The 144,179-nt window shown below is 37.3% G+C and overlaps 8 protein-coding genes and 1 long non-coding RNA gene across 25 annotated transcripts; 2 read left to right on the top strand and 7 right to left on the bottom strand.

The window, feature by feature from the left end:
* Positions 1–9,676: 9,676 nt before the first annotated feature.
* LOC148864047 (uncharacterized) lies at positions 9,677–20,637 on the top strand. Its single transcript, XM_088975055.1, has 8 exons — positions 9,677–10,052; positions 10,149–10,353; positions 10,456–10,546; positions 10,671–10,816; positions 18,547–18,793; positions 19,101–19,388; positions 19,592–19,790; positions 19,933–20,637. Exons 1-8 carry the CDS (start codon positions 9,782–9,784, stop codon positions 20,484–20,486), a joined length of 2,001 nt encoding a protein of 666 aa, XP_088831181.1. The 5' UTR covers positions 9,677–9,781; the 3' UTR covers positions 20,487–20,637.
* A 3,849-nt stretch (positions 20,638–24,486) lies between these two features.
* Positions 24,487–37,087, bottom strand: LOC148864048 (uncharacterized). Of its 2 annotated transcripts, XM_088980806.1 has the most exons (5): positions 36,000–37,086; positions 30,259–30,381; positions 29,417–29,538; positions 25,149–25,270; positions 24,487–25,030 (listed from the first exon to the last, which is right to left on the bottom strand). In XM_088980806.1, the coding sequence occupies exons 2-5, from the start codon at positions 30,368–30,370 to the stop codon at positions 24,709–24,711; spliced, it is 678 nt and encodes a 225-aa protein (XP_088836932.1). In that variant the 5' UTR covers positions 30,371–30,381; positions 36,000–37,086; the 3' UTR covers positions 24,487–24,708. The 2 variants fall into 2 exon arrangements, with proteins under 2 accessions (XP_088836932.1, XP_088836933.1); XM_088980807.1 differs by lacking the exon at positions 29,417–29,538 and having other exon boundaries at positions 25,149–25,299; positions 36,000–37,087.
* Positions 37,088–54,210: 17,123 nt separating this feature from the next.
* Positions 54,211–54,699, bottom strand: LOC148864049 (uncharacterized). Its single transcript, XM_088976298.1, has one exon. It carries the CDS (start codon positions 54,697–54,699, stop codon positions 54,211–54,213), a length of 489 nt encoding a protein of 162 aa, XP_088832424.1.
* Positions 54,700–56,970: 2,271 nt separating this feature from the next.
* LOC148864050 (eukaryotic translation initiation factor 3 subunit B-like) lies at positions 56,971–65,628 on the bottom strand. Its single transcript, XM_088979849.1, has 12 exons — positions 65,474–65,628; positions 65,255–65,381; positions 64,913–65,150; positions 63,100–63,246; positions 61,958–62,086; positions 60,703–60,831; positions 60,532–60,615; positions 60,326–60,450; positions 60,025–60,223; positions 59,411–59,943; positions 58,145–58,253; positions 56,971–57,560 (listed from the first exon to the last, which is right to left on the bottom strand). Exons 2-12 carry the CDS (start codon positions 65,374–65,376, stop codon positions 57,216–57,218), a joined length of 2,160 nt encoding a protein of 719 aa, XP_088835975.1. The 5' UTR covers positions 65,377–65,381; positions 65,474–65,628; the 3' UTR covers positions 56,971–57,215.
* Positions 65,629–76,553: 10,925 nt separating this feature from the next.
* On the bottom strand, positions 76,554–78,392 carry LOC148864051 (uncharacterized). 2 transcript variants are annotated; one of them, XM_088979649.1, is made up of 5 exons: positions 78,089–78,392; positions 77,798–77,955; positions 77,623–77,710; positions 77,067–77,255; positions 76,554–76,983 (listed from the first exon to the last, which is right to left on the bottom strand). In XM_088979649.1, the coding sequence occupies exons 1-5, from the start codon at positions 78,177–78,179 to the stop codon at positions 76,703–76,705; spliced, it is 807 nt and encodes a 268-aa protein (XP_088835775.1). In that variant the 5' UTR covers positions 78,180–78,392; the 3' UTR covers positions 76,554–76,702. The 2 variants fall into 2 exon arrangements, with proteins under 2 accessions (XP_088835775.1, XP_088835774.1); XM_088979648.1 differs by having other exon boundaries at positions 77,067–77,279; positions 78,089–78,381.
* A 7,875-nt stretch (positions 78,393–86,267) lies between these two features.
* On the bottom strand, positions 86,268–106,521 carry LOC148864052 (Tetratricopeptide repeat (TPR)-like superfamily protein). Of its 15 annotated transcripts, none has more exons than XM_088974745.1 (6): positions 103,481–106,520; positions 91,903–91,965; positions 89,480–89,560; positions 87,203–87,300; positions 86,975–87,078; positions 86,693–86,721 (listed from the first exon to the last, which is right to left on the bottom strand). In XM_088974745.1, exons 1-6 carry the CDS (start codon positions 106,352–106,354, stop codon positions 86,708–86,710), a joined length of 3,234 nt encoding a protein of 1,077 aa, XP_088830871.1. In that variant the 5' UTR covers positions 106,355–106,520; the 3' UTR covers positions 86,693–86,707. The 15 variants fall into 15 exon arrangements, 9 of the variants coding, with proteins under 9 accessions (XP_088830875.1, XP_088830871.1, XP_088830872.1 ...); XM_088974746.1 differs by lacking the exon at positions 86,693–86,721 and adding an exon at positions 86,779–86,870; XR_016109053.1 differs by lacking the exons at positions 86,693–86,721; positions 86,975–87,078; positions 87,203–87,300 and adding exons at positions 86,268–86,444; positions 89,719–89,826 and having other exon boundaries at positions 103,481–106,518.
* Positions 106,522–108,347: 1,826 nt separating this feature from the next.
* LOC148864053 (uncharacterized) lies at positions 108,348–109,669 on the top strand. The gene is made up of 2 exons (XR_016110564.1): positions 108,348–108,907; positions 109,167–109,669. It is a non-coding gene; the product is annotated as an uncharacterized LOC148864053 (long non-coding RNA).
* Positions 109,670–118,145: 8,476 nt separating this feature from the next.
* On the bottom strand, positions 118,146–121,832 carry LOC148864054 (increased DNA methylation 1-like). Its single transcript, XM_088975914.1, has 3 exons — positions 121,792–121,832; positions 121,629–121,704; positions 118,146–120,747 (listed from the first exon to the last, which is right to left on the bottom strand). Exon 3 carries the CDS (start codon positions 120,439–120,441, stop codon positions 118,678–118,680), a length of 1,764 nt encoding a protein of 587 aa, XP_088832040.1. The 5' UTR covers positions 120,442–120,747; positions 121,629–121,704; positions 121,792–121,832; the 3' UTR covers positions 118,146–118,677.
* A 4,058-nt stretch (positions 121,833–125,890) lies between these two features.
* Positions 125,891–131,967, bottom strand: LOC148864055 (glutamate decarboxylase 1). Its single transcript, XM_088974836.1, has 7 exons — positions 131,701–131,967; positions 131,405–131,609; positions 128,317–128,517; positions 127,276–127,490; positions 126,933–127,186; positions 126,777–126,829; positions 125,891–126,662 (listed from the first exon to the last, which is right to left on the bottom strand). The coding sequence occupies exons 1-7, from the start codon at positions 131,784–131,786 to the stop codon at positions 126,192–126,194; spliced, it is 1,485 nt and encodes a 494-aa protein (XP_088830962.1). The 5' UTR covers positions 131,787–131,967; the 3' UTR covers positions 125,891–126,191.
* Between the last annotated feature and the right edge of the window lie 12,212 nt (positions 131,968–144,179).

A 144,179-nucleotide genomic window follows, 5' to 3' on the forward strand; every position in this document is an offset into this window, starting at 1 on the left:
ATTGGCACTACAATCATTAATGGTGGTGTGGTGGGACTAGTTGCATAAATAGTTGTTATATTAGGAGTTGTGTTGATTTTATGAGCCAAATATCATCATATGATCTTTGTAATGAAGCATGCTTGGGATCTAATCCTATTTGGTGCTAGAGGTCTAAGGTGTCTACCAAGATGAGAACATATAAAGGTTAATTGGCTTTAAAAGTTCAACTGCAATGGGACAAACAAACTTTAAATGGAACTATTAACCAACCACTCCAATAGTTGGATGATTGGTTGAGCTCGATCCATTACCACCTAGTGACAAAGGTTCCATATGGCCATTCCCTTTTCAATTTTATGAGTCACATCATCATCTGTTGATGAAATTGCACACGGTTCCTTATGGACATATCATAAGAAAAACCGTGCACCATGAGTGTTTTTATTAATATGATAAACTAAAGGGGGTGTCTTAGTAAATGACACTATATTTTATACATATATTATATGTATTAAAATATTATACATATTAAATATAGTATACTTAAAGGTAAGAGGTCCAATGCTCAATGTAGGCTTGAATTATTTCTCTTTTTTTTTTTACTATAGGTGCTAAACTTGGCCCATGGTTAACCCCAAGGTTCAAAGTATTGATACGATATGCTCTATATTGCGTGTATCCTATTTGTTAACTATATATCACCAATATGGTTTTAATGAGAGTTTGGTAATTTGAATGTTTTAAAATGTTAAATGCTGTATCAAGACCTTGTCAAGACAAACCAAAAGTTAAAAAATTATAGTTTTGATTAGCCAATTTAATATGCAAAATTTACATATTGAGAGTATCAATAATTTGAACCATGATCACCCTCCAATCATAGAGTAGTATTTGAAGATTAACAGCTTGTTAGCATTGAAGATGAATTACTTATTCAATAGCATTTCCATAAAGAGCACGAGTTGATACCCATCGAGAGAAATATGTATGAGGTAAAAAAAGGGTTACAAGGACATGGTCTTAAAAATAATCTAAGGGTAATTTAGGGTTTTAAAAACATATAAGCGTACAATCAAGTGACAAGGGATAAAATGAGGAAATCTAGAAGTACAAGGTGTATTTATCACAAAATAAAGTTCGGAGGTGTCATGATCCCCTAAGTGTTATATGTAGCATTAATTTGAATTCATTTTTGCTATGACACTGTTGCAAGTCAGGGTTAAAATAGAAAATCACGTCCTTAGATGTATTGTAGTAGCCTCACCATGAAACCACTTAATCATATTCAAGGTGGGGCCATGGTAGTTAACAACATGTCTAGTTTTAAGTTGTTTATCTATTAGGCATCTCATCTGTCTAGTGATCTCTACGTTTGAGATGCCAAAGTCATGAATACCTGACTTTTTTGCCATGTGGCCAAGCACTTGTGAATAGGGATTCTAATATGACAGTCTATATACCCTAAAGTGGGACCTCCTTGATTGAAATCACATGAATTGTGGGATTGTAGAAGGTCCTTGAGATGCATGAAAGAAATAATCCCTGTAACAAAGCATGATTAGTTGAAAGCTTATAGCCAAACAACGATTGTCGAAGCAAGAGGGAGCCGTAGGATTTATAATATGATAGTACAATAGGAAACAAGATGTATTGGCATAAATTTTCAATGGTTGCTACTTATTAAGGGGGCATTTGATTGCACTTTTCAGATGTTTGAATATGAAAATATTGTTTTTCAGATCTCATATTTGGCTTTCCTCTTAAATTTGATTTGAATCTTATTTTCATATCTGAAAACTGTAGAGATTGGGTTGACTCTTAATGCAATCAGACGCGTTTTAGATCCGGTGCATAGTCGAAACTGCCCTTACAATATTTTGGAAATGATGCATATTACCCCTGATAACCCGAAACCCATAAAACACAGTCATTTTCGTGTTTTCTCAGGAAGGAAGCGTCGCTGGTGAATCCAAGCTCTAGGTAGTCATTCTTCTTGTTTTCTTCTTCAAACGAAGGTGTCTTCTTCTTTATTTTGTTGTTTATGTGTTTAAATATTTTTGTTTTGGTGATAATAATCTGATTCGTTTGATTTATTTATGTTTTTATTGTTTATGTGTTTAAATATTTTTGCTTTAGTGGTTTTTGGAAGATTGATTTGTTGAACAAAGGATTATTGAGGGCATTCTTCCTCTTTGCTTTGGTGGTTTTTTTTCCTCTTCTACATATGAAGTGGACAAATGAATGATCCCAAGTCTTGGATTTGAGTGTTGGGTAGACCTGTTCATGGGCCGGGTAGCCCCGTTGGCCCAGCCCGCACCCCGATCGGGCTTGGTCATGTAATTAGGCCTACGGGCCTGACCTCGGGCCTAACACAGTAAGCCCGACTGTGTTTCGAGCCGGGCTCGGGATTTGTCAAAAAAGCCCAGCCCAGCACGACCCGATTCAGCATTATATATTTTATAAAATACATAATGTGTATTTTATATATTATATAAAATATATAAAGAATATAATATTTATTAAAAATATATATTTATAATTTAATATATACATTTTTTATTTTTTCTTTATAATCTCTCTCTCTCTCTCTCTCTCTCTCTCTATTCAGCCGCTTCAACAGTAGTAACAACATGGGCTAAATTTTGGGCTCGGGCTTTGGGCTTTTTATGAGGGCCGGGTTCGGGCCCAAGTTGTAAGCCCAATGGTTGGGCCGGGCTCGGGCTCGGGCCTTAGAAAAATCTGTTAATATAGAGTGAAATCCTGGCCGAAGCCTGGCCCATGAACAGGTCTAGTGTTGGGGGAGTTGTATGGTTTATGTTCTGAGTAAAAGATGTAGGTCCCTTATGTTATTTCCTTAGAATTAAAATTGCCTGCACTCAACATGACAAAGCTTATGTTGTAGGTGTCCTCTTGGAACCATATACTTTTTTCCATTTATTTTAAGTTGCTTTGATCTGTTATTGCATCTCACTTTAAGGGGCTTCACCTCACTTTATTTTTTATTGCTTTGAGAATTTTCTTTTGTGTGATAACTATATGCTTTGAGTTTGGGTTTTCTACTTCTGGCATAGGTCATACCTTATCATTAATAGGGGGTTTGGAATGGTTACTGGAGATAATTTTGATAAAGCCACTTGGAAGGACCCAGCCTTGCAAAAACTATTGTTGGACTTATGCCTTGAAGAGGTGTCCACCCATGGGAGACAAGTTGGATCATTGAAGAAAGAATCATGCATGGACACAGGTTCAGAAGAAGTTAATGGAAAAGATCCAAAAGAATTTTTTACAAAAACAACTAAAGAATGTGTTCGATTACCTGAAGAGAAAATATCAACTATGGCTGACACTTATCAATAGGACTAGAAATGGGTATAATCCATCTACTGATACAGTTGACTGGTCAAATGAGCTGTAGGAAGAATTCTTGAAGGTAAGCTACACTAAAAATTTGTTGTTGGGAGGTAATGTATTTGTGTGTAGGATCTAATAGGATGGCTTGTTTGTTTGTTTGATAACAGACCTACCCAAATGTGAAAGTATTTAGGTATGCAGGAGTGCAATTTGTCAACGAGTGCAAAGCAATGTTCGATGGGGTCTGTTCAACTGGTGAAGTTGGTTGGACTCCATTGGCAAATAGGCCAAGACTAGTGGCCTCTGCCGGTGTACATGATGATACACAAGAGGGTGGTCCTATTGACATTGCTAACACTCCTACCACATCTCCCACAATGCCCCAGACTCAAACACAACATACATTTGAAGAGTCTATAGGTCCATGTGAAAGACCCTCCAAAAGGGAAAAGAAGTTCACTAATGAGATTGATGCTAAGATGGAGCAGTTTCTTGACATTATGATTGCTGAGGATGGAGGACCAACTGTGGAAGAATGTATGCAGAAGCTAGTTGATATCGGTTGGACAACTAGACTCCTTTATATATAGAAGCTTTAAGTTTTCTAGTTTTGATAGATTTGACCTAGGTCATAGGCTTCTAACTTTTAATTGCATTTTTTTATTAAGGTCGTGTTTGGTTACAGTGAAATTTTATTTGCACTAGTACAAATGCATAAGAATGCAAATGAAAGAAAATGCAAATTCTCATTTAATTTTGCTTTGGATTTTACTTTATTTTGCTTCATGTCTTAATTTACTTGATTTTTTTTGCAACCAAACAAAATAAGCTAAACTTTGAAACAAAAAATACGACGGGATTTACATTCAAATCATTTGCATTGCCATAGTTTTGCATCAATGCAAATTTATTTGCGTTGCAACCAAATACAACCAAAAGAGCAAAAGAGATATTTATCTAGACTAATGACTCAAATGGGTATCATAAAAAGAGAGTCTAGACCTACAACATCATTTGTGTTTCTGGGAAGTGGGTGAGAGTAAGTTGGTAGGTCCCATGAAAAAGAAATAAACCCACATTCATTTTATGGTATTAGTGGGTATCATGAAAAAAGAACAATTCCTGAGCGACTCATTTACTTGGAGAAGTAATACTTTCCTCAGAATTGGGTAAATTACTTACCTATGTGTGTCCAAAAATCATTATTATGTGATGAGACAATAGTGTCTCTTCAATAATATCAACTTTTTGAATAAATTGATCATTGTACACCTTTACCTAGAAATAAAAAAACACGGATAAGTATGCTTATCTAGATAAGTGTTTCCCAAAAAACAGTTGTCTGGATAAATGCATTTACCTAGATAAATCATTTACCAAAACACAAACGAGGCCTAGTAGTAACTAATAATGCTAAGCATATCACATAACAACTTTGTGCTCTTCTACAGAACACATGAGAAGCATGCCTTTATGAGCATTGCTTTGAACACTATTTATGTGTTGAAGATAGGAGGTGGGTGATTATGGCAATTCTTTTTTGGGAATACATGGGTGTCAATGGGCTAGGTTAAATGGTAAACCTAGCTTGACCCAATAGTCCTAATGATTAGACCTGACTCACAGGCTAGGCTTCGGTCCTAGCTTACACTATGTTGGGCTTAGGCTTCGGGTCGGGCCCTATTCAAATTTTGGCAAAAGCCAAGCCCGAGCATGACCCATGAACATGTCTATTGATGATCATTTCATTACAACAGTTAGGGAATAGTGAGTGTTTCTTCGGCCCTAGTGAAGCATGACATTAATGTGATTTAGCTAAGTTAATTTAATGTTTTTTGTTGCTAAAAAAAAGGCATTATTGTTACCAAGTATTTTGGCTATGTGATATAGAATAGAAAACACCTATACAATATATTAGTCACAAAGAAAACTTTTAATAGCTCTTGGGTTTTCAAATTGAGTTAATGCAATCAAAGGACTCTAATTAGTAAATAACATTGGAAAAAAGAAAAGCAAAAATGAGAGAATAATAACACAAAAAAATGCAATTAGTAATTTGTGATTAGGGTTAAGGTGGGTGTTTTGGATCGTACCCTATATGGTCAACGTGGGTTCAGGAATTGCATTTTGTTAAATTAGGTTGGATAGGGTCAGGTTTGAATGGAGGCCGATGAGGGCAGATTTGGCCCTCCAGTGGAATTGTGACACGTGCCACCTCATGCCAACTAAGTATGGCCTCTAGGAAGCTCGCCATAGGCAACTCGCCATAGGTAGCTCGCCATAGGCAGCTCGCCACAGGCAACTGTCACAGCTTTCCATAAGCAGCTTGCCATAGGCAGCTCACCACAGGCAGCTAGCCACAGGCAGCTTGCCATAGGCAGCTCGCCACAGGCAGCTCGCCACAGGCAGCTCACCGCAGGTAGCTCGCCATAAGCAGCATGCCACTGCTCGCCATAAGCAGCTTGCCACAGACAGCTCATCACTTGTAGAGAAGCTCGGTACAGGAGTAGTTTGGCGTACCGCAGGAAGATCTCCTGCCTGACGACTTGGCCTAGACACTGACCCGCCGACTGACACATGCGTCGACCTGATAACCTGGCCCAGACACCGACCCGCCAACTTACGCAGGCGCCGCCCTGACAACCTTGCTTAGGCACCGACCTGGCTGCTTGACACAAGCGCTAGCCTGACGACTTTGAGGATTTCACCACCGTACCCCGATTTTGACGAGATGTGATGAGTCTTACTGTTTGGAGGCTTTTCACCCACCTAACCCGCGAGGACTCTACCAGGCAGTTCGCTACTAGGCAGTTCGCCACCAAGTAGCTCATCACTAAGGCATGTCACCACTGGGTCAAATAATGAGGTACTTAGCCAAAAAAAATTTACATTACAAAACATTGGTACGTGGCCAGAAACGGTTACATCAGAGGCAAACTCCGTATAAAACCCAACCCATTTGCATACCTAGACATAGACCTGCTCATAGGCCGGGTTTGGGCTTGGCTTTTGCCAAAATTTGAATTGGCCCAACCCAAAGCTCGAACTCAGCTTAGTGTAAAGTCAGGCCCGAATCCCGGCCTGTGAATGAATCTACCTAGACATAACCATCTTACCAATATTAGTGTTATGTTACACTTGTACAATCATATTCAAGGTTCAATTTGTTGTCAAAACATGTATGATACTACTTAATGGACCTCACAAACTCAATTTTTGCCTATACTTTTTTTTTGTCAAAATGGATCGTCCATTAGAACTGGATGATCAAACCATCGACCCAAAAACCGGTGGCCATAATGGTTCTGTAATTTTTTTGCTTATAATTTTTGTTGTTAGAACATGCCATCTGTTCAAATCGGACTATCGAATTGTCGATTGCCAAAACGTTTTTAGCAACAATTATCAATAATAGTAAGTAATTATACTATTTAATTAAATAATCATTAATGATAGTTTTAATAATATTATTTAGTTATTTTTAATATAACAATAACTATTAAATTTATGAATAGGATTTATTAACAATCAATGTTCAAAATATCGATACGCTCGATATGCTGGTAGGGGCGTATTGGGCGAATCTATACACATTTTGGTCCCATTTTTTTTTGCAACCGGTTCAGGGGGGTGATTTAGGTCTCCTCTACCCCCTAAACTAGTTGGAGCTCCAATACACCCATTATAGGGGTGCATCGGAAGGGTCTCGAAATGATATGTATTGGCTGATACGGGTTGATACTTTGAACCTTGTTAACAATATTCATTAAATTAATAATTACCAAAATTAAATTAAATTAATAGTACTTATCAATAATAGTTAGTATTTATAATATTTTATTAAATAATCAATAACAATAATTTTAATAACATTTTTAATATAACAATAGTTACTAAATTTATTAATAGTATTTATTAATAAAAATATTTATAATTTTAATTTGAAGTAAAATTAAAGTAAATATCTATTTATTAACAATATTTCTAATAACAGTAATTATTAATTATAATCACTAATTATATATTTATTAAATTACTGTAATAATCAATAGATTCTATTAATTAAATTATAGTAATTAATTACTATAATAATCAGAAAATTCTATTAATTACTGTAATTAATTATAGGGTTGCTCTCACGTGAAAATCTACTTGCACAAATAGATTCCATTTCCTACACACAGAGAGCAGCCCTATTCTATATATATATATATATATATATATATATACATATATAAAAGATTGTCTCTCAGGCCATAGGCCCTTTTAGGCTATGTTTGGTTTGAAGGAAAAGGTAGGGAATGGATGATATAGGTATGAAAATCTATACAAAATTTGTAAATGTTTTCTTTCCTTTTCCTTCCTTTCCCTTTTTCCTTTAAACCAAACTTAGCTTTAATATTGGATCCATTCAAAAATAGATTAAAAAAACCATATAATAAGGATGGCAAAAGAAGCAAGCCTATTGGCTATTGTTCAATTTCATTAATGATAGAAGAAGAACCCGTGAGGGAGAAGTTAATTATAAGCCTCATCCCTCGAGAAAAATGATCATGTCCAAATTGTATATTCACATTATTTCAGTGTTTTATATCATTTGATGTAAATATATTTCATTATTGTTATACCATCATCATAGATTGTTTGAAAAAACAAGGCCCAGTTTAGAAGGAGTATAAATGCAAATATGTATAGTATAAATGCATATAAAATATATGGTTACGGCACTCTACATATGTTTAGCTCTATGATTTATGTCAATATTTCATTGGATCAATCATAAACTCATTGGGCCACGATTTTATTGATTAATCGGCATCCCTTGATTGGTTGGTATGGTTTGAGGTTTCTTCTTGGTTGTAGTAGAGACTTGGGATCAAATTTGTCTAGAACTGAGTTTATTCTTTATTATATAGTCCTTTGGAGTAAAAAAGAAAAAAATTGTATATTATATTCTTTGTTGTATAGGTCACAAATTTTTTTCCAAAGATTAATACTATCATCCATTTATTAGCATAAATGCATAATAAAAGTTTGTACATCTAAACCATGCTTTTGAAATCTGAATCTGTTAATTCTAGATTCTTATTTTTGTTTTTTTCGCTTCATGGAGACTCGACGAGTCAGAAAACTACCAACTGATTTGTTCTAGACTTGGGTTAGACTTCAATCTCCGAATCAAATCAAACCAAACCATTTTATTTAGAGCTCTTATTTATACCATGGGTATTTGGAAGGGCACCTGAATAAATAAACAAAAAAGAAAATCTATGATACCGAACAGATAGATAGAATTACGTGAAAAATTTTAGCTGTTCAGCTGCAGGACCAATAATAATACTCTACACTAATCATAAAGCTGTAGGGCCAATAATTATACTCTACACTATAATAAAATACAGGGAGACTTGACAATTATTCAACCTCTCAGCACAATACCCCATGGGTTTTCATCAATATATATATCAGGGAAGGTTATCCCCATCTTCATATCCTTGCGGGATCTCCATTCCCCGTGATTCTTTATAATACTAATTATTTTATTTTTGTTTTTTATTTTATTTAAAAAATAAAAATAAAATAATTAACATTTACAATCGTATTAAAAAAATATTCAAATATATTCAATCATATTTTTTTAAATATTAATACAAAGATGCATATTTACATATTTACATATATAACGTATGCATACATATATTAGTGGGGATCCTATAAAACAGGGATCGGGATCCCCATGGGGCAGGAAGTGCTCTCCCCGTTCGGCCGTTCCTGCCCCATTCCCGCTAACGGGATGAAAATTTCCCCTCTTCGTCCCCATGGAGGAAAATCATCCCCATCCTTATCCTCTTAAGGGTGGATGTCCACAGAGATTGGGGAAATGAAGAAAATTCTCATTTAAATATTACAGTCAAACCAAAAAATAAACCATATTCATTTTTTTTCAAACAAATTCGTTTATCTTCTTCATACGTTTGTTTCATTTGCCTTTATTATTTACACTACCAATGTAATATCACATGTATGTATTTAATATTTATATATTTATTTTATTCTATAAGCCTATAGGGTTGCAGTTTACAAAATGGCCCATCCCACAAATCCATGCGCAAAACCCTGGCGTAGACGGTTTCGATCCCAAACGGTTCGCACCTTGCGTGCAAGCAAGTATTAACATATGCTGTTTAGATTCTAGCTTTTTTTTTTTTTTTTTTTTTTTTTTGCTTTTTTTTGGTCCTGCAGCGAAACTAAGGCATGTATCATAAATTCATAACATATATAAAGTTTAACAATGATAGTAAATTATCTCAAAAAAAAAAAAAAATGAAGGTAACGTAACGGAAGTAATATAAAAGAAGAACCGAGTCGAGACTCGAAAGTGATTCGGAAGTCAAAAATACAAACTTGTCGTGATAGTGTGACACAAAAGCTCCAGCTACCGGGAAGCATGAAGATCAAGACCAGCAAGAGAGCCTTTCTTCCTGGCCATGGCGATGGCCATTGTTTATCCCTGTTTTTCTTGTTTTTCTTCTTTCCCTCCGTTTCAATTGCAGCAACAACTACAACAGCACAGCCTCTTTACAAGGATCCCAATGCTCCGGTCGAATCCCGGGTGTCGGACCTCCTCTCTCGCATGTCTTTGTCAGAAAAGATCGGCCAAATGGCCCAAATCGACCGCTCTATCGCCTCCCCAGATGTCCTCCGGGATCTTGCCATCGGTTTGTTCCTACATCTGTTCTTGCCCTGTAATTCCGGCTACTTTATGAATTTTAATAAGCTTCAAAGAAGTATTATAAGAAATGGGTTTGTCTCAGGGAGTGTGCTCAACGGCGGTGTTACCGCTCTGGCGCCCGATTCCACTCCGGCCATGTGGGCAGACATGATCGATGGATTCCAAAAAGCTGCACTGTCCACGAGGCTCGGAATTCCCATATTTTATGGCACCGACGCCGTCCACGGCCACAACAATGTCTTCGGTGCCACTGTCTTCCCCCACAACATCGGCCTCGGCGCCACCAGGTATTTCAGCGATTCAGAGTTTATTCTCGTATCTTGAAATTTTCCCAAAGAAACAGAAATTAGTAATAAATTTAACTCTGCCGATTTTCTTTTTGGCTATAGGGATGTGAATTTGATTACGAGAATCGGAAAGGCGACTGCTTTGGAGATCCGAGCAACAGGGATTCCGTATACCTTCGCTCCCTGCATTGCCGTAAAGCCATTTCTAATTTTCCATTTCCGTTGTTTACTTGTTGACACACGAGACAGGCAGAGAAGCTTGAAGGGTAATTTGGTCATATTGCTTTATGGATAAGGGTTTATCGCTCATTTTACAGGTTTGTAGGGACCCAAGGTGGGGCCGGTGCTACGAGAGTTACAGTGAAGACACAAACATCGTGAGACGAATGGCCAAGATCATACTAGGGCTGCAGGGTGCCCCACCTCTTAATCACACCGAGGGTTACCCCTTTATTGCCGGAGGGTAAGCTTATTGGGATTTGTTTTTGATTTTTAATATTTAATTATTTATTAGCGGGAAAGGGTCATTTACTAAAATACTCCTAATAGTTTTTTGAATTTACTAAAATCTATATTAAAATTTTACTAAAACAAAATTTATAATTTGCAATGGATTTAATAATCTTCTATTAGAAGACATTCTTGACCCTAATATTCATTTAAATAAATTCAATCAAAAGAAAATAAAAATAAAAATACAATTTTTGCATTTTATAAGACACGGGCAACCACTCTATTGGTTATATCTGGTTAATTTTATTTTTTTTGTATAAAAAAGGGATAAGAGTATTTTTGGAATAAAAAATCACGGGCCTAATGACAAAACAAACACTCCTTAATGAAAGGTTGATTAAGTAAATAGGTTGTAAAATATATAGGATGTTTTAAGTACATATGTAAAACTATAAGATGTGTTCTAGTAAATGACTCTAATAGAATCAATGAGAGTATACAATTGTTTTATATTTTCAAATTTTTAAATAATTAATAATTATATTTTATATACTACTTTTAATAATTTTTTATTATACAAAAATAACAATAATTATTTTCAGTTAGGTTTATTCATCAAACTGAAGAAATTAACCAATCCGATCAACTCGACCCGAGTTGGTCGGTTTTCTAGTATTTTAGGTTAGCTTTGGTTAAAAAATTTCCCAATTCGACCAAGTTGGATCAATTTCACTTTGGCCATTTGTAAACCAACCAAAATCGAATGGCCTAACCATGGATATATTTTAATATTTTATATTTTAAGTATAATTTTTAAATCTTTTGAACCAACTGAACAAACGAAAAAATCGACCCAACTCGATACAACTTGAGTGGGTCGATTTTCACAAAATGTCAGTCAATTACAACTGACCAACTCCCCAACCTAACCATGTCAATTTGGTTGGCCAAATAGCCTAGGACCGAACCAAGCCAACTCATAAACACTCATAATTTCAGCTAAACTAATAGTCTCATATTTTATAAATAACAATAGTTTAATCTCCGATAATTATTGAAAATTTATAGAAAAAAATCATAATTATTGATAATGAAAAAATACAATAAGTACTAAAAATATATTAACTTAGTCAATAAATAGTATAATCTCAAATAATAGTTTAACGTATTAATCAATAAGTTATAACAAAAATACAATAAGTACAATAAATTTCACTAATAGTAGTTTAATCTCCAATTATTATTGAAAGTTTTCTATTAAATACAAAACAAAATAAAGTTATACATAATCATTGAAAATACATTTATCACAAAAACAATAAATAATTATTGAAATACAATAAATATTAATTTTAGTATATATAATTATATAATAAATATAGATTAATTAAATTGTTATTAATTTTAAGTGAAATTAATTATTTACAATATTATGTAAAAATATTAAAATATTATTAATTTCAATATTTGTGTTATAATTATTTTTGTACTTTTCATAAATTTTTTAATTTATTACATAATTTCTTTATTTTAACTATTTAAGATCTAGTTATGTTAAATAATTAGTTATTTAAAATACCCAGTTATTTACATACTTAAATAATATGTAAAATATTTAAATTTTAAAATTTATTTATTTATGGAATTTAATTATCCATAAAATCATAATTTATACTATTATTATATAATTTCATTATTAATTTTGTAATATATTAAATTATTATTAATTTCAATATTATGTTATAATTATTTTTCTGCTTTATAGAAATATTTTAAATTTGTTACATAATTTTTTTATTTTAACTATTTAAAATCTAGTTATGATAAATATCTAGTTATTTAAATATTTAAATAATCTATAAAATATTAAAAATTTTTATTTGAATTTTATTTATTTAAAGCTACTGCACATTATTAAATGTTTGAAAAACATTTAAATTGATGATCCGAAAAAAAAACATAATTTAAATTGTTAGTACATAATTTTGTGATATATTTTGTAAAAATATAAAATTATTTATTAGATAATTTCGTTATTTTAACTATTTAAAATATAGTTATGATAACTATTTAGTTATTTAAATATTTAAATATTTTTTGTTATTTGAATTTTATTTATTTAAAGCTATTACATATTATTAAATATTTGAAAAGCATTTAAATTGATAATTTGGAAAAACGTAATTTAAATTGTTAGTACTTAATTTCGTAATATATTTTGTAAAAATACAAAATTATTTTTTATGTTTTTAATAAATGTTTTAAAGTTATTATATAAATTTGTTTGAATATTTAAATAATTATTAAATTTTTTATTCCAAACTTTCTTTAGATAGATATAGATAAAAAGTAGGGAAGATGATAAATATGAATTAGAGATAATTATGGAGAAAGTGGGGGAGGTAGTTTAGGATAAATTTTTGGAGAAGAGATTATTTAGGTTATTTAGAAAGTGCATCTGATTGGTTGTTTCAACAATGACTTGGAATTTATAAAACAAAAAATTCAAAAAAAGGAGAAAATTTCTTAACCGCTTTGTTTTAATATATATATATATATATACACACACAAGTCACAAATACTTGTCCTTTCCTTTCTTACTCTAGTAGGGACCCGTGCGATGCAAGGGAAATTTTGAAAGATTTAATAATTTTATTTTTCATTTAATGTTGATTTATAAAAAATAAATTTTGTTAATTGAATATGAATAAATAATTTTTAATAAATTCAGTTTTATTAATAATTTGTAGTAATTTTAATAAATTTTATTATTTGTAATTGAAATTTTGATTAATTTTAAATAAATAAAAATAATTATAAAAGTTAACATTTTTATTAATTCCACTAATAATTAACAATTATGTAGGAATGACACATGTGGCCCGCACAAACTGCGAGTCGTGCTGTGTTGGCCCATGAGGCGTCCTGGGCTATGCCTCCCTTCTGTAGGATAATTTGGGGGGTCAGTTCGGCACGGCCCACAGCCCACGGCTCGAACATGCACAGGCCCATGTTGTGCCGTGGGTCGGGCTGGTCCATGGGTCGGGCCTTGGGCTAGGCCATGCCGCACACTAAGCCAAGCTCAAGGCAAGGCACCCACTCCTCGCCCAAGGTTTTTAAAATTGGACCGGATAGGGAACCGTTCTGGGGTTGAACTATCTGATTGTTTGGTCCAAACGGATGACCAGCTCTGATAAAAAAAATAAAAAATTAGAAAAACAAAAAAAAAAATTAGAAAAACAAAAAAAAAGCCAAAAATTGTTGTTCAGGTTGACAGTTCGACCGCCCAGGTCAGTGGTTCGCTAACCAAATAAACGGTTTTTGGACAACAAGCAGTTTTGAGTATCAACCACATGGTAAATTTCTAAAAGTACACTAAATTGTATTTAATATTCAGAAATGTAATTTTATGAAAATTTTGGACAATTTATGGTACTTGTGTAATTTTGAAAATTTATTCAAATTTATTAATTTTTTATTAAATATTTTTTTTTCTTTTTAAATGGTTTACTTACATAATTATACTAATTTATCTTATAGTTTCTAATATAAACAAACCAATAATTTCCTTTCTCCAATATTATTCTAATTTATCTTAATAATTTGTGTAATTATTTGTTCAAATTATAGTTTTCCATTTCACATAGTCATTTATCTTTAATAAATTTCAATGAAAATTACATAATTTTTCAATGGTTTTCCAAAATCTATCAAATGTAACAAATTTTCCTAAAATTTCCAAAACATTATAATAATTTTCAATAATCATTTAATGCATTTTAAATAAACTTTCAAATATTTATATTTTTTAATTTCAAAAATGTTATTTTACAAACATGTAGTTTTATGAAAATTTTTGAAAAATTTATTACATTTGTGTAACTATGGGGATTTATTAATTTTTTTTAAATTGTTATTAAATATATTTTTTATTTGGTAGTTTACTAACAAAATTACACTAATTTACCTTTTATTTTTCAATATAAATTAATTAATAATTTTATTTTCTAACATTATAATATTTTGTTCCCCCATTTGTATTTGGTTATCAATTATAATAATAACAGTAACTAAAATTTTATGCTTTTTTTATAATTGTTAAATATACTTCTCAATTTTATAGAAATTAGTTAAAGAGTTTTCAATTTCTATAAAATATTGTTAATGAGTTAATTAATAACAATACTTATTAATTTTTGGTAATTTACTAAACTGTACTAATAAGAATATTTAATTTTTGATAATTTACTAACCGTTCATTGAACACTCCTAATTTCAAAAATTAATAACAGATCGATTTGGTTGGCAAAACAACTTGCAACTGAACTGAACTAATCATTGAACACTTCTAATTTCAACTAAATTTATGGTCTAATCTCTAATAAATAGCAATAGTTTAATCTCCAATAATTATTGAAAATTTATAGAAAATGTACACAACCATTGAAAATAAGTTTATAATGAAAATATAATAGATATATAATAAAAATACAATAATTACAAAAATATAATAAATACTAAAAATAGACTAAATTAGTCAATAAATAGTGTAATCTTAAATAATATTTAATCTCTAATAAGTATTGATCTATAAATTATAAAAAATATATAATTACTAAAAATAAATTTATAACAAAAATACAAGAAATACAATAAATTAAATTTCAAATGTTAAATAATAGTTGTTTAATCTCCAATAATTATTGATAATTTTTTATTAAATAACGAAAATAAAATACATTTATAAATAATTATTGAAAGCATATTTATAAAAGAAAAGAAAAAACAATTAATAAAAGTTAAACAAATATTAGTTGTAGTATATATAAGTATATAGTGAAAAGTGTTATTACATAATTTATAAATAATTACTTTTCTACTTTTAATATTTTTTTTAATTTATTACATAATTTCATTATTTTAACTATTTAAATATTTGTCATGTTAAATATCTTGTTATTTAAATATTTAAATAATATGTAAAATATTTAAAAATTTTCATTATTTGAATATTATTTATTAATGTTATTACATAATATTAAATATTTTGTTATATTATTTAGCTATTTTTATTTTTTTTATTTAAGGTTTTTAGTTATTGAACTATTTAAATAATGTTTTATTTTTAATGTTAAATTTTTATTATTTGAATAACATTTAAATTGAATAATTCCTAAAATTATAATTTATATTTTTACTTCATAATTTCATGATGAATTTTGTAAAAATGTTGAATTATTAATAATATGAATTAAATCTATTAATTTTTGTGTTTTGAATAAATATTTTAAATTTAGCATATTATTTCGTTATAACATTTAAATAGTTCTGAAAATTTTTAATTGAAACTTTCTTTAGATAGATATAGTTAAAAAGTGTGTGGAGAGAATTAGAGATAGTTTAGGAGAGAATCTATCAACTAAATTAGAGATAATTTAAGAGATAAATAGGGGTTAGAGATGATTTAGGAGATAAATAGGAATTAGAGAGGATTTAGGAGGAAGTGGGGAAAAGTGGTGCCACTTGGCTAAACATTAGAAAAGCAAATCCCTATTTCTTTATAATTGTTAAAAATAGTCAAGCATATGTGATTTACTTATTGGTTTAATTGGTAATTATGTAGAATTAAAAAATAAAAAAATTCAAAAAAACAGAAAATTAGGAAGAGGATTTGAAACAAGGTATGCATACCAATTTTAATATATATAATATATAGAGAGAGATAGAAATTGGATTGGGCCCATCCCTTCCCTGGTCCCACCAAAAATTGAATTATGATGACAAAAGTGGGGCCCAGACTTTTCGTATGTTTGTATGGACGGTGAAAGATCTCTCTCTATATATATTGGTACAAAACATGGATTCGTGGAAGCTGGACGTTCGGTAAATGGCATCTCCACGAGTGACAAAGTGTGCGTGCGAGGTTCTTCATTGTATACGCACGTGATATCCTGTTCTAACATGTGACTCTTCCACTCTCTTCTCTCAAATTTTCTTTCCCGTATTACTACTCCCCACCCTTGTCTTTCTTTGCCACGGTTTTTGGGTTAACGGTTCGATTGCCCTATTTAGATGGACGATCCGTTCTAACAATAAAAGTTACAGGTAAAAAACTACGGAATTGTTTTGATTATCGGTTTTCAAGTCGACGGTTCGAATGGATAGCCCATTATGACAACAAAAATTACAGGCAAAAGAATTGAGTCTGAGAGGTCCATTAAGCAATATCATACGTGTTGTGTCATTTGAACGTGTGACTCATATGTCATGAAAATGGAATCGTTTTGGCCACCGGCTTTCGGGTCAACGGTTCGATTGTTTGGTTTGAACAAATGGCCCGTTCTAACAAAAATAAAAAAAAAAGAAAAAAAATGAAACTGGTTGGGTCAATGGGTCATTGATCTATTCAACGGTTTTTGGCCAGGGACTGGGATTGGGGTAAAATGAAACTGGTTGCTTAGATGATTCCCAATTAAAAAAATTAAAAACAGTGGTTCGTTCATCCGATTTGAACGGATGGCCTATTCTGACAACAAAAATTAAAAAAAAAAAGACAAAAAAATGGCCAAACACCATTGAATGGGTCAACGAGGCGATGGTTTGATCACCTGAGTCAATGGGTTGTTGTTCAATTCAACGGTTTTTGGCTAGGTGCCGAAATTGGGGTAAAATGGAAATGGTTGCCTGGACAATTCCCAAGCAAAATGTTCGTCCATCCGAGTCAATAGCAGTTAAAAAACCATGGTTTTTTATGCTTTTGGACTTTCACTATTCAAATTTATTCTATTGTGGCTTTATTCGAGCGTGTGCGGCATGGTTTTTAAAACTGACCCGATGATCGAACCTGTTAGGGAGTCTGGTTACCGGGTTGAATGGTCCACCCGTTTGAACTGAACGCTCGGCCCATTCTGACAGAAAAATAAAAATAAATAAATAAATAACAGTCAAAACCATTCAAACGGTTCAAGCGGTTAATTGCTCGATTCAGCGGTTCGCTGACCAAAATCAATGATTTTTGGGGAAAACGGAATAGGTTAGGTGACCAGTTCCTGGTTTTTTTCTTTTTTTTTTGTATTTGGCCTTCTTCTTCAAGATCCTCAAAAACGGTTTAGGGTTTACCACCATTTTATTTCTTCCATTTTATCTCTTTCTTTAGGTTTTCTTGTGCAATGTATTTTTTTAATTTTCTTATAAGATGATCTGCTTTGTCTCTTTCTTTGATTGCATATATCTTTAGCTCCATCTCAAAACGGAACTTTGAACTCGATTTTCTGGTTTTTTTCCTTAGTTTTTCCAATTTGGTGGATTTACCACCCTTATTTTTTTTGTGTTTAAGGTCACTTTGGATTTGTCTTTCAAGATTTTGGAATCCCTTGCAATGTCCACACTTCCATTAATCGTTCGGTTTGAATGAATGGCTCGTTCTGACAACAAAAAATATAAAATAAAAATGGTCAAAACCATTGAACGGGTCAATGGTTCGACCACCTGGGTCAACGGGTCATTGACTGATTCGATGATTTTTGGCCAGGGACCGAATTTGGTGTAATGGAACCGTGCCTGAACGGTTCCCAGGCCGAATAATCCTATCGTCTTTATATGAGTTTCACGAATTGAGTAATTATAATTGTAAATTTATTATTAAGAAACTATTATCTTTTTAATGTTGCAAATAACAATATTACAAATTCCAATCCACCCCCTGCGAAGCCGGTAATGAATTGAAAAAAAAAATGGCAGGGGAGGGAAAGTGATGGCGTGTGCAAAGCACTACACAGGGGACGGTGGGACGGAGGGAGGGGTAAACGAGTACAACACGGTGGCGAATTACACCGAGTTGGTTAAGATACATATACAGCCATACAGAGACGCTCTGGCCATGGGAGTATCAACGGTGATGGCGTCTTATTCCAGCTGGAATGGGGCCAAGATGCACACCAATCATTTTCTCCTCACTCGTGTGCTCAAAGAGGAGATGTCTTTCCAGGTAATTTGCTTTACCTTCTTTTTTTATTTTTCCTTTTTGTTGGGAACACAGGATCCTTAAACGTGTATAACCTAACTTGCCACGTGTCTAACCTAACTACATGTAGAGGAGTTGTCCGCTTGAAACAAAGAATAAAGTAGTTGGAATTTGGAAATAAAAAAAAATACAAGCAAGTGCATTTAGAGATGGCTTTCGCATCCTTTAATTTGCCTTTGTTTTAATACAATAACTTTTGTATATATTCAATAAATACTCTAAGTGTAATGATACAGAGTCTGATGCATTGTTTGTTGGCATTGGAGAACAGGGTTTCGTGATATCAGACTGGGAAGGGGTTGATAGGGTTACCAGTCCACCAGGTTCAAACTACAAGGACAGCCTGAAGGCAGCGATCAATGCGGGGATTGACATGGTCATGATCCCTTTCAAATACCAGAGGTTCATAACAGATCTTACAGACCTTGTCACAACTGGCCAGGTTCCAGTGTCAAGGATCGATGATGCAGTCCGGAGGATACTCAGAGTCAAATTCATAGCTGGACTATTCGAGCAGCCCATGTCAAATAGATCCCTCCTTGGCTTGGTCGGACAAAAGGTCTACCCACATTACCAGCTTCTAACAGACTTACAGTATTGTTTGTGTATATATGATAGTTTTATCACCATCACTGTTGGCAGACTCAGACCAGTAAAACTGTGACCCATTGAGATTTCTGGTTTTCTGTGTGGCCTGAGTCCGACCCATTGGGATAACATTTGTCTCAATTTATTTGCGTTTAATTTGTTTCCTCTCCCCAGAGGCATAGAGAATTGGCGAGAGAAGCTGTTAGGAAAAGCCTTGTTTTATTGAAGAATGGAAAGGATAAGCAAATGATGATGCCCTTGGACAAGAAAGCCCCCAGAATTCTCGTAGCTGGAACACATGCTCATAATATTGGATACCAATGTGGGGGATGGACTGTAACGTGGCAAGGGTCTTCAGGAAATATCACCATAGGTACGAACAAACAAACAGAGCCTAAGGAATTTTGTGGAAGTTCACAAGCACTTTCCCTCAACTTTCTGTTTCTCTCCATCAAACAAACATAAACATAGCCCAACTATTATACAAAGGAAATAACATAAACAATCTTGTACAGGAACCACAATCCTAGAAGGGATTAAGAATGCAGTTAGCAACCCAACTCAAGTAGTATTTGAGGAGAAACCAGACAAAGAATTCTTGAACAAGAACAGGGATTTTTCATATGCCATCGTCGTCGTCGGAGAACTTCCATATGCCGAGACTTCTGGTGACAGCAAGAATCTCACGCTAGCACTTGATGGTGGTGAAACGATCAAAACTGTCTGTGCAGAGATAAAATGCTTAGTGATCATTGTATCAGGTAGGCCGGTAGTTATAGAGCCTTATATGGATGTGATAGAGGCATTGGTGGCTGCATGGCTCCCAGGGAGTGAAGCAGGGAAGGGAATTACAGATGTTATATTTGGGGACTATGATTTCCAAGGTAGGCTTCCAAGGACTTGGTTCCGGCGAGTGGATCAACTGCCGATGAATTTTGGCGACCCACATTACAATCCGCTGTATCCACTTGGATTTGGCCTTGAAATGAAGCTTTCATCGCATACAAGGGCTAGGATATCATCATCATCATCTTCATCTTCTTCTTCTTCGGAATCATTTTGTCATTAGCTTGATTTGTCATGCTTAATCAATGGTCTGGTTGATTCTGGGGAATGTATTTATTCAATTGTATTTGTTTAGTGTAAAATATGTGCAATTTGTTTGTGTTTATTGAATTGTATTTGTTTAGTGTAAAATATGTGCAATTTGTTTGTGTTTATTGAATTGTATTTATCTATGCAATATGGGCTGGGCTCAAGGAGTTGAACTTAAGGTTTTTCAAACTTCACTTTGGGCTTGGCTCATTAGTTTGAACCCAGCTAAAGAGTACTGGGAATTAGTTTTAGGTTGAAATATTGTGTAACCTTACCCAATCAAAGTCAAAGAAGAATCAATGTATATTCCAATCTTTTTGGTGACATTATCTACAAATAGATAATCCTATTATAGTCATGGGCTGGGTTCATTCCAATGAGCTAGGACTCCACAAAGTGGCAGTCTTAAACATCTTTTTATAGTGTTCCATTTAGCTCCTCTAAATAAAAAGAAAAAGGAAAAAGTATTAGCATACTAAAAAAATATAGCTCATATTAATGAAAATAGAAAAGTAAATAATATATTGAATGATGAGAATAATTCAATATTACCTAAGACTCGCTACCATTCTTAAATTCATACTCATTTTTATCAGTAGAAGATTTATTCTTATGCAGTAATGCATTAACAGAGCTTCTTTACTTGAAAAGTTGAAATTCAATTACATTTAGAATGTGTGCATGTAGCCAATCTTAAAGACAAATTTATACTTCCACAATTTTTGGTTCGACTAAACCCCAAAACTATTCCGCTACCCTTCTTCCAGTACAAATGCCAGATTTTGACATTTTAGTTATAATATGAAATAGACAAAACATTGCGTGCCAATCATGCCGTATATATCAGAGTTTTCAACATTTCTCTTAAATTCATGACTTTTCAAAATGTCTAATACTCAATAAGTTTTTATTTTCCAAAACTCACCTTCGGATAGTGCACCTTTAATACTTCTTAATAGAGGTGTCCATGTCAGCATAAATAACAATTTTCATGAACAAATTATCCTTCAATGGTGAGTTAGAGGAAAAATGGTATTTTTCAGTTTTCAATTTTCTTGTTTTTTTTTTTTTCATTTTTTATGTTTTGTTATAATTTCTGTTTTTAAAAATTTTCCATTTTCTACAATCTATAATTTTTAGGTGTTTTTTTGCAATTTCTACAATTTTTATATTTTTTGTAATTTCTATTTTTTATGTATTTTATATTTGAAAATATTTTTTAAACTTTTTCCTTTTTTCATTTCTAAATATTAAAATGGTAATATATTAACACCTGTTAATTTATTTTGTATATATTTTATTTTTATATGAAGATTAAAATGGTAATATATTAACGCCCATTAGTTTGCTTAACATCAAGTTAGTGACATGGTGGGTTTTAGACATTTTAAAAAGTTATAACGAGTTTAACAGAAATGTTGAAAACTCATGGCGGATTTTAGACAATTTCCCATTGAACTGTATTTATTAATGCAAAATATATGCAATTTGTTTGTGTTGGGTTGAAGTCCATGATAGACCCATTTTTATCTATCAATATGGGTTGGGCTCAATGGAGTTGTACTTGATGTATTTCAAACCTCAGTTTGAGCTTGGCTCATTACTTTGAACCTGATGCGGCACGATCCGGGCACTCCTAGCTGGCTGCTGACTGGTTCCTTCTTGGCAACGAACGACACCTGAGAAGATGGAAAGAAGGAATCCTGTGAATTTACACGGTGAGAATACTCCGAAGCTTAAGTCAAAACGTTGACGAAGGAGAAAAAAGAAAGTGCAAAAGCTAAGAGTGTAGATCGCGCTTTATCACTGTGCTCGAGAGATTAGTTTGCGAGCAAGTAAAGACTCAGGTTGAGGATCTGAGAGTGCGGAAGCATTCAAAAGTCAGAGAGAGAGCTTCACCTTTGCCTCAAGGGCTTTTATAGGGGAGTTATTGTCAAATCGTGTGTAACTGCCACTGGACCCCTGCCGCAGCCGTTACCTGCCAGGGCTGCGTAGGTGATCATTGCAATATACCTCTTGCTCGGATGAGTGACACGTTTTAAAGGGGCAGACACACTTCCGCCTATTGAAAGACATGGGTACAGATTGTCAAAAGGACAGGGACTGCTCCGTTAGTCAAGAGACGTGGCGTAGACTGATCGATACGGTTTGCCAGGTAGAAGTTTCCTGAAAAACGTCCGCATCGCTCACTCGCGAGCTACTTTGTAGCGAGCTTGGGAATACTTCGGGGTTACCCTTACTAAGGTTGTTCTCTGAGGTGACTTATCCGCTCGGAGGCTGGAACGAGCTGGTTCCCCTAGCACGCGAGCTAAAACAGTCTTGAAGTATCCCCTTCTCGATAGCTTGAGGAATCCAGACCTTGTGTTGTAGCGAGCTCCTCCTACAACTAACTATGATATTGCGAGTTATTTTTACTTCATTGTACCATTCTTCCACCATTTCATATGTCATGCTATTCCTTGCTTCTTCCAAATAAATATTCAAGATAGTTTTTCCCTTTTTCTTTCTCCATTTTTTTTTTTGATAAAGGGTATATCCGATCTGATCTGATAAGAAATCCAACTGATCCAAATCCAATAAGAATCCATCAGATTTTTAAGAATACATTCGAATTTGAATATTTGATATCTGATTCAATTAGAACTGTAATAAAAAACTTGATGATATAATATAATAATAATGTATAATATATAATATTTTATAACTAACAGATTGGATCAAGTTGTGATAAATCGGATTAGGGTATAATAAATTCGATCAATTAACTAAACTGATTGACTTTTCCGATCTTATTTATTAGGATCAAGAGAAGTATCCGAATCCAACTCTTACTAGATTGAATTCGGATTCGAATCATATCTGCTCCGACTTACTTGCAGCCTTATAATTGAATGCATGCTCGACATTACACGTTGGTTAATAGAAGGATCTATTGATGCACATTTTGCACATGTAGATTCCATTTGGTGAATGCAGACTTTTGGATACACGTTTTGGTTTAATAGTATATATTGGGTTTAGTATTCTTTTGGTAATAATATACATGTACTTTATATGAGATTTATATATAATATTTACAATATTTATTTTATTTAATTTCAACATACTTTATTGTATATAACTGGTTACTACAAACAAAGTTTACTTTATGGAATCATCTTGTAGATGTTATTGATTTATGTATTCTAGAATTAAAAGAAGATTGCACGACTGTTGTTGGAAATTTGTATGAAAATAAAATAAGATGTTAAAGTTAATTTAAATTTCTATCTTTGTCAATTTATATAAATAACAATAAATAACATCATTGTTTATACATGATAAACATGACAATAGGGCAACTTATTTTTACTTCATCAAGAACACAAAGTTGTTTTTTAATACATGATCTTTAAAATAGTAACTAAATTAAAACTATATCCAAATAAATTTTAATTTTTTAATTAAATTATATTAATAATTACAAAAATTCTGTTGCAAGATAAAAACAATTATGGAACTGGATGGTTCCACATCATTTTAATTTTTATTGACATTAGTGAATAACAACAAATTTAATTCCATAAATTACGCTATTAATGATTCTTTTATTGAATTTTACATAATAATGCTCATATGATTACTTGATGTAGAGATTTTTCAAATCCATTTTTTTTCTAATAATAACATTTATTATAACTTACATTATTGTTCAGTAATTGAACTTCAGTTACGTTAATTTATGATTTCTTACATTTTTTGAGAGGCAAATAATATAAAATGCATATTTCCTTCTATCCTTTAGTCATCAAATTGAACATTGGATTTTTTTCTAATTCAATCTAACCTCCACAAGTATTAGATTAAATTAGGTATATGAGTCATATCAAAATTAGAATTTAGAACAAAGGAGCATAATCCCTACATGTTTCACATAAAAGACTGCACTGCGGCTTGCACGTTTGTAGTCTGAAAAGTAAGTTGCACAGCAAGAGTTGAATGATGTATGGTACCGTCGTTTCAATGAAGTAGATTCACATATGAATTAGTATTACCTTAATTCCCACGAACCCATGTACTGAAAAATAATAAAGAAAATTTACAAATAATCCCCTTTACAAAGTTGCTTTGACAAACATTCCTCATGCGAAAATAATTATTTGAAGTACAAACTCTAGGATGCCATTTGAAAATAAAGTCTTGGTTGTATGTGAGTTTCATCCTACATTCTTCAAATCAGCTGCCATTTGGACTTCAATTGCAGGAGATTCATGGAGAAGTGATTCAAGCTCCCCAAAGTACCTTCCAAGTTGACAAGGACTCGAAGGTTTTTCTGGTGTAGTTTCTTCATGGGAGTTTCCTCCCAAATTGGCAACACCATCTCCTGAACTGCTAGCCAAGATGTCCTCGTGGAACAATTTAAGTGCACCGATACTTGAAATGGAATGCACAGATTCATACAAGGATTGCAACTTCTCTCTCTTTTCTAATGTTTCAACCAGCTTCTGTTTTAGGCCATCCGGTAGACAAGCTATTACACTGTACAAGGATTCCAAACCCCAAAGTATACGGTTGAGAGTTGAGACAAGAAATGAAATTAGTTTGTGTTGAGAACAATAATTAGTATGTTCATAACAAGAATTAATATGTTCCTTACCTTGTAATTCCTCTAACAATGCCCCAGTTGTATCCGACAAGTACAGATTGTTTAAAACCAATATTGAACCCCACCTGTGCAGAAGTTTCCTTCCCAGCCATTAGACCATCGCGGTAGCCAATCCAAGAATTCATTAAGGACCACAAAGTATCTTGAGTTTCGATTATAAAAGTGTCATTTGTGCATATATAGGCAGATTACTGGATAATCATAAAAGCATCAGAACAAGATTGAAACAAGAGCTGTCAACCACCAGAAAAAGTATGGTATGGGCATGTGGAAGGGATGACAATAATATGAAACTTTCACATTTTAATAATACAACAGTTAAAGTAACATTTTAAATAAGATGCTCGCTAAAACTGAATGGAGGGAGCATGGTGTAAAAACCATAATCCACCCTAGATGTGTAACTAGTCAAACAAGTGTAGTACATGGACTTCAGTAACTTAACAATTTATCTCAATTACTAAACCTTTACGAACACCATAACCCCTATGTCAGATGGTCTGACCAAATAGCTTGGGAGCATGATCAATACTAACTAAAGAAACCTTTTAAGGATCCAATAACAGCGCAACTATCAAAACAACAATTTGTAAATAGTCCAAAAATACCATTTATTCCGTTTATCTACCACTCCATGGTCAAACTCTCCTGCCTTTACACCCTACCCCATCATGCTGTACATAACTAAGTTCCAAATACAATTACAATACTTGTACTAGTATTTACATTGCATAATCATCTCAAACCTTTATTTCACTTTCAAGTTGCCTGTGCCACCAAAATTTTCAAGAAACCAGTGTCACCTCAAAGACAATATGACTTTAACTTCCAATAACAAAACACAAACCCACTTCAGAAGAACAAAACCCATAGCCCCAAATATCAAGACATAAAAACAAGTAAGTATCTGAAAACAAAGAGAATCATCATAAAACACAGAAAGTTCTCACTTTATGTTTAAGTAAATATTTTGTACCGATTTCTTCCTCCTTTTTTCTGCTTTGTTTAAGAGAGTAACTTGGTTTTAATACACATTGAGATGATAAAGGAAAACAGGTCTGAAAATTGACCTCTTCTCAGGTATGGAATCACTTTTCAACTCTCTTTGGGAGTGTTTGGACAGTGCCCTCTAGAGTCTTGGCACTATTTATAGCAAACTTAGTAATGTTACATAACGAGGCAAAGGATACTTTGGCAGTGCACAAGGGCAGACGGTGGCAGAATTTTTTAAAATAAAGAATTGGAATAGATCCCATTACCATTAGAATTGGACATTGGCCTTTGCCTTGTGATGAGTTTAAAGGTATTACTATGAATGATTTACAAAAGAGGTTGGCAGCCAGTGATAGGGGTATCAAGCTCGAAATCAGCAAAGACAAGTAGAATGGGCAGCACCAACAGAAGGAAGACTGAAACTCAATTTTGATAGGTATAGCCTAGGTAACCCAGGGACTTCAGAAATTGGGGGAGTTGGAGTTGTTAAGGATGATAATGGCAACATGTATCTTAGTTATTCAGGTCCAATTGGCAATAATGACTCTCTAAAAGCAGAACTTCTTGCCCTCACTCAATAATTAAAACTGGCAGTATTGCATGGATGGACAAATATAAAGGAGACTGTCAAACAGTTATATTGTGGATCAGAGGTGAAGAAAACATTCCCTGGGAATACAGAGCATTAATGAGGCAGGCAAAGGCACTGGACAACCCCTTGAATAGCTCATCAACTGGGTGCCCAGGTCTGCTAAAGTACACTGATGCCTTGGCAAAAGAAGGGGCTGCAAGAGAGTCTTTTATGGGGAATTCCTGAGCCAGGTCTTATTGTGTAAAGCTCTTATTTTTGTTCTAAATGCTTGATTGTTGCTTAGAGAGCAATGTTGTACTTCATTCATGAGAGCTGAAGAAAACATTCCTTGGGAATACAGAGCATTAATGAGGCAAATAAAAGCACTGGACAACACCTTGAATAGCTCATTCAACTGAGTGCCCAGGTCTGCTAATGAACTGCTGATGCCATAGCAAAAAGAAGGGACTGCAAGGGAGTCTTTTGTGGGGAATTCCTGAGCCAGGTCTTATTGTGTAAAGATCTTATGTTTGTTCTATATGCTTGATTTTTGCTGAGAGAGCAACATTGTGCTCCATCCTTGCCACTCATTGTTTGGGTGGTAAAAACTTTCTCTATGAATTCAACTACATTATTATTGATTGTTACTTATGTACAACCAACTGTTCCAATACACACTATTAAGGAAAAAACTGAAAAAAAATATATATAGTTGTACAAAAAACTTATATCAGAGGTTACATGTTTCAACACCTCAACATCAAAAGCTATCAGTATCAGGAAATTAGCATTTTTCATTCATTAGGTGGGAGGATAACTTTGATCAAATCTACCTTAGCCAACCTTCCCGTCTACTTTACATCAGTTTTTAGGATGCCCTTGGTTATTGTGAGAAAGTTGGAAAAGATTATGAGAGACTTTTTGTGGGAGCCTGGAGAAGGGAAGAAAGATCATCTGCTCAGGTGGGAGAAGGTGTTGAAGTTGAAGGCAGAAGGGGGCTTGGGGATTGGGAACCTTAGAATGAAAAATTGGGCCTTACTAAGTGGCTATGGAGGTTCCCGAGGGAGAGCAATAGGATTTGGCATAAACTGATAGCAAGTGTGCATGGGCTGTCAAACAATGGATGGGACACTGGTTGTCTCCAGAGAGCCACCTTGGCTACTCCTTGGAAAGCCATCCACAGTTGTCTTCCTACATTCCTCAATCACATCAGGTAGGACTTGGTTTCCGGTCTTAAGATTAGGTTTTGGGAAGATATTTGGATTGGGGATTCCCCTTTGATGAAGATCTTCCCCTCACTTTATGTTTTGTCCTTCCTCAAAGGCAGACCAGTGACCGAGTTCATTTGCTCCTCTTCCTCTCCTTCTGAGTTAAATTGGAACTTGGGCTTTGTTAGGAATCTTAGAGAGTCTGAAATTCCCCCTGTTACTGGTTTGCTCTCTTTTGAATCCAGTGGTTCTTGGGGTTGGGGGCGAAGATGGCAGGATATGGAGCCTTGGGTCTTCTGGGACTTTCACTTGTAAATCCTTCTCCCTTATAGCTTCCTCTCCTTCACCTTCCTCTTTCCCTGTTAAAGAAATTTGGTCTTCTCCCATCCCTCCTAGAGTCAGTGCTTTGTTGGGATGTGTATTATTGTTGTATTAATACTTGTGATAAGCTTCAGAGGAAGAGGCCAAATTGGTGTTTGTCCCCCAACTATAGTGCAGCTTGTGTAGGCTTAATGGTGAGACTGCAGTCCATCTTCTAATTTCCTGTCCTTTTGTTAGCTTTATCTGGGAATGGTTTGCTTCACTTTTTGGTTGCAGGTGGCTCTCTCCTGTTAGCTTGGAAGGGATGTTCAACCCTTCTATTTGTAGGTGTTCTACTAATAGGGGGTAAGCTGCTGTGTAAATGCACAAGGGCAGCAGTTATTTGGTCAATTTGGGAGGAAAGAAACTACAATCTTTGGGGAAAAGGAGAGGAGCAAGGAAGCACTGATTGAAGTCATAACTCAAAGAGAGGCTCACTGGGCTAAGACTCTTAATTTGTTTTCAGACTTTAAGTTTGATGATTTCTTCAGGGTGTGGGGGCTATAGCAGCATCTTCTTCTAAAAGACAGATTGCAACGGTGGACTGGTCTCCCCTGCCTCGTGGTTGGTTTAAACTGAACTTTGATGGGAGTAGTGTGAGTAATCCAGGCCCCGCTGGAATTGGAGGAGCTATCAGGTATGATGAAGGTAATATATGTGCCTTCTTCTCGGGCCCAGCTGGGCAAAGTGATGTTGCATCAACAGAACTCTTAGCAGCTTTCTATGGGCTTGACAAAGAAAAGGAATTGGGTCTAGAGAAGCTAGTTATTGAAGGAGACTCCAAAATAGTTGTTGATTGGTTAAAGAAAGAGGAAGGAGTTACATGGCACCTAAGGAATGATCTTATGAGGTTCAAAAGGCTCTCCATGGCTATGTTGATTCAAATTAATTGGATTAGAAGATCAGCCAACAGTTTGGTGGATAGTTTAGCCAAACAAGGGGTACATAGTCGCACTATGTTTTGGGCTCAGTTGTAACTTTGGGGGTTGGACAGTTGGTGTTTATTTGTAACTTTCACAACTACTTGTTGTGCCTCTTTAATTAATTTAATGAAATCTTCTTCTGGGTATTGATAAAAAAAGCATTTTTCATGAGAAAATAATTTTTTTTTTAATTTCTATGGATACTGTATGGAATTCATTGTGCCTCCTTTGCCATTCCCTGTCCAATTCAGATGCCTTATTGAGTCCATTGTCAGAACCATCACATAGAGACTCATCTTCACCCCACAAGTCACTGTCATCACACTCTGAAATCAAAAGCTCTAATCAAATTTTGTTTCATCAGTGAGCATGAAAAATTTGCATGCATGGTGGACAATTAGGAGATGCTACAGTTAGGCCTGTCAATGATAAACGAAAATCCGGAGCCCGATCCGACACCCGTTCCAATTATCTCGGACTCGGATTATGTATTTATATAATCGGATTGGATTCAGATGTTACGATCTACATCCGATTTATAATCGGATCAGATTCAGATTTGACCCCATTCAATCTGATTATATTATAATATTTATTGATCTTGATATATAAATTTTATATTATATTATATATGGATATATAAAAAATAAATTCAGTATGTTATATTTATATTAATTTATTATATATAAAAGTTGAAAAGTAATTTTTTTTTGGTATTTTAAAAAATTAAAGCAGAGTCAGATTAATCCGATCTGAGTCTGCTAGGTATTGATTTCAAATTCAAAGTCTTCAAATCCGATCAGATTTGGATGCAAGTTTTCAGTAATCAGGTTGGATTCAGATTTGGCTGAATCCGATCCAATTACAGCCCTAGCTACAGTACGAGATCTTGAAACTTCTAAATGAAATGCTTCAACTATGGTGTGTGCATGGTTGTAAAGGTGATGCAGAAAGGTAGAATTCATATATAAATTATGCATGTGCAAATCTAAAAGTGATACAGAAACATACAATTCACTTCAAACACAGAAAAATTAAATCCATACCATATGAATCACTCTGGTGACTGATGCAGGTTGACACATCACCTATTTCCCCATTCAAGGGCTTTATTGTTTCCACTGATGGGTAGAGCTTCTTAGCAAGGCTTTCCTCCATAACCACGTACCCTGCAAGAAATTTCATAAAGGTCAAAACCCAGAATTAAGATAGACTTCCAAACTATCAAAAAGGTAAGCAAGCACATAAATGGAATGGGCAATCAGAAAAATTTTAATTCATTAAAATGCTATGGTTTTGGGGAAAGATGGTGTGGATGTGTTATGGGCCCCGCAAATAGGATCTCGTCACGGGTCGGCCCACGGGGAAAACCTCCTGTTTTCCCTTGTTCCTCCATTTTCTTGAAGAACCTATCTTGCTACCCTAAAAAGTGATATGTTCAAGAGATCACCAACTCTTCTTTGCTCTCTTTCTTGACTGAAATTTTCGATGATCTTATTCAATATTCTCAGCTCCTTAAATAGGAGATTACAAGAGATAAGAGTCCTACTTTTAGGAAGACTCCTTGCTAATTAGGAAGACTCCCTACTAATCTATCCTACTAAACTGATAAGATAAGATAAGATAAGACTCCCTTAATAATCTATCCTACTGAACTGATAAGATAAGATAAGACTCCCTACTAATCCCTACTACTGAAATGATAAAATAAGAACACCGAATAGATAAGACTCCTACTAATCCCTACTACTGAAAGCAGATAAGGCAAGAATACTGAATAGATAAGATAGGATGAGAACACTAAATTGCTGCTGCTGAGAACACTAAATTACTGCTGCTGCTGCACTAAATTACTGCTGCTGCTGCCAGCGTCCACATCAGGATGGGTTGAAGGGTGTTTGAAAACTTGTCATTACTCGCCTACTCAGTAGTGGTGAATGGTGTGGTAAGGGATTTCTTCCCAGCTACTAGGGGGATTAAGACAAGGGGATCCCTTGTCCCCCTTTCCTTTTACCCTAGTAGCAGATGTTTTTAGTAGACTTCTCCTAAGAGCAGATATGTTGAATATCTTTAAAGGGTGGAGAATAGGCAGACTGAATGCAGTGGTGACACACTTACAGTTTTCCAACGATACAATTATCTTCTACAAGGGTGGGGATTCATTAAAGGCAAGACAGTTGAAGGAGGTGATTAAGTTGTTTGAGTTTATTTCAAAATTGCAAATCAATTTTGAGAAGAGTTGTGTGGCAGGGATAAGCTTGGAGCAGGAGGAGCTAGAAGAAGTAGCAGAATCTTTAGGCTGCCCCATAGCTGCTTGGCCTTTGAAATACCTTGGGATGCCACTAGGAGACAATCCGAAAGAAAGTAGGTTCTGGAACCCAGTTGTGGAAAGGTGCTCTAAGAGATTGGCTACCTGGAAGAAAAATTATATCTCGATGGGAGGTTGAATTACTTTGATAAAATCCACTTAGGCAAATTTTCCCGTCTACTAACTGTCGGTATTCAGAATGCCACGGAGGGAAGTGATGAAACTAGAAAAATTGATGAGAGATTTTTTGTGGGAGCCAGGGGATGGTTGGAAGGGGACGTAGTGTGCAAAAGTAAAGATCAAGAGGGTTTAGAAATAGGAAACTTCGGCAATAAGAATTCCTCCTTACTAGGTAAGTGGCTTTGGAGGTGGACTCAGGAGAGAGGGAGATTGTGGCAAGTGGTGATTGTTAGTATCCATGGTTCAGCAGGCAATGGCTGGGATGTTGGGTATCTTTGAGGGCTCCCATCTGTGGAGTGCTTCCTCAGTTTCTACGCCAAATCAGGTATGATGTTTGCTCTGGAGATAAGGTTCTTTTTTGGGAGGACCTTTGGCTTGGAGTGCTTCCTCAGTTTCTGTTCCCCTTGTTGTATTCTCTTTCTTTGTTCAAAAAAGAACTTGTCTCTCATTTTGCTTCCCTCTCTGAGTCGACCAGGTTAAGCTGGAATTTGGGTTTAAGAAGAAATTTAAGGGACTTTGAATTTGAAAGGGCAGCCTCGTTGTTATAAATTCTTGATTTTGTTTTCCTGGATTTGTCTAAGTCCGATGGTCAGGTCTGGATTCCACACCCCAAAGGGATCTTCTCTTGTGCCTCCTTTATGGCATTCTTGTGTTCATATCCAAACTCTCATCATTGCACTGCTAACGAAATTTGGGTTAAGCCCATTCCTTCCAAGGATGGGGCTTTGTGTTGAAAAGTTTTCCATGGAAAAATAAACACATTGGATGTCTTGCAAAAAAGACCTTTTCTGTGTCTGTCCCCTAACTGGTATACCCTGTGTAAAGTAAGTGGAGAAAAGTGTCACCATCTTCCGTTATCCTGATCCTTTGTGGCTAGTCTTTGAGAAAAGATTTTTGAACTTCTTGGTCACAGGTGGAGTTTACCTATTCAGATCCGAAATCTCGTTGACCCGACGAATTTCAGTTGGCCAAAGAGAAGGGGTAAGGTTTTGTGGAGATGTCTAAGGGCTGCATTGATTTGGACGGTGTGGGAGGAAAGGAATGGTAGAGTGTTCAATGATAAAGAAAGAGGTAAGGAAGCAGTGCTGGAATGCATTTTATATAGAGCTATAATGCGAGCCAAGTCTCTAATTTTATTTTCTGAGTTCTCTTTTGATGATTTGTGGAGGAATTTGGAAGTGATAGTTAGAAGCTCCTCTAAGAGAGTCAAACCTGTTGTGGGCTGGAAACCACTGCACGAAGGCTTCATCGAACTGAACTTTGATGGAAGCAGTCTAGGGAACCCAGGCCCGGCTGGTATAGGGGGAGTTTAGAAACTCCGAAGGTCATATTGTGGCTGTTTTTTCAGGTCCTCTTGGAGTAGGGGATTCAGCCTTTGCGGAGTTCTGAGCTGTCTTACAAGGAATACAGATTGCTAGAGAACTAAATTATGACAGGCTGGTAGTGGAAGGTGACTCTAAATATTGGAACCTTTTTAGAGGCGGCCAAAAGTGCAGCCAAATATTAAAGCATATATCTTTAGATGCAGCCAAATGTGCCTCTAATTGAGATTTATTTTTCTTAGATTTCTTTTAGAGGCACATAAAATTGCTGCACTTTCAGAGGCACTTGTAAGTGCTCTATACAGGACTTTTAGCGTTAGTGAAATAGAGGCAGTCGTATGTGCCTCTAAAAGTCCAATTTAGAGGTGAATCCACCTCTAATGCTCAATCAAGAGCCTCTAAAACATTTAGCGACTTGTAAGTGCCTCTAAATTGAACTTTCAGAGGCGCTTGTAAGTGCCTCTGTACAGGACTTTTAGCGTTAGTGAAATAGAGACAGTCGTATGTGCCTCTAAAAGTCCAATTTAGAGGTGAATCCACCTCTAATGCTCAACCAAGAGCCTCTAAAACATTTAGCGACTGGGCATTTAGAGGCATTCACCTGACCATCCCCTATTTCCTTTAGAGGCATTTTTTTCAGCTTTTCGAGGTAGTTATGGCCGCCTCTATAGATGAATTTTCCAGTAGTGGATGGATAAATTTACAAATGATAGAATGTGTTTAAAGTTAAAGTCATTTTGATTTTTTTTAATTCATATTAGAAGTTTAGAACATTTGCGTGTCTATTGGACATCTCATCATCTATTTATGTTATTTTTCTGTGTGGTCTTTAATCTTTACTTTTATTGTTCACTTTTTGAAAATTTGAACTTTCAAGTTTTTTATAGTTGTTGGTAAATTTGTTGGGGAAAGAGTCAATCTTTCCTTTCTTGAAGATCAATTGAATGCAAACTTTCTTTTCAAAATTTGAATTTTAGGTTAATTCATTTAATAGTTTAGTTAACATTTTTCATGTTTCAATTTTTAATTTTTCAATAATGATAGGGTTGAATCAAGTTGACCTGTGGGTCAACCTTAATCCAAATGTTTAAGGCACTATCCTTGTCTTCTTATTATCCCTTGTTGCATTTCCAGCTAATTCCAAAACCTGTTTTCAAGAATTATTAGTATAATTTATTCAATTCAATTCTTCAAACAGGTGCACCAATTGGTATAATTTCATATATATTTTCATACAGGTTTTATATTTTGATTGAATATATTTTCGTAAGGTGTATCGATTGGAATTTTTATGTAACAATATTCACAGTATATTGCACTTTTAAAAAAAAATGGAACCTTTTTAGAGGCGGCCAAAAGTGCCTCTAAATATTAAAGCATATATCTTTAGAGACAGCTAAAAGTGCCTCTAATTGAGATTTTTTTTCTTAGATTTCTTTTAGAGGCACATAAATTGCCGCAAAATCATTTAGAAGCGTTCAAATGCACCTCTAAATTGAACTTTCAGAGGCACTTACAAGTGCCTCTATATAGGACTTTTAGTGTTAGTGAAATAGAGGCAGTCATATGTGCCTCTAAAAGTTCAATTTAGAGGCGAATCCACCTCTAATGCTCAACCAAGCGCCTCTAAAACATTTAGCGACTAGGCATTTAGAGGCACTCACTTGACCATCTACTATTTCCTTTAGAGGCATTTTTTCAGCTTTTAGTGGTAGTTATGGCCACCTCTATAGATGAATTTTCCAGTAATGGATGGATAAATTTAAAAATGATGGAATGTGTTTAAAGTTAAGAGTCATTTTGATTTTTTTTTAATTCATATTGGAAGTTTAGAACATTTGCATGTCTTTTGGACATCTAATCATCTATTTATGTTATTTTTCTGTTTGCCTTTAAACTTTACTTCTATTGTTCACTTTTTGAAATTTTGAATTTTCAAGTTTTTTATAGTTGTTGGTAAATTCGTTGGAGGAAGAGTTAATCTTTCCTTTCTTAAAGATCAATTGAATGCAAACTTTCTTTTCAAAATTTGAATTTTAGGTTAATTCATTTAATAGTTTAGTTAACATTTTTCATGTTTCAATTTTTAATTTTTCAATAATGATAGGGTTGAATCAAGTTGACCTATAGGTCAACCTTAACCCAAATGCTTAATGTCAGGGTTGTGAACATCCAAATTGAGTTTGGGGTTCACTCCATGGCTGAAATGGTATGGAGCCGCCACCCATCAAAGGAAAGAACATAGAAGTGATGGGCCTCCCATGTTCAATAAAACAACAAGACATGATTCACACCCAAAACAAAGTTCATCTTTGTACTTTTTAGGGGAGAGAGGGAAGGTGTTAAGCATCCCTCTCCCATACTCAATGTGTAGTACATTTCCCCTAATTTAGTAAAGAAAGAATAAGAACTAAAGGAAACAAAATCTACTAGATTTCTAGCAACCTTACCCATCAAAGAGGAAGGGAATCAATCCCCTATGAGCCACCTCACTTGGGGCTCACTGAACACAATTTACATTTAGGATTTAAAAAAAAAAACAAGGAAACAAAAAATATCCAATAAACAAGATAGAAAACTAGCTTGAATTAAAGTTTAACATAAGCTAAATCTCCATTACACATGTATTCTAACATTCAAAAAAAAAACTAACATGCATATTCACTTAACTTGCCAAATCTGAATTGGAACACTATAAAAAAGGGAAGGATTTAAGTAGTAATATTGGTTCAAGTTAAATTAAATAACTCCAGACAAGATGATGAATATCCATTCCAATACATAAAGAAAATAACTCTAATGCTCCCTACACCTAAACATTATGACATCAACTTAAAAAAAAAAAAAAAAAGAAACCACCAACCTTTAACCAACAAGATACATAATGCTGAAAACAAATATATCCTAGAACATTAGTAAAATCGAAGAAAATATAAAAAGAAATTAAAATAGAAAAGGGGTAAGGCGAATAACTCACCTCTTTGTGGCCTTTGATCAAGCACTTTGTAGAGTGGATGGTGCTGAAATATTGACTTCGGGTTTGCACAAATGCAATGGCTGAATTTCCTTCCTTGCTTTGTTCTTGAGATTAACTCGACCCTAAGATTTTGGGCTGAATGTCTTTCTTGTTGTTCTTTTATCCTCCTTGCCTTTTCCACTGACCAAATGGGGGGTTTTTCCAATGTTTAGGCTATGAGAAGGGAAGATGGTGGAAAGGAAGAAAAATGATTCAGTTTTGGGGTTATCAGAACTAGGGTTTTGATGGAGTTAGATTTTGGTTTGGGGTTGAGAAATACGAAGATGAGGGTGATGGGTGAATGAGTGGATTTCGGTTGGGGAAGTAGAAGGTGATGAAGGGTGAAAGAGTATGGGATTTTCGGTTTAGGTGTAGGGGTGAGAGAGCTAGAGAGAGATTTTGGAGAGAAAGAGAGAGAGTAATTACGATGAAAGAGAGAGAGAGGGTTGGCGGGGTTGGGGTTTCTTTACCTGACCGAATGGGGTAGGAAGGGCTTTCCTTCACCTTCTTTCATGGAACAAATGGGAGAGCTTTTCTTCTTTATCCTTGGGGCGAGCAGACCTTTTCCTTCTCAACTTCTTCCTTCTTCTCCTCTTCTTCTTCTTTGTTCTTCTTTTCTTGCCGAATGGAAATTCTTTGTTTTTTTTTTTTTCTTTTTTGGTTGAGAGAAGATGACAGAATGAGGGGGCGAGAGAGGATAGAGACGATGAGTGATAGGGGGAGAAGAGAATTGTGAGGATGGGGTTCTATTCGAAGAGAGAGTATCCGATGGTAGAGGAAGGAGGTTGAGAGAAAGGAAGAGAGGGTTGCTGGTTCGTTAATGGGGGAGGGAGGTGGAAAGGAGAGGAGGAAAGAGATGGAGCTAAGGTTCGGTTATGTTCTGTTCCATGGAATGAGAGTAGGAAGAAGAAGATGGGGGATTGAGAGTTCAGTGGTCCTGGTGTGGGAGAAGAGATACAGTTTTGGGGTTTATTGTATAAGGGAGAGGAAGAAGATGATGAAGGTGAGAGTCGGTGGTAAGGTTTCATGGAGGAGGGAGAGATTCGGTGAGAGATTGAGAGAGTGGGAAGGGTTTTTTAGTGGGGGTTTTGGGTGATTTTCGAAAATGTATAAGGGTCCTAATTGAAAATATGCAGGGTTTTATGGTGTGTAGGATTTAAGGGTTGAGATTAAAACACAAGATATTAGAGTTTATCTTGAATAACGAGATCGCATGAATTAAATCTTTGTAATGAATGGGTAAAATGGAGAATTTTGTAACAAGATTTTCCAATCGGGTTCTAAGGTGTCTGAAAAGGGTAATGATGGGGTTTGATGACCTCGAAAGGTGTGTCATAGTGAAAAATTGTGATTTGGAGTGTGTCGGGCAAGGAAGGCCGTTGAGTTGGGATTTTTCTTAGTGGAAGGGTAAAATGGTTATTTTGGGTTTTAAAAAAATGGAGGAGGGTTTATCCAGGTGCTTAGGAAGGTGATGGCATAGTCTAGGTGTATCATAATGCGGATCTTGAAATAGGAGAGTAACGTTTGATGAGAGCCCTTAATATAAAATCTTTATAGATGAGGGTAAAATGGTCATTTTAATGTCTTCAGTTTGACAGATCGGCGATTGGGAGGTTTTGATGGGGTTTGGGGATGTCAGATGATGTGTAACGATGGATATCTTGAATTTGGAGAGTATTAGACGACAGTGATGGTTCATTTGGAATCTTTTTAAGTGAAGGGTAAAATGGTCATTTTAGGGTACGAAATGTGATGAATCATCAATTAGGAGCTTTTGATGGGGTTTAAAGGTGTCAGATGATGTGTAACGATTGATATCTTGAACTTAGAGAGTATCGAACAACGATGATGACATTTGAAATCTTTTTAAGCTAAGGGTAAGATGGTCATTTTTAGGGTATGAAATGTGATAGATCTTCGATTGGGAGGTTTTGATGGGATTTGGAGATGTTGGATGATGTATAATGATGGATATCTTTGATTTGGAGAGTAGCGGTCAACGAGAATCGTTGGTTTAGAATCATTTTGGATGAATGGCAAAATGGACATTTTGAGGTCTGATGTTGAACATTGGGTTCATCGGGAAGTTGATGAAGGTTTTAGTATGTTTTGGGGGTCTTGGATGATGTGCCTTGATGAATATCTTGGATTGGATAGTGGTGGTCAATGAGGACCATCTATTTGGAATCTTGTTAGATGAAGGTAAAATGGGTACTTTTGGGTTTGAAATTTGTCATATGGTCAGTCAAATGGTCAATGAAGGTTTTGGTGAGATTTTTTTGTCTTGGAAGGGATGTTGTGATCGAGATCTAAAATTTTGAGAGTAGCGAGCAATGAGAGTGGTTGATTTAGAATCTTTGTTTATTAAGGGAAAAATGGGGATTTTTGGATCTAAAATTTGGGTGGTGGATATCTTGGGATATTTGGGGTCTAACATGAGTGTTTGATGGTTTTAAGGGTGTTGAAACTTTGGGAATTTACATCTTGAGTCTTTTGGTTAATGAAGGGGTTCAAAATTGAATCTTGGCTTGATGGATGGGTAAATAAGAAAATTTTAGGTTTAAGTTTGGCGGAGTGGCATGGATTTGAATTACAGGGTTGTGAAGAGGGCTTGGTCATGTCAAAGATGTGTGGATCATAGGTTTTTTGTTCAATAAGTATCGTAATGTGAGATGTATCATAATGGAATCTCTAATGGATGAATGGTGATATCACAGAATTTATGGCTAAAATTTGGTGTGATTGGTTGTTTGAAGGTTTGGTTTCATGTGATGGGGTCTAATTGGGTAACAGGTATGGTGATGTGGCATAATCGGGACTATCGAAAAAGAGAATCTTATGGATTTAAGGGTATTTCAATTAAAATTTGGTTTCATAAGGTTTTGGCATATTCTAAAAATGTTGGCAAGGTCTGATCGAACATTTGGAATATGAGAGATGGATTAAAAATGGGACCAAGAAAAAATTGGGTGCTTAGAAGGGTATAGCCTTCATTGACTCAATCTAGATTTAACCTAAAAATGCCTCAACCCAACTCAAATTCAACCCACCCAATCCAATTGCCAAGTCTATTGGCACTACAATCATTAATGGTGGTGTGGTGGGACTAATTGCATAAATAGTTGTTATATTAGGAGTTATGTTGATTTTATGAGTCAAATATCATCATATGATCATTGTAATGAAGCATGCTTGGGATCTAATCCTATTTGGTGCTCGAGGTCTAATGTGTCCAACAAGATGAGAACGTATAAAGGTTAATTGGCTTTAAAAGTTCAACTGCAACGGGACGAACAAACTTTAAATGGAACTATTAACCAACCACTCCAATAGTTAGATGATTGGTTGAGCTCGATCCATTACCACCTAGTGACAAAGGTTCCATAAGGCCATTCCCTTTTCAATTTTACGAGTCACATCATCATGTGTTGATGAAATTGCACAAAGTTGCTTATGGACATATGATAAGAAAAACCGTGCACATAACAGGAGTGTTTTAATTAATATGATAAACTAAAGATTGTGTCTTAGTAAATGACCCTATATTTTATACATATATTATATTTATTAAAATATAAAATATTATACATATTAAATATAGTATACTTAAAGGTATGAGGTCCAATGCTCAATGTAGGCTTGAATTATCTCTCATTTTTTTACTATAGGTGCTAAACTTCCATGTTTACCCCCAAGGTTGAAAATATTGATACGATATGCTCTATATTGCGTGTATCCTATTGTTAACTATAAATCACCAATATGGTTTTAATGAGAGTTAGGTAATTTGAATGTTTTAAAATGTTAAATGATGTGTCAAGACGACCTTGTCAAGACAAACCAAAAATTAAAAAACTATAGTTTTGATTAGCCAATTTAATATGCAAAATTTATCAATAATTTGAACCATGATCACCCTCTAATCATAGAGTAGTATTTGAAGTTTAACAGCTTGTTAGCATTGAAGATGAATTACTTATTCAATAGTGATGAAGGAAGATTTGGCCCGACCTTATAATTACGCAACACGTGGCAAAGGCAATAGCACGCCTAAGGTGCGAGCACCAAAGGGAGGAACCAACGGTCTGAGCTCCCTACCAACAGTCCGAACTCCCTACTAGGAGCCCGAACTCTTCCTTAAGCCTCGAGCCAAAACCGAAGTGCAGTAGCCCGAACTGGCCTGCCCTGTGGCAGTTCGGGACACATCTCCGAACTAGCCTGTCCTATGGCAGTTCGGGTCACACCTCCGAACTGGCCTGCTTTATGGCAGTTCGGGACACACCTCTCAGAACTGGCTTGCCCTATGGCAGTTCGGGTCACACTTCCGAACTGGCCTGTTTTATGGCAGTTCGGGACACACCTCTCCAAACTAACCTGCCCTATGGCAGTTCGGGAGATACCTCTGAACTCAAGACTTCACCTCGCTCACCACTCCAGCACTTTGCCTCCAGGATGCCAAATTGAACAAACCGTACCATGCCTGACACCGAGAAAGTCCGTATCCAGGGGCGGCGCATCTGACTGACTTGGGATTTGACGCTTGACAGCCGCACTTCAAACGGCCACTTGCCACCGCCATCTCCAGTTACAGAGACGGCTCCGACAAGGAGCAGTGGCGGTTCTGTCCCAGCAGAAAGGATGACACCCGAACTGGTAGAGACATAGAAGTAATCATACCCGACCTGGCAGAGGCCTCGAAGTGAGTGCGCGAAGTGGTTATAAAAGGCCCCCTACTCCCAACAACAAGGTAGGTGAACTTTAAGCCATCTGGTCTTTATCTTGCCTTTGAGAGAATACTAACTTAAGCTTCAGAGTTATCTCACCGGGTTCCCCCCGGAGTTCCCTCATCTTCTCCGTTTCAAGCTCCTCGTTGCTCCAGTCAGAGACAAGATCATTGACAGCTAGGACCGGCCGGATTGTGCACCATCAATTGACGCCGTCTGTGGGAACGCTTCTAAAAGCCTCCCTCTAAAACTTTCGTAACCTCCTCTTCTTCCAAAAAACCCCCAACACCCATGGCTTTTTCCAACAATGCCGGACGTGGCACAGAAACGAACACAACCGGGGAACAACTCCAAGTTCCCGTGGTGTGCATCGAGCAGTTCACAATCCCTCTTTCAGTGGATGGGATCCCCAGCCTGAGTGCGCCACAAGCAGTGGCACCTCTGAACCTTCCTGCCTTGAACGTCCCTCTTCCACTCCCTATCGAAGCAACCTTCGCTAAACCAACTACTGTCCCACTAGCGACCTGCCAGAACCAGCTGGACGATCTAATGTAATGCATGCGGGCAATGCAAGCCCAAATGCAACAATTCCAGCAGCACCAGGTACTACATCACCTCTCCCAACACCATTATCAGCAGCAGTTCCCTCAGCTACCCCTAAACAGTCACTGCTTCCCCCCCGACACCCTGTTTCGAAGCCGGTTAAGGCCTTCCCTCAAGGTGGACGCCCTCACCGAGGAGAAGCTTCCCAACTCTAGAACCCCCCTAATAGCCAGGCCTCATCCCCAGGCCTCATCCCCAGGCCGAAAAGCAAAGAAAAATTATCCCCACTTCGCAGCTCGCAGGTGGGTCGGGAACCTCACCCACAAAGTTAGCACCTCGGCGCTCCAAGCCTAAGTTCCCACTCACGGAGAATCGGTTAAGCGCCCTAGCAGCAGACCAACATTCCGGGCCCATCAAGCTCGGCAACACGGAGGCCAACAGCGCCAGCACCAGGCCTGCTCAACGAAGGCGCCGATGAAGTCGCCGAACTTTTACCCGTGTCCTACCTGAGCTCAAAGGCAAGGAAGAGACGAGCTCGTACGAGGTAAAAACTGTCCCAATTCTCTTAGTTCCTTCCCCCCTCGCCTCAGAACTCCTAACAGTCCCCATGCCTAGAGACTTGAAGCTTCCATCTTTGGACAAGTATGATGGGTCCTTTGACCCCGATGACTACGTCGACGTTTTCCAGTCACAAATGCACATCGCTAGGGCCAGTGAGTCATGCATGTGCGTGGCCTTCACCACCACCTTCAGGGGGGTGGCCCACACCTAGTACCGAAACCTAGCCCCTGGGTCGATAAGAAGCCGGACCTAGTTAATGCAGGTCTTCACCACACACTTCGTTACCAGCAAGCGGTGCCCCATGACCGAGGAAAGCATCTTTGGAGTAGTCAAGAGGGAAGGAGAATCCATTTGGGGCTACGTCAAGCGGTTCAATGAAGCATACTTGCAGATACCGCGTTTAGACCCCGCGATATAGCTTGCGGCGGCCAAGAGAGGGGTAACGCACAAAGAATTCAAATGGCACATGGTGGCCAGCCAGCCCGCAACCATGGCCGATTTCCTCAAGCTCGCGGACAAGTTCATGAAAACAGAGGAAGAAATCAACCAAAAAACCGAAGGCGGGGTCGAGAAAAGAAAAAGAGAAGGTGAGCCCTCCAATCCAGGTGACAGAAGAAACCAGGTCCGAGAGGCGAAGCCAAGCCAGCCGTCCCGAGCTCCCTTAGTAGTTCAGACGGATTACATGCCCTTAAACACAAGGCCACCTCGCCTAAAGAGTAATCCAAACAAGAGAAATAAAAATCTATATTGTAGTTTTCATATAGATCACGGTCATAGTACCGAACAATGTAATAATCTCTGGGATGAGATAAAGGGACTCATTCATCAGATATTTGAGAAATTTTGTACAACATAATGACAATAATAATAAAGCAAGTCGGCAAGGGGAGCACGGAAAGGATGCCCCCGAGTCTAGCAGCAGACCAGCCGAAGCCTTGCAACGACCGCCTCCAGAAGAGAGGCCAGTTTGGGGAACCATCCATGTAATAGGAGGTTCGATGGTAGCAGGGTGCACTTCGATAGCAACACGGACGTCAGTTCGCGAGGCAGCCCAAGAAGAGCAGAACACTCCAAAGAGGTCGAAGATAGAAGAACCGATCTTTTTCATAGAAGACGACGCGCGAAGTGTCCACTATCCCCACGATGACGCGCTCGTCATAAAACTAAGGATCAACGACTTCGAAGTCCAGCGGGTACTTGTGGACTTAGGCAGTTCGGCGGACATCCTCTTCAAGTCAGCATTTGACCAACTACAGTTGCAGAGAAGCGAGTTGAAGCTCACAAACACTCCTTTGGTGGGCTTCAGTGGAGAGGAAGTCAGGCCCCTGGGGAAGATAACAGTACTTGTGGAAGTCGGCACATGGCCTTGTGTGGTCAGACTCAACCATGATTTCATGGTGGTTGCGACCCCCTCCCCATACAATGCCATAATAGGGCGGCCAATCACACATAATCTGCGGTCAATGGTCTCCACCTACTATCTGGCAATGAAGTTCCCCACGGACTTCGGTGTGGGGGTAGAGCGGGGTGACCAGTTTGAGTCCCGCAAGTGTTATGTTGCCGCCCTGAAGGGAAAAACCAAGGCAGCCGACGACCTCGAACTGGAGCGGCCTACGGAGCAAGGCGAGGAACGAGCTTCACCCATAGAAGAAATGGTCGTGATCCCGAACTCGGCTATAGATCCGGCTCGAACGCTACAGATCGGTGCTTCTGTCAAAGAGCCTCTACGAATCGAACTTGTGAGTTTCTTACTTTAAAATTTAGATATTTTTGCATGGTTCGTGGCCGATATGCCTGGTATTGACCCTGGCCTTATAACTCACAAACTTAACACTGACCCTGTAGTCAGACCCATTAGACAAAAGAAACGCAACTTAGCCCCGGAGCACTGGAGGGCGGTCGACGAAGAGGTCGAAAAGCTCCTCGCAGCGGACTTCATAAGGAAAGTTCATTACCCGAGGTGGGTAGCCAACCCAGTGCTGGTGAAAAAATCAAACGGCAAGTGGCGGATGTGCGTCGATTACACCGACTTGAACCGAGCTTGCCCAAAAGATTGCTTCCCCCTACCCCGAATTGACCGCCTAGTGGACGTGGCATCAGGACATGAGCTGCTAAGCTTATTGGATGCCTACTCAGGCTACAACCAAATCAAGATGGACCAGTCCGATGAGGAAAAAACCAGCTTCATAACCGAGTTCGGCATGTACTGTTACAAGGTCATGCCCTTCGGACTAAAGAATGCTGGGGCGACCTTCCAAAGACTTGTAAATAAGCTTTTTCGTCCCTTAATTGGCACGAAAATAGAATGTTATGTAGACGACATGGTCGTCAAAACGCAGTTCTCGCAAGAATTAATAAAAGACTTAGATTTTGTCTTCCAAATTCTGCGTCAATATAGCATGAGACTAAACCCAAACAAGTGTGTCTTCGGTGTCACCTCGGTTAAGTTCCTAGGGTACATTGTCAACCGGCGCGGTATTGAGGCCAACCCGGACAAGATAAAGGCCATCCTAGATATGAGACCACCCCGAAAAGTAAAAGAGGTTCAGAGGCTGAACGGCCTCATAGCCGCTCTGAGCCGCTTCATGTCCAAATCGGCAGACCGATGTCTGCCTTTCTTTAAAGAAATCAAAGGCAAAGGGTTCGAATGGATCCGAGACTACCAGCTCGCGTTCGACGAGCTAAAGAGCTACCTTGCCACTATGCCAACCTTAGGCAGGCCCGAGGAGGGCGAGGTCTTAGAACTATACCTCTCGGCAAGTGATGAGGTGGTCAGTTCAGTACTAATAAAGAAAGTAGATTAGGTCCAGCGACTCGTCTATTATGTTAGTAAAATTTTGCAGGGAGCAGAGACGAGATATCCACAGATAGAAAAGCTAGCATACGCACTAGTGATTGCAGGTCGGAAACTCCGCCCATATTTCCAGGCTCACACCGTCGTCGTCTTGACTGACAAACCTCTAAGACAAGTCTTACTCAAGCCCGAGGTTTCCAGTCGGTTGACGAAGTGGGCCATTGAGCTCAGCGAGTACGACCTCTAGTACAAGCCACAGACTGCCATTAAGGCCCAAGCCTTAGCAGATTTTATCGCCGAGTGCACATTCAGCCTCGAAGCCCCTGGGTCGGTTAAGCCCGAGATCCCCAGTTCGGGTGAACCTGGAGCTCCCGAGCCAATAGAGTCTGAACCCCGTGAAGTAGCAGTCAGTGTGGCATCTCTCCTGGTTAGGCTGAGTGCGAACTGGGATGAGGAGCCTTGAATCCTTCACGTAGATGACTCCTCGAACCAGCAGGGCAACGGGGCTGGAATAGTCTTATGCGGCACGGGTGGCACAAAATTGGAATACACACTACGCTTTGAGTTCGCGGCATCCAACAACAAGGCATAGTACGAGGCACTGATAGCCAAGCTGAACTAGCGCAAAAGGTAAGAGCAAAGCACATAGTCATCTGCAGTGATTCCCAACTCGTGGTCAACCAGGTTACGGGCGAGTACGAAGCATGCAAGCTCTCCATGATCGCATACTTGGCGAAAGTAAAAGAGGCTATGCTCAACTTCCAGTCACACTTCATCAGGAAAATCCCGAGGTCAGAGAACACTGAGGCCGACGCCCTATCCCGATTAGCCAGCACTGAGTCACAACACCATGAGAACCGTGTACATAGAGGACTTACCTCGGCCTAGCATTCTCGGTGGGGCAGAGGAGGTCGCTCCTGTCCTTGAAGCAGAGCCAAGCTGGATCGACCCACTCGCGAGCTTCTTGCTAGATGGAACCCTCCCTGCGGACCGCATGCAGCCAAGAGGGTGCAGCGCCAGGCAGCCAAATACGTCATGATAGATGAACGGTTGTACCGACGGTCCTACACGCTCCCCTACTTGCATTGCTTGCGACCTGCCGAAACCGAGCTAGTACTCCACAACACTCATTAAGGTCTGTGCGGCGAACACCTAGGGGCAGAGCCCTCGCCCAAAAGGCACTTCGACAAGGATACTATTGGCCAACGATGAAGACAGAAGCTGTTGAGCTCGTCAGAAAATGCGACAAGTGTTGGAAGCATGCCAACATCCACCATCAGCCTGCTTTCGACCTCAAATACCTCACCAGCCAATGGCCCTTCGTGTAATGGGGCATCGACCTCCTGGGGCCATTCCCGCCGGCAACAGGTGGGAGAGTTCCTAGTGGTAGCAGTAGATTACTTCACAAAGTGGATAGAAGCTGAACCTCTGGCAACGGTTATAGCCCGAAACATACAGAACTTCTTTTGGAAGAACATAGTATGTCGCTTCGGGCTACCTCAGGTACTGATCTCCGACAACGGCAAACAGTTCGAGGATATCAAGTTCCAAGAATGGTGCTAGAATATGAGAATTTGTCAGAACTTCACATTAGTCGCACACCCGCAGGAAAACGGTCAGACAGAAGTAATGAACAGAGCCATCCTGCGTAGATTGAGAGCACGTCTAGATCGAGCTAAAGGGTTGTGGGCGGACGAGCTATCAAGTGTTTTATGGGCTCACCAGACTACAAAAAAAACAACCACAGGAGAGACCCCCTTTAACCTCACCTATGGCATTGAAGCGATAATCCCAATGGAAATCGAAATACCTACACTACGACTAGAAGCATATGACGATCAGACAAACGGAGACGAGTTACGTACCAACCTCGACTTGCTGGACGAGGTAAGAGACCTCGCGCACATCCGGACAGCGACCTACCAGAGTAAAGAAGGGAAACTTCCGATTCGGCGACCTGGTTCTCCGTAAGATTATGGTGCCCAAACCCGGCATGGGAAAACTTGGACCAAATTGGGAAGGGCCCTATAGAGTAAAGAGAGTGCTCGAAGGGGCATACGAGCTTGAAACTTTAGAAGGCAAACAAGTACCCCAAGTGTGGAACAAAGTCAACTTGAGGCGATGCTACCTATAGACCGCCAAGCGAAGTGGACGAAATCGCTACCAAAGCCTAAGCCAGGATGTTGAGCCAACAAAGGAACCTCGGCATAGGCAAAGAGACAAGCGAAGCGAAGTATTAAACACCAAAACAGGTCACGCGAGTGCAATAATCTGGGCAAAAACAGATCGGGCATATTATAAGTTCGGCAATTATGTTAGTTCGGGGGAAAGAACAACCAACACTTGAACAAAAGAAAAGTCCATCCCATTGCAAGATAAGGAAGAGTACATTTGAAAAAAAAAAAGAAATTTCACAAGATCGGAGCTATTTCTTCCTCATCAGAAGGCACTTCAACGACACCCGAAGGACCTACCTCACCCTCGGAATCCGGCTCGCCATCAGCAGCGTTGGCCATCTCCTGAGTTATACACGAAGTGGATATGACACTAATATCGAGCTCGGGGTACGTGTTCTGAATCATCCACCGGCTCAGTTTGAATCCTCTTCCATAAGAATCCACCATCAGATCGTCAAAACGCGGCGAGGCGATGTATTCATCAATGACCTTCTTCTTGGCATCTTTGATGCCTTGGGAAAAGATCTGTTTTTTCTCCCTTATGTCCTCCTGAAGGTATTCGACCTGATGCTGCAGATCCAGCCTCAGGTCCGCCATATGCTTCACAACCACCCCCATGGCCTTGGCATCCCTCTGAGACCTCGCCTGCCTGGCCATAGCAGCACGAGCAGCCTCATTAATAGCGTGAGCAGCCGCCTCAGCAGCTCGGGTAGTCGCCTCGGTAGCACGAAGGGCCTCTTCGGCAACTCGCGCCTACCTCTAGCTCCTCTCCACCTAAGCCGCTAAGGCGTGAATAGAAGATTTCACCTACCAAAAGGAACTAGTGATTAAGAGAACGAAAGCAAGAAGGATAAAAACAAAGAAGACCGACAAGAAATTTGACTCACCACCATAGCATGAGTTGCGACACGACAAGCGATCTGGTTCAAGGGAAGATCGGTCCACGCCGTGATCTCCTCGGGGAAAGTGGCCTTCCTATTCTTCTGAAGAGCGTAGTTCGGCGACAACACGCTCCTGAACTCCCCTTGAGAGTCAGGAGCGACCATCCCCCACCCAATCTGAAAAGGCCACCCTAGTACACTTCGCACCCCAAAGTAGTCCCGCTTCCACGCCGGGACCTTGTTGGAAAGTTCGTGCAAGAGCTTAAAACCCAGGCGAGGAGATAGGTAATACGCCCGCCTACCCCCAGGAAGAGAACCCGCTTGTTTCCTAAGCATTAAAATAGAGGAGAATACCTCCAAGTCTAAAGGAAAGCCCTGTTCGCAAAAAATGGGAGGTTGTCCCCACCAAGTTACGAATGGAGTTTGAGTGAAGCTGGGCGACGGTAACGCCGAAGTGGTATATGACCTCGACAAGAAGAGGGTGGAAAGGCAGTCGCAGCCCCGTAGCGAGCTGCTCCCGAAACATCACAATCTCTTTAGGACCGTGTTCCCAAGGAAAGCTACCCAAAAGAATGAAATAGGCGTACTCCCCATGCAAGTTGTAATAAGTAATAAGGGATCGGAGCCCCTCAGGTGTCATGGTCGAAGGACCAAACCTGTCTAACATCTGACCTCGGCGAGAGGTAGACGCCAGATTGCCCGAAGCGGCTCGACCTACAGGCTCAAACTTTTCCTCAAGTTATACCTCAGGTTCACTAAGGCCATCAGGGGATGCAGCTCGGTTCATAGAACCTGCATCTAAGCCACTTGAAGAACCGTCTGAGCTATCCAAGCTAGACATAGAGGAGAAAAGATGGATTCCAGGAAAGTACTCACTCGGAAAAAGGTTTGAACAAGACTTCAGAAACCGAAACAAGCAAAAAAACCTTAAACGCGAACTGAAAAACCTGGACGCGAGCTGAAACTTGGACGCGAGCTCAAGAAGCAAAACGTAGAAGTGACAAAGCAACTGGGGTCCCCTACTATTTATACCCGCAGTAACCAAGAACCAACAATGCAAATCAGAGCCAATCCGACGGCCTGCATTTGCGCTAACCACACGTCCCCTGAGACCGAGACGTGATTGGCACACGTCTTTCTAAAACTAACGAAACGCCGACGCACGTCTTTCTGAAACTGACAAAACGACGGTGCACATCTTTTCTAAAACTGACAGAACAACCAGCGCACGTCTCCTCGCCTTTCAAACGGCAACGGCGCGTCTTTTCAAATTCAAAAAGACCCGCTGTCACGTCTCCTAGTGGCACACTTTTTTGAAATTTGAAATAAGCGCACGCCGCCACGTCTGTCAGCATTTGTAAGCAAGTAGGCGCGTCTCCCGCCTTTTGGACGCTTAAAAAACCCCGACAACGCATCTCACGCTATCAAGATTCGAAGAACGGAACAAATCCACCTACCACCTCGTGAACTCCCCGTGCCAAGGCAAGACCCTTAGCACGAAGAGTGGGGGGCAATTGATGAAGGAAGATTTGGCCCGACCTTATAATTACGCAACACGTGGCAAAGGCAACAGCTCGGCACAATAGCATGCCTAAGGCGCGAGCACCAAAGGGAGGAACCAGCGGTCTGAACTCCCTACCAATAGTCCGAACTCCCTACTAGGAGACCAAACTCTCGATTAGGAGCCTGAACTCTCCCTTAAGCCCCAAGCCAAACCCGAAGTGCAGTAGCCCGAACTGGCCTGCCCTGTGGCAGTTCGGGACACATCTCCGAACTGGCCTGCCCTATGGCAGTTCGGGTCACACCTCTGAACTGATCTACTTTATGGCAGTTCGGGACACACCTCTCCGAATTGGCCTACCCTATGGCAGTTCGGGTCACACCTCCGAACTGCCAGGCAGTTCGGAACACACCTCTCCGAACTAGCCTGCCCTATGGCAGTTCGGGACACACCTCTGAACTCAAGACTTCACCTCGCTCACCACTCCAGCACTTCGCCTCCAGGACGCCAAACTGAACAAACCGTACCATGCCTAACACCGAGAAAGTCCGTATCCAGGGGCGGCGCATCTGACTGACTTGGGATTTGGCGCTTGACAGCTGCACTTCAAACGGCCACCTGCCACCGCCACTTGACACTACCATCTCCAGTTACAGAGACGGCTCCGACAAGGAGCAGTGGCGGTTATGTCCCAGCAGAAAGGATGACACCCGAACTGGCAGAAACACAGAAATAATCATACCCAACCTGACAGAGGCCTCAGAGTGAGTGTGTGAAGTAGTTGTAAAAGGCCCCCTACCCCCAACAATAAGGTAGGTGAACTTTGCGCCATCTGATCTTTATCTTGCCTTTTAGAGAATACTAACTTGAGCTTCAAAGTTATCTCACCGGGTTCCCCCCGGAGTTCCCTCATCTTCTCCGTTTTAGGCTCCCCGTTGCTCCAGTCAGAGACAAGATCGTTGACAGCTAGGACTGACCAGATTGCGCACCATCAAATAGCATTTCCATAAAGAGCACCAGTTGATACCCATCGTTATTGAGAGAAATATGTATGAGGTTAAAAAAGGGTTACAAACATGGTCTTAAAAATAATCTAAGGGTAATTTAGAGTTTTAAAAACATATAAGCGTACAATCAAGTGATAAGGATAAAATGAGGAAATCTAGAAGTACAAGTGTCTTTATCACAAAATAAAGTTCAAGGCTCTCATGATCCCCTAAGTGTAACATGTAGCATTAATTTGAATTCATTTGTGCTATGACACTCTTGCAGCTCAGGGTTAAACTAAAAAAACCATGTCCTTAGATGTATTGTAGTAGCCTCACCAGGAAACCACTTAATCAGATTCAAGGTGGGGCCATGGTAACAAATCAAAGGCTTTGATTCAATTGTTTCAATGCAGGGCTATGACATTGTCATAGCAAATGTGGGTTATTGTAATTTGCCCTATTCTTTTTTATGGTTTTACATTCAATGTTAACAACATGTTTAGTTTTAAGTTGTTTATCTATTAGACATCTCATCTGTCTAGTGATCTCTACGTTTGAGATGCCAAAGTCATGAATACCTAATTCATTTGCCATGTGGCCAAGAACTTGTGAATAGAGATTTTAATATGACAGTCTATATACCCTAAAGTGAGACCTCCTTGATTGAAATCACATGAATTGTGGGATTGTAGAAGGTCCTTGAGATGCATAAAAGAAATAATCCCTGTAAAAAAGCATGATTAGTTGAAAGTTTATAGTCAAACAACGATTGTTGAAGCAAGAGAGAGCCATACGATTTATAATATGATAGTACAATAGGAAACAAGATGTATTGGCATAAATTTTCAATGGTTGCTACCTATTAAGGGGGTGTTTGATTGCATTTTTCAGATATTTGAATTTGTAAATATTGCATTTCAGATCCTCACACTTGGTTTCTCCTCTTAAACTTGATTTGAATATTATTTTCAAATCTGAAAACTGTAACGCTTGGGTTGGCTCTTAACGCAATCAGACATGTTTCAGATACGGTGCATAATCGAAACTGCCCTTACATTATTTTGGAAATGATGCATACTACCCCTGATAACCCCAAACCCAGAAAACATAGTAATTTTCGTGTTTTCTCAAGGAGGAAGTGCCACTGGTGAATCCAAGCTCTAGGAAGAACACCACTGGTGAATCCAAGCTCCAGATAGTCATTCCTCTTCTTCTTCTTCTTCAAACGAAGGCGTCTTCTTCTTTATTTTGTTGTTTGTGTTTAAATATTTTTGCTTTTGTGATAATAATCTGATTCGTTTGATTTGTTTGTTTGATTTATTATGTTTTTGTTGTTTATGTGTTTAAACATTTATGCTTTAGTGGTTTTTGGAAGATTGATTTGTTGAACAAAGGATTATTGAGGGTTTTTTTTATGAACGATCCCAAGTCTTGGTTTTGAGTGTTGGGGGAGTCGTATGGTTTATGTTCTGTGTTCCTCTAGAGACCTTTGATAATCCTTGCCTGTGGTGACGTTTGTGAGGCCAAGGTGGTAGCACCGCTCATCCTCTGAAGCTGCATAGGGTATCTTCTGCCCTAAATGTGTTTGACATTAGGCCGAAGAAAAGAGTACAAAAGATGTGTTACAACTCATCCTCTGAACCCCTAATTCCTCCACTGATGGATGTGTTACAGCCTCCAACAAGTCTTGGATTTCCAGTGTTTCAAGTTCATTAACTTTTGGCAGCACTGTCAAAACTATTGATTATCTGATGGCCAGAGGACTTCCCTTGGTCAATCATTTCTGCCTTTGGTAGAGTGGAATAATATGGCAGTGATTGGTAGAGTGGAAGGACTGATGTCCATCAAATAGTTCCAGGGCCTCTCGTATTCTCTTGTTTGTGATCATTGGAGACAAATAGTTGGGCTCCCTCTGTTTTGAGAACTTGTATATGATCTATATTGCTCATATTGATCATCTTTTTACCGTATAGCATATATTGCTTGTCCCCTTCTCTCTTGAGGGGTTTTTTGTATCTAGCATGAGCTTCTCCCATTATCAATACAATTATATCTTTTACCTTTCAAAAATCTATTACTTTTATTGAATATCTCATTGGCTGAAGTTTTCCTGACGCAATTTGTTTTTAGATTTGAAATCTTTGTAATATAACCGGGGGTAGTAATGGCTGTGTTGACACGGCAAAGTATATATCCATTGAACATGAATGGTATTTTGCTGAAACAGTTTTTTTTTTTCCTTACATACCATATATAATAAGTAGCCACTGCCAGCCACCTAAGAATCTTATGAACTAGAGTTTTTCGTTGTGGTTTCCAAACACCACTCCACATTATACAAATGGTGATGAGATGCCAATATTCAAGTATAGTCTAAAAACTGACAAGTTAGAGCAATATTCTCAATAAATACATCCACACATACATACCATAAATGGTCTGGACACTAGTTCTTGGTGAGTGATGACAGAGCAATATGCAACAATATGTTCTTATATTGGGAAGCCAAGAGACAATTGGGGCTGAATTCAGTTGAAAAATCTCTAACATTTGTTCAAGTATAGATGAGGAGCAAGACTTAAGATCTTGAACACTATCACATTGTTGTCGAAGTCATCTTTAAGTCTTCAACTGATTCAAGTCTCAGGTGATTTAGATTACTTGAAAACTGTATGGGATTATTATAATAAATGAATTTTATTTTGTTAGTGATTACTGGGGTGGAGGGATGTAAAGGGCGATTCAAAAGGTACAGAGTCACAAGGTTGTTTATCCAGATTCCAGAATGATTTCTTTCATTCATAATGTTCTCTATTTACAAAAAAATAAAAATCATGATGTTTTCTCTGCACCTTACCAGATTTGTCTTAGTATTAGCTCTTAATAAGTTGGAACTTGACAAGAAAGAAGATTTGCAGAATGTATGTTATAAGAGCATGCACAAGCTTCTATGTTTCTACTTGACATGCTTACTAGGTGTCTAGGAAGCTTAAGTGCCCCTTCATATACAATCCTGATGTAGTGTATAATCCATTTCAGTGCAACAATGCACTCTAAACTCTTGAATATACTCCATCTAAAATCTAACAAAATTTAATTTCTAGAACTAAATAGTTCCTCTCAATGTATTTATGTTTCTGATAAATGTCTTTCTTCCCCTTAGGAAGTAGGCTGTTAAATTGAAAACCCATGGTGGAATCAAAATTATGCTTGACTTCTATATGTTTCTTGAGAAATGAATTTAATTACCCAACTAAATAAAAAAATGATGATCAATATAGTTCCTTGAATATGCATATACTTAGGTTAAGCCAATTCACTAAAATAAGAAGGGTTTCCACTTTCCAGCCATTTCAAGTAATGGAGGTTCCTACGAAATATGGCCAATTCAATTGGAATTCAGAATATATTATTCATTAATCTATGTAAGAACTAAAATAACAAAATAAACTTCTGGTTAATAATCCCAAGATCAACTAAACCTGAAACTCCCTGGGGGAAGTAAAAGCAAATAAAATAAGTATTTAAGAACTGATCTCCGTATTGTCTTAACTCTTCAAAATTATCCCCAATAATCTGAACATAAAGCGAGTTCTTTTCTTTCACAGTATAATAAAGATGTATGGAAATTTATCAAAAAGAAAAAAAAAGAAAACAAAGATCTATGGATCAATAGGCCAACTCAATCTCATATATCAAAATTGAATTAGGGGCCGGTTGATATTCCTAAATAGGAAAAGAAAAAAGCAGGGAAAATGTGAACAAAGATAAATAAGGCATAGAAGAAAGTGGTATCTTGTACTCCTTAGATCACCATTTCTTCAAAGGGGAAAGAAGATGCCCAACAAGCTTCTGATGAAAGAGAACCTAGATATGGCTAATTCTCAGTTTCTCACCACTAGCACCAATTATATACTAATTCTTCAAGCAAACCAAATTCAGTTTATACAAGACAACACATTCATCTATGAACAAATGAAAGAGAAAAAGCATGTCCTGTCTTCAGGAAATTGATACCGTGGTAAGGCAATTAAATCCACAACCGCATCGGGGGCTCTCATCGAAATTGTAGAGTGGGAAAGATGCAGACAGAGGTCCAACATAGAAATCTATATTCCCATTTCCTCTATTCACCTCAGTGATGCCAAGCCACATAAATAAAACCTTCACAGTCACACCGCCCAAATCCTTCAGAGAACCAAATCCAACTGTTCCTGTAATCTTACTCTTGTAATACAGACTGTATCCTTCAACCTCAAACTCACAGTCCCCATCAAGGAACACCTCAAATCTGTTATCATCATGAAGCACGTATCCCTTCACACCTTCTGGGAGAATCCCCTTCGGAAAATTGAACTTCTCAAGCATTTCGTAGGCCGTTGGTTCCACTGTCACCTCGCTTGATTTTTGTGGGTGGTGGGTTTCTGCCGCATAAATCACAGAGAATAATGTTATCAGGCAAAACCCAAATAGGGTTTTGGAGATTGACATGGTTCGGAGGTGGGTTTGCACTTTCCAGTGAAAGGATGATGCCGTGTTCTGAATTCTGAATCTCTGACAGAAAGATCGTTTTTGGGGTGGATGCTGGAGAGTGGAGTGATAGAAGATTTTGTTTCCTATTTCAAACCTGGTTTTCTTTTTAACTCAGCTGGTTCACCCGCTTTAAGGTTATAGAGTTAGAGAGTGTTGGTACTTATTATTTTAGGGGTGGGAGCCGAGCCAAGTTGAATATCTGTGTTTCTGAGCTCAATTCGCCAAAAAATCAATGAGGCTTGAGCTCCATCTCGATTTCATTAGAGACTTGAATTTGAATTCGGCTCGATTCAAAATTTCATATATTCAAATTCAGCTTAACTCAAACTCAAATGCGAGCCAAGCTTTTTATTATATATATAAAAAAGTATTTTTTATTTTACACAAATATTTAAGAATTATAAAAATTATTTATTATCATATATAAAAAATAAATTATTATTATACATATAATAAAGATTATTTATTAATATGTATGTATATATAAACTCAACCAGGCATGAGCCAAGTTTCATGAGGTTCGAGTTCAACTCGTTTAGCAAATGACTCTAAATTGAGTTCGAATTCAGCTCGAAGTTCAGGTTAAACCCAATTGAATTAAACTTTTGTCAAATAGCTCGTAAAATCTTGATTTATTTCCACCCCTGATTGTCAAATTAATATACATTGAAGGAAGAAAGGTCATAAAAACCATAGAAGGCCGATTAGTCACAAAACTTCTTTTAATCGCCTATGTAGGCATTCCATGACTGTTTCCGGGGGGAAAAATAAAATTTAAACATTATAGTTTAGAAATTTAAAGCATATCTTTTCATGCCAAAAAGTAGAATAAAAAACTAAAATTCTCAAAAAGAAAAGAGCATGGAAGGGTAAGAAATCAGAGATAGAAACTCTGATAATGCATAGTTTTGGTCAATTTGTCATACAAGGACCCATCCCATGGTTGGTTCTGTTTCTGTTTCTTTGCATGAGACACACAGTGAACAATGCTCTCTGCATAAACAAGTCCTGCGACTCTAAACCTCTAGCTCTTGTTAATAAATAAATAGCCAAAACCCACCAACTACCTTTTTGTAAGTAAATTAATTCATCCATAGTGCGATCACCCAAAGTGACAAGGCTAAGAGCACAAATTTAAGAGGGAGCTGTTTTGTGAGAGGACCAACAAAGATTAAAGTACTCCTTTAGTTTAAGGTTGCCTTACATCTTTTATCTCAATAAAGCCCTTTTTATCTTAATTGATCTATGTGGAGTGTTTGATTGGGCAGATTCAAGTACAAACGTTTCTACCACCCTTTATATCAGATTATATGAACGTGAGTATTGGAGGAAATATTGAAATAGTATTTCCCCAAAGAAGAGGGCATTTTCATTCAGTTGCCTCGTACGTGGTGCCGATGATGGCACCTAGACCTAGGGCTAGTGGTGTTTATGTGTTTAAAACCACAACAATTTTGCACAGCGATATAACACTTTACTTTTCCAATTTCAAATGCTAAACGTTGAAGCTTGGAGAGCCTAAGGTACCAAATACCATCCCAATTAAATTCATCCTCTAAACAAGCATCTAGGGTCTATGCCAAGCAAAAAAACTGTACATGGTGAGATTCATGAGGAAAGATATCTTATATAAAGCAAAGGATGGCATGGGCCCTACCATCCTTTACACCTCCTACCTTAGGTCCGTCCCTTGTCACCTTTATTTTGTGTTTGGATCAGGGCAGAATTATTAACAGGATTAAGGTGGTGTATGGTAATCATTGTCAATATAAAATTTTGAGAAATCGTCTTTATCACATGATATCAAATATTGTATTGATAACTCAAAAACATTTATGATATAAAAAAATATATTCTCATAAATTTTATATTGACCAACTTAAAACATTACAAATAAAATTGACAATGGTATAAAACACAACCAAAATTAGAAGATGGGGCTAATGAATGAGACTCTGTCATTTTGTTTGCACTTTGCCGTCATAACAGGAGGCTAGCATGGTCTTGAGAGAATGGTGGTATCAGGGACTGGACCTGGATGCTATCAGTTTGTTAAGAACAATACCTTTTCGGCACCACCGCAGGACTCATCAAAAGTATTAGTTATTACAGGGGCAACGGTTTAACAGTCTGACATACAATCGAGCAAAGTGCAAAGTCAATATGAAAAACCGGACATACAAACGCCCCACATTTTCCGGAAAAAAAATAAAAAAAGAAAAGAAAAGCTAAGCGAATTTCAAGATTTACAATATTGAAAAATTGTTCTTTTAAGCTAAACATTGATAAACAAATGAAGGAATCTAACACTAATAAAAATAAAAAATAAAGACTCCACCCCCCTCTGAAGACCTCTAAGAAGGAAAAATTTCGGGTTGCTTCACAACACTAAGCCCTCAATTTGCTTTGTATGGTATTTCAAATTAAGGAATCTAACTAATGATACAAGTTAAATGACACTTGGTACTCTTGCACTAGTTTTGTTCCAATTCGTAAAAGACAACTTCTTCTTTAACGTCTAACACTTCCTCAACCTCAACTTCCTTTGCCTCATATTCCTCCTCCGCGTCACTTGCTTCCCCATCCCTCAGTATCTGCCTGTATGACTTCTCTTCCTCATGATACTGCTTCCATTGCATCACCCATCTGTCCCATTCCTCCTGCAGCAACCTTCGCTTCTGACGGTCCTGCTCACTTAAGAGCAACGAAACATCCTGGTCCTCTGCCTCATATTTCTTACTGTACTTCTTCAGATTCTTTGCAATCTCTTCCTCTTTCTCTGCACTCAAGAAAGATGGTGGCCTTGGTCGCCACAAGAACTGCATGATTGCAAAAGACATACAAGAGCATGGGTATCGGTATTATCATAGTAGTCTATGAATTGATAATCACAAGTCACATATAAGTATAATACCTAGCAATATTGTGATGCATAACTAGACAAGTAGACATTGCCAAGAAAAATCTAGAGATTTTGGTAATAATCAAGAATAACCACATGATTTTGGACATGAGATATCAAGCATCTTCAATATGGTGAGGAATAATGGATCACCCAAGAAGGAACCACTGGTTGAAGTTGAAATCTTGTGGGATATCAAACACCAGTTGCACCTTTACAGTTTGGCAGATGTTGTACAAGACATTTACTATGACTAGAACATTAAAAAAAGCCATTATCTAATGTTGGTCCCAGCTACCTGGGGTCTTGGGATGGGTAAATTGTGGACGGACTGGATACAGACCTAATCTTTGGCATTTCTTTTGCAAAAAGTGGCTGTTCTCACGCTTGTCAGCCTGAGATAGCTATAGCCCCTTACCATGGCTTATGCACTATAGAATATAAAAGACAAGGCTATACATCATATTCTAAGGATGTTGATCAAGGTTTTTATCAACTCACCTGACAGAAATGGTCCCTTGGTATCCGGTATAGGAGCTTCCCATTGAAGGACCATATGTTAAATCCATTTTCCATCTCATGAACTGAGGTAACAGAAGTTGCAACATACCTACAAATACAAAGGATAATTGCAATAAGAATACAAAAGATGTTTTAACATTTTACTCCCAAAAGTCTCACATTGTTTCTAGAGGGGACACATATCCACAAAAGATTTATATTTGGGAAAATTCCACTTGGGGGTAGTGTCAAGTTCAGTCTCAACTCTCAAGGTAGAAGACAATGAACAGTGTCTTCTTTTGAAGGGTAATTTTGGCATTTTCAACAGATAACTGACGGTCAGTTAACAGCAGGGACCAACTTGACACTTTTTGAAAGTTTAGGTACTGCAGTGACACGTTTGAAAGTTCGGGTACTAACTTGACACTACCCCCAAAGTTCAGGGTACTAAAGTGGAATTTTCCCTTTATATTTTCAAAAGAGAGAAATTGCAGATAGTGGTACAAAACCATCAACAGATCAGGTGCAAGTTTACTCCTAAACAGATCCATCATAAAGGATTTCCAGAAACAGTATAACAAATGATCCACAGTCAATCTCTGCCAGATACTCAAATAAAGAAAGGACGAAGAAGAAAACAACTTTTGAAAGAATATAGTCATTTATACTCTATATTCTAAATTCATATACTTTATGCGTTTCTGTGTGTGCATAACAATTAGTGGGTCAAAAATAAACCTGATTTTTAATTCATATTAATATGTAGACCCAATTCTGAGAGTCAAAGTGCATACAGTAGACAATCTAGAGGTGGAAGTGGATTCCCAAGTAGTCATCTCATGGACTGAGAACAGTTCCAAGATTCCTTGGTCAGGTATAAATTCAGGGAGATTGTAAGCCTAATAAGGGAGCTAAATTTTTCCTTTAAGTGGGTAAGAAGAACAGCAAATGGAATAGCAGATTCTTTGGCCAAACAAGGGGCTGTGAGACTGCAAATGTTTTGGGAAAATCTGTAGTCTTTTGTTGTTTTGGGGTGGAATTTACACCCAAGCTCCTGTAACTCCTAAATTTTCATCAATAAAATTCATTTTTTGCTGATAAAAAAATAAATCCATTGGCACCCCTATTTGAAATATGAAATAGGGCATATCATTAAATTCCACTTTCTTTAAAAGCCCAAATACAATAACAAGGTATGTAAACAAAGCATAAGAAATATATAATACAGCTACTGATAAAAAAACAATTTACATTGCTTAATTATACCTTCCAGTAGGATCCCATTCAATATCAGTTGCCATGAAATGTTCTCCGGTTGCCATCGTCTCAAGGTCATCAACATTGTAGAATTCCAGTTGTCCATTAAAACTTTTGAGACCAGCAAGGATAATGAAGCGTCCAGCAGGAGACCAGTAGAGAGCATTGGCTTGCTTGCCTTTGAGAGTTATAAGCTTTGAGACCCGGCCTGTGTTGTTAGCAGTTCGCATCGAGTAGAAACTTATGTCAGGCTTTGGGCTATCTCCATGGATAACTGCAAATCTGTGGCCTTTTGGTTCCCATGCAAAGGCAACAATCTTGTCATTCTTATTTTCAAGCTCCAAAACTTCAATGGGGATGTCACGTTCTTTTATCCGGAAAAGCTCAAAGCCAGTATATGTGCTTTTCTTTGTTTTCGTGTACCTATCAACCTTAACAGCAAGGTAGTCCCCATTGCTTTGCCAGTACATTTTGCAGTCACTAACACTAAAGAGATTCTTCTGCCTCAGCTCCTCTTTTCCAGGAATTTGAACAAGGCTTACCTGTGAACAGAGAGAAAAACTGGCAAAGTAAATAAAAACTGTCATTACAAGGATTCCTCATAAAATGCTTCTACTACTCACCCTAGCAGGTTGGTTCCCACCACCTAGCTCTGGAACAAAGAGTGCAATGATAGGATCAGTAGGTGACCAGCTGAAGTCCAAGACATTTTCAACCTTCAATGACTTTTTGTCAATAAGGGTGAATGTTTCTGTTTCATAGACAGATATCACGTTTTTTCCAATTCTAGCAAAATATTTATCATCTTTTCCACCACCCCATCTGCAAAAGATAAAATAATAATAAGTCATTTACAAGACAATAGTGGCCAAAAGTTGTTCATAAAGGGATGCAGATAACATAAATAGCATAGAATAAAATCACCTGAAAACAGGCCATGACACTCCAGAGACACCCCCAGCTCCACCAGTTGCAAACTCATCTGCACTGCCTTTGAAATCTCTCATAACTTTTCCGGTCCTTACATCAAAAATATTCAAGACAACCCTCTACATTAAGAAAACATGTCAGCGTAACAGAAAGCTTATTCAGATAAAATAAATTAATTCTCAAATCATAATATTTCTCACATGTGTATCACGTGGATTTCTCGGTTCATGGCTGCTATAGGTGACCAAGTATTTCTCCCCAGGAGAGAAATCAATGAGTTTAACCTGTATGCAGTTTAATTACATATATTGAGGCGAAAAGGACAAGCAAAATATGCAACAGAAAAGATGGAATTATGAACAGGATAGAACCTGTGGGTGAGCAAAACGCGTTAGACGGTTAAAGGTAGTTGCACCTCCCCAAACAGCTGCACCCTGCCTGTGAACCGTAGCCAAATATGTGCTTAGTGGGGACCATTGAACAAAACTCTCAGTCCAAAACTGCCAAACAAAGCAAAAGTTTTATCAGTTATTGCACTTCCTAAAAAGTAAACAAATATTTCTTTTTTGTAATTTTCCGTCTCTTACCAAAAAAATAAACAAATAAATAGATACATATGGTCAAGAGGGAAGTAAAACAGCTGATGAGAGAAATGGGAACTTGCTTCATATGGGTTCAGAGATCATCCAACAGTTTGGCCAACATGTTGGCTAAACAAGGTGTGAATCAGTCGTTTAAACACCTAGGCACTTAGGCGAGGCGCTAAGGTATGTGCCTTGCCTAGGACCAACGCGCAGCACTTTCAAAAGGTGTGCGCCCAGAGCCCCACCTAAGTCCCTTCATGAGTGAACCGAAGATCCAAGAACCCCCTATTTGCTAATGTTGTCCATTCATTCATCCTAGTAAAATATTTTCTTAAAAGAAAATTAATATTATAAAATCATTTATTTTTGTGTAAGGATTAAGAATTTAAGACCCTAACATGGATTTGTTTGGGCTTGCCTCGACGGATTTGGAACAAAGGCAGCATGTAGAATCAGGAATGCAAGATGTTTTACATCACATTAACTATTTGAAATAATGCAATTGAGGGGAAAAAAAAAAGAGATTATAGGTTTTACATGCTTGAAAATGTTTTATATGTTTGATTTATTTTCAAATTTTCATTTGAATGCGCTTATGTGTTATGTTTATGTACTTTAATTTTAGATAACAGATTTTTTAAAACATTTATTTTAAAATTTATGTTTATATTTTTTATTAATATTATGTTTAATATATTTTTTTATTTTTTAGCATTTTCTGAATTTTCTGACATTTTTTTTGCTTTTTTGGCATTTTTGTACTTTTGCACCTTGCTTCAAAAAGGCGTGCACCTCGCCTTGTGCCTTGGGCACAAATTGCACCTTGCACTTTTAAAACACTGGTGCGAATAGGGATCAACAGTTCTGGAGGGTCTATCTACAAATGCTGAAAGATGAAGGAGATAATATGTGGTTAGATAGCAATCTTAACTAAAATGGATTATCTCCCAAATATTCTTATGCTTTATAATGGGCATGTATTTTGCATTCAGTTAAGTGTTATGTTACAAAAACCAGAAAAGGAAGACCTGAATCTACTTACAGTACATCGATAAATAAGCTCAGGCTTCAGTTGCCTAGGATCATTCCATAAAACCTCAGTGTCATTACCAGCATGAATAACAAATTGATCTCGGGATTTTTCATCAGTCAGCCAGTGCTGTAAGTTTTCCTGTAACAATATAGAATTGCATAGTTTATCAAATATTCAGAAAGCAAGGCATTGCTACTTCAAAAATATGTAGATGAAACTAGAGCAACCACAAGAAAGAAGAAGCATTATAGACTTCCAACTAGTGTAATATATCATTCCCAATACAATTACAGCTAAACACTTAGGAAATGCAAAACAGATGAGCAGATTCCATTCTCTCTCATAGATCCATAAAGAATGAAGTAAATTGTGGAAAAAACCAGTGTTTTCAACATAAACCATTGTTCCAATTATCTTCCAATAAATTTAGGTCCCAGAATAATTCCCAAGAAATGAAGAAAGGCTTGAAGGGAAAAATACATTAGAAATTTGTGAGTCTTGATGCACAATTCTACATCAGTAAACAAGTGTCCTGGTACCAGTCCAACAAGTATCAAGCAGCCATACCAAACACATTGAAAGATACAGATGAGCATAGAATATTTAACTGCTACAATGGTATTTGCTAAAATTGTACTATGTCCAGTGCATATCCCCAAAAACAAAATACAGGTTCAAATGAACTAAGGAAATCAATAGTTGATATTATTCACATACAGATGGAAAACCACAATTATTTTTCAAAACATTAAAACAAAATTACTCAAATGATTTAGGAAAAATTAGAAACATATTCATAAATAATTCTTCCTAGATCCACAAATAAATCTAAATATAGAAATATAATTAAGTAGCAAAGCTCATTTCAGTACCAAGTTCCAGGAACAAAGAATCAAGAAAGGAAAAAACCAAGATCAATAATAAAGGAAGCTCATAGCGGTTGCAATGACTGAGATTCAAGGACAAAATATGAAATGCCAAAATTTGAAGAATAAGATAGATAAAAAGAAGTCATGCATTGCCATGAATAGATAAGTAACGGATTAAGTCTCACTAGATTGTTCAGTATCTCATCAACAAGTCAGCATAGAGAATAAAACTAAAATCTATGCAGAATCAGGAGCAATAAAAAATTAGATGGAAAGGGTTACCCCAGGTGTGCATGGCTTGGTCTCGGGAGGAGCCCATTCATCTGGTACTTTGATGAACCTCTCAAAGTCATCAAATAAATTTATGGAAAATATGTGTGATTTGTCCAATCTGTATCCTTGAGTCTTCTCCTTTGCAAGCTCAGCTTCCTAAAATGAAAATACGAATAAATAAGACACAAATGGAAAAAATATAAGCTCCTCATACAGATTTGGCGAAGAATTACATTTACATATGCCTTCTTTTATTTTTGAAACGGAAAATGTAATACTAAAGAGAAATTTGTCTCCCCACAATTAGAATATGAAATACTTATAAAAAAAATTAGAATATGAAATGCTCACCAACAAGATGAACAAATCTTTTCTTCAAAATGTAAAAACAAATTCATCCTCTCTTCTGACATACTAACACATGTCATATCCTAAAAAACACAACTACACTGTTCCACCATTCCAGTCAGTTTAGAGCTATGCCCATTGTAATGTTATGGACCCTTAAACCATTTCTTACTACTTCAACCCATGTCTCTTTTGGTCTACACTCTGCACCTTGATCTTCTAGATCTTCAGCATGTAACAAATCACTTCTTCTCACTGGTGCTGTGTATTGTCTTCTGTGCACACGATCAAAACATCTTAGTCCACCTTCCTTGTTTTATCACCTATTGGGAAGATAAATGATGTGGAAGGGGGAAGTTGTGTGATTTTTACACCAAGGCTGTATAGTCTGAGTACTAAAGATATCACAATTAGGCAATGCTTTGAATAAAAAGGTGAACCAATTACTTAGTGCCCTAAGTTTAGTTGCCCACTACCAGATAGCGAAGTGGAAGAATAGATCTTTCTGCTCTCATGAGTCGAGAAGATGAAAATTGTATCAAATGAAACAGATACCAGATAATGGAAAGAGTGTTATGATGGGAAGCTTACTGTTAAATCTTTTCAGTGAAGCCATATCCAGGAATCAGATTGAAAGTTTGAATGTCAAGAGAGCTTGCCAGAACCCAAGTCCTCCAAGGGTAGGGGCATTTGCTTGGTTGCTTGCATTGAACAGCATTCTAACTATAGCTCATTTGAAGTCAAGAGGATTCTAGCTGGCAAACAGGTGTATTCTTCGCAAGGAGAACAAGAGAATGTAAAACAGCTTCATATATTGCAGATTTATTGATTTCATTAAGGACATGTTCTTTACTCCTTTGAACATTAGAAAATTGAATCTATCTGATCCAGAAGAGATTTTTTTCTTCTTGGTCGAGATCGGGAAGGAGCAGAAAGGATTATATAGTTTGGAGCATTATCAAGTCCACAGTCTTCTGGTGCATTTGGGGACAAAGAAACAGGTACACTTTTGAAGATAAATTAAAACATACTAAAAACTAGTGATGGCATACAAGGCCTTTTCCCGCCCAGAATTCAAAGAATGAATGGGGAGGGTTTTTGATACAATCTTCAAACATCATTAGAAGTTTTGAATGGGGGCCTAAGCCCATAAGCCTTGAGATGTATTTTCTTTTTGTCTTCTAATTTGGTTGCAAGTTCAAGTTGCAACATTATGGTGAAAACTCTTCACCTGCAGAATGTAATCCGTTTTCCATTTCAATAAAATTTTCTTTTATTTTACTGTTATAAAAAACTTACTTCAAATGCAATGAGAAACAAAATAAAATCATTCACGTTGACGTGGTTTTCAATAAACTCCACAAGGCATCCAATTGCTCCCATAAGCATAAACCGACAGCCAATCTATTCAGATTGTAATAAATTGACAAACAATCTACGACGTTATAATAATATAAGCTCATTAAATTCATACCTGAGGAGTATTGAACTCAATGAAGCAATAACCCAGGGTCTTCTGGGTTTCAGGGTTAACAGGCATCCAAATAGCATCTTCCTTGAGTACACAGATCTGACTGTAAATTTTCCGGATGACACCTTCCAGCTTTTCGAATTTCTCCGGTGCAACTACCGGAAGATTGTCAACAATAATTATGTTACCAAGCCCACTTTCGGATTCCAGATTATCTTCTCGAAGAACATCTTCATCATCACTATAAAGAAAACAAATGGTTCAAGTCAAATAAAAGAAATTGAACCTCTGAACCAAATTCCTAGTGAAAGTAGTATAAATAGGGTTATATTAAGAACTTGGTACCTCTTGACACCAAAATCCTCGCCTGGAGGTAACCTTATTGCGTCTAAATCCACCTTCGAAAGGTCGATTCCGAGCCCCATGGCCTTCGCTTCGATATCCGCCATAGAAACCATGGTTGCCATCTCTCCTGCGCAGAAAATTATCACAAGAGATCAGTTACATGTTCAAAGAACAGAAACAGATAGAGAGAGAGGGGGGCGTGTTCGTGCGAGAGGCTACCACAAGGGTGGTTGTCGGGAAGTCGGCCGATGTCGGAGCTGGAGGTGGGGGTGATGGCAAGCAGAAGGACGCGGGAGAGTGGAAGAAAGGACTGCCGGACTATGGTTTATCATCGGTGGCGAGTGGCAACTCGGGCGAGTTAAACATCGATTCATGCTCCCTTAGTCCCTTTCCAAGTCTATTTTCTAATTGGGCTTTTTGAAATTAGGCCCATGTTGGAGTTCAGTAGCCCCGACTCGACAGGATGATCATGGGCTGGGCCGGCTATTGACAGTGTATTATTATTGCAAGCAATAACTCTGCGCAAACTCACTGCAACCAATCACCACTATTACGAAAGTAGTAACCAGGGTGGTTTTTATTAGAAATTTAGAATTCACGAGCCGATTTGATTAGTCAATGCTCTTCCGGCCCAACCTGCACCATGGACATGATAATATGTATTTGGGCCAAGCCAGGGCTGGGTTAGGTTAGGGCCGTTAGGCATCTGGGCTTGTTTGAATAATTAAATATTGGGACTAGTTGATAAGGATAATTTTTGGGACTTAATATCAATAAAAATAAATTTTAAATATAATTTTTAGAATGGGTTAATTTTTTTTTTAAATATCAAATAGGGGCAGAAACACATTTCATCTCCTTCCTCTATACCACCTATCAAATCTCTCTCTCTCTCTCTCTCTCTCTCTCTCTCTCTCTCTCTCTTCTTCCTGTTTTCTTTGTAATCCATTAAGAGTGCTTCTGTGATTGGGTCTCCTACTATTGATATCCCCGTGAGACTTCGAAGTTCAACCAAATCAGCCCTATAGGTGAATTTAACATACAACACATCAAGGTAGGCAGAGGCCAACTGCATGACTAGCTGGACTATCTCTTCTTCATGTTGTGCAACAGTCTCGAATGTTCTTTCGTAACTGGCCAAGCAACCCTGCACTCGAACGGGGACTCTTTGCTTGACCCAACTGATCTTCCCTTGAAGAAGCTCCATCAATGGTAAAATTACGCCAGATTTAACAGCTTCCTCTACGAACTCGACCTTGTTCATAGTATAGATTCATAGTGGGGGATGTAAAAATATTCCGGTCTCTCAGAAGCCTGTTAGAGGTATTTGAAGTAGTTTTGAACACCATTAAAGCCTAGAAATCGGGATTAGGAGAGATTTGTTCAATAGTTTGAAGGAGGAAGGAGATGAATAGTATTTCTATCCCTATTTGATATTAAAAAAAAAGGTTAACATATTTTAATAATTATATTAAAAAGATTATTCTGATATCAGGCCCCAAAAATTTCCCTTATCAGCTATTAATACCATGTGGTTTCACTAGACTCTATTTAATTAAAAAATATGGGGATTCGGGTCCTCAATATGGGAAACCCGTCTCCTTCCAAGGATCAAGGATGGGGTTCAAATTTTTTTTCTCGAAGATTGGGGTTAAGGACAGGAATTAATTTAAAACTTGAGGTTAGAGATGGGGAATAGGATCCTCGCCACATTGTTATTCTTACACTCAATACACATTAACAAAACATTTAGGGCCATTTACCGTATAATCCATTTTATCATAATCCTGATTTTGCCCCTCCATGGTCGGCCTTTGGGAATTGGGGAGCACCTTACCTTCTCTTCTTCTTACAACTTCCGGTCTTACAATTTCTTTAGGTTGTGTTTGGTTGCAGTGCAAATTTATTTACACCAGTGCAATATTATGGTGATGCAAATAATTTAGGTGCAGATCTTGATTTATTTTTATTTCAAATTTTACTTTATTTTGTTTGATTACAGTACAAATGAAATAAAATTAAATTTAAAGCAGAATAAATTAAAATCTAAAACAAAATTAAAACAGAATTTGCATTCTTTTCATTTACACTCCTATACATTTATACTAATACAAATAAAATTGCATTACAACCAAACTCAGCCTTAGGTTTTACGGTTCTTATAAGAATGCTTTTTTGCCATAATAAAAGTATCTTATAAGATTTGAAGTAGAAAGACAAATGATCGTTGGATCTTGGGAGCAGAGGTAGGAGCCCACTTCACACAAATATTTATAGGTATCAAGGTTCCGGTGGATCCCATGTGTAAGATCCATAAAAATATTTAGGGGCTGTTTGGTTTGGAGCTGGAATTGGAATCAGAATCGGAATGGCCTATTTTTATAGTCTATTTGGTTCAGACAAAAATGGAAATGAAAATTGAAATCAGCAGAAATGAAATTTCATTCTCAAAGGAAACGGACATGAAATAGAATTTCGGTTCTGTTCAATCAAACAGCTGGAATTGGAATAGTCCATTCCAATTCCTATTCCAGTGAGCCAAGCGGGGCTTAAAATAGAGCTCAGTGAAATAGAAGTAAGTTGGAAGAAGTGTTCCCTAATGCTTTAGTGGAGAGTTATTAATACTTATTTATTGAAAGGAACACGGGATATAAGTTTGTGTAGGCAGAAAAACTAATGGGTTGTGTTGTGTTGCTCTTATGAGGAGAGTGGCATCTTTAGTTATTCATGTGGAGGGTTTGAAGGGATTTGAGGGAGTTTGGCAATTTTTGGTGTCTAACAGTATGTTTTTGTTCATTTGTTTTGTGACTGTAGTTTTGTGAGAATATTTTTGTTCGCTAGGTCATGGAATTTTATGCCATATTTGTTTTCTTGCTAGTAGCCTTATTCTTTTAATTCTTATTCATTCTAATAAAAAATTAATCACATGAGAGTATTTAGTTACAAAATTCTTGCCATGAGCCACATTCATTTTACAATGAAAATGAGTTCATGACATAAAAATTAAGTTAATTTGTAGTGTGAAAAATAATGGTGCATCATATTGTTCATAAAAATAAGGGATTTTTGGACTACATCCCCCTCAGAAATCTTTTTTGCAGCTCCTTCCATGGTTTTTAAAAAATGAACCGGTTTGGTCCGGTTTGAACGGTCAGCCCATTCTGACAAAAAAGTAAAAAATTGGAAAACGGTCAAAATCGTTCAAACGGTCAACCGGCCAATTCAGCGGTTTGCTGACCAAAATCAACGGTTTTGAGGAAAAAAGGGATTTGGAGGAAAACGGAACCGATCAAGTGACTGGCTCCCAGTTTTTCCGGTCTGGTTTTGAAAACAATGGCCCCCTCTTAATCTACTAGTACCCCCCTATAAACTACGTCCTGCCCGCCCGTGAATTTGGCATCAATCCATGGGTAGGATTCAGTCCACCCCTAGGTGGAGCTAGGATTTCCTAGAGGTGGACTGAATCATAAAAACCCCTAAAAGTTAAGCTAAACGCCAACATAGATTATTTACTAGCACATGGCTGGCAATCCGTTGTGAAAACATATGCTGACAAATATTGACCGCATGCCATCCACCAATAAAAATCTGTGCTAGTGGTTTTTGGAGTTCACATCTGCACCCCACAAGGGGGTGCCCCACAACGTCCTACAGCACATCCCCGCCATGCATTGAGAACATCTCCCAATGATAGTACCAGTCTTGATGATGTCATTATCGGGAGATGTTCCTAATACACGGTGGGAATGTGCTGTGGGACACTGTGGGGTGCAGATCTGAACTCTAGTTTTTGAGACCTAAGTTGGCCATTTATGACTGCGGCAGAAAGCTTCTTTGAAAAATGAAAATATAAGCGATATGATGCATGATTTTATGATGTTTTATTATATTTCAAGACTTTATTAATATATCATCTTTATTGAATATACTATTATTAATCTCATCAAATTGTTAGATCTTTTGTACTTCTTCATTATATTAATTTTATTTTTAATTTTACAAATTTTAGATTTCATTTCTATTTCAAAGTTTCAAGTTCTTTTCTTCGTTTGTACAACTTCTTACTCAATTCAACAATCTAATTTCTTTTAATTAGTTTTAAATAGGTGCTAATTGCTTCTATAAAAAAAGAATGATTAATTCTTGCCATAAATAGATTTTTTTTTTTCTTGTTCTGTTCATTTCTATTCATTTTTGTCCAGTTCTAACTAATTTCTGTTCTTTATTGGATTTTCTTCTATCTTTATTGAATATGGATGGGAATTTGACTGAAAAAAGTGCATATATTTTCTTGGTTGGCCATAGCTTACTATTATACTTGGCAGGCAAGAAATTACATGATTTCCAAAACGGAAAATCTATGTTGATGGAAAGTCATGATACTACAAGGGCTTTGATCAATCAAAACTCCCTATGAATTTTGATAAATACCACTTGATTGGCTACCACTTTTATGATATTAGCTGCTAAGTTACAAACTTTTCCATCATGGTCTAACCCTTTTAAAAAATATTCATCATTCTTATTGATGTGTTCTAAAATGTATTGATAGTGTTCTACAAAGCATGGTTAATGTTGCCACTTAATTAAGTGGTTCTAATTGTCTTTTATTTTTATTTTTTTTTTTGTAAAAAGAACAATGTTATTGGTTACAGGTGGACAGTTAGGTTATGTTTGGTTTGAAGGAAAACGTAGGGAAAGGCAAGGGAACCTATACAAGATTTGTAATGGTTTCCTTACCTTTTCCTTCAAAGCAAACACAGCCTTAGGGAAAGCATTGAATAGTGCTGAATCAAAGGTTCCAACCAGTTGGCTGGTAAGGAATATTACCCCATAAAAAAATAAGAATACTACCAAAGCAAAGCATTCAAGAAATTTGCATAGAGGGCCAAAAATGTTGATCATCCTTTTGTTGTTGGTCCTCTCATGCTCAAATGGCTAGAAGAGTTTGTATAGCTCTTATTATGGGTGTAAACTATTCAATTTCGATTTTGAATCAGGCAATATCCAAATCTGAATCTGATTAGAAAATCTGATATCTGAATTCGAAATCGATTAGAAAATCTAGTATCCGAATTCAATTTGATATCCGATAGATATTGAAAATTAATATTCAATTTTGATTAAATATTTGATTCAATTTGAATTCGATCAATTAATAATTTTAGGTAATTAATAAATATATAAAATAAATATTTTATTTATATAAAGTTTATAAATTTATAAATTATATAAAAACATTTAAATATTTTATATATTATATATAAGAATTAAATAGTAAATCGGATTCAGATATTTATTAAATCAAATTAGGTCATATTTGAATTCGAATCCGATTAGCTATTCGATTTGAATAGGATATCCGAATTCAACTCATTAAATATTCGAATTATCCGAATTTGATTCAGTTATGACAAATCTCGAATTCAAAATCGGATTTTCAAATACCGTTGACACCCCTAATTCTTATAGTGAGTGTGTGTGTGTGTGTGTGTGTGTTTGTGTGTGTGTGTGTGTGTGTGTGTGTGTGTGTGTGTGTGTGTGTGTGTGTGTTAATATATTTATATTTACTTATTAAAATCTAGGAGAAATGTGGTACAAATTTGGCATTGGATTTTGGGATAAAAAAGTTAGAGTTCTACAAATGAGTGCGAATAAAACAAAAGAAATGTAAAATTTGCATCAGAATGAAATTCGCAAACAAGAAGACCACAATCTCATTTGTATAAATTCATTGGAACGCAAATTTTCGTAAATCTTTACTCCAGACACCTCCATACTTTTGGACCTATACAAATGAAATTGCACAGTAAATAAATGAGACATCACATAAGGCGGTTAGGCACTGTTGGTTGGTGAAAAGACTTCCCTTTGTATGGCTCAGTTTGGAAGGAGTACAAATATAAATATGTAGAGTACAAAACTTTATATTTTATATATATTTGCACTGTACATATTTGATGGCTCAGTTTGAAAACAATGCAAATACAAATATGTAGAGTATATGACCTTGTATATTGTATTATTTTATATGTATTTATACTATACATATTTGTATTTGTACTCTTTCCAAACTAAGTCTATGCAACAATTATAATTCAGACATAATATGATATAGCAAATATAACAATTGTAACATCGTAAGTTGTAATGAGGACTCTGAAGGAGGCCTTGGTTGAGTTGTTTGGACTTCATATGTGTTTGGAACCATGGGCATTTGTTCATTAAAAGTTTGTACTTTATTTGTTTGCAAAGCTGAGAAAAGCAATAATGTACCTGTCCAAATCCACTAGGCACCATTAGACACCACATCAGCAAAACAATGAATAAACGCCTACCCTTTAGGGGAAGCACTAAAATGAAGCTTCCCCCAACAGTAGACGTGCACATAAATCAAGGCTTGCTTTTGCAAATTTCTATGCATATGGATCTGCATAATGGGGAAATGCTGAAGTGGTGCCTATGTGGCAGCATTTATTCAATAAATGCCCACAGTTTCAAACACATGCGTCATTCGACCTAAGTTCAAACAGAACATTGAGCCCAAAACATGTGTCTTGACGTAGCCCAATATGTGGTAAACTTGGCTCAGTCTAGTTTGAAAGTTGATTTTGTCTAGCACATTACATGCTTGTTTGGGTGAATTTTCAAGTATTGGCTTCTAATTACATAAATTGAGAAACCTGAAAACCTGTGAAATCATGTTTGGTAAAAAATCAAAAAGTTGAAAATAAGCATGCATCATCCATGCCTTATCCGAATTATATGGGATCTACTACATGAATCTTACTTCATTGATCCATTCTATCTAAAGCCATATCCAGTTAAATTATTAATGCTTAAATCACTTCTTACCCCATGTCCTTTTAGGTCTACCCCTATCTCTTCTATTCCCTTCCACTACTTGTAACAAGTCACTTCTTCTAACTAGAGCCATTAGGTGGTTTTCAATGCACTAACCAAACCATCTTAGTCTATTCTTTGTCATTTTGTCATGCACTTAGTGGAACTATTCCTAGATTACAATAGATGACTTCATTTATAATTCTATATGGTGATGCACAATCTAGACGCTCCCTCATGTCTTGCGATCTGGCTCGAACAGGGGTCCAACCTGATAGTGGCAAGTTGTATGGCCGAGTTGGTATCTGTGTGACCGAGCTGAGTGTGAGCTATAGAAAGAAAGGAGGTGAGGGTGCGTAGGTAGTTTTTACCCAGGGAGGGCACTCCGATACTTAAGTTAGTGAGTGTGTAAAGTAATCTATGAGAATATAAGGGAGCTTTGAGGGCACTCCGATGCTTAAGGTGTCAGTTGAGAGATCTTCGCGGGATTTACGATTCATTCGCATACTAGCATACTGTATGGTGAGTCGTTCTAACAGTCGCGCTATTGGTGCTTTTGGTAGCGAGCTACTAGGGACAGTTAGTGAGTTCTTCCTTGCAGGTCACCTTAGGTCCTCTTAGCTTGGCCGACTCCTAGGATAGCTTGCCATAATCTTATGGGTCTGCCAACTCGGCCTTGCTGAGCTGTACTGGGAACTACAGGGGGTGGTTAGCAAGCTCTTCTTAGCAGGTCGCCTTAAGTCCCTATAGCTCAACCGAATCCTACGATAGCTTGCCATAATCCTACAAGGTCAGCTAGTTTGGTCTTGTCGAGGTAAAGGTCGGCTTAGGTGAGATGCTCCAAGATAATTTTATTGAGTTAGCTCGCTGACTAGACGTCGAGGTATAATTTGGATGCCATGTGTCTTCAGAGGTAGGTTGCTAGGTCTCTGGAGGTAGGTCTTCAGGTCTCCATCAAATCTCTGGGGGTAGGTTTTTAGGTTTCCATCATTTTGGCTAAGGCAGGTCATCACCTACGTGGTGTCGAGTGTCATCCAGCTGTTTTTGAGATGTCACATGTCATGATGTCAGTGGAGGGCCCAATCTGCCCTCATCACTATCCTTTCTAATTTTTTCATTCATCTATCTTAGCATTTGCATTTTGCCACATTCATTTTCTTAATATTTTGTTTGAAAATAGGCTTACATAAGCGAAAAATTTGACTTTTTAATGAAACTATATTAGGTAGCAGGTCAAATGATGCAATTTAGTCATTGCAGAAGCCCTTTCAAACAGGCCCTAGATAATGAGTGGCATCTATAAGTTGCTGTTTTCAACATTTTACACTATAGGATGAAGATGGAAAAGAAGAAAACAAAATATACACTAAAAAAGAAAGAAAGAAAAGAAATTCTAGAAGAAGAAGAATAAAGAAACAAATGGTAGGAGATCGAATCTGCTTTCAGCCTATCAAAAAGGAAATTTCTCCCTCATCTAGTAAGCACTTAATAAATAAAGAGATCACATTTCCGCCCCACAATGCCCCACTCCGCCTGGAAACATCTCCCGATGATGGCACACGGCGGGAATGTGCTGTGGGGCGTTGTGGGGCGGCCCCTTGTGGGGTGAAGATGTAAATTCACAAATAATTAGCAAAAGGTGCACATGCTAGCAAAGTTATAGCAAATACTTTTGCTTTTAGTGATTTAGTGATGAGTAAGGTTAAAAACATATATATAGAAGTCAAAACAATCCATGAATCTTCCATGTGCACAACATGGTTTTAGATCATGGTAAGCTAGAAATGTTGCTGAACTAAAAAGTGTAATTAACCGAATTAATTGGTATAATATATTTTTATGTTTATTTTTAATATATCGTATATTATTTATATATGCATATGTATATATATTATTTGTAATATAAAATATTAGATACATACATACACACACTATATATAATTGAAAACCAGAGAACCAAACTGATCAAAAGCCGAAAAACCAGTTGATCGGTGGTACCAATTCAGTTTTGATTCAAAAAATTGCAAAAACCAATGACAGTAATTCGGTTTTAAAAACATATTCACGATTCGATTACCAAACCATGAGCACCCCTAAAACGGTGGATTAGACCACCACACTTTGAAACCTATCAAACCCCAAACCCCACTTTGCTTTCATAGTTCTAATTCAGGTGATCACTTGGAACCTCAGTCCATTTCTTATATGAACCATGGATTTTAAAAACGAACCAGTGATCAAACCGGTCAGGGGTCCGGTTACCGTTTTGAATGGTCAATACTGTCAATTAAAAAATTAAAAATTAAAAATAAAAACTGACAAAAAAATAAAAAATTTAAAAAATTTTGGAAAATAGTCAAAACCGTTCGAACGGTTTAAGCAGTTAACTGGCAGATTCAGCAGTTTACTGACCAAAATTAATGGTTTTGGGAAAAAAACAAAATCGGTCAGGTGACTGATTCCCACTTTTCCCGATTCAACCGTCTCCGATCCGGTTTTGAAAACCATGATATGAACTATGATACGAGCATAATTCATAAACCATTGGATATAGAACAATGACATCACGAAGAGGTCAGATGTCGTCACTGCAACAATTGATATCTTTCTTCTCGAAGAAGGTCTGGTGAAATCCCAAAAGAACATTTGGGATTTGTGAAAGAAAAAGCACATATTCTCACGTACTCCTAGAAACTAAGACACGGAATTATAAAATAGAAAAGGAAAAAGAAATTTAAAGTGATAATGTATCTAGCTTCATTCATATTCTGGTTTCCCACATCAGATTTTTGGTCAGGTCTACACAGTGGAAATGCAGCATCCCCTAAAAGAGAATAAGTCTCATCATTCTTACAGCCATTTACATCACTTATTTGACAACTATGAGCATAGACAAATTTTTATCCAAACTGCAATTATTAACCCTTTTTGGTAGTCTCAAGATCTCCAGGATTCATGAATCGACTTATTTGGATAATCAGATCTAAGGGTCATGATGCATGACTTGGGTGATGTTATCAAATGTGTGTTGTCTTATTTTATTTTTTATTTTTTTGCTGTGAGTTTAAACAATAAATCGAAATCAAATTATTTAAAAACAAATTGATTCTTAAACCAAAAGCATCTTATTTATTCACTTTATGTGCCTTTTCTTTCCAAAACTGAAATGGCTGGAACATGTTCACTAATTAATTTCTTATTAAGAAAAATAGTGATTTTTTTTTAAGTTAAACCAACTTATTTTTGCTTCTCATCAAACAAAAATGGGTTTTAATGTGTGTCAATTATTTTATTTTAAATTTTAATTGCTGATGTGATAATTTTAAAAATAAAGGGAAATTATCTAAAACTCACCATGAGTTTTCAGCATTTCTCTTAAACTCACCACAACTTTTCAAAATGTCTAAAACTCACCATGTCACTAATTTGACCTTAAACATACTAACGGGTGTTAATATATTACCATTTTAACACCTTCATAGAAAAATATAAAATATATGCAAAATAAATTAATGGGAGTTAATATATTACCATTTTAATATTTAGACATGAAAAAAGGAAAAAAATTCCAAAAAATATTTTCAAATATAAAATACATAAAAACATAGAAATTACAAAAAATATATATATAATTTACAAACAAAATAAAAAAAATATTTTCAAATTATAGAAACTATAGAAATTGAAAAACAAAATCAGAAAATAAAAATTGTAGAAAAAACACCAAAAGTTATATAAAAACACAGAAATTACAAATAAATAATAAAATATAGGAAAATTTATAGATTGTAGAAAATAGAAAAATGTAAAAAAAAATTATAAAAAACACTGGAAATTAGAACAAAACACTAAAAATGCAAAAATAATAAGAAAATTGAAAACTGAAAAGGACCATTTTTCCTCTAACTCACCATTCAATGGTAATTTGGTCGTGAAAATTGTTATTTATGTTAACATGGACACCTCTTTTAAGAAGCATTAACAATGCATTAACGAAAGGTGGATTTTAGAAAATAAAAACTAATTGGCATGGTGAGTTTTAGACATTTTGAAAAGTTGTGGTGAGTTTAAGAGAAATATTGAAAATTCATGATGAGTTTTAGAAAATTTCCCAAATGAAAACAAAAATATCCATCTTGTAGAAGACCCTTAGGCTGTGCTTTGGTTTGAAAGAAAAGGTAAGAAAAAGATGGAAAATATAGGAAAACCTAAACAAATCTTGAATATATTTCCCTATCTTTTCCTTCCTTTCTTTACCTTTTCTTTCAAACCAAATACACCTTTAATTTAATAAACAAAGAATACTCACTACGATGGGTGACCTCCTAAGAAGTCCTCCTAACTTAGGTACTGTATGCTTAGTTCGTAACTCATCCAAATCATTAATTAAGGACTTTGAGACAAATTCTTAAGGGTTTTAGAGCGTTAAGGAGAGTCCAAAAAAATGCACCTTAACTTGTGAGGTAAGAGTATACCATAACCTTGAATTCACTAAAAATCCAAACTTTACATATGTAGATATATGATAATATCTATACACAATTAATTAATGAAAATTATACATAATTAACAACCATATATGAATTAAGCTTTAGCAATCACTCATCAACCTCTTGTTCTAATAATTGTGATTGTTCCTCTCCCTTGTGTGTGGATTCTGGTTAGTGCCACGACGGCCTTCCCGGAGAGACCGGTCCCGGACGGAGAAACGCACGGACGGCAAGCGAAGTCCCCCACGGGGTGCCGGACAGGCCTAGTCGGAGGCATGAGAATCCTCTGGTTTATGTCATTCAGCGTCACGTCCCCTTCAACTCCTCCAGGCTTTACCAGTGCAAATGGGTACGCCACGCCTGTTATTACTTTCCTCTTCCTTTGACAGCGGCCTTCTGATGAAGAAGAGCCAAAGCAACAAGTTGGAAAACCGATACAGAAGCGTAAAGTGAATGAAGCCAAGGAAAAGAGAGAGTACCAGAAGAAGATAAAGGGTATCTTGAGATCAGTAGGTTGTCTTTGTCATATGTGCATGAGCTTGGCTTCTGTGGGTTCTTGCAAGAGGAGCCTGAAGAACCGTGTGTTAACGTTTCTGGGGCTGACATTGTCTCTTCAGTTGTTTTTATCTCCGAGACTATTGTTTCTTCATCGCTGATGCTGCTCATTGCTGAAGAGTTTAACAGTTCATCTCCTGATCAACATGCAAGTAACAACAATATATAATATAATCACCAGTGAAGAAATTAATTAAATCTGTTTTCATCAAGTACCATATTCGTGCGACGACTGTTTGATGAAATGGTGCTTGATTTTGAACCATTTCTGGGAATTCTCGATCCTCGAAGAAAATGAAATGACCATCTGGTCAGGGTTTGACACTGGTTGGAGATTGAAAGTTGAAACGCCATAATTGTGGCGTCCAAGCTAGCCAAATCATCTAACGTGGGTCGCCATTAGTTCCTTTACAGCTTGTAGTTTATAGATAGTAACAAATAGAAATGTCTATTTTGATGGAGGGATACTAGCTAGCTTACCTGAAACTCCATTGATTTCGGTGGTCTGCTGGCTCAAGCAGTTATAATTCTTGAGTGGGTTTTCGGTGCAATTCGAGTTGGAGTAGCTCTGCAAACAAAAGATCATCAGCTTCTACACAAACAGCTAGCATACTAGAAAGACTAAAATTAACTCACTTTCAGACTAAAGCCTTGCCTGTAGAAGATGATCGAAATCAAAACTTGTTTGATCATTGCTGGAAAACAGCAACCGTCTTCGCTTAAACCGGTCACTCCACTCGACCAATGCATCCTGTAGATACCCAGTCGATAAATCGGCCGGCGACGAGAGGAATGCTTCGGTGGACTCCATAACTGAAACAGACACAGACACAGACACAATGACAAAGTTGTACGTCAAATGCATGATGATTTGCGCCAGCCATGAAACACTATGTCCATATGAACAAGATTACAAGAAAGAAAAGAAGCGAGAGAAGAAAGATACCCATAGACATGTCTGCGTTGAAAACTCCAATGTTGTGGATATCCCAAGCTAGGGAAGGGTAGGGATAACATAGATTGCTACTGTACGCCATGGTGTGAACTGATGAGGAAGGAAATGGAATGGTTGTAGTATTTAAAGTGAGAAAATTTTTAAAAAGTGAGGAGAAGGTGATGCAGTAGAAGGAATCAGTCAACGGCAGGAGGGAGCTAAAGTGAAGTTTATTGGGATTCTGAAACGTTTTCTTTTGGGTTCTATCATTTTTTTTTCTTTGGTAGATGCTGTGGGGGACTAAATAATGGCGTGGTTGTGATGCATAAGAGCATGAACAGACTACAGGGGCTGACTGGGGGCAGGAGTACTGGAGGATGGACGTGCTAGACACATTTCAAATTTCGGCTTTTTCTTTTTGGCTTTTGCCGGGTCAGGTGGGCCCATTTCCTTTTTGGCTTTGCCGGGTCATGTGGGCCCACTTCCACCTGTTTGTTCACATTCAGCCCCATGGTGGGTCCGTTTCCACCTCAGGATCTTCAGTCTTAGCAATGGGTGGATTTCATTTGACTGGTGTAATCACACTTTTGCATGCTGGGTGGGAACATAGGTGGGCCCAATTGATAGATTTCTTGTCTGCTAAGGGACCCTGCACACATCTTTGATTGGGATTTGATTTGGGTATGAAATGGAGCAGGTCAGACCTGTGATGGAACACAAGTTTAGCTTGCAGCTGCAGAATGCATCCTTGAAGCAAAATCTACAGGGTTTGGAGTTCGGATATTGAATGAATTCATTTGGAAAAGTCAGACAAAGCAATGAGTCTTCTAGTTTCTAGTTTCTACAGAGAGAGGTATTGCAATTTCTTCTAGTCTCAAGGATGTTAGCAATGAGTGATGGTAGTCACTTGACACTCTCTCTCTCTCTCTCCATAACACTTAAGAACTCGTCTCTATAAATGTTTAAAAAATTCTAACATCTTAAACCCTAGTAGAGAGTCATTAAATAACCAAAATAAAAGAAATACAAAGGATTTATGAGATGGTAATCTGTCAGGTGAGACTTCAAGGATTCAAATACCAGATCCTCTGCTCATATTATAGAGAAGGATCTCATCATAAATCTACAGTGCATGCATCTCGTTGTAGTGCATATTTGAACAAAATACAAAATTTGCACTTAGTTGATAAGTTTCATGTGCAGTTGTTTATTTGTAACTAGGGATGAGCATTGGTCAGTTCAATTCCATGGCATAATTTGGAACCTACCTTGTAGGGGTAAGTTCTAGGTTTTTAGAAGTGGAACCTACCCTGTGAAGGTTGGTTCTGGCCTTGGTGATTATAGGGTCTACCAGTGGAACCTGTTATTTTTTTACTCACCCCCCTTTAAAAATAAAAAAGCATGTTCTTTAAAATATTGATTTTTAATAAATATAATATATAGTTTAAAACTTGTATTATCTTTATTGATTAAATTGAGTGGCTTAATATGTAAATTATCATTATATCATTTAAACTTATAATTTAAATTTAAATTTTGTAAATAATACATTTTACATTACTTGTTGTATACATTCAAATATTAAAATGAAAACAAATAATCAAAACACTTAAATAACTCAATGGTCAAGTGAGACTATGGCCTTTGTAAACATGATTGCTTGAGTTCAAATCTTTACATCCCCAAAACTATTTTGGGTTTATTTCAAGGCAAGTTTGGTTCCAAAGTAGGTTCCACCAAGGCCGATTCATCGGGTTAGTCTGGATAGGGTAAATCCCTAGACCCTAGAACTGGCCTGAGTGGGGCTCAATTCTAAGAATTTGGAACCAGACCCTACCCTATAACAAATTGGGTAGGATCAGTTCAAAGCCAATTCAAGGTTAGTTCCATTAGGTTCTAGGTAGAACCTACCCATTTGCTCACCCCTATTTGTAACAATATATGATTTGCATTGCACTCCTACCCGGAAGCAGAATTTGTACTTTATCTCATTTGTACTCATCAGCAATGTAAATTTTGCATTTCAAAAACTAATGCAAAATTTGTACCACATTCTTCCTACCTCAAGTCTCTGTTTCTCATACAACGCGGGGACCACATCATCTTGACTTCTTACTTCACTCCATCGTGAGAATTGAAGGATCGTACCATTTTACTTACTATTTTATTTTTTACAAATAAATAAGACAACCAAATCAACAAAAAAAAGTAAACTAGAATTTAGACTCTATCCCCAAACGCAACCTAATTATTTAAAACTTCCGTAACTTTGAACTGTGAATCGATGCATTGAGGTGCACTAACATTTTGTCTTATCACCAGAACTGTTCATCAACTTAAATAAAAAGAAGATATTCTCTAATGACCACTAGACACAAAAAGTATCAGTTGGTCAAACGCTTAGGAATGATGAGACAGTGGGAGACATTCATAGTGACAGATGATGAACGAAATATGCTATTGGTTGCTTTTAGTGAGGATGCTCATGAGCATAATTTGCTATTCAAGAGTCAGAGACTGTGTTCTTAGATATCCCTGACCCAAGAACAGTGCCCTGAGATTATAAGCACCCAACACCAAGCTAAGCCTTTTTCTTCCACCATTTAGGATAAGAAATGATTGTTTGTTCAAATAAAAGCACAATTCTACTAGATCGATCATAATTGGACAATCTCAGCCATCCAAGGAGTAGGCGATTTGCTTATCACCTTTATACCACATATACTTAGTGGTAGCCAATCAAGTGTTATTTATCAAAATTCATGGATAAGTTTTGATTAGTCAAAATTCTTTTCATACTATATCTTTCCAGCATCATAGATTTTTCCTTTACTAAAATACATATAATTTTATAAATTTACTATAACCTATCTTATACTTTGCATTTTATTGAAACACCCCTCATATTTTACAATTATTTATTTAATCAACTTTTCATTAGACAAAAGTGAAAAATGACAACTTCAACCCTAATGTCTGTTTGAACAAATTGAAGCAAAAGAAAATAAAAATAGAAATGTTGTTCTTGCCTATAGTAAAACACAATGAACAATAATTGGTCAATTTTGTTTTATGTTTGAAGAAGAAAGATGCATCGTTACAAATAAACCAAGACACTATTGTTCTCTCTTTCATTCTACTAAAACCAAACATTGTTTCTTGGTTTAGATGATCATGCCACTATTTTCAGACAACGATACAAATGGTTCTTAACAAAAAGTGACTAAATAAATCGATTGCAAACTATGAAAGTTTTAATAAATTGATTATCAGCCAAATGATAGGGGTGCTTCAGTAAATGACCCTTGAAAATAAATTTTATTAAAATAGAGAAAAGGTGATTCTTTTAGACATATGGTGGGGAATGTTGCACTAAAGCATACTGCATTAAAACTAGTGATATACAGCATACTTGTGGAACTCATTATTTAAGGAAAAAAAAAAGAAGAAACAAAAAGAATAGTGGAGCCCATAAAAAATGCTAAAAAGTCGGGCTGTTCAACAAGTAAAGTTGGTGAATGTAATTCCCACCGGCTTGGGTCGAATGTTCCGTGTGTATTTGAGTTGGTTGTGGCAGCTACCGTCCTCTTTGGTCTACTTCTTTAAATTAAATTTTGAAACTTCAGATTGTCCTGCTGTGTTCAAAAGTTTCCATGGATGATGAGAAGGTCCGAGCTTGCTAGGGCTAAGAAAGTGAATACATGGTTAAAGCAAAGAGTCTACTGTTTGTTTGATGAGTTGTATTGATTGATCGCATGCATCATCCCTCAGAAGAGGGAGCAGATGGGGAACAAAGGAAAGATCCATTGGTATAAATTACTTTTCATTACTACTTTGATATGGAAAATGTAGCTTAAATGGCTAAATAGGTCAGTTAAGCCATGTTTGGTTTGATAAAAAAAAATAATAGAGAAAAAGAAAGTTGGAAATTTCTTAATGATTTTTGTAAAATTCCTTAAAAACTTTATCTCATTTTCTGTCTCTCTACTTTTCTGTTAAATCAAACACAGGTTTAGAGTTCTTTTCTGAGTTCATCCAGTTAACTCATTTTTTTTTCTTTTGCATAGGAATTGAATAGATATATTGGTTAGTAGGATTATATTGATCCAGGCCTCCAATTTCTTTCTTGCTTTCTTTGTTTCCTTTTTATATTGTTTGTTTTTCTTTAATGAAAAATTGAGTAGCTTATTGGGCATTGGCTACTAGTTAGTAGTGTTTAAAGCAAGACTCAAATAGAAGACTAGGATCAACTAGAGGTGTAATGTGGGCCCGACACGATTGTGGGTGGTCCAGACTGTAGAGGTTGTGTCATGCCAACAAGCGGGCCTGGGTGGGCCGTGCCTACTGGCCTGGAATCCCTCAAAAGGGAGGTTTGGCATAACCCACAAAACGAGCCTAGATGGGCCTATGCCGGGTCGGACTGGGCCACAAGCCTGGGCTGTGGAACTGGTCTTTTTTGAGTCTTTTCTAAGTATTTTCCACTTTTTCTTTTGCTAAGTAAAAATGACAAGTATTTTGGATAAAAAAAATTTAACAAAAAAGAAAATAGACATACAATTAATCATTTATGAAGTAATAAAATTAAATTGAAAAAAAAATACAATTGAATTGGAATAAAGTAATTTAATGAAATTGAAAAAAAAATTAGTGGCATTAAAAAAAATGGAATAAAAGAATTTTACTCTCCAAGCTATACATACCCATAACCAAATAAGCAATGATGGTTATGTATTTTAACCAGTATAAGATCCACTTAAGAAATATGCCACTACCTTAAGTCTGAAAAGAACGAGAAAAAAAAATAAAAGAAAAAAGAATAGCCTCTTGAACCACTTAAGGATAAATTCATGATAAAATGGCTGTCCAACCACCACAATCCCAGCATGAACATCTTCTTTAAACACTAACCATTTGCAAGAAACATGTGATGTTGATTCTTGCAATGAATCCCTACCCATTTTTTCCTTTAATTCTTTTCATTGCACAAAAAGGATCACTTTATATTTCAGTATTTTTGTTATTTTTCCATCCCAACTCCTTGCAAGTTGCAACTAATAACCTAGACTGCCTAATAGAAATATACATACCATGGACCACACCCCTAAATTGAGAGCCAATAGGAGAGAATAATCTAGGTGACAATATAAGTAGGCTAGGCTTTTAGGCAATAATCTAGGTGATAAAAGAATCGGTTGAACCATTTAGATGGTTCTAGGGAGAAGGGATGCATTTAATTTACTCATATAAAAATAGAAACTTATAGTTTCTTCTTCTTTCTTTTTAAATATGGAGATTTGAATTAACAACAAAGAGAAACAATGACACTCTTGGGCAACAAAAATCTCAGCCATCCATGTATTCACTGATTCACTTTCCTTTGTGATTTTGTTGGGGTAAATACATGATGGGAAGACCTTCAATTAAAAACCTAAAATGATAAGATAGAGATATTACCACTTCAAAATATCGAGTCTTGTGAATAAGTAAACTACAAATTTGTAGTCAAATCATAGACAAAAATGCTTGAGTTGGTCATATTCGATAGAACTAAGTAAAAAAAAAGGCCAAAATACAAAGAATTCAAAGGAAAAAAAGTTGTTGACATCATACAAGGAACTTAGATCATTGAAGCCTTGAGTTGAACCAATGATATAAGAATGCCAGCAAACCATTTATTGAACAATTCTACTTTTTGAAACTTAGAAAGTTTTTGAACTTCACCAGAATTTCTATAATATTAGCTTGACACATGGGGTGCACAAGATTTGTTAAGCGAAAGCTAAATAATAGAATTTGTTTTATATTTTTAACTTTTAAATAATTAATAACTATTACATTTTAGGTTCAACTATGATATGGGAAAGATATGATATCTGGCAAATTTTTTTACCAATCAACTAGTAGCCAATCGGGTGTAATGTATCAAAATTCATGGGTGGATTCTGATTGGCCAAAATTCTTCCGATACCATACCTTTCTTGCATCACAGATTTTCCCTTATATTTTGTATACTGCTTTTAATAATTTTTTTTTACAATACAAAAATAACAATAATTAATTTCAGCTAGGGTTGTTCATCAAATTGATGAAACCGACCAAATTGACCAATAATTTCCCAACCTGATCAAGCTGGATCAATTCCACTTGGGCCATTTGTACATAGACCAAATTGAACAACTCGACCATAGTTATATTTCAATATAATTTTTTAATACGAAAAAGTGAAAAAATCCCCATATTTATTTGTATAAAGTATTTTATATCATAAATTTATTTTTTAATAATGTCATTCTAATTTTTTAATTTTAAATTTAATTTTTTAAGCTTAAATCTTTTGAACCGACTTACCAAACTGAAAATTGATCCAAATTGATACAACCCAAGTTGGCCGATTCACTAATAGTCAATCAATTTCAAGTGACCAACTCCCTAACCTGATCAAGTCGATTTATTTAGCCAAACAACCTATAACTGAATTGAACCAATCTGTGAACACTCCTATTTTTTTCTAAATTAATAGTCTAATCACTAATGAATAACAATAATTTAATCTCCAATAATTATTGAAAACTTATAAAAAAAATACACGATTATTGAAAATATTTTGATAATAAAAATACAATAAATAATAATAATAATAATAATAACAACAATAAATATAACTATTACACAAATAATAAACACTAAAAAATATACTAAACTAGTTAATAAATAGTGTAATGTCAAATGATAGTTTAAATCTAATAAATATTAATCAATAAATTATAACAAAAATATAATAAATACAATAAGTACAATAAATTAAACTTAAAAAGTTAAATAATAGTAGTTTAATCTCCTATAATAATTGAAAATATATTTATCACAAAAAAATAGATGATTATTTAAAATACAATAAATATTAATTTTAGTATATATAATCAATAATAAATATAGATTAAGATTTTAATATAATTATTAATTGATATAAGTGAAATTAATTATATACAATATTAATATAGTTATTCAAATAATATCATTATTTAAATTTTAAAATATTAATTATTTGTTGAAATTAATAATCCATAAAATTATAGTTTATACTATTATTACATAATTCCATTATTAATTTTATAAAATATTAAATTATTTTTAAATTGAAGATTATGTTGTAAACTTGTAATTATTTTTAGTCTTAAGAAAATTTTTAAATTTATTACGTAATATTAAATATTTTGTTATATAATTATTTAGCTATTTTAATATTTTTTATTTAAAACATTTAATTATTGAAATATTTAAATAATATTTTATTTTTTATTGTTTGAATTACATTTACATTGAACAATCCAGAAAACCATAATTTATATTGTTAAATATAAAATTATTTATAATATGAATATTATTAAATTTATTACAATTTTTTCGTTTTTAATAAATATTTTAAAGTTATTATATAATTTTGTTAGATTATTTAAATATTTTTTTAATTTTTTAATTCAATTTTTCTCTAGTTAGATAGGGATAAAATGTGGGGGAGAGGATAAATAGGAATTAGAGATAATTTAGGAGAGAAAATCTATACTAAATTAGAGATAATTTAGGAAATAAATAGGAATTAGAAATAATTTATGATAGAGTGGGGAATACTGGGGGAGATAGTTTATGAGAAATTTTGGGAGATGATATAATTTAGGTAATTAGGAAGGTGTGTGTAAGAGAGATTTTACATAATCTTTTATGGGCAAGGAGAGCATCTCATTGATTGTTTAAAAATGACAATAAAAAAATAAAAAATTTGAAAAAGGAGAAAATTTCTTCACTGCTGTGTTATATATATATATATATATATATATATATATATATATATATATATATATATGCATCTCATTGATTGTTTAAAAATGACAATAAAAAAATAAAAAATTTGAAAAAGGAGAAAATTTCTTCACTGCTGTTATATATAGTAGTAGATAGATAGATAGATAGATAGATAAGGAACTGTAAATTTTTGTCAGAAACCCAATTGGAAAAACAAAATCAAATGAAACCCTGGAATTATGAATTGCACATTTCCAACTAAACATATAAGCTTGGATGCATTTATCGATTTGTCCATAGAAATAGACAAATTTATGAAATTACCCTGTCGTATTCTTGCCAGGGAAATATCTGTAGTAGCAGCTCCCACCATTGATTTAGGCCTTGAATATAGTAGAGATGACTATATGCAGATTAAACTAAACAGGAAATATTATTGTTTATTACATTTTCTTCTCTTGTGATCAATTATTGACTTTTGAATAACTGAAACCGCAAATTTTTTAAGCCTGGTTCGGGCCTCCATACAATGATGTGTTCTCTTGCTTCAAATCTCTATGACAGATTTCTTGCATAGGAGTAAAAAATAGATTAGATTCACTCAGAGAAAGGGTGACAGCTATTCATAAAAAATGGGGTTTTCTAAACAATTATTGACTTAACCATGATAGTAATTGACACCTGAGATACGTTGCTAGTAGAAATATTTCACCAGGAAAGTTCAAAAAGAAATAAGAAAAAAAGGAAAAATATCAAAGGAGAGAGAGAGAGAGAGAGAGAGAGAGAGAGAGAGCCTTCTCTTCAATTTTGCATATATGTTTGAAAATTTCACTACCGGTGGCATACTGACAATATCAAGAAGGGCAGGAGTTAAAATGACATGCAAATAAAAACCTCATAAATCTTAAGAAAAAGCTGCCTCTTGAATCGGATTATGTTCAGGTGTCAAGCGCAATCTGTAAATGATAACCATTCTGGCCAAATTCTCACTGATCTACATCAAAACCACAAGAATTGAAGTAGAACCCAACCTATAAATAATTGAATCCCATCTCTATTGGAACCAAAATACAAAACTTAAAAGCAACAAATAATTACCTAGAAGAGGAAAGAAAAAAGAAGGGAAAAAAGCAAGGCCGGAGGAGGAAGCGAGGACCTTAAAAGGCTCATTGCTTGGTTCTGAAACTGATGCCTGAAACATACTTAAATCAAACAATAAATCCTATGAGAAAGAGGGAGGGAGAGAGAGAAGAGCAAAAACTCATCTATGATCAAAAAAAAAAAATGTTACCAAAGAAGGAAAAGAGGGGATGTATAAGTACCCACAGTTCCATTCTCCATATATAAGGCCGAATTTGGAGATGAACATGTAACTCGGACGTCTTCACTGTCTTTATGGAACCAAACCAGATTGTAATGAAACCCTAACATAAACCCGAAGGAATAAAAATACAACAAGAACACACAATAGAAAGTAAGAACATTCCAGAAAACATGTCTATATAGCACCCTACCCTTCGTCATTAAACCCTAATAAAAGGGGAAAAAATTAAAGGATGGAAAAATATGAGAATGAGAAGAATAAGAGAAGAAAGAAGAAAACCCCTGTATTTGATCAGAGAAAAAAGGACAAATGCAAACCCTCCATTGTTAAACCCTAACAAAGGAGGGAAAAAAACAAACCCACAAAACCCCTCCAAAATTAGTTTTAGGATTGCTAAAATCACTTCAGCAACAGAGAACCCTTCAGCATCTAGACAGAGAACTCTCAATTGAGGGAGAGATACAACGAAATGAGAGAGATGGAAATGGAAAGACGAGGGAGAGAGAGAGAGAGAGAGAGAGAGATTCACATGGATGGATTAATTGCACATGGGGGAATCAGTTTACTCGCACCAGTAGGTTCCATTTTGCACCCAGTGAAAGCAGGCCCTTTGCTTTAATATATATACTAGTAGAGGGGGGCCATGCTAAGCACAGGCAAGAAGACTGTCAATTGGTAGATTATATATGTATAACTAATCAAATTGTCAAACATTTTTATAAAAAATATAAAAATGTGCATTTTTAAAAAAAATCATATTTTTTTTTTCATAAAAAAGATACCAAATTGAATGAAAGAGAAAAGATGATGGTGTTGGTTTACATATACAACCTGTAAAAGTGTAAAAGCAGATAGATGGTGGCATGCAGGATGAGATGCTCCAACAATCTGTTAGATAGCTCAAAGATATCACATTCTAATTCTCCAAAATGGGTTAAATTACCATAGAGTAGGGGGCCTGTACTAAGCATGGGCGGAGAAAGCCTAAAAGATGAAAGGTAGGATGGGGCCAGTTTATAAAATATAGAAAAAATTGAGACGTTAATAATTGGATGTAATCTAATCTTTTGAATGAGATTGATTTGAACTTGGAGGTTAACTAAATTCAATTAATCTAATTTATCTAAGGTGTCATTGATTTATTTTACAGTTAATTTATATTTTAAAATTAAGATAAGCTTAGTTAGTTAATTAGTTATAATCTGGATATAGAAAAAAAAAAGTTATAAGGTAGATATAGGATAAGATACGCATATTTAAATCCAAAGCTTAAAGGCAATCAACTGGTATACAGCAACAAAACTCATCTCTAGGATTTACTCTCACGAGATTGTCATGCTTGACATGACTAGATTCCACCATTTCAAACACGGGAACTGTTCCTGTGGGGATTATTGGAGAAGAGGATGAAAATTCATTGTTTCCAGTTGCACAAAATATTTATGGTGGATTCTTTCACATAATATCAACAAAACTTACATTATTAGAGAATCTTGGAAACTCATCTCTTTCTGGAGACTCAAGTTACAGTAACAGTTATTAAGAAACTAAAAGCTTGTTGAAAAAGGAACCAATTAAAAGAAACAAGGGCTAGTTCTGAGAACCTTTTAAGTTTCAAGAAAGCTTCAATTCATCCAATCTAAGATGCGGTTCTGCTACCCATGACTGCTCAGGCTCCAGCTAAACTTTTCCAATTTGAGGTTGTTATAGAGAAGGGAGAGCATTCAATAGACTTACTTGATCATTGCATTAAATACTTTTCACCTTAGGCCGTGTTTGGTTGCAGTGCAATTTTATTTGCACTAGTAGAAATGCATGGGAATGCAAATGAAAATAATACAAATTCTGGTTTTATTTTATTTTGGGTTTTACTTTATTCTGCTTCAGGTCTTGTTTTACTTCATTTGTGCTGCAATCAAACAGAATAAGGTAAAATTTTAAACAAAAATAAAACAGAATTTGCACCCAAATCATTTGCACTACCGTGGTTTTGCATTCATGCAACTAAATTTGCACTACAACCAAATGCAGCCTTAGGCTCAGTTTGGGAAGAGTGCAAATACAAATATGTTTAGTGCAATATATATATATATATATATATATATATATATATATATATATATATATATATATATATATATAGATAGATAGATAGATAGATAGATATAGATATAGATATAGATATGTGGAGAGAGAGAGAGAGAGAGGAGAAATAAATACTGTGGAAAAAGCATAATCATCTAACCAGGTATCCATAAAGGACATCATTACTTCATTACCTTTGCATTTTCAACGCAGACAAAATCCTGGTAGCAGTTTCCATCCGTAAATAAGGGTTCCACAAGACACAATCTGTCCAACTGCATGGGAAAAGGAATTACAAAGAGAAAAACTTGAAGCAGAATTCTTTTATCAAGGAAATTCCAGATAAAAGCAAGTCATTTAAAGAAAACAATACTAATTTTTATAAAAAGAAGATAAAAGTGAAAAAACCACAAGCAAGGTTCAGTTGAAGTACTTGGTATTCTTGATGGATATTAGATCACCCAAACACATTGTCAAGTTGCAACACAGTGGGAGCATTCAAGTAAATACAGTCCACAAATCCTAGAAAATGACCACATCCCTGAATTTCACAATTCTGGTTAGAATCTATGAAACAGTTTTCCATATTTCAGAAGATAATTGATGAATTTTGAAATCTTAACAGTATAAAATACCTGTGAAAGATAACCTTTTAGTAAAAAAAATTTAATTGCAAAAATTATTAGTTGCTTAGTGGTGTAGTTTGCAAGAGTTTGATATCATGGGCCTAAGAATTGATGGTTCTTGATGTACTAAACCACTAACCATTAACCTGCATGTATGAAGACCACCCACTGTTCCCACTCAACCCCCTCCAAAGAAAATTTGCTTAAATAACCATCTTTCCCATCTTTATCTTCAAGTTGATTTTACTTGGTCCTTAGGACTTTCGGAGATGTCCAGAGTCCAGACATGATAGTATCAATTTACCAATCAAACTTTAAAAATTAGTAAATTCAAAATTCATTGAAGAACATCTAGATTTTCTTCGTCATTCTTAATTTTGACATCTAAAGCACCTAATTAAAAGAAGTGATCAGTTACAGGTTGAAGGGTCTAAAGGGGCAAGGGGCAGGCCAAAAAGGAAAGGGATTGCATTGAAGTAGTGAGAAATGATATAAGGGTCCATAATTTAACAAAGGATGTAGCTGAATTGAGTAGAATAGTGGAACCAGATTCATGTAGACAGTTCTATATGGTTGGGACAAGGCTTAGTTTGAGTTTTCATTCACTGCCTTGTCAAATAAGAGAAAGAAATGAAGAAAGATTTCCATATTTTAGATTTTATTCCATTTCCTACCTTGCTAAATGTGTACAGATGCGTAAGAGGATATGCATTTGAAATACCACATAGCAAAAGCAAATAAAATATCAGTAAAAAGCAAAAACAAGAAAATCAAAAAAGATGAACCAATTCCAACTGTCCCTATTTTTGAATAACATTTTCAACAAGTATATCCAGCATGTCAACCTTTTTTGTTAATAAAAAAGAAAGAAGTTAAGAAGGGGATCATGTTAAGACAATGTTGAGGCCAATTCACCAAGACAGATGGGAAAGATAATACAGAGCTGTCCTCCTGACCCTCCACATTAGTCGGGTCTGTGTCCTTTTTCAGTCATGCAACCTTTCAGTCCTTCCACTGATGCTTCTGTTATAGAAGCCTGCACACTCAGAAAATTTCACACCAATAACCAAAAAAATGAAATCAAATTCTACCACTGGCCCTCCCCTGCTTCCAAATCTGAAAATTTCTAGATTTATAGTGGCTTTTCCAGTTCCATACTGTAAAATCTCATACAGATTTGGGAATTTTGTTTCAGCTGCAACCTAAATACAGCCTAACCAGATTTTCTTTAAAATGCCTCACAAACTAAAGGTTCATGGTGCATAGAAGATCCAAAGTTGTTTTCTAAATGTGTGAGTATATTCGTGTCTCACGGAGAGAGAGAGAGAGAGAGAGAGAGAGAGAGAGAGAGAAAGAGAGAGAGAGAGAGAGAGAGAGAGAGAGTGAGTGAACATTTCTAGATAAAGGATTAAAATTTACTGTGTCTTCAACAGAACTGAAAGCCTCCCTTGCTAAACTTCATTGTGAGGATTGCAGCAACTACAACTGGTTCAATCCCACTAATCCTATGCTATGGCAGTCAACAAGTTCCAAAAGATTTGAAACCATAAAAATAAAAGGTTCTAAAAATTATAGTAGAAGATGAAAATAAAATAAAGTTTCAGTCTAGCCAACCCTGCCACATTTCCGAATTCTTATAGAAACAAGGGTAATACCTCAACTCAGTTGTACAAGAACCTTTTGATATAATAGATACAGTTCCATACCAGATATATGATGGCAAGATCAATCAAACTAGCCATTGGCAATCACAGCAATAAAAACAATGAAGCTAGCATCCCATAACATCTTACATGATTTTATTAATGAAAGGGTTGATGTTGAAAAAATAGAGTGTGGCTATTCAACTTAGAGGAAATACTATAGTTGTGTGCAAGTTTTCCATTTTCATTCCTCTCATACCATAGAAGCATTTACAGGAAAAAAAAGAAAAAAGAAAAAGGAAATAGAAAAATAGACATGGTGAAGACTGAAAATAGAGAGAGCCATACCTTCAGAACTTCCCATTTTGGTTTGCTTAGTGGTTCTATGGATGAATCAATGGATAGGAAACCCTGAAGAAAGCCAAGAGATCTATAACCTACTTATTGTCTAGAAAAAGCATATTGAATGTAAGGAAAATAGATAAAATGATCAAGAAATTTCAGACATAAAAACTTGAAAAATAAAAGGAACTAATAAAAGATACCAAAATGCCCAACATACCCCAATTTTAAAGAAAACCAGAATCTGAAGCTTGAAGTAAATGAAAAAAAAAAAAAAAAAGCTTGAAACCACCCACCATGATATAAGGTAGAAACCATGTGAGTGGATCTATAAATAAATCACGATAATATTAAAAAAAATGAGTTTAAAACTTCAAAAAGCATAAAAAAGCTGAGTATGTACAACCAACAAATTAACAAATTTAATTATAAATATTACTAGTTTAAAAGAAGGGAAACAACAAAAGAATCTTATCAACAAATCACGATCTCAAAACTGGAATTAAAGCCATAAACATAAACTAAAAGGAAGAAGCAACAATAACCATGATAGAATACCTTAAACCCTAAAAGAAATAGAACAGGAAATCTGAGTATATACAACTAACAAAATAAGAAGCAACAATAATCATGATAGAATACCGCAAACCCTGAAAAAATAGAACAGGAAATCTGAGTATATACAACTAACAAACTAATCTAGTTAGAATTGTTAATATTTTTAACCAAATAATCAGGATAGCATAACTTCAATAATTATTAAAATTTGAGAATGTAGAACTAACAAACTAATTTAGTTAGCACATCAAAAGATCAGGATTCAGAAAACTGGAATTCAAGCAACAGAGACAAGCTAAAAGGCAGAAGCAACAATAAAGTGAAAAACAAATTACATGGATGCACTTAGAAGGCAAACTTTAGTTAGTATAGCAAAACATCAGGATTCACAAAACTGGAATTCAACCAACAGAGGTAAACTAAAAGGAAGGAGCAACAATAAAGTAAAAACAAAATACATGGATGCATCTAGAGAGCAAGCAACAGGACTGGAATCGCGTAACTTAAACCCTAATAAAAGAAAAACAAAAAAGGAAAAAGAATTACAAACCTTATCATAGGGATGTAACAAGTTTGCATTAAGTTCGCTTGTGATTTTAGACAAGCAAACAAAAAATCCAAATGTAAAAGAGAAATCCTTAAGCCAAATCAAAAAGGGGGAAATAAATGAAAAGAAGAAAAAAGAACAAACAACAAAAAAATCTGAGAGAGAGAGAGAGAGATGGGGAGCTGGCAAATTTGGAACTTCAGCTGCAACAATGCAGATAGGAAATAGGTCTATGGAATCCTAGGCAAGGCACAGGGGTTTTAGAAGTGCAAGGCACAGGGGTCAATTTGTGCATTAGGCATGTGCCTTTTTGAAGTAAGGTGCAAAAATAAAAAAAAAAATGCTAAAAATAAAAAAAAAGTCAGAAAATTTTTTAAAAATGCCAAAAAAATAAAAAATGCAAAAAAGCAAAAAAGCAAAAATATTAAAAACTTTAAATTTTAAAATAAATGTTTTAAAAAACCTATTATCTAAAATTAAAATACATAAACATAACATGTAAAGCATATTCAAATGTGAAATTAAAAATAAAATCAAACATTTTCTAGCATGTAAGACTCACAATCTCTTTTTTTACTCAATTGAATTACTTAAAGTAGCTAATGTGATGTAAAACATATTACATTCCTGATTCTACAAGCCACCTTTGTGCCACGACCCTCGAGGCAAGCCCAAACAAGTCCATGTTAGGGTCCTAAATTCTTAGTTCTCACACAAAAAATAATGATTTTATAATTTTAATTGCTTTTTAAGAAGATATTTTAGTAGGACGAGTGAATGAACAACATTACCAAATAATTTTATAATTTTAATTCGCTCGCTCACCGAAGCTCTGTGAACCCCCTATTTGGTAATGTTGTTCATTCATTCATCCTACTAAAAGATCTTAAAAAGCAACTAAAGTTATAAAATCATTATTTTTTTGTGTGAGAACTAAGGATTTAAGAACTTAACATGGACTTGTTTGGGCTTGCCTCGAGGGTTGTGGCATGGGGGTCTGAGGGCAGAGCCCCCGGCCTAGTCGCTAGGTTCAAAAAAAGCAAAAAAGTGTCAAATTTTCAAAAGGCGCACGCCTGGGCTGAGAAGCAAGGTGCATCAAGCGCATGCCCAAGCGCACCAAGTGTGCACCTTTTGAAAGGGTTGCGCCTAGGACCTAGGCAAGGCACCTACCTTAAAATGTGCCTCGTCTGTGTGCCTAGGCGCACCTCAAGCACACCTTTTTAAATCACTGGAACAACCCAAACACAAAAGAACATGAACATAGCATAAAAATAACAAACAATAGGAACAAGAAAAATAGCATAAAAAATAACTATACCACCATTGGCGATCGTTTCCTTCTCACCCACTGTTAGTGTGAAAATTTTAATAAATTATCATGCAACATAATTCACTCAATCAAGTTACTGGGTTTTTACCATTCAAGGAATCATATGGATCGTTCCCCTTGATTACATCTCCACAAGAAAGTAGAGAACACCTTTTGATTCTAACTTGGAAAAATGAATGCATAAAACAAAAGAAAAGAACAATAGAGTACACTTCTAAAAAAAAAGAACTTTTCATTTGCATTTATTTTACATCAAATGTACAAGAATGAGGAGAAAAAAGAAAATACAATTGAGAAACTCTACAACAATACATTTATCTCTTTCTTTTCTTTTTTATACAAAGAAGTTGTAGTTATGCAACCCACTTATTTGGGTTATAAATTATTTAAATATTATTTGGATTTAAAAAAAAAATCCTTCAACACCCACCCAACCACAACCAACTGAACTCTTCCAGTCTCACCAAGACCAAAAGAGGAAAACCCTAGAATAACATAACTCAAGAAGGGAGAGTGAAACCTTACCAGGTCTATGCACCCCTAAGCCCTAACCAGAGAGACCTTCCCTTCGGTTGAGAGTGGACGAGGAGGAACACCCATCCCTAACCATTATAGATTATGAAAAGGAGAATAAGGGGGGATTAGAGAAGGGGGAAGAAGGGAGAGCGAAATGGAGAGGTGAACCAAAAGAGAGGGAGGAGAAGGGGAAGAGATAGATAGAGAGAGAGAGAGAAGGAGAATACTCGAGAGAGGTGAGATATTAGCTAAAATGGAATGCTCATAACTCCAACTCATGAGCCCCTAAACCAACCACCTTGCCTAAAAAAATACAAAAAAAGAAACACAAAATTTAACAAAGGGTCATGCCTAGACTAAGGCACAAGCCGAACTAGGTGCATGCCTAGGCATACCAGGCACATGCGCCTCTTTAAAGAGGCTGCACCTAGACCTAAGTGAAGCACAAACCTTAAAACATGTCTTGCTTGTGCACCTAGACGCACCTGAGGCACACATTTTATATCACTAGTAGTAAGAGTGGCATATAATATGTAGAAAGGTAGTAAGAGTGCATAATGCCACTTTGCGCTTATTCCAAAGTTGTAGGTGCAGCCAGGTGAAGGGCTTTAGCCCTATTAGTTTTTTTTCTATTTTTGGTAAAAATTAGGCATATTAGTTTGATATCAAGTCAATACAAAATCATTGCCAAGGTGCTATAAACAAAGCTAAAAGAGGTTCTTCATATAGTGGTGGGTCCCACTCGGATGGCTTTTGTATATGGGCATCAGATTTTGGATGGAATTCTGATTGCTAGCGAATGTGTGGATGCAAGAATAAGAAGTGGGGAAGGTGGAGTAATTTGCAAAATTGATTTGGAAAACGCGTATGACCATGTAGAATGGGGTTTTTTTTGGAGGAAGTGCTAAGTAGGATGGGTTTTGGGGAGAATGGAGAATCTAGATGTTTGCATGTATCTCATCTGTATCTTTTTCAGCTTTGGTTAATGGAGTGTCAACAAAATTCTTTGAGGCATCAAGGGGTTTGAGGCAAGGGGATCCCTTATTCCTCTTGCTGATTGCTTTAGTAGTGGAAGTATTGAGTAAGTAATTGAATAGAGGAGTATAATCAGGTTTATTGGCTAGCTTCAAGATTGGACCTGAGAGCTTATCGCATCTTCAATATGCTGATGACACTTTGATCTTCATGGATGCATCTGTAGAACAAGCTTACAACCAAAGAAGAATCCTCAAAAGCTTCCAACTGCTCTTGAGGCTAAAAATAAATCTAAGCAAGAGTGTGATGATTGGGGTAGAAGAGATTCAGCAGGCCTGCTTGGAGGAATGTGTTGGAGCTTTAGGGTCCCTCATTGGAGAGTTCCCTTTCTCTTATATTGGGCTCCCCATTGGGGCTAGGGCTGCAGCCCCACATGTTTGGAAGCCTGTTATTGACTGCATTGAACATAGCAGGTTGGAAAGGCAAATACCTCTCCTTTGGGTGGGGGGAGAATCACTTTAATAAAGAGTGTCCTTTCCAATTTACCCATTTACTACTTGTCCTTGCTGAAGGCTCCAGTTTCGGTGCATGAAGAAATTGAAAAGTTACAGAGAGATTTTCTCTAGAAACTAAAGGTGGAGAAAAGGAAATATCATTTGGTGAGTTGGGACCTGGTTTGTAGGGCCAAGAGGGATGTGGGTTTGGGAGTGAGAAAGGTGGGAACTTTTAATAAGGCCTTGTTGGGGAAATGGGTTTGGAGGTTTGGTAGAGAGAGGGAAGCTCTACGGAGAAGGGTGGTGGCTTGCAAATATGGAGTGGTGAATTTTGGGTGGGATGTAAGAGAAATCCGATCTCCCTATGGGGTGAGTGTTTGGAAAGGGATCATGAAGTTCAACTCTCTGGTTCAACCTTTCTTTAATTGGAATGTGGGAAATGGTTCAAGTGTGAGATTTTGGGAGGATGACTGGATTGGGGTTAGAAAGCTGTGTGAGTTATGTCCTAGGCTTTACAGTCTAAGCAAGAAGGGTGTACTATTTCTCAATGCTATGAATTCCGCAATGGGGCAGTGGTGTGGTGTCCTAAATTCAGAAGACCTTTGTTTGATTGAGAAATAGAGGAATGTGCAGGGCTGTTGGTGAAGCTTCAAGAGGTGGAAGTATGTTTTTCAATTCCAGATGATAGATGGTGGAAAGAAAATAGAAATGGAAGATTTACTAGTAAATCTCTATACATTGTTTTGTCCAAAAATCAGGTAGAGTTTGATTTAGTTTGTTGTAATATGTTATGTTACTAGCATAGGGATGTTTTTGGTATTTCCCCTTTCTATTTGTTATAAGTTGTCACCATAAGTATAAATACCAACTTCGGTGCCACCAGCTACAACTTTTAGAATAGAACACTTCTCTTCTTCTTCCTCCTCTTCTCCTTTTCTTCTCTGAGTTGTCTCTTTCCCCCCTTTGATTGACTAAATTATCCAGAGCGGTCCAAAGGAATTAAACTATATGTCACGGATAGGAGGAAAGCTGGTTACATAAACGGGAAGGTCAAAGAACCAAAATCTGGTACAACTGAACATGATAGATGGGACCAAGAAAACAACGTGGTTATGTCATGACTTTTGGGTTCCATGCTGCCCCATGTAAAGAAAAACTTCTTATGGACTGATACAGCTTTTGAGATTTGGGAACAAGCCAAAGCAACCTACTTAGAACAGAGACATTATGCTAAGATTTACCAGCTCCAAGCAGAATCATCTACTTGTAAGCAAGGAAACCATAGCCTATTTGCGTACTATTCAGCCCTTACCTCTGTATGGAAGGAGTTGGACCATTATGAGGGCACTGAATGGAAGAATTATGAGGATGCTAAAGCCTATAAAAAACTTGTCTCCCAACAATGAATGTTTGTTTGCTTTGTTTGCTATTTATCAAAAAAAAAAAAAAAAAAAGAGTGTTTGCTTTCTTGTTGAGGCTGAATCCAATTTATGAACCACTTCAGGTGCAGATATTGGAAGTAGTGAACTTCCTTCAGTATAGAAGGTATATGCCTTGGTTCAATCTGAAGAGAGTAGAATAAATCTAATAAATGCTTCTAAGGGCGAGCAGCCAGTTACCCTAGCTGCAAGAGGGGGCAACACTGGAATGAAAAAGGGTGAATCAAGGGAAAATAATGACAGGGATAAACCATGGTGTACTCATTGCCAAAGGTCTAGAGACACCAAAGAGACCTGTTGGGAAGCCCAAGTAGGCAACCAAAAACCAAGATAGATCAAGGAATCCTACTCAAAAGAAACTTACCTCTACAAATCTAACTACACAAGATTCTCAATCAAATAACTTGACTATTGGCACTTCTTAAGAGCATTCTGTTGGTTCTAACCCTAAGGAAGACATCATTAACTCCTTCAGAGATCACTTGGAACTGTATGATAGGACCCTTGGACAAATGGATAGGCCGGCTTCTCCCCCTTCTACCTCCTTTGCTTCTACCTTAGGTAAAAGTATTTATGCATTTCATGTGTCTACCTCTATTTCAAATTCCCCTTGGATCATTGACTTAAGGGCATCAAATCATATGACTAGTAAGTCAAATTTATTTCAAACCTACACCCTTCTCTCCGGTAGGACAAATTGAGACTAGCTGATGGGTCATTCTCCACTATTGCTGGTCATGGATTTGTATCCCTTCCGGATGGACTTGTTTTACCCCATACCCTTCATGTTCCCAAACTTCCTATTAACTTGTTGTCCATTAGTAGTATTACTCAATCCCTAAACTATTGTTTAACCTTTTTTCCTTGTTCTTGTATTTTTCAGGATTTAGGCCTCCAGGAGGACAATTGGTAAAGGAGATATGGTTGATGGCCTCTACATCTTGGAGAATAAAGCTGGTCCTACGACCTCAGCTCTTGTGAGTCTTACGAGTTAGCCAGTGAATCAATCTACTAAAAGTCAAGTATGGTTATGGCATAATCGCCTTGGTCATTTGTCCTTTGAGTCTTCGAATGTTGTGTTTCCTGAACTATTTAAGTTTGTGTCTATCATTGGATTGCAATGTCAAACATGTCAATTGATTAAGCATTGTAGAACAAATTTAATATATACATATATTTTTTTTGCCTTCTCATGTTGTGTTTTCTAATGTTTGAGCCAATGAACATACCCAATGAGGGCGGATAAAAGTACTTTATCAACCACATTGATGATTATTCCATATATAATTGGATATATCCTATGCATTCTAGAGAAGAGGTACCGAAATTGTGAAAGATATTCATCGCATGGTTTCTACTTAATTCCATGTTGTACAAATTTTCCAATCAGATAATGTGAAAGAATACTTTCATCATGGCTTAGCTGAACTTTTACATCTCATGGATCTCTTCATCGAAGCTCTTGTGCCAAAACACCGCAACAAAATGATGTTGTAGAAAAGAAGAACCAATATCTTCTTGAAGTTGCCCATAGTATGATGTTACAGATGAATGTTCCCAAGCAATTCTGGGTTGATGTTGTAATAGTCGCAACTTAAGTTATCAATCGCATGCCATCATGTTTCTTACAATATAAGGCCCCACATCAGTTCCTATTTCCTCAATTTCCTCAGTTTTCTATTCCTTTACACATGTTTGGATCATTGGATGTAAATGCTTTGTTCATGATTTGTCTCCAAACCAGGGTAAGTTGGACACCAAGTCTATCCCATGAATTTTTTGGGTTACCCATCCTCCTAGAAGGGCTATAAATGCTTAAATCCTATCACACATAAGTACTTTGTATCGATGGATGTGTCGTTTTTTGAGTCTAAACCTTTCTTCCAAGCCTCTCCTCAGGGGGAGAATGGTATGGAGGAGGAGAGGCAAGTTCCTCTCGCTTTTATTCCTGACTCTTCTCCATTCTGTGCTTTCCTAAGGTGTCATAAGGGACAGCTAAGTTCAAAGGGTGTGGAGCAGCCAGAAACTATGCATCCAACATCATCTGACTCCTTGGAGGCAGATCCAAGTATCCTTGTTCCCCTTGATGTTACTGAGCCAATTGCCATTGATGATTCTACCAATGATCTTGATGTCCAAATTGCTCATAAGAAAGGTGTTAGATGGTGTACTACTAAGCACCCTATTGCCCATTTCTTATCCTATGTAAACATCTCACCCTCATTTCGTGCTTTTCTAACTACCATTGATTGTGTCTCCATTCCCAAGTGTTGTAGAAGCCTTATCTATACCTGAATGAACAGATGCAATGAAGGAAGAGATTTGTGCTCTAGACAAAAAACAACACCTAGGAGTTGATGGATCTTCCTAAAGGCAAGGAGCTAATCGGGTGTAAGTGGGTATTCACAGTGAAGCACAAGGCAAATGGAACAATTGAGACGTATAAGGCCAGATTAGTTAAAAAAGGGTACACACAGTATGGGGTTGACTATGCAGAAACATTTGCTCCAATTGCTAAACTGAACACTATTCGGATCATGTTATCCTTGGCCGTTAACTTTGATTGGAGCTTCACAAACTGGATATTAAAAATGCTTTCTTGAACGGAGATCCAAAAGAAGAAGTATATATGATGGTTGCCTCTTGGGTTTATAGTACAAGGGTGTGAAGGGAAAGTTTGCAAACTAAAAAAAAATCCCTATATGGGTTGAAGCAATCCCTTAGGGCTTGGTTCAGCAGATTTCACATGGCTCTTCAACAAATTAGGTTCATGCAGTGCTAGTCTAACCACACTCTATTTGTCAAAAGAAACCAAAAAAATGTTGTGGTCCTGATTGTGTATGTAGATGACATAGTAATTACAGGGAACTAGGACTTAAGATTCAAAAGGTCAAAGAATCCCTAGTTGTGTAGTTTGAATTTAAGGATTTGAGACAATTGTATTATTTCCTTGGAATTGAGGTCGTCCACTCTCAAAAGGGCATCTTCATTTCTCAAAGGAAATATATCCTAGATCTCTTACAAGATATAGGAAAGTTGGGAGCAAAGCTTATAGATTCTCCTATTGATGAAAACCATAGACTGGTGATTGTACTAGAGAGCCTATGACAGATGTCAAGATGTTTTAAAGGTTGGTAGGAAGACTTCTTTACTTATCAATGACTCGACCAAATATAGCATATGTTGGTGGTGTCCTCAATTAATTTATGCATGCTCCAAGAATTTCCCATTTAAAGGCAACAAAGAGGGTTCTCAAATATCTGAAGAAGTACCCAAGGACTAGCATATTATTCAAGAACTATGATCATATGAAAGTGAAGTTTACATAGACACAGATTGAGCCGACACAGTTGATGATAGGAAACCGATTAGTGGATACTGCACCTTTGTTGGTAGAAATTTAGTCACTTGGAGGAGCAAAAAGCAAAGTGTACTGAACAGATCTAGTGCTAAAACTAAGTATAGAGCTAATGGCTCATGGTGTTGCCGAAGTGCTCTAGGTAAAAAATTTAATTGGTGAATTGGGCTTTTCTGTTGATGGTCCAATGTCCCTTTACTGTGTAAACAAGGCAGGCATTAATATTGCGACCAACCCAATTCTTCATGACAAGACCAAACATATTGAAGTTGACAAGCATTTCATAAGAGAAAAACTTGAAAAGGAAGAAGTTTGTACTCATTATGTCAGTTCCAAGGAACAACTAGCAGATGTCCTTTCAAAGGGTCTTCACTATTTATGGCATAATGAGTTGTACGACAAGTTGGGCATGATTGAAATATATGCTCCAACTTAAGGGGGAGCGTTGTAATATGTTACTAGCGTAGGGGTATTTCTCATATTTCCCCTTTCTATTTGTTATAAGTTGTCGCCCTAAGTATAAATACCAACTTAGGTGTCGCCAGCTACAACTTTTGGAATAGAACACTTCTCTTCTTCTTCCGCCTTCTCTTCTCTTCTCCTTTTCTTCTCTCTTTTCTTCCTTTATTCTATTTTTTCCCTTGTTGGACTACATAGTTAAAGGAGTTTGGGGGAAGCCAGTTCCCCCAAGGGTGGAGGCTTTTGCTTGGCTCATTTCAATAGGAAGTATCCTGACTCAAGACAATATGAAAAAGAAAGGCCATCAGTTTCCAAGTAGATGCCCGTTTGTTTGTCAAAAGAGGAGTCTATTCTTCACCTTCTGATTCATTGCAGTTACATTAGGAGTATTTGGGCCTATTTTTTCAAGCTGTTCAACATGGATGGATGGGATCCTAATGACTACATGGAGATTTTTGGATGTTGGCCGAGGGTACATGGAAGCATCAAATCAAAAATCATTTGGTGGGCCTATTTTCTCAAGCTGTTTAACATGGATGGATGAGATCCTAGTGACAACATGGAGATTTTTAGATGTTGGCTGAGGGTACATGGAAGCATCAAATCAAAAATCATTTGGACTTGTGTTCCATTTGTTATATGTTGGGAAGTCTAGAAAGAAAGAAATAAGAGAATTTTTTAAGGCAAATCAAAAAGCAATAGAGAGTTAGGGGCTGTCATCAGTTCAAGGATTGTAGGGTGGGTCTTACTTCTGCCAGAATTCAAAGGTTTAAGCAAAGCAAACTTTGAGATGACTTATGGAACACTTTGAATGTATAAGTCTAAGGGTGTTATGTAGTGTGGATGAGAAATTTGTGGGTGTGGATTGGTCCACACCACACCACAATCCACAGCTGTTCTGAACTATGGATAGATTGTGTGGACCAAACTAGTCCACACCCACGGTGGCATTCTGTAGGTGTGGGAGACCTACACAGTCAATCATAAATGTCTAATTTTTGCATTTTATATGGTAAATAAGTTGAAAAAAGGCATCAATAAATTAATATGTAAGCAACAATTGCATTTTTTTAATAATTAAAAATATTATTTTATTCATAAAATATTAAAAATTTAATATTTAAATAATAAAAAAAGAGTGGAGAAGGAGAACTATCAGACTTGTGCTAGAATTAACATTAAAAATTATTATTTTATTGATAAAATATTAAAATTTAAAAATTATTACAAGATTAAATAAAATGAGTAATTAGACCAATGTAACACAGGTGTGTTACACTGAAACCTTCCCACAAACGCTCCACACCATAGTGTGGACCATCCACGAGAAAATACTGTGGACGATAAATTGGGGTTTGGCCCATCCCTGCCCGCGCTATTTTGTGGACGGGGACCGTCCACACATAGCAGAACACCATATCTTACCATGGATAAGACCAAAACAGTCCTGTCCACGATATTTACACACTACCGAATGCCACCAAAGTTGTAATTTTTGTTTTTTCTCTGCTTTTGTTTTTGTAAGAGTTGAGGTGACTTCTTGTCACCAAATCATTGTACTTTCTTCCTAATTAAATAATTTTTTTCTTTATTAATCTTAAAAAAAATAAGTGATGGCACCATTCTATTTCTATTTATAGGGCAGTCATAATAAGATGTAAAATGACAAATATACCCCTACACCCGACGGTACAAGAAATAACATATATTTTAGCAAGATACAATGATGACAACTAACAAGAGCAAAGAAAAATGAACAAAGTAGGAAAATTTTCAATATTACCAATAATCACCACAAGAGCATATTCCATCCCTAAAGTAATGGAAACGATTTGCATCCCTCAATACAATTTCACGTCTAGTAACCTTTGATATATATTTTATTGCATTATGGCAATCCCCACATACCCGAAGGTTTTTAATTACCCGAATAGTTGTAGCTGGTGCAGTACTTATGAGCCCATAAGCTATGGCCAACTTCTCGCTATGATAGTAAAGAGAACGCTCTTTTTCCTCTTCTTCCACATCAAGCAATACAAAATCTGTATCAGGTACATATCCTTCCTCCCTTATCATACTTAGCAAGTCCTCTACCTTAACATATATTTCATCTGTTTGTGGGTGTGACCTATCATCCACTACAAACAAATGAATTATGTTCTTCACATCGATCCAGCTATAGCCAGGATCTTTCTTAACATTCCTCATCTTCATCATCTTCCTAGCATCAACAACCTCATCCCAACGGTTGGCAGATGCACAAATATTTGATAGAAGAACATAAGCTGAAGAATCAGATGGTTCCAAAACCAAGAGTTGAGTTGCCACCCACTTTCCAGTTTCTGCATCCCCTCTAACCCTACAAGCACTGAGCAGGGTTCTATACATTGATGCAGAAGCATCAAAGGGCATTGTTTCAATCAGCTTTTCAGCTTCTTTTACAAGCCCTGCTCGACCAAGTGCATCAACCAAGCAGGAATAATGCTCAACTTCTGGTTTGATACCATATCTTTTATACATCAAATCAAAGTATTCATAAGCTTCAGAAACTAATCCTGAATGACTGCAAGCTGAAAGGACTCCAATAAAGGTGATTGAATCAGGTTTGACACCATCATGAATCATCTCTCTGAAAAGATCCAAAGTTTCTTCACCATTACCATGTTGTGCTAAACCCACTACCATGGCATTCCATGAGACAATGTTCTTTACATGCATCCTCTTAAATAACTTGTATGAATCTTCAATGCTCCCACACTTTGCATACATATCTATCATTGAAGTCCCAACAAAAGAATCAGAAACATACTCAGACTTTACTATGTTTGCATGAATTTGCCTCCCTTGTTCTAAAGCAGTTGCGTAAGAACAGGCTTTGATGAGTGTTGCAAAGGTATATTCATCAGATGGGATCCCAGAGCGCCTCATCTTCTGGTAGAGCAAGAAAGCACGACCCTCATCTCCATTATCCACACATCCTGAGATCATGGCTGTCCATGCAACATCATCAGGCTCAGAGATACCATCAAAAACTACAAATGCACTCCCAATGTCACCACATTTAATATACATGTCAAGAATCCCACTACTGACACATAGATTCAATTCAAAACCAACCTTTATTGCATGGGCATGAATTTGTTTCCCTTGTTCTAAAGAGACCAAGCAACCACAGGCATTAATTGCAGTTGCTAATGTGAACTGGTCTGACTTCTTTCCATCCTTGTGCATTAGAGAAAAGAGATCCAATGCTTTGAAGCCATCGTTATTAGCAATATAACCAGACATCATCACATTCAGAGAAGCTAAATCAAATATGTCAGTATTATTAAAAAGAAGTTCTGCTTCTTTCATGTATCCACTCTTTGCATAAACATCAATAAGTGCAGTTAAAACAAAAGCATGCTCTATTTTACCAGTTTTTACTGTGTGAACATGAATTTGTTTGGCAAGAGAGAAGCATTCTGGGGTTGCAGAACAAGCACGCAGAACACTTGCCAATGTAAATTGATCTGGTCTAAGGCCCTCACGTAATAGACCCAAGAAGAGGTTGAGCGACTCTTCTCCCAAACCTTTTTGCGCATAACTTGATATCATTGAATTCCATGAAACTAAATCCAATTCTTTCATGTCATTAAAAATTCCCCATGCATAATCTAAGAAGCCCATCTTTGCATACATGTTAATGAGACAGTTTCTGACAGAAACATCTGAATCAAAACCTGTTTTAACAACCATGCCATGAATTTGCTGACCTAATTTCAGATCGTTTGCATCAGTGACAGCACCAAGGGTCACAATGAATGTCACATTATCATTACCTACACCGGACTTGTTCATCTGCTTAAAGCATTGAACAGCCTCCCAATAACCACCGGCTTGGGAATGCTGAGAAATGGTTTTATTCCACATAATTACATCTGAATTATCATCAAAAAGGCACATTTTAATTCCATAAGCTTGTATCTGCTCCACAATCTTCTTAATTTCAGTAGAATTAACTTCAGAAACCTCGCTAAGAACACAATGCATGCTGATGTCATCCGGACGTAATCCACTACGATGAAATTCTGAAAATAACGTCAATGCCTCTTCTTGTAAACCTGACTGTGCATAAGCTTTAAGCATGACATTCCACAGCACAACATCTCTGTCCAGCAACCCATCAAACAAAACACGCGCATCTCTAACTCGTCCAAATTTTGAATAGGTACTCACCAAAGCTCCTGAGACGAAGAGATCCCATTCGAGACCAATTTTTACTGAATAACCGTGAACAGCTTCCGAAGCGCAGACAAGTCCCGAGTGTAAGCACAATTTAAGAACTGGCGCTAAAGTGAGTTTGCTTGGAAGAACAGCAGACTTGCGCATAAGACGGAAAAGGTGGAACCCCTCTTCGATACTATCATAGCCGAATTCAGACGCAAGCGCGTATCCAGCTAGAATAGAATTCCAAGTGATAAGGTCTCGGTCGGGACTTTGGTCGAAGAGGTGGCGAGCGTAGGATAGAGAACCACATTTGCAATACATGTTGATTAGGTTGTTGATGAGGAAACGGTCGCCGTCGTGGCGGGAACTTATGATACGCGCGTGCGTGCATTTTCCGAGGTGCAAGTCGTTTCGGGCAATGGAGGTTCGAAGGAGGGGAAACCATGGAGAGGATGCTGAGGCGTCGGTGGAGAGATGACAGAAATTGGAGCTAATAAATAGCCGAAAGAAATGTGTGAAGAATGCTGATGAAAGCGTGACACGGTGGTGTCGGAGGTGGCTTTGCAATCGCATGTCGTCGGGGGACCATGTTTTCCCTCTTCTACTACAGAGACCAGAGTTCAAATTTCGCCATTAAACAGACGGACACAGTCCGATAGGAATTTGAGATGATGTAGAAATGGGCGATGTTCATCAATCCCAGCCGTCCTTCTGAATTGAACATCGTGTTATCAGCCCTGTTTGGGAGTGTATTTAAAAAAAATAAGTGATTATTGAATAAGTGGTAAAAAATAAGTGATTATTGAATAAGTGGTAAAAAATAAGTGATTTTTGCCGTCTTTCTGAATTGAACATCGTGTTATCAGCCCTGTTTGGGAGTGTTTATTTGAAAAGTTAAGTGATTATTGAATAAGTGGTAAAAAATAAGTGATTTTTTCTAATAAACACTTATGAGCATTTGGCAAAAAATCACTTACTTAAAACATGGGTAATATAGGTATTTTGAAAATGACACGGCAGACCAAAAAGGAAATATACACTTCTTGAATAAGTATGTAATGACGTAAAGTGTGAATTTTGGACTTCTCAAATAAGTGTTTTTTTCTCAGAATAAGCACTTATTTTGGATTTATTTTCCAAATACAAATAAGTGTTTATTGGTGTAATCCAATCCAAAATAGGTGCTTATTCAAATGAATACTTATTTTTAAGCATTCCCAAACTTGGCCTAGCCTTATATTGTTCCATCATACCATCCATGAAAGGCATAATCGAATGTGTTGCAAAAGCAATGATGGTTAGAGTGTAAATCAATTGTAAACTATGCACGATACAAGGCAAATTGGCAAGTAAATAAAATCTAGTAAAGCAAGTATCTCATAAGAGTCTATATATAAAACAACTACCACATCACCAAGCATTCACTTCAATTGTAGGAATTGATGCCATCAATTAGTGGTGAAAATGGTTAGGTTCAGTTCAATTTCATGGTAGAACCTGGATCTTACGGGGTCGGCTATTTTTTTTTTTTTTTGAAACAACAAAAGGGGAAACAACATGAAAACAACCCCAAACCCCAAAAAAAATTTAAAAATAAAAATAAAATAACTAAGCACCATCCTGACAGTAAAACAGAGGACAAACATCTAGGAACTGCTAACCAGCATATAGGGGTCAATTCCATGTTTTTAGAATTGGAACTTACCCTATAAAAGTTGGTTTCAAGGTTGGTTATGGCCTTTGTGGTTCTCAAGTTTACTCATGGAACCTATTCTTTCTTTATTCCCCCCCCCCCCCCTTCTTCAAAATAAATTGAAAAATTTTGGAGTCCATCTATAAAGGATTGATATTAGAGAAAATACCTAAAACTGTACTTGTCAATCCAGTACCTAAAACTTTTAAAACATGTCAATTTAGTACAAATCGGTTAATCACCATTAAAGTGCATGAGAAATGATGTAATGCCCTTGAGTGTCATCTAATTTTCTTTATCAATCATAAGAACTAGTTTTCTTGCTATTGACTTTCTGGACAGATCAAAACTCATATCCCATTGTCGAACTTGTGTCCCTTGAAGACTCTTTTCCATAGGTTCATGTGAAGAACGTTTGCCATGTGAGAAACATTTGCCATTTCTTCTCCTTTGGCCGTTGTAGAAACCCAAGAATGAAACACAGCAGTGAGACTTCTTCTCCCAAGGTCGTATCATATCGGTACTTAGAAACGGCCAAAACTTTATTTTTTTTTGTTTTTTTTTCATATTTTAATTTTTTAGAAAGATTTTAACATGCTTTTTATTATTAAAAAAATTAGGGGTCCAAAACACCTGAAAACAGGCATTTCAGACCGTATCTTTTTCAAAAGATACGATACGATACGCCCCGTCGTATCGATACTTTGAACTATGGCTTCTCCTTTGGCCGAGTGATGTTGCAGACAACTTGCCAACTTGCATTGGCTGAGCCTGTCCGTTGAAGCCCGCTTGGGTCTAGAAAATCTGTTGGGCTTACTCTAATAGGAGGCTCACACTTGTAATCTGGGTTGAGAATTCCATTGAAAGCATATTATGGCAAATTTACTCTCTTTTGTCTGCAATCCAAACACATAAGCCAGATCAAGAATTTAGTTGTATCAGCTACCACCCTGTTGGTTTTCTCCAGTATCTCAGTCTTACTCCTCCGACCCCAGCTGAATCAATAGCAAAAACCATAGATTTTTTAACACTAACCCCTTGAGCGAGATATTCACGCATGTCAATTGGTATGTTTGCGCTTTACAGCCAATAAAAGAGGAGAGATTAACGATGATCGGACTCATCCATGTGTCTCACTCATCTCATGTCGTAAAACTCGCTGCCTATTGTCAGGATTCAGGTGCAACTGCAAAGATCATGTGGATAATCTATACCGTCCATCAGATCAAATGATTCATCTGGGATTCTGACGATTGACCTTTTAGCATCCAAAGTTTCATACCTCGGAGATCAGAAATATGATTCTTGAGATAGTTTTGCTAAACGGAAGCAGGACACGAAGCGCGAGTACATCAACAGAAGCAGAACACGACACACATGATGAATAATGTCTTAATTTACGAAGAAATAGATGATGAAGGATGTTTCAGAGGGTACTTTTTGGTTTTCTTTTTCTTTCTGTTTAATTTCTTTTGTTGCTATGTTCGTTTGCTCTTTGTTTCGTTTGTTTTCTTTTGAGTTTCTCTTTTCGTTCTGTTCGTTTGCCCTCTGTTTAATTTTTTTTTTCTGTTTCTCTCTTCGTTCTGTTCGTATGCCCTCTGTTTGTTTCGTTTGCCTTCTGTTCGTTCTATTCGTTTTGTTCTTTGTTTGTTCTCCTTTAAGTTCTCCCCTATTCCTTTCTGTTCTCCCCAGGTTCCCATCTGTCAGTCTGTTCGATCTTTCTGCGAGCATTTTGATTGGGAGTTTCTTCTCTAGAATCCTTTTTGCATTAACCACGGTGGAAGCTGCCACTTGCATTGCTGTTCCTAGCGTTTTGGAAGGTAGCTTTAGTTTTCCGGCGTCCAGGACAGCAATAACTGTTCTTCCGGTGTGCTGATTGACAGTTATAGTTCTGGCTTCTTTGCGGATTGGTTCCGAGTGGGCGGAAGTTACAGATCTTGGCTTATGGATTTGGAAACCTGCCCTATCAGTTATGCTTGCCAGTTATGATAGTTTGGAGATGTACTTGTCCACTTCTGTTGGTGATTTTAAGTCACTTTGCTTCAAAGGTTGCAGTTCTTTCCATTCTCCTATATCCATCTTTTTATTTTGTTCTTCTTGAGATTTGTCTTTGCACTTTAATTGGCTTAACATTTCGTTGTATCAATCTGTTGAACGAATGAAATATTTTAAGACTTAAAAAAAATTAAGTCATACATGTCATCATGTGATACAAATAACCCTTGGTTAATCGTAGTTATTAAATTGGCTCGTTTTGAAAGTTTAAATACTGAATTGACACATGTCAATGGACCACGTTTTGGGTTGTAACCAATCTAAATTAAAGTCAATTTAAACAGATTGGTCTGTCCATACATTGAATTAGACCAATCCAAAATGGTCCAAAATATTCATCAAATTGGATAGGACCTGATCCATCTATAATGCACTCAAATTCGACCAGATTGGATTGGACCAAATCCAGCCCAATTAACACCACCTATATGGTGGGATCTTGAAAAAAATTTATTTTTAAAATGATTTTGAATTTTAAGTTTGCAATGGGGGATCCTCGTTGAAATTTCATCTTAATGGAGGAGGGAGAAAAGTTCAGGCACATCATATCCTCAAAATCAATGAGAAAGTCTAAAATTTATCATGTTAAGGAGGCCTCTCTTAAGATCCTAATTGCAATGGCTTTTTGGAACTCATTATGCCATTCAAGCATAGCCCCAATGGGTCCGTCCTCATTGGATCTAACTAGAATTTGGATTCGGATTCGTTCCTCTAGAACGTGCCTCACACCAACCTTCCCATGAATGATAACATTAACGGGAGATATTTTGAATGCATAACTGCGGTGCACTGTGAGGTCGGTGTGAAGCAAATCAAATCTCTTAGCTAGAATTGAGTTCTAAGTGATTGATAGGTCTCAACTGATTGCTTTTACCCCGGAGGGTGGATCTACTAGAGTCTATACTCCATTAGTCTCCATTGAGTCCATCTCTGCTCTCATGGCCTCCACCCACTTCTAGGAATCTATGTCCAACATAGCTTCTGCGTAAATCACGGGATCCTCCTCACTAATCAAGGTTTCCACCAGATAACTATCCTGGTCATAACCATAATGGACTAGTGGCATGGATACCCGAGTGGATCTTCTAGGTTGGTCACTACCTAGAACTTGTGGGACATCTCCCACTGCTCCTGAGCTCTCCTCATCAAGAACAACTTCCTGGCGATGGGTGTCCAGGATGTAATCGGTCTCCAAGAATTGGGCATTTCGACTACAGAACACTTTCTGCTCACTTGGGTCATAGAATAGGTAACCTATAGAGCCTTTTGGGTAGCCTTCAAATAGACAACGGCTGGTCTTGGGTTCCAACTTGTCTGCATTCATTCTTTTAATGTGTGCTGGACAACCCCAAATCTTCAAGTGTCTGACACTTGGTTTCTTTCCGGTCCAAAGTTCATATGGAGTGTTCGGAACCGATTTGGTTGGAACCCGATTCAGCATGTAAATCGTAGTCTAATGCGTAACCCCAAAAGGATGTGGGTAACTCTGAGTGTATGAGAAGTGACTGGACCATATCCAATAAGGTCATATTCCTCCTCTCTGAAACACCGTTGAGTTGTGGTGTAGCATGAGGAGCTAATTGTGATACTATCCCATTGTCCTTTAAGTAGTCCTTGAATTCATTAGAGAGATACTCGCCACCTCGATCAGATCGAAGGGCTTTAATTTCTCTCCCTAACTGTTTCTCGACCACTTGTCTAAACTCTTTGAATCTTTAAAAGGATTTAGACTTGTGTCTCATTAGGTACACGTAACCATATCGTGAGTAATCATCTGTGAAGGTGATGAAATACGTATGTTGATTTCGTGTCCTAACACTCAGGGGACCACATACATCAGTATGTATTAGGTCAAGTGTGCCTGTACATTTTTCAGGTTTACCGTTAAATGGCCGTTTCGTCATCTTGCCTTGTACGCAAAGCTCACAGGTGGGAAGATCTTCTACAGTTAGAAAATCCAAAAAACCATCATTTACCAACATTGTGATTCGGTAATGCCACAGACACGTGGGATTAACTGTATCACGGGCTCTCTTCTTGGGGATATCAGCCGACATAGTTTCGGTTATATTATTTTCTAGAGAATGATATAGAACATAGAGACCGTTCTCCAGTTCCTTGTATGCGATGAATTTGTTATTTCTTTTAATAGTAATTGTATTACTAAAAAAGACAGAATATCCATCTACACACAGTTTTGAAATAGAAATCAAATTTCTTCTTAAATTTTGTACATAAAGACAATCTTTCAGTACAATTTTTCCTTCTCTAAAAATTCACTCCACGGTTCCTATGGTCGCGGCTGCAACAGTTGCAGTGGTCCCCAAGTAGAGAGTGACTTCTCCTTCACTCAGTCTTCTGCTTACCTTGAACCCCTATAGTGAGTTACACGCATGAGTTGAAGCCCCGAAGTCAATACACTAGGACGTAGAAGCTACCAATAAATCGGTTTCTATAACACAAGTTTCGAAATTACCTTTCTTGGATTCCAGGTAGGCAGGACAATTCCTTTTCCAGTGGTCAGTCTTCTTGCAGAAGTAACAGGCATCCGATGCTTTGTCTTTCTTCTGCTTCTTACCATTAGTGGCTTTCTTCTGAGGCTTCTTTGCCTTTCTCTTTCTCTTGCTCGTCTTGCTAGCTTCAACAAGCATAGCTACAGGCTCATCCTTTCTAATCAGTTCTTCGACTCTTTGCAACATATTGCTGAGCTCTTGTAAGCTGACATTCAACTTGTTCATGTTATAGTTCATCATGAACAGATTAAAGGAATGAGGCAACCCATTAGTGGAAAGGAGCTCTTGTAAGCTGACATTCAGATTAAATTAAGGCTGAAACCCAAATCTAGGGTTTAATCAAGGAAGCCCATCATCCGAAGACAATGGTCGTGAACTTGTTGGCCCTTAGACATTTGTGTGGTCATGAACTGTTTCAAGACCTTTTGTCGAGTAGAACGATTCTACTCTTCATACATTGTCCTGAGACTATCCAATATGTCATTGGCAAGTTCGATATGATCAAACTGTCTCTGTATTGGGTTGTCCAAGGAGGCAATGATGTAACACCGGGCAAGGGAGTTTTTCTCCTCCCATTCCTGATAGTCTCTCCTTCGGGCCTCAGAAGCCCTGTCACCCGGACGCTCCGGGGCAGGATTCTTTGCCACTTTGTCTAGCTTTTTAGAAGCTAGGACCAGCATAAGGTTCCTGTACCAGTCGGCATAGTTTGGGCCCTTAAGCTTGTTGTCGTCAAGAAGCTTTGCAAATGATCCGTTTGTCATTTTCTGATAAAAGAGCAAACATCAGTCCACAACCTAATTTGATTCATGTTCATTTCATAGATATGGATTTTAATCTACGATCCATTTCCATTTATTCATCTCTGAGATTTCCCTCCTTTCTCAATGACGGAGACTATGGGTTGTCTCTGGAAATGTGGGAAATCACATAGGGTGCATGGAGCCAACTGTTTCAACCGCATAACCCCACCACCTTTCTGTGAAGGATTATATCCACTCATCATATGAGTTTTCCCTTTGGCCTCTGTCAGACAATGTTCAGAGCCATTTTCAGGTAAACCTTTCTGTCCAGTGAGTGCTTACCCATCATATTGTGAACGCCAAGGTACCGTGAGAGAGTTCTCATTTTCTGGTGAAGCCCCTCCCACATCGGTGTATGACGCCCCTATCATCTTATGAAACACTTAGACAAGCCCAACAGCAAATGGATAGCCCATTTTCTGGTGCGTTTCCTCATTACTGAGTGACCCATCCTCATGCTAATGATGGAAGGCCTTTAGAGAGTTTATCATATGAATCTCCCTATCACTTGCACTCATATTAGCTGGAGGGAACAGTTAATTACGCCCTAGTTTGATTTAGGTCAAACCAAAGTGGCTCCCACTGACTTTCATAAAGTCAGATTTCGGTGGGCCTTAAATCGATTAGGGTTCTGCACGTAACCTCTCGATGAGGTGTGGGGCCCACCACTAAGGGATGTCATCCAATGACCAAAAGGGACACCATGGCAATGATGTGCATTCAGCCATAGTGTGCGCAAGAGCCACTGTCGAATGAGCATGGGCTAAGCACTTATGGCCCATGCACGCAACACATCACACATCCAAACATTTCATGCAGGGATAAATTGATCCAATCAATTAATTATCTGTAAAGCCCATTGGAAGCCCGTTAAAAATCTATAATATTAACCATTAATATTATCTAGGTATATGGGCTGAATTAGGGTTACCCAGTTCGGCCCATATAGCTTTATCCTTTGAAGTAGGCTTTCAGTAGTTTTAACTATTTAAAATTGGGCCTTTATAGGTTGGGCCGAATTAACCATTTAATTAAATATCAATCCTCAGGCCCATTAGTGGAAAAAATTAGGGCTGACTTTCAGCCTTGATTAAACCCTGGATTTGGTCCAAACAGTTTTGAACCAATCTTGGTTCGAATGGGTATAGGGTTTGATCTTTAATTAAATCCTTAATACGAGAAAATAATCTGAAATTAAATGACTGATAAAAGAAAATCAAGAATCAGTTAATTAGGGTTGTTCGCACACTCCATTCTGCAAAACAGATGTTAGATCACAGATTGCAGTTTTGCAAACTACATATCACAAATTCTAAGTCTCCCATCTGCAAAATCTCCTTCACGGCGCCGCCATCTTCGATCCAAAATTAAAAATTAAATAGAAAGCCTATTTCTATTAATAATTACATCAGATCGAATGCCTATACATTGAGTCTAAAAATAAAAAAAAATATTTACAGACCAAATGTAATAAACAAATTCAAGAAACTGCAAATCTTGCAGTTCTCCCTACGTAGACCAAGAATTCGATCTCCTCTTGTATGAACAGCCCATAAATCAAGAAAATCATATAGAACTATTCTAAAAAATAATCAGATTTATATAAAATTAATTTCAGATTATTTGTCCATCAATTTTGGGAACAAATTTCCCAAAACCCATATCTGCGCAAATTGGGTAGAATGCCTTTTCCCTATTTGCGCAGGTTCAGATCTGAAACAGAATGCTCAAGATTTGAACCATGACTCTGATGCCACTCAAGGGATAGGAAATCCATCATATGGATGCCCAAAGATTGCGGAATAAGGGGCGAATTTCAAAAATTTTTCTCTCCCTTCTATTGGGAATCAAATTCCCTATTTAGAAAATCATATTTTCAAAGATCATTCTTGAACCATAAACTGAACCAGATCTGAACCAAAAGGAGTAGGGAGAGATAATACCAAATACAGAGAAGTAATATCTCCCAATGGAGGTGTTCACGCCCAAGGAATGATCCAAAATCTGCTCCCACTGAAGATGGCGCAGTGCAGGGTGGAGCAGAATCAACAGTGTTCTTCCAAAAGAACTTGATCCTTTTCAAGAATCACCTGGACGGCTTGTGAATACAACTCCCACCAATCTTTTCTCCAAAAGATTGGAATCAAGATTCAATCCTGATTTCTCCCAAGAACTGGAGATCGAACTGCTGTAGGCGGTGGCTACAGGAAGGAGGCGGCAAGAGAGTATTTACAGGGTGCAGAATTCTCTCTTCTGTGATTTCAGTTCTGAAGACAAGACTATTTATTACTTGCTTGTGATTTCTAAAGGCTGTCGCCCCCTCTTCCTTTTATAGACTTAAAGGGATCAGCTCCTAATTCCATTAGGAGTTGCTAACACAAATCATATATGGATTAGAAGTCCCTTTAAGATAAGGGATAACCCTTATCTTATCTGCAGATTAGATCAGCCATCTCCTAATCTAATTAGGAAGTTTCCAAATCTTATTTAGATCTTGGACTCTCTAAGTGGATAGGGTGTGGGCCCAATCCTATCAGCTGATCCATCTCAGAATTCTCCCCTTAAGTGACTAATCAAATTAGCCCAGTTCGAAATGGGCTTAAGGCCCATTTAAGGTTATGTATTCATTTAGCCTTCCAAACTGCTGCCCAGTTGGGCTTCCTTGTATGGCGTGGGACCCAAACATTGATCTACACATCAACCACATGGGTTCAGCCCAGCCTTTGTTACAAGGCCTGGCCGAATACACTGTTATGGATAGTGCACCCCCTGAAACCCATCAGATGGACTCTTTGGGCCCAACACTTACCCTAAGTGGTCCCTGGGCCAAGCCACCTTGTAACACCCAGGGACTGTGGGCAGATGCAAGATTAGCCCATCAGGTATTATCCTCAATGGTCTTACACTTAACCTCTCAGCCCATAATGATCATACACTACCCGACAAGAGAGAACCTCTCCCTCGGCTGCAAGGAACAGTGTTGCACTCTCTGCTTATATGGATCTCGGGAATTAAAACCTTTTGCAAATCATTTCGAAACCATAATTTATATACTTTTATATCTCATATAAAATATATTTTGCAGAACAAATCTCAACGATTGAAATCGGTTGCCGGCAGTCTTGGTTTCCATCAGTGAGAGTGCATCCCCAATCATTACCTTTGTCCGACAAAGGGGTTGATCCTGTCACTATGATCACCCACTCAGATGAATTCTCAGACAGTCCCAACATACCCATGTTTTAAACCCCGCTAAGAATATCACTGATTGGCACATCAAAGACAGCCCAATCCGACACCTAGTGCGGTATCATAATCGAGTCTAGGGGTTGGGTGTAACTTTTCAGTTTTGCCCATCAATCTCCAAGGTCCAGTGCAATACTGAAAATCTGGTCCAGTTAAAAGATTCAATTAATCCTACACTGCATGTGCCTAGGGTCTCACCCCGGTAACTGAGACAAGCCACCCCAACCGACTTGGTGGCACCACAGTGTCAGCCTTGTTAGGATAGGTCTCCCCAGACCGACCCACTGGTTGTGAACATTCTAAACTAACACGAGTCTCAATAAGTGTTCAGTTTAAGGGTATTACACAGAAACATACCAAGGGAATATGAATCAAATATGCACTTTTATTCATTTACAATAAACTCATAAAGTACATCATTTTGATTGAAGCTAAGGGCATACAAAATTGTCTAACAAAGACATGATCAAACTAGGTTCTACAAGAGAAAAAAATAAATTGAGTCAGAAGTTTAGGTATGTCCAAGCATGTCCACGCATGAAATTTACTTGAGTTGACTAGGTTCAATCCACATTTGTTTTATAAGTGAAAGTAACTTTGTATTATTAAGTGAGAGATTTTCCTAACAAAAATAGTTGTACTGCAATTTTCAACTAAGGCTCGGTTTGGAAGGACTACAAATACAAATTTGTAGGGTGCAAAACCTTGTATTTAGTATGTATTTATACTGTACATATTGTACTTGTATTCTTTCCAAGGCTCAGTTTGGAAGGAGTATAAATACAAATGTGTAGAGTGCAAAAGCTTGTATTTTGTATTATTTTGCAAGTATTTGCACTGTACATATTTGTATTTATACTCTTTCCAAAATCAAATTGGGAAGAATGAAAATACAAATATTTTCAGTGCAAAACCTTGTATTTGCACTCTTCCCAAACTAAGCCCATATTTGACAGTGACTATCCAAACTTCTTGTATACAAAATATGTCCTGTGAATAAAAAGCTATTGAAGTTAGCAAATAACCTCTATTAATGATTTGTCCCCAGTGAGATTCAAATTAGAAAAAAGTGTTGTGTGTGAACTTGTTTGAAGCTCCATCCCATCAGAACAGATCCTTCTTTTGATACTGCCAATCATCACTTCCACCTCTTTAAATTTGCCTTAAAAAATACTGTTATTGTATTCCAGTTATACTGCCCAGTACACAAGCACCAGTGACCAGGTTCCACAATGTACTGCCCCTACTTCTAAATTCTTTAGAAGGACATGCAGATAGTATACATGAAAAGTCTGCTAAAAAGTTAAAAAAAAAAGGACCAAATTCTGTGAACGAAGCTGTGGTGTAGTAAGAGGTGATTTAACTATCTCATCCTCTCGACCAGAAAGGTGATCCACAGTAAGAATTCTGTCCAGGGAAGAAGTCCACAAGAAGAAATTTACTCTTGAAGGGATGGGACATGGAACATTTCCATATCCAACTCCATCCTTTTTTCAAAAGTACAAAAGTACTTTGAAAAAGTCTATCCAAACAGCACCTAAAGTATTTCAAATCATGAACATCACTTTCAAGGAGTTTTCTGAGGAGGTCAAAACATTTCTCAGAAAAGACAGAGAAGGTTCAAGTAATTTACCCATGGATTTTTGGACTGATCAAGAATCAAGGTGAGTCTTTAGGATTTAATTGTTTCTTGCATACCTACACAGTTTCCTTGGTAATAATGGGTTCATTTCAATCGGGTTTTGTATATATGATTTGATCAGTTTATACATATGGTTTGGACCACAACTGTTTACATGATAGAAGAATCTCACAAGCAGTAACATACATGTGCTTCACACATTCATCTCAGTATCTATCCACCATCATGGCCATCTTTTAATGGGTAATTTTGGCGAGAAAAAATCAAATGATTTTGTGGGAGGAGAGAAGGACAGGAACTGGTATAAACAGGGGTACTTAAGAGGAACGCAATCAAGAAGAAATCATATCTGATTGCCGGTCTTGATTGGAATATCACACCTTCAAGTGGCTGAAAGAGAGGAACACGACATTAATACTTAAGGCTGTATAGAACTTTACACTCTTTGAAACTTTGAGAAAGTTTTACATATAAAATGAGATTTGAGCCTCATAACCTTACAAAAAGGCCAAGTTATTTCCCTCTTCTTACCAAAAAAAACCTCCAATTGATAACATTACAATGCTTGATTTTAATAACAGATCCACAAGCTCTCCCATCCAAAAAAAAAAAAAAAAAGAAGGAAAGAAAGAAAATTCTTCACCAATCTACATTGATATCACTATCTTCGTCAAAACTTCTGGCACATGATACTATCATAGAATCATGGAAACCCAAAAAGGTGTATTCTAGAAAATTCAGTCTATCCAACTCTGTCTTTGTAGAAAACCCAAATGGCATAGTCCATGTATGTACAACCTGAGGATCTGCAGTCAAATCTAACCTTTCTATCCCTAACTCCAAAAGTCTGTTCTCAAGCTGCAATTGATAACACTATAATGCTTGTTTTTAATAACAGACCCACAAGTTTTTCCATAAAAAAAACCGAAAAGAAATTCTTCACCAATCTATATTGATATCACTGTCTTTGTCAAAAACTTTTGACACATGATACATTCTTGGAAATACAAAAAGGTGTACTCTAGCAAATTCAGTCTATCCAACTCCGTCATTGTAGAAAACCCAAATGACGTAGTCCATGTATGTACAACCTGAGGAGCTGCAGTCAAAACTAACCTTTCTATCCCTAACTCCATGAGTTTGTTCTCAAGCTCATTCATGAGGAGGTGACACATCCCAAGACGTCGAAATGCAAGTCGGGTAGCAACAAGGGGTACTTCTGCCACTTTTTCATCATGGACTCTGACAAGAGCTACAGAAACCACTTGATCCCCTCTTTCCAGTAGTACAGTGTAAAATCCCCTAAAGTCCAAACGCTTTAATTTTGATCCCCTACTAAAAATAACGTCCTCCATAAGATCCCTGTGAGTGCGAGGTTCTACAATAGACTCAAAAGATTCATGCATCACAGCAAGTGCAATATTTAGCTTCTTATGTTGCTCAGTCATGAATCCAGCATGGTCCTCTTCCATGGATTTCAATATGGTCCAAGTCAGATTATCCACACCCAATGGAATTGGTTTTCTTAAAAGCTTGTGGATATCTAAGAATATCTGTTGGCATTTTCCATTACAGAACCAATTGCCTCTCACTACCTTTCTTTCCATGCTTAAGCATTCCTTATGAAATTCGTGCCTGCATTGATCACAGCAAATAGTCATTTCTCTAGATAGTTCGATATCTCCTTTGTTTCCACATTGACCACATACTCTACATTTACAAGAGAAGCAAAACCATTTTCCTTCTGGTAGATGGTTTAAGCCAAGGCAACTCAAATGGAATGCAGAGGGACATCCATCACACAGCAGTAGCATACCACCATAGTGACAAACGGAGCATATATTATCACTGTCTTCACAGGTTTGGTTCCTTTGGGTTCTCTCATTTGGACCTTGAATGAAATTCATCATCTTATTTTCTTCTGTTAACATCTGAATCTGGCAATCTAGTAAAGACCTTCCATCTTCCAAAAATATGCAGGCAGCTGGTCTCCGAAAGGTACTACCAGCATGAGCTTCAAAGGCACTAAGTGTAAACAGCTTGTTGCAGCAATGACATCTAATCCCATCACGTGTTGCACTCCCTTCAGCCATCCTACGGCCATCCTTTCTATTAATAAAATAAACCATAGCATTCGACAATACCACCCCCTTGTCCACCAGCATGGATAGATTAGTTGGAGGATAGCGTCGAGGTACTACAATTGCTTGTGCTCCTTTGTTTGACCGCACTGTACTAGATTTCTTTGGACGTTTCACATCAAAGTCTTCTCTCCTTTTCTTTTGAGAGCCTTTAAAAGTTTTGATTTTCTTCACCTTGACAGAATCTACATTGTTCTCTTCAGCTGGCTTGAGGCTGCGCTTTCTAGAGAGAGACCCCAAAACAGTAATTTTGTCTTCTTCGATCTTTAAATGGGCATTCAATGGTGCATTAGAACTGTCACATGCAGTCTCATTAGCTCCCTCCGTGATTTCAACATCTACATTCTCTTCATGTTGTTCGATAATAGCACCAGAAATCTCCCCTTTGATCTGTTTGGCAGAATCTATGTAGCCATTATCACCATCCTGTGTATGTGTATGCTCTCTACATCCCAAAACTGGAACAACCTCTTCTTTTCCATCTTTCATATGGGAATTCAACTGGGCCTTAGAATTCTGAAGGGCACTTCTATAAAGATAGCCTTCTTCAATGCAGCCTTTGCAAGACATTTTAAGTGAATAATAACACTTCCCTGCAGGAGAAGACTAGCACATCTCAAATTTGCTTTTCTTTGGAGCTAACCAACAGCTGAAAGATCAAAGATGTTTCCTTGCTTTGACACCTAGATGCTTATTCTTCTTCATCTCGTCTACTCCAAGCTTGCACCAATCAATCACAGCCTGAGGACAGTACTCTGGTTCTTCAATCACCTTAATAACAACTGAATCCATTTTTCAGCCAACCTTGGCTACAAGATTTGTTCACTTAATTGGTCTATCTAATTGACTTGATAGGGCCTCGTGTTGTCTGTTAACCTAGGCATTATAAGTTGAATCCTGATTAGCATGTATGACATAAAAAATATACAGAAAAATCAAATGAAGAAAAGAAAGAGAAGATAAGGCAGAGAGCCAGAGAGGAATGATCTCAATCTTCTATTATTTACATTATAAAAGATACGAAATCAAAGAAAGAGTAATAAACAAAAATAATTGAATCAATTTGAGTGCTTAGTCCAAATTAAACATTAACTTGGATAAAAAATGCATGCATTTACATGTACAAAAATAGAAAACAATACACATACATAAATTCTTTTCTATATGTTTCTTTGTCAGCACTATGTTTAAAACTAATAAACATACTGTTCTAATAGCGCTATTAATCTGACTTTTTGAGCTGAAAAAATGGCATGGATTGACCCAAACTTTTTGAGCTTGAACAGATTAATAGCGCTATTAATCTGACTTTTGCTTTCAGAAGATCCTGATGTTAAAGACATTCAAACACACCATCTCACACTATCTACTGATAGTGATGATGATTAGAGGGGGGAGAGAGAATCTGAGTTTCATAGCTTCTACTACGATTATAAGTGTTTTCTTTTCGGTAACATAGGCCATGCATTTGAAAAACTCAAACCATCAATGCATAATCTAACGGAAATTTCCACAAACAATATCAGTGCATAACTAATACAGAATAATAACCGATGAATTAAGTTTCTCCCTAAACCATCAAGCAAATAAAGATAGTATTTTTTTTTTTGTAAAAAACAGCAAGTAATTAATCGAAAACAAATAAGAAAAACAGAATGATCCGAATAATTTCCCCGGATGCAAATATTAATTGGAACTAAATAAGAAAAGATGATTATTTCATTAGAAGAGAACATATAATTTAATTTAAAACTTACAGAAACGTGACGAAAAACTTTTGATCTTCTTCTTCTTTTCTGCGAGCGGATAGCATCTCATTCCTTGTATCATATACTGAACAACAAGAAATTGAAACTGTTATTCTGGGTTTCCAATTTGGAGACGGATATGAAGAGGGGAGTCGGTTGGATTTTAGGAAACCTTTTTCCAATTTGGCTGGGTTGTTTGTTCGATTGAACGAGTAGAGAGTAGAGACCTTTTCCGAGTAAACCATTTCAGGTTCGAATTGTCTACAATTATACGAGTAATATTGGATCAATCACAATACGCCACGTCAACTGTGTACTTGTGGGTCCCATATAACATGCATTTGTGGCGCATCATGGTTGGTTCGCATCCTCACGTTAGACGTTTTGAAGAGCCCGGATTTCGGGATTTGTTGCTCGCCACGCTGTGTCTAACGGCCTACCGCCTACGTAACCAATCGCGAGTGAATATGACAATGCTCCGTATACATGGTGTGGGCCCGAATCCGTTATCCGATTTGGATGTCAAAACTTATAAGTTAAAACCTGCATCCGTTCATTAATCAGATCAGATGCAGTCATGCAGATATAACCCATCTGATCTGATAAAAAATCAGAGTTCAATTATAAGTAATAATATTAGATATATAGACATTATGATATGATATTTTGTATTTATGTACATCTTTTATATATATGCATCAATTTAAAAATATTTTTTATTTTTCTTTATTTTAACGATAATAGAACGGAGTCGGATTAATCCAAATCCAATCTGAATTCCCGAATATTGGATTGAATCCGATTCTAAAATGCCCGATTACGTTCTAGTCAGGATACGTTTTGTTTTTTTTTCCCAAATACCTCAATTTTAATACTTATTTTTTCTCGTAATAATAACTTATAATCTATAAATTCTATTCTATAAAACGCAATTGTCTACATTAGATTACTCGTTTGCTTCCCAACTCTTAGAATTTTGTTTTTCTTAATTTGAAAAAATTAAATATAAGACTATTTTTAAGTTCACTCGCAACTAATTAAACTCATCCACGTTTAGGGGTGCAAGACAAGCACGATGGACCACGTTTTAGCCCAATCCTAAGAATTGGGCCTAAAATTAGGGCAGCAAATAAGTTGGACCAGATCCGACTCAAATTCGATACTGATCTGTTAAGAGGTGGACTCTGATATCCCTCTTGATCCTAACAAATTAGATTGGGTCGAAAAAGCCATCAATTAACTTAATAGATGAATTCGGATATTGACTTATCCGATCCGTTAATTATGAAATATTATATTATTTAGATATTATATATGTCTATTCTATATATTATTTACACATTATTATATTATATAAATAATATATATTATTTATATTACATAATATAAATATAATTCTAATCGAGACAGATATCTGATAATACATTCGAATTTAAATTCGAATCATGCTTTTGAAAATCAGCCCTACCTAAAATTTGGGTTTGTGCTCAAGCTTGGAATGGAATAAGGTCAGGTCAGGCTAGGGCCAGATTTGGGCTAACTAAGGACAAGGCCCGAGCCCAACCTAAAAATTGAAAAATCTGAACTTTTGGGCCCAAGCCTACAGCAAAGGACCAGAAATCCAAGTACAACTTTTGTAAGATTGCAGGCTGGATCGATCCGAGCTTGAGTTGGATCCACCCAAGTTGCACCCAACCCAACTTTTTATGTTCTTTTGTTTTTTGGAAACTTATAATAAAACATTCCTATTCCCACCAAGAAGAAATTAGGGATGCAAACGGATTAGTATATCCGAATCCGATTTGACACTGTTAAGGGGAGATCTGATCCAATCAAATATCATAAACGTAGATTTGAATTTGAATTCGATGGGACAGTTGGATCTTCAGATCTAATCCGATATGTTCTATTTTTTTAAAAATAAACAAATTATTAAAAGAAAAATAAAATATAACAAATTTAAATAAACACAAAAAAATGCAAGTATCTTTTCAACTATTTTGATCATATATATATATACATGTTTTTTATAAAAATAAATAATATAATAAATTTATAAAAATACAATATAAATAATCTTCTTGGATTAGATCAGATCATCTGATCCATTTGCACCCCAAAAAGAAACCCTTTTTCATTTTTAAACTCTATTTGATCAGATCATCCGATCCATTTGCACCCCAAGAAGAAATCCTTCTCCATTTTCAAACTCTATTTTTGAGAATAGATTCAAGACTAAGAAATAATTGGCATGCAGTGAACATCACTAAGCTTTTAAATGGGATTGATAGTTTATGACCAAAATAGAGAAACTCTTTTAGGGACCATTTGGTTCGCAGTCAGAATCTGAATTGGAATTGGAACCACAGTCCCTCAGAATTGGAATCAGAATGGTCTATTCTCATAATTTGTTTGATTCAAACAGAAATTGAAATCAGCTGGAATGAGATTTAACTCTTAAAGTAGAGGGAGGGAATGGCCATTCCCTCAAATGGGGAGATGTCATTCCACCAAGAATAAAAATGAGATTCTAATTCCACCCAACCAAATATTGATCGGATTCTAGACCCCTATTCCCGTGAATCAAATAGGCCATTATACAGGACAATACTAGAGGTCTGCGTCTGTTGAATAAGTTGCATACAAGATCTCTGCTTCTTTTTGCTTTTGACTAAGACGTTGCAAATGTTTTTCAATATATTGTTTTAAGATCATTTTTGTTTTGGATAGTGCAGAGATGAAGAACGTTGCTTAATTTTGTAAAAGGCTTTTGATAGTGCATGTCGAACTTAAGTGGTGTCCAGTAGTATTGAATCAACCTCCGAACACTGAATTTTTTTTTTGCTTTCCGGGGTGTTTCGGGATAGTTCGGTGGTCCTTCGAAATCCTTTTAGATTGTATTTGGTTGTAATACAAATAAATTTGCACTGATGTAAAACTATGACGATGCAAATGATTTGAATGTTAATTTTGACTTATTTTTGTTTCAAAATTTAATTTGTTTTGTTTGAAGTATAAATAAGGTAAATTAAAACATTAAACAAAATAAAATAAAACTAAAATGTTCTTCTCCCCCCCCCCTCCCCTCTCTCTCCACCGTCTTCACTGAATCAATGAATTAAAATCATCGCCACCAACAGTTCACATTTTTCATCTCTCTAATGTCTATACTTCTTCTTTTCCCACATTGTTTCCTCGTTTCTCTACCGCTACAAACAATCACCACACCTATTGGGAAGAGCTTCTATCACGAGGATGAACATCTAACCAAAAAACAGAGACCACCTGAACTGTGTTGCAGAGGAACTTTGCATCTCATCACAAACATCGTTTAACAGAACCAAGAATCCATCACCCTGTAATTTGTGCTGCAGAGGAATAAACCCCAACGCACACTTGCTTCGATTGTGATTATTATATCAACTGATTTGGCTTCATCACTGTCTTGGAACCTTTGTTCCTTTTTAAATTGGTCTGAAACCAAACCCATTACAATCTTTCACCTCTATTGTTGTACATTACCGTTTTGTGTTCACACTAGGTAAACCGTCCCCATTGCAACGCTGTCACACCCATAGTAATTGTTAAGACCATCTAATTTTAATCACATTTAATTATTTTATAATGTTTTAATTATTTATTACAATAATTGCAACATTTTAATCATATTAGTTTAATAATATAAACTTTGATTGTTTTTAGTATTTTATGCGTGAGTAGCTGGTTGCTATTTGTTTTACATTAAACTATTGTTTAATTTTTACTAATGCTTTTATTGCTTTTACAATTTTCTATTATTTTATTGTTTAAAATGATTTTTAATCTTTTTTATTCTTATTTTATCATGTTATTCTTTTAATATTATTTATTTTTTAACATTTTATACTTTTTCTTATTTTATAACATTCTCTCCAATGTTATAATGTTTTAATATTTTTATTTATTATTATTTAAGTGACAACTTGAGCATGATTTTTAAAAACGAATCAGTGACCAAACCAGTCAGGGGTCCAGTTACTGGTTCGAACGGTCCGACCATTCGACCCAAATGGCCAGCCCATTCTAATAAAAAAATAAAAAAAAAATTAAAAATTTGAAAAACGGTCAAAACCGTTCGAATGATTAACCAGCCAGTTCAGCGGTTTACTGACCAAAATCAACGGTTTTGGGGAAAAAACGGTTTTGGAGGAAAATGGAACCGGTCAGGCAGTTTTTCCGGCCCAACGGTCCAGTCCGGTCCGGTTTTGAAAGCAGTGAACTTGAGAGATAAATTTGTAAAATGCAAAATTTTCAGACCTCGTAACATTCAGATTAGCAAACAACTCCATTACATTCAGATGTCCGCAAAAGCAGAAAAACAAAACTTCCTCTGAATATTTATAGAGTTTTTTCAGAAGTTTTTCTGCTTTCTAGACTTCAGAGTTCAGATTACCGAACGCCACCCTCATATAATAACGGCTTCAGTTCGAGGAAAAGTGCTTGATGTGGGACGAAAGTAAAAGAAAGAAGGAAAATGGAAAAAAACAAAAACTTAGCAGTAGTGTCTCTCGTGATGGCTTCAAATCCAAATTCTTAACAAACACCATTGGTCTTCCTGGCCATCACAAACTTCCTCCATGCTGTAGTGATCTCTCTCTGGGTCTCAATGGCACTCTTCTTGCGGGGAAGAATACCCTCTTCACCATTGAGTGCTAGCTTCGCAGAGATCTTTGCAGGGAGGGTGTCGAGGTCATGAAGGACCTTTTGGATGTCATGGACAAGTCTCTCAGCAAGAGTTCGAGAGAAATCCTCCCTTATAACAACACGGAGCACTGTTATATTCTGAGCATCAGGTGGCATGGTATAGGCTGGCACAATCCATCCGAATCGGCGCAACATGTCCGACACTTGGAACTCAGTGTAATGGCTACTGTCCTTGAGTGAGAATGCCACCAAGGGGACTCCTTCGTCCTTGGACACAATGTTGAAACGCTCTGTCTTCTCTAATCCTTCCTTGAGAACCATTGTATTTTCTCTGCAATTCTCCATAATGTTCCTATAGCCCTGAGAGATAACCCAAGAATTATTAGTTTCTTTTCTTATAATGCACCAACTTGGTAGATCTATTTGACAATAATTCCAATAAAATCTCTTGGTGGATTTCCTTAATGAACTCACCTCATAGCCCAAGCGAATTAGCTGGTAGTATTGAGCAATTACTTGACTAGAACCTGTAGTAATTTCATAAAATACAGTAGTCAATGACTTATTCTGGCATGAACCCCCTTGTGATCATCTTTGTTCATGGTTATGGTAGAATTTTTCTGTGATTACCTTTAGAGAAGTTGAGGGTAAAGGTGGGCTGATCAGCTCCAAGATAGTTGATGTGGAAGATGAGTTCTTCAGGCAAATCTTCTTTGCTCCTCCAGATGACCCACCCAATCCCAGCATAGACAAGACCATACTTGTGGCCACTGACATTGATACTCTTCACCAGTGGCAAGCGGAAGTCCCACTCTAGGTCTGGGTAGATGAATGGTGCAATGAATCCACCACTGGCAGCATCAACATGAATAGGAGTTTCCCATCTGCAAAATAGTCATAAAATCGAGATTAAATCGCTGTAGAGGAAGATTCTTCATTTGACAAACATACACACTACAAGTGCCAAACATACCCTGTTTCCTTGTTCTTCTCTATCAATAGGTCATTCAAACGCTTAACATCCTCAAATTCACCATTGAGGGTGGAACCGAGGATTGCAGCGACACAGATGGTGTTCTCATCAACCATCTCAACTGCTTTCTCAGGGTCCATCACATAGTAGCCTTCCCTCAGTTTTACCTCCTTCAACTCAACCTCAAAGTACCTTGCAAATTTCTCCCAACAGACCTGTACATCATAGTCATCAAGAGATTGTCATTGTGAATGATGTTAAGCCATGACCTAACCTAAGGATGCAAGTTGGGCCTAGTTAGGTTTGGTTGAAGTCAGCCCTAACCCAAACCAAAGTTGTGAATCAGCAAATGTCATTGGGTTGGGTTGGGCTCATGTTGGGCCATTTTCTTGAACTCCTATTGCTTTAGGAAAATGTTCTCACTTCTCAACTTAAGATTAGACAATTGGGTTAGGCTATGATATCGTAAAGATATGATATCTGAAAAACTTCTGATCAGTATGGTGCTTAGGAATATCATACTTATATTACACTAATAAATTCTTGATCTCCAAACGCAAAACTGTTGATGCATATACACACATACTTGTGTAGTAATGTGTATATAAAAGACGGTATCTATGATGCCATAAAATTATGATGGCAGAAGAACTTTGACCAATCAAACCCATGAATTTTGATGACAACCCACCTGATTGGTTATCACTTTTATGATGCTGGTTGATTGGTTACAAGTTTTTCTAATGTCAAACCAAGTTTTTCTAATGTCATGTCTTTTCGGTGTGATAGTGGACCCATTAAATAAATATACTGGTTGGATTGGGTTAAATGGGTTGACCTCTCAGCCTTAAACCCCAAGTCAAGTGGGATTCATATTTGTCAACCCTAACCCTAACCCAATCTTCAAGCAAAAACCTACTTTCAATATGATGACTTGATGAGTAATAGACCAATACTTCTACCACACTGCACAATGTGTAATATTTGGATCGGGCTTCTTCGCCCATTTTATAATTTACTGGGCGAACCCAATTCACATACCTGAACATTAGCACCCGTAACGATGTTGGGACTGTCACAGGGTTTACCCTCGGCCTTCCTCTTGTTCTGCCACTTCCTCTTGAATGCCAGTCCGGCCAACATAATCGCCTCCGACGACCCCACAGTCCCTACTCCGACGGCAGCCTCTGATTCTCCGAGTGGAGCGTTGAACAAATGTGCAATCATGTTCACGCACCGGTTCTGCAGAAAAAAAGAAAAAAAGAAAAAGAAAAAGAAAGAAAGCAAAGCAAAGGAGAAAAGACCAATTAAACAAGTTTGAGTATAGTAGACTTTTTCTCTTATTTTATTAAAAGTACTCTAATGGTGAAGACATCCATCTTCTACGTTATTTTCTCATTGGCTTAAATATTAAAATCAAATTCTAAGTGCTCCAATGGAGTAACCTTGACTTTTATTCTTTCCTTCCTTTTCCATTCTCCTGTCTGAGACCGGTTCTTTTGAAACAATCAAACTCTTTATTTAAGTCTAACATCTAAAATTACAGTGAAAAAAGTATAAGGGCATTTTGGAGCACATTGAGTGGTCAATGCCCAATTATAATCTTTTGCACATTAAGCTGTGTTTGAAATAAGTACAAATACAAATATATACAGTGCAAATACATATAAAATATAAGATTTTACACTCTACATATTTACTCTTTCCAAACTCTGAACCACCCAAAATATAGTTGATAAATACACTATACTATGATATAGTATGATATATTTTAATTACCCCATATATCATAATATGATACATCTTTAGATTATTGGATCATGTCATGGCGGTGAAAAGTACAAAACTGGAATATTATAATTACCCTATTTTGTGCTGATTCTGACGTGTCAGTGCTTTGTAGCAAATTGAGTGGTCAGTGTCTCATTATAATATTTGGCTTACCAGCTGCTGAAAAACCATTTATTTGAAGACAAAGCTATAAATTTCAAAGAAATGTGTTTTGGGTCAGGTAGAATTAAAATTAAGGACAGAATTGAATCATAGAATAAAATGTAGAACTAGAATATTCTAATTACTTTCATTCTATGCCAATTCAAGTGCATGAGTACCGGAATTACTGAATTTACAAGTATAGTATAATGGGTATAGGGACATTTTGGAGCATATTGAGTGGTCTATGTGACTATGTCTGGTTATATTATTTGGCCCACCAGTTGCTCAAAACCATACAAAGTATGGATAAGTTACCTTGTACATGTTATCCGTTTGCTTTGGTTCAAAGATAAAGTAGCAAAATTTTACCTAGAAGAAGAAGAAGAGTTGTGGTCCTAAGCTTTGCCGAGTTTCCACTTGGAAACTTTGGTCTATTAGGGGGCCAACCGTGAAATGACAAAAATAAAATAAAGTTGCATACTTTTTAACAGACATATTCAAGGAGTTTTTATGCAACTCTTTGAACCGTGCAGCCGTCGTGGGACCCATGAAGCACTAAATTCGAAGTTTGAGATGTTTTTCATGGGTTCCACTAATTGGAAAGCAGAAAATGACACATCGAACTTCTACAATTCAGGGTAGAAATGGAATCAGGGACAGAATTTAAAGGGAGAAAATTCAGACATTTGGGGGTTTGATTGTTTTGGTGGTCCAATATAGAACTAGTGGATTTTGAGTATTCAATTCCGTGTTTGAGAAGGAAGCAACTATCAGGGTTGGATGGGTTTGAAATGGAATTCATTTCCATGGTTGCATTCAACGATTTTACTCTTCTACAGTCTTTTTTTTTTTTTTCTATCTTTCTTAGGGGTATAGATCCTGCACTGATTTATTCGGCTTTTGATTTTTCTCTCCTACACTTCCATCTACAGGAATCGGTGACCTTTCTAGGTCGACAAGTTATTTTGCAAAAAAAATGTCATTGATTTGATAAATAAAATGTTGATGCAGACAATTAAACTGTCAAGCCATTCGACCTGAACTGTTCTTAGGTTCATAACCATATTTTTTATATTTTAAATATTTCATCATGCTTGTGATGACGTTGCAGATCAATCCATTTGAACCACATGGTTGAACCGGTAACTGGGAACCTAGAGGCAAAAGTGGTAGATTTTTAAATAAAAAATCTATGATGCCAGAAGAACTTGATATCAAAATGGTTGACCAATTACAACCCTGAATTTTGATGAAAATCGACCTGATTGAATACTAACTTAAGGAAAGTGCAGGAAAAGATGTGGCACAAGATGAAAATTCACTAAACCATAGGGGTACGGTTGCAAAAAAAAGATTATATTGAAAAGAAGCCAAAATGGCTCAAAGCGTGCTGATCGAATAGGCTGCCGACAAAGCGCGCCCCACAATCCATCGCCTCCGTGCACTGGGATCATCTCCCGTGCTTGTCACGCGGAGATATTCCCAATGCACGGATAGGATGGGCTGTCGCGCGCCTGTGGTAGCGCTTTGTAAGCAGCCAATCTCGTCCCGCAAAGCGTAAACTTCCCGTAACGAAACACAGAAAATCGGGTATCCCCAAAGTTTCATCACTGTAAAATCAATGGGGCTACAGTATTTCCGTAGGCCCAGGCGGTATTCCATCACGCCTCACCAGGAAACAACCTCATTCTGCACTTAATGCGGGTCCATTAGAATTCAGATCTAATACCAATAATCGCTCCCAACACTGTCCCCAACCATCCATCACAGTCACTATCAAAACTCCAGCATCCTACTTTTACCGTATGCATCAAGGCTCCGTAGCAATTATCGTCACGCTATCAAAACTCCAGCTAGGAGAGATATTCCAATCCAAAGGTGTAGGCCATGGTAGAAGTGTAGAACCACAAGGTCCGCAACTTCAACATCATCAAGCTGCCCGACTAGTGGGATCCACTCGTTAATTGCGGTTCGCGGAATATAACGCGATACAGGCCTAAAGGCAGATATACAACGTAACGAGGGACCCACCCACAGAAAAACGGAATAAATCGGATTTGTCGAATCCGATTTTCTGACCGACCGATTGGTAAGCAGGTAATGGCGGTAATCTATACAGAAAGAAAGAAAGAAAGCATAGGGCTATAGGAGTGATCGCCGGTGAAGGGGGGATGAAGGAGGACAGAAGACTTGCCTGGAGCTCGGTGGTGACGGGGTACTCGTCCATGTCGACATAGTTCTTGTTGATGCCAGCCATTATGAGCTTGTCGCACTCCGGTTCCATCCATGTCGTCACGAAGGAGGCTAGGTTCAGCCTGGGGTTCCCGTCCAGCATCAGCTCGTCGCTGATGATCTGGTACGCCGCTTCCTTCGGGATCGACTTCTCTGCCATCTTGAACCTGCATCCACCACCGTCAGTTCTTATGACCTTCAAATCTGGAATTCCATCTCACCGACAGACAAACTGAGAGAGTAGAATCGCTTAAACACCTGGGAAGAGAAGTTCGGACGTAGCGCGAAGCGAAGGTAGAATGAACGGAGACATCGGACTCCGACGCAGTTTTGGAGAGAGCCATTGTTTGGGTCAGAGAGAGAGAGAGAGAGAGATACTGGGTTGTAATTGGGAATGCGAGGGGGAGAGCAAAAGCAGCTACTTAATATAAAGAGCGAGTGGGGGTCATGTTTGGTTTGGATCAATAATTAGACATTTTAGACTTTTTCCCACGTTAATTTCTGAAAGTTTCGGGTTGTTACGCTAATAACACTGCCCTCCCTTATTTTTTCTGATATCGTCGCATCTACACCTCTTCCGTTAATTCGGGCTGACGGGAAAGGCGAAATGACCGAAATAGCCCACGTCTGCCGTTTCATTGATAAAATAAATTACAAATGTGAGATTTTTTTTTATGGGGTCATAGAAAAACAAATGTAAGATTTTTTTTTTCTGAATTTTCATTCACAATAATTGTTCATTTAATCTCCATGAATTATGTTAAAATTTGCATATGTTATCTGATAGGGTTGCAAGTCAAGCCGGGTTAGGTCGGGTTGAGGCCAATCCTAGTTAGGTTCGGGTTGGGCCGAAACCAACCCTCTTCCCATCCCTTATAATCTCATAGAACATCTTAATCTCATATCTTCATTCAACTTTCACTACATATATTAATCATATATTTTATTAGTATTTGTTTGTTGATGTTTTTATTTGTTCTTCCAAGTATAAAATTCAGAAAAAAAAGTTTGAAATGACTATAGTTTATTATGTGTTATGAAATATAATAAATCTTTTATGGGCAGCAAGATATACGTGGCAAACAACATAGATGAGACAAAGAATAAAATATTCAAAAACATAAATATGTTAATTAAGACTTCAATATTTCTAATTAGGATTAAGTGAAGTGATTATCTTAAAAGAAATAAATGATACTATGTGGTGGGGGCTATACAACTACCATGCATATAAACAAATCCATGTATGATATATCATATATATAATATATTTATATATGATATGTACTATAGAGTCGGGTTCAGATTGTGTTGTGTTGTGTTGCCCGAGGGGTCAACCCTAACCCAATTTGAAGTAAAGTCGGGTTTCCAATTTTAAACCCTAACTCTAACTTGAGCATCAACTCGACCCGACCCAACCCATCTTTTTTTCGGATTGGGTTCGAGCCAATTTGACCCGAGTTGCAGCCTTATTATCTGATGGCGATCAAAAGTTGTCACGACGACTTGGATAGGGCTGCAAATGGATCGGATCGAATCAGATATAGGTAATATCCAAATTTGATTTGATTATGTTCAAATTCAAATCAAAACATATTTATCGTATATATAGCAAATTCAAATCGAATTCGAATTATAATAAGATATTAAATAGTATAAATAAATTAAACTAAAAAATGACCAAAATATAATATATTATTAATTAGATGAGCTAAAAATGACTTTAGCATTATATTTTATGAACAAAGTGAATTGAAAATTACTTATATAAAATATAATATTATATAAGCATATATTAAATATATTTTTTAGTATAAAATTTTCATTCACAGATATAATATGATTTATATATATATAAATCGAATAAAATCGAATTATATGAGATCGAATAGGGATAGATTCATATTTAATCTTATTATAAACGAATCAAATTCAGATAACCCTTGATAACATCAAATTCAAATTCGAAAAAGGCTAATCAGATACTATTTGCAGCCTTAGACTCAGACTTAGCTCGTACGTAGTGAGTGATGAAGGCAGGCTACATGCAAGGGAGAAAAAGTCAAAGGGCCTAGGTGAAATCCCGGCTTGAGACTGTTCTATAAGACTCGAATTTGGTTTGAACTAAAATCTTGAGTTTGAATTCCACGCGAGTCAAAAACTTGTAAGTTTGAGTTTGATTTTGAGAAAAATATTTTATACAAATAAAAAATTATATATATAAATAATTTTTATTTGATATTTAAAAAATTAAGAATTATAATAATTTTATTATATATTATTATTATAATATATATATATATATATATTCAAGCCGGCTCGTAAGCCGAATTCTATTAAGCTCGAACTTGACTTGAAGCTCAGTTAAAACCGAATCAAGTTGAGCTTGAATAGCTCGTAAAGAGCTGGACTTATTGCCACTCCTACCCATCAGTTTCTTATTAGCAGTTTGACTATTTAGTTCGATTGAATGATTTACTTTAATTTTAAAAAACAAAAATAAAAAATAACTAAAAATGTTGACTGAATTGAAGGGATCATTGATTTGATCGCTCGGGTCAGTGAATCATTAACCAACCCAACGTTTGTAATTAAGATAAGGGTTAAGGATAAAGCAGAATTGATTACCTGAACGCAATTTTCAATTAAAACATCCACATGGATGATAATTTGAAAACCATGCCGACCCTTCTATCATTGCACTTTATATCTAAGTGGGTACAAGATTTTATATCTTTTGATAGTCGGGAATATGGCAGTAAAGGCCCGTCAAGTGAGTAGCACAGGGAAAGTCATGAAAACAATCAATGTAAAATCTAGTGTTTTAAGGGCAATTTTGATATTTAAAAATATCGGGATGTTAATATCAACCAGCCCTGTTTATCGTTTAATTAATGGAAGGGGTGTGCAACAATGTCAGACAAAAATAAGCGAAAACAGTGCTATTAGCATAAATCAGGATAGGATCGGCAACTATTAAAAATTACAGGGAAGATTTAATCTATTTACCCTTATAAAAATAGTAAATTGTTTTTTTATTTGTTTTTAGTTCATCTGATTCGGACACCGTTTGCTCTGGAAGGGTAGTAGGATATTCCCGGAAATACTAAACCCAAAACCAATATTATTAATTCAGTAAGCTGCAAACAAATGGGATGGATTGGATATTTTGAATTGAATCCATTAGGCTGTATTTGGTGTTATATATATATTAAAGGAAGGTTTTCAGTTACAATCGTCACTATTTACATATCTGACTTTTTCAAATCTAGACATATGTCATTTTCTGAGAAATGTTAAAGTCTATAGCTCACTATCACCATTCAAATATAAGTGGCTTTCTCATTTTCTAGAAAGCTAAACACATGACAATTTTCGAGAAATTCCTGCTAAACCCACAAGCCACTATCAGGCTATAGTTCCCCACCATTTAGACACATGGCCTTCTCATTTTTCTGGAAAGCAAAACGCATGGCATTTTCTGAGAAGTTGAAAGCCCATAACCTACTACCACTATTTTCAATATATTCCTAAAAAAATGTAGAAAATGCAAAAGTTGTTATCCAAAACAAATTCTGCCTACATTCTATCAATCTCACTTAGGGGGTGTTAGTTGTTGTGTTCATGTCCACGGGATTAACACTTGTTTTGTAGGTTGTGGACACTCCACATCCCTATTTCTCATCCACGGCAAAATCTCGTGGTTAGGGACCATCCATGCTTGGTTTTTGATCCGCTACTTCACACTTCCCCAAAAAGACCAAAACCCTATTGTTTGTTTCACATTTTAATATTTATTGTCAATAAAATATTAATTATTTTACATTTTTTTTTAATTTTAATATTTTATCAACAAAATAATACTTAAAATATTTATAATATTTAAAATATATGTTTTTTAAATTTTAATTATTTTACTATTGCTTTTATAAAAAATAATATTTAATAGTCAATATTAATTCATTGATGCACTTTCAATATATTTATCATATAAAATGCAAAAATTAGATATTATGTATAACTATGTAGAGTAAGGCTTTCGAAATGTCGTTGATCCAGATAGTTGAACCGTTCGGCCCGGGAACCGTTCAAGCAAGCAGTTCCGTTTTACCCCAAACCTAGTTTTTTTGCCAAAAACGTTGAAAAAGTCAACAACCCGTTGACTCGAGCAATCGAATTGTTGACCCATTGACATGTTCAACGGTTTTATACTATTTTTTATTTTTAATTTGTTTGTTAGAATGGGTTATCCGTTCAAACCGAACGGTTAGACCATTGACCCAGATACCGGTGGCCAGAACAATTCCGTTTTCGGGTCATTTTTTAAAATGTTGGTGTAGATTATTCATAAATGTATATGAGATACATGGAATCAAAAAGTGTGGTGTGGACTGTAGAACGCCACTGTGGGTGTGGACTGATCCAGTCCACACAATTTGTCCACAGTTAAGAATAGTTGTAGACTGTGGTGTGTGTGGATCAAGGTTCAAAATATTGATACGCCGTTATGAGCGTATCAAGCGAATCAATACCCTTTTTTATACATTATTTATTTTTTTTGCAACTGGTTCAAGGGGGCCGGTTTAGGTCTCCTCCATCCCCTGGACCAGTCAAACCCCCGATACACCCACTGTAGGGGTGTATCAGAGGGGTGCCGGAATGACATGTACGGGCCGACACGTGTTGATACTTTGAACTTTGGTGTGGATTGGTCCCTACCATAGGGTGTGGTGTGGACCACTCCACACCCACCAATTTCTCATCCACACTACAGAACACACCTTTAATCATTAACCCTCTATATATCATTACAAAAGAAAATTATCCATATTCTAATAATTATTGAAAAGCTATTTTTTGAAAATATAATAATTATTTAAAATATTAATAAATATAAATTGAACGATATTGATTCCACAATGTAAATTTAATATTACTGATTCCCCATAATTAGTACGGCATCATTCACTAGTGTAAATGAAAAGAATGCAATTTCTAGTTTAATTTTGTTTTAGGTTTTACTACATTCTGCATCACATGTTATTTTGCTTTACTTGTATTGCAATCAAGCAAAATAAGGTAAACTTTGAAATAAAAATAAATCAGAATTTGCATCTAAATCATTTGCATTACCGTAATTTAGCATCCGTGCAAATAAATTTGAAAAAATGTTTTGCACCTTGCACCTCAGAATGCATATATTTTATGATTTAAGAAAGATGGTGAGAATATATTATATGATTTAAAATTGAAATGGCCCTCTAAAAATATTAAAATTAAAAGATTTTAAACACAGAAATTCAAACACATGTTTTTGGTTTGATTTTTAGAAAGAAAGGAAAAACATATTTTACAACCAAGAATAGATACATGTTTTTTTCTTTTCAAGCTAGATGGTTTTGAATTTGTTTTTGAAAATCACAACAAGAGAAAGCAATTCACATCGAAGAACATCCCTAAAATGATTAAAATATTATACAACATCCCAATCAGCTTTATTAAAAAATACTTGTGCAAATATAAATATAATTAAAATTATACGAACACTTTGATATGATTGGATCGTTTTACCAAAAAAAGTTAATTGATTTAATCATATTTAATATAAATATATTCAAATTCAAATTCACACATGTGGATACCATTTACAGCCTTATTAATCGGGTCTTCCTTCTAACCCAATAAGGCCCCATTTCTCAATTAGCCAATGCTTTGGCATTTTGACAATAAACTTATTAATCTTCTCGCTCTTGTGTTTAACAATAATACTAGAAATATGTATCTTAAAAGTAATAACTAATTAGGTGGTATTTATCATAATTCATTGGAGATTTTGGTTTATCAGAGTTTTTCGATTTTTCTTGCAGCATGCATTTTCGCCTTGCTCTCTATATCGAAAAAGGGCTATTGCCTAATGTTGGAGTGTTGGAGGGGTAAGTTGCAATATTGCATACAAATCCAACTTTTCACATTTTTTTTCACACAAAGGGGGTGTTCTTTTTTCGGATTTGGAGAGGGGGAAAGTTGGTCAATAGGATTTTGGTTCCTATTGAACAAAAATCCCATGTTCTTTTTTCAGTTTTATGTGGGGACTAGGGAAAGTTTATTTTCCTGGGTATCACTTGGTGGGTAAATAACTTTCCCACATAGTCAACACTTGAATGGGACAAAAATGTCTGTTTTAATAATTGATTTCTATGGCTAAAATTTTGCAGGGAGCAGAGACAAGGTACCCGCAGATAGAAAAGCTAGCATACACACTAGTGACAGCAGCTCAGAAACTCCGCCCATATTTCCAGGCTCACACCATCATCGTCATGACTGACAAACCTCTGAGACAAGTTTTACTCAAACCCGAGGTTTCCGGTCGACTGACGAAATGGGCCATCGAACTCAACGAGTACGACTTCCACTACAAGCCAAGAACTGCTATTAAGGCCCAAGCTTTGGCAGATCTTATCACCGAGTGCACTTTCAGCCACGAAGCCCTACAGGTCGAGCCCGAGGTCCCCAGTTCGGGCGAACCTGGAGCTCCCGAGCCAATAGAGTCTGAACCCCGTGAAGTAGCAGCCAGTGTAGCATCTCTCCTGGTCAGGCGAAACGTGAACTGGGATGAGGAGCCCTGGATCCTTCACGTGGATGGTTCCTCAAACCAGCAAGGCAACGGGGCTGGAATAGTCTTATGCGGCCCGGGCGGCACAAAATTAGAATACGCACTACTCTTTGAGTTTGCGGCATCCAACAACGAGGCAGAGTACGAAGCACTGATAGCTGGGCTGGACCTAGCGCGAAAGGTAAAGGCAAAGCACTTGGTCATCTGCAGCGATTCCCAACTCGTGGTCAACCACGTTACGGGCGAGTATGAAGCACGCGAGCTCTCCATGATCGCATATTTGGCGAAAGTAAAAGAGGCCCTGCTCAACTTCCAGTCACACTTCATCAGGCAAATTCCGAGGTCAGAGAACACTGAGGCCAACGCTCTGTCCCGGTTAGCCAGCACAAGTCACAACAATAAGAGAACCGTGTACATAGAGGACTTACCTCGGCCTAGTATTCTCGGGGGGACAGAGGAGGTCGCTCCCGTCCTGGAAGCAGAGCCGAGCTGGATCAACCCACTTGCGAGCTTCTCGATAGACGGAACCCTCCCTGCAGAACGCAATGCGGCCAAGAGGGTGCAGTACCAGGCAGCCAAATACGTCATAATAGACGAACGGTTATACCGACGGTCCTACACGCTCCCCTACTTGCGTTGCTTGTGACCTGCCGAAGCCGAGTTCGTACTCTGCGACACTCATGAAGGCCTGTGCGGCGAACACTTGGGGGGCAGAGCACTCGCCCAAAAAGCACTTCGACAAGGATACTACTGGCCAACGATGAAGGCAGAAGCAATCGAGCTCGTCAGAAAATGCGACAAGTGTCAGAAGCACGCCAATATCCACCATCAACCTGCCTCCGACCTCAAATACCTCGCCAGCCCGTGGCCCTTTGCACAATGGGGCATCGACCTCCTGGGGCCATTTCCACCAGCAACAGGTGGAAGAAAATTCCTAGTCGTCGCAGTAGGTTACTTTACGAAGTGGATAGAAGTCGAACCTCTGGAAAATGTTACGGCCCGAAACATACAGACCTTCTTTTGGAAGAACATAGTATGTCGCTTTGGGTTACATCGGGTACTAATTTCCGACAACGGCAAGCAGTTCGAGGATATCAAGTTCCAAGAGTGGTGCCAGAACATGGGAATTCGACAAAACTTCACATCAATCGCGCACCCGCAGGCAAATGGTCAGACGGAAGTAATGAACAGAGCCATCTTGCGCGGACTGAAAGCACATCTGGATCGAGCTAAGGGATTGTGGCCGAAGAGCTACCAAGTGTCTTGTGGGCTCATCGAACTACAGAAAAAACCGCCACGGGAGAAACCCCCTTCAACCTCACCTACGGCACTGAAGTAGTGATCCCGGCGGAAATCAAAGTACCAACATTGCGACTAGAAACATACGACGATCGGACAAACGGAGATGAGTTACGTACCAACCTTGACCTATTGGACGAGGTAAGAGACCTCGCGCACATCCGGACAGCGGCATACCAGCAGCAGGTAGCTCGCTACTACAATGCCAGAGTAAAGCAACGAAGCTTCCGAGTCGGCGACCTGGTCCTTTCTTAAGATTATGGTGCCCGAACCCAGCGTGGGCAAACTTGGACCAAACTAGGAAGGGCCCTATAAAGTAAAGAGAGCGCTCGGGGGGGCATACGAACTCGAAACCTTGGAAGGCAAACAAGTACCTCGAGTGTGGAATATCGTGAACTTAAGGCGATACTACCTATAAACCGCCAAGTGAAGTGGACGAAATCAGGTCCTATGGGCCACGATGCAGAGCCAAGAGGAATCTCGGCGTAAACAAGCAAAGAAAAGTCGGGCATATTATCAGCTCGACAAAAAATCAGTTCGCTGCAAAAGCCTTCGCGGCAAAACAGGTCGCGGAAGTATAATAACCCAGACAAGAAAGTGGCGTATTCAGTTCGACAAAGAATAAATTCTTGGAAAAGGAACACGAGCAAAAAGATTATCTATTCCGTTGCAAGAAACAGGAGTACATTGGCCATTAGAAGGGACTAAATATATATATATATATATATATATATCTTTACATGCCCGGAGCTACTTCTTCGCCATCAGAAGGCACTTCAACAAAACCCGAAGGCCCTGCATCTCCTTCAGAGTTTGGCTCGCCATCGACAGCATTGGCCATCTCCTGAGTTATACGCGAAGTGGACATGGCACTAACATCGAGGTCGGGATACGTGTTCCGGATCATCCACCTGCTCAGTTTGAACCCCCTTCTATAAGAATCCGCCATCAGATCGTCAAAACGCGGAGAGGCAATGTAGTCTTCAACGGCCTTCTTCTTGGCGTCTTCAATGCCTTGGGAAAAAATCTATGTTCTCTCCCTGATATCCTCTTGGAGATATTCGACTTGATGCTGCAAATCCAACTTCAAGTCCACCATGTGCTTGACAACTACCCCCATGGCCTCGGCATCACGCTGAGACCTTGCCTGCCTGGCCATTGCGACGCGAGCAGCCTCTTCGGCAGCATAAGCGGCCGCCTTAGCAGCTCGGGTATTCGCCTCTGCAGCACGGAAAGCTTCTTCGGCAGCATGGGCGGCAGCCTTAGCAGATCGCACCTGTCACGAGCTCCTCTCCACTTGGGCTGCTAAGGCATGAACCGAAGAATTCACCTACCAAAAGAAACAAGTGAGCAATAACAGCAAAAGCGACAGAAAATGAAAAAGACAGACGGAATCTAACTTACCACCATAGCATGTGTTACGGCGCGGCAGGCGACCTGATTCAAAGGAAGATCGGTCCACGCCGTGATCTACTCAGGGAAAGTAGCCTCCCTACTCTTCTGAAGAGTGCAGTTCGGCGTCAACACGCTCCTGAACTCCCCTTGAGCTCCCGAACACGAGGGCCCAGCCCGCGTATGAGCGGACCCAGAGTGAACAGGAGCACTTGAGTATGTAGGAGCGCCCGTATGAGTGGTCTTGGCGTAAGGCGCCCCGGCAGTTTCATGCATTGGTGGAGTCACCTCAGGCTCCCTGGGAAGATCCTCCAGCGTGTGGTCTGGAACTTGGGGCTCCTCATCCAGGGGCAGCTTGGTACGAGTTCGCTTGGCAACCTGCTTCCTCCTCTTCATACCTTAGAACATACGTCCCCCACGAGTTCTCTCCGCGTCCATTACACCTGCAGAAACGAGTTCGACATCAGAAAAAATGAAGGAACAAAGCAAGCAAGAAACCGCATAGCTAGAAACCTACCCAAACTCAGGTCGGCCGCAATAAGCTTGGCCTCCGTTAAGTAGTGATGGCACTTTAAACCTTGCCGTGCCCATTGTCGGAGGCCCTTCACCCTCTCATTATCGAGAGTAACACCTGAATCAGGAGCGGTCTCACCCCACTCGGTCTGAAAGGGCCATCCTTGTGCACTTCGCACACCGAAGTAGTCCCGCTTCCACGCCGGGACCTTATTAGGAAGATCGTGCAGAAGCTTAAAGCCCTGGCGAGGAGAAAGGTAATACGCCCGTTTTCCCCCAAGAAGAGAACCCGCCTGTCTCTTGAGCATCAAGATGGAGGAGAATATCTCTAAATCTAAGGGGAAATTCTGCTCGCAAAAAAGGGAAACTGTCCTCACCAGGTTCCGAATAGAGTTCGGATGAAGTTGGCCAATGGTGACACTGAAGTGGTTTATGACTTCGACGAGAAGGGGGTGGAAAGGAAGTCGCAACCCCGCAGCGAGCTGCTCTCGAAAAATCACGATCTCATAAGGACCGTGTTCCCAATGAAAGCTACCCGAAGGAATAAAATATGTATACCCCCCAGGAAGGTTGTAAGACAAAAGTATAGATTGAAGCCCCTCAGGCGTCATGGTCGAGGGACCAAACCTGTCTAGCATCCGACCTCAGCGAGAGGTAGATGCCAAACTGGCCAAAGCGGCTCGGCCTACTGGTTCGTAGTCCTCGAGTTCCACCTCAGGATCACTGAGGCAGTCGGGGGATACGGCTCGGTTTGTAGAACCTACGTCAGCCCTACTTGAAGAGTCGTCTGAGCTATCAAAGCTAGACATTGAGGAAAAGAGGTGGATTCAGGAAGGTACTCACCGGAAGAAAGATTTGAAGGCTCCGGAGATGGGAACAAGCCAAAAAAACCTTGGAGGCTATGTAACCAGCCTAGACGCGAGCTGGAAAAACTTGGACGCGAGCTGAAAACTTGGACGCGAGCTCAGTAGGCAAACCGCAGAAGTGACAAATCGACTGGGGTCCCCCACTATTTATAGCTATAGTAACCAAGAACCGACCGTGCAGATCAAAGACGATCCGACGACCCACATTTGCGCTGACCGCACGTCCCATCAGGTCGAGACGTGATTTGTGCACGTCTTTCCGAAAAGAGCGAAACGTCGCGCCAACTGCGCCGCACGTCTCCCTGACAGCCGCCCTTGCACGTACAGCAGTGGCATGCTTTTTTCAAGTTTCAATGACCCACTGTCACGTCCCAGCGGCGTGAATTTTTGAAATTCAAAACGCGTGGTCACAACTATCAACATTTATGAGTAGTAGGCACGTTTCCCTCCTTCTCGGAAACCGAAGAACCCTGGCAAAAGAAACTCGCGCAGTCAAGATTCGAGGACGGGACAAATCCACCTACCACCTCGCGAAACTCCCCGCACCAGGGCAAGACCCTTGGCGCGAGGAGTGGGGGGCAATTGATGAAGGAAGATTTGGCTCGACCTCACAGTTATGCGACACGTGGCAAAAACAGCAGCTCGGCAAAAAAGCAAGCCTAAGGCGTGAACACCAAGGGGACACCAGCGGACCGAACTCCCTACTGGGGGCCCGAACTCACCCTTGGCCCAAAACCAGAAAGTAATCCGAATTGGCCTACCTTCAGTTCGGGATATACCTCGCCGAACTGGCCAACCTTGTAACAGCTCGGGGTATATCTCGCCGAACTGGCCAACCTCGTAACAGCTCGGGATATACCTCGCCGAACTGGCCAACCTTGTAACAGCTCGGGGTATACCTCGCCGAACTGGCCAACCTTGTAACAGCTCGGGGTATACCTCGCTGAACTGGCCAACCTTGTAACAGCTCAGGGTATACCTCGCCGAACTGGCCTGCCTTGTAACAGTTCGGGATACACCTCGCCGAACTGACCTGCCCTATAGATACCTCCGAACTTAAGACTTCGCCTCGCTCACCACTCCGCATCACCTTTTGGGCACCAAAACTAAACAAGTCATACCATGCCTAACACTGAGGAAGTCCGTGCCCGAGGGCACCGCACCTGACTGACTTGGGATCTGACGCTTGGCGGCCGCACTCTAAATGGCCACCTGCCACCGCCACTGACACCGCCATCTCCAGTTAGAGAGATGGTAAGGCAGTGACGGTTTTGTCCCAGCAGAAAGGACGACGGCCGAATTGACAAGCGCAAGGGTAATCATACCCGACCTGACAAGGGCCTCGGAGCGAGTGCGCGAAGTGATTATAAGAGCCCCCTGCCCCCAACAAACAAGGTATGCAAACTTTGCGCTATCTGGTTTTATCTTGCTTTTGAAGGATTCTAACTTAAGTTTCGGAGCCGTTACACCGGGTTCCCCCTGGAGCTTCCTCATCTCCCATTTCAGGTTCCCTGCTATTCAGTTCAAAAGCAAGGTCTTTGACAGCTAAGACCGGCCGGATCGCGCATCATCAATAGGAAAGAGAAAGGGGGCACGAGCAAGGTTGTTTGTTTGGAAGGAGCAAGATAAGAAACAAAATGATGTACGGATATGTTTAGTTTAATACATAAATAAAAGAATCCATGGTTCTAAGATCTTTTAAGAGATTAATTATAATTTATGTTAGGTTTAAATTATTATTATTTTTTAAATTGATCCCATTTAAATAAAAATTGTGGGCCAATTCAAAATATAAAAAGATTTGATTCACTACAAGTAAAGCTACAAAACTCCATAAAAATATGAGGTACCTCTTGTGATTTTAAATAATTTATAGTCATAATAAAATAACCAATTTGATTGAAAGGTCAAAACAAATTTAGGCATTGGCATAAAAGCAATCCAAAGTTTGTAATGAAAACAAATACATACATACAAGAAAACAAGAAAAAACTTTAAAAAGTGGGAAAATAAAATGTTTAATATTATATATGGATGTTTTTTCTTTGATTTTA

Source organism: Nelumbo lutea, chromosome 3 (assembly GCF_056320005.1).
Source record: "Nelumbo lutea isolate HS-2025 chromosome 3, American lotus-T2T, whole genome shotgun sequence".
Classification (NCBI taxonomy): Eukaryota; Viridiplantae; Streptophyta; class Magnoliopsida; order Proteales; family Nelumbonaceae; genus Nelumbo; species Nelumbo lutea.

Excerpts from the sequence above, each read along its gene's own strand:
- LOC148864050 (XM_088979849.1), bottom strand. The coding sequence starts at position 65,376 with ATGGCAACCATGGTTTCTATGGCGGATATCGAAGCGAAGGCCATGGGG. Across the intron at positions 63,247-64,912 it reads TTGAGTTCAATACTCCTCAG|GAAGCTGAGCTTGCAAAGGA; the intron begins GTATGAATTTAA and ends TTTTCATTTTAG. Across the intron at positions 57,561-58,144 it reads CAAGGGACCATTTCTGTCAG|TTCTTGTGGCGACCAAGGCC; the intron begins GTGAGTTGATAA and ends GCAATCATGCAG.
- LOC148864052 (XM_088974742.1), bottom strand. The coding sequence starts at position 106,354 with ATGCGATTGCAAAGCCACCTCCGACACCACCGTGTCACGCTTTCATCA. Across the intron at positions 91,966-103,480 it reads GGGTAATTAAAAACCTTCGG|GGTTTCCTATCCATTGATTC; the intron begins GTATGTGGGGAT and ends GGCTTTCTTCAG. Across the intron at positions 89,561-91,902 it reads CAAAATGGGAAGTTCTGAAG|TTGGACAGATTGTGTCTTGT; the intron begins GTATGGCTCTCT and ends TTTCCCATGCAG.
- LOC148864047 (XM_088975055.1), top strand. The coding sequence starts at position 9,782 with ATGAAGATCAAGACCAGCAAGAGAGCCTTTCTTCCTGGCCATGGCGAT. Across the intron at positions 19,389-19,591 it reads TTGGCTTGGTCGGACAAAAG|AGGCATAGAGAATTGGCGAG; the intron begins GTCTACCCACAT and ends TCCTCTCCCCAG. Across the intron at positions 19,791-19,932 it reads TTCAGGAAATATCACCATAG|GAACCACAATCCTAGAAGGG; the intron begins GTACGAACAAAC and ends AATCTTGTACAG.
- LOC148864049 (XM_088976298.1), bottom strand. The coding sequence starts at position 54,699 with ATGTCAATCTCCAAAACCCTATTTGGGTTTTGCCTGATAACATTATTC.
- LOC148864048 (XM_088980806.1), bottom strand. The coding sequence starts at position 30,370 with ATGGAGGAAAGCCTTGCTAAGAAGCTCTACCCATCAGTGGAAACAATA. Across the intron at positions 25,271-29,416 it reads GGCACAATGAATTCCATACA|ATTGGCTACCGCGATGGTCT; the intron begins GTATCCATAGAA and ends ATGAATTCTTGG. Across the intron at positions 25,031-25,148 it reads ATTGTTAGAGGAATTACAAG|TGTAATAGCTTGTCTACCGG; the intron begins GTAAGGAACATA and ends ATCCTTGTACAG.
- LOC148864055 (XM_088974836.1), bottom strand. The coding sequence starts at position 131,786 with ATGGCTCTCTCCAAAACTGCGTCGGAGTCCGATGTCTCCGTTCATTCT. Across the intron at positions 127,187-127,275 it reads GAGAAGAACAAGGAAACAGG|ATGGGAAACTCCTATTCATG; the intron begins GTATGTTTGGCA and ends ACTATTTTGCAG. Across the intron at positions 126,663-126,776 it reads TAATTCGCTTGGGCTATGAG|GGCTATAGGAACATTATGGA; the intron begins GTGAGTTCATTA and ends GTTATCTCTCAG.
- LOC148864051 (XM_088979648.1), bottom strand. The coding sequence starts at position 78,179 with ATGGCGTACAGTAGCAATCTATGTTATCCCTACCCTTCCCTAGCTTGG. Across the intron at positions 77,956-78,088 it reads CAACGCAGACATGTCTATGG|TTATGGAGTCCACCGAAGCA; the intron begins GTATCTTTCTTC and ends TGTCTGTTTCAG. Across the intron at positions 77,280-77,622 it reads CGAAATCAATGGAGTTTCAG|GAGATGAACTGTTAAACTCT; the intron begins GTAAGCTAGCTA and ends CATGTTGATCAG.
- LOC148864054 (XM_088975914.1), bottom strand. The coding sequence starts at position 120,441 with ATGTCTTGCAAAGGCTGCATTGAAGAAGGCTATCTTTATAGAAGTGCC.